Source organism: Micromys minutus (assembly GCF_963924665.1).
Source record: "Micromys minutus genome assembly, chromosome: 1".
NCBI lineage: Eukaryota > Metazoa > Chordata > Mammalia > Rodentia > Muridae > Micromys > Micromys minutus.
Window position 1 is genome coordinate 128827975 of NC_137969.1, and position 123732 is coordinate 128951706.

Consider the following 123732-nt stretch of genomic DNA (forward strand, 5'->3'; position numbering starts at 1 on the left):
ACTTGGGAAATAGCAAGACAGGCATTATGCAAGGCACAAAATGAGAGGGTTGATCCAAAATACCTAACATCCAAACAACAAATTCCTTAAAGAAACGTTACAGAAAAAAAGGACAAAAATACCAAAGACATAACTCAAGAAATTTCCCCGAACTAAAAGATGTGAACTCCCACATGCAAAAGCCCTCAGACTGATAAGAACAAAGGCACGCCAGCGTTCAGCATCAGGGAACTCAGAGATTCTGGGAAAGAAGAGAATAGTTCATAACCTCACAGAAGGAGCCCTGGGGAGTCCACACCAGCTGCACACAGAGATTAAGAAGCCAGAAGTTCATAACCTAAAAGATACTGGAACAATGCGCTTGAAGTTTCCATCCTAGGATTCTACACTCAGCCAATCTACAAATTGTGAGGGGAAAAAAGAGAACTTCAGTTATTCTTGGTCTTAGAAAGATTGGCGTCCCAGGTGTCCCTCTCCAGGGAGCTTTGAGGAGTTCACCAAAATAGAGGAAGCTACATGAATACCAGGAGACAGAACACAGGACAAGAGATGATGGGGATTCCCAGGATAGTAGTGACAGAGAGGCCTCTGGGTGACAGTTGCACACCATAAACAAAAGTCCACCTCTTCAAGAGTTTGGCAAGCCAGGAGGTTCAGGTTCAGCTTCCTGGGACAAATACAATAAACTGAAAACCTGATTGCTTTAAGGTGAGGCTTGGAAAATCAGTCAAGGGTCGAAGATTAAATTAATGAGAAGTACACACACACACACACAATTATTAATTCCAAGGAACACAAAAATCTGTGCTTAGCTTAGCTGTGGCTATTACCCTTGCCATAAATACTGTGGCTTATCTTAATCTAGCCATTTCTGAGCCCAAAACTCTGTGCCTACATATATTTATATGTGTTTGCTCTTTCTGTTTCCCCAATAGCAACCTGTTTGGTTGTTGCTGTTGTTGTTGTTTTAATTCCTTCTCTAGCTTTTTTCTTTCAACAGGAAATGTAATTTCCAACCTCTGTTTCGTGGTATTTTTGGTCACCTGAGCTCTGAGCAGGGGAGATTAATAGTTATAATCCGACCCAAGTAAGGACTGGCTGACCCAGGCAGAGATGAAAAGGCGGGCCTAAGTGGAGACAAGCACCAAGGAATAGATAACTTGTACGCCCTCTCCTCTAGGTTGTTTGTTTTTTCCAACAAATCTCTTCTAATAGCATAATCACATGGAGCAAGATAATGTTCCCACTGCCCAATGACCAGAAGTCAACTTCATTCCTTTCTTACAGGCTTGGATGCCCCACTTAGGACCTTATTGGTATGAATTCAACTTCAAAGCCTCTGCCTGCTTCATCTGGACAAGTTTCACAAGGGCTCTGAGCAGGCAGGGACCATGTCAGCAGACACTTACTGAGGATCCACAGGGGAGTCATCAGCAAGCTGAGTACCAATGCCCTTAATGATCTGGAGACAACAAATGATCTTCCTCAGATGGGAGGGGTGAAGTAAACGCCAAAATCTAGTAGAACAGGTGTGGGGCAAGGAAGAGAGCACCAACCAGGGCAGCCTGGAGAAGCCGTAGGCAGAGGTGAGGTTAGAGGCCCTGGGTGCCTGGGGGAAGGCAAGGAGGCCAGACATTCTTCAAGACTACAAATGGGCCAGTAATTATCCAATCTTTTCATCCTCCTGTAAGCATCAACTGTTGCGAGGGAGGTTACCATCTACTGAGCATTGCAGGTTTGATAAGACATAAGCCCCTGCCCTGCTTTGGAAACAAGACCACCTCAGTGTAAGGAAAGCAAGGAAACAGTGTGTCAAAGCTAAAACCATTTGTTCAGACCTGAGATTCTTTCCTATTTAGGAAGAGAGGAAAACTCTAGGCCAAAGACCCCTGTAGGGCAAAGGTATTGTCAACTAGAGTTCAGCGTTGATTTGCATGTGTTTACAATACTTGTCCCACACACAGCTCCACAAACCTGAAATGCACACACCCTTGTGGGAAGAATGAGGGTGATTAACATAGGCACACTACAGAAAGCGCCCTGAGCTGGCAAGCCTACTAATAGAGATCAGATTAATAAGTGTATGGCGAAAGATAAGCCTTTCTTCACCAAACAAAATATAACTGAACAAATGAATGCTTTCAAATACTTAATGTGTAAGTTTAGCCACAGCTTCCCCCCCATCCCAACCCACCCCACCCCCGTAAATAGCAAGCTGTTCCTTATTTTGAACCTTGCAGACCACAGGGCTACCAGGGCCGTTCATTCAACTATTAAATCCCAAATCTTATTTAGGAGACTTGCTGATAAGTTGAGGCTTCCTCCTACCACTCCCCAGCTCTGTAAAAGAGAGTAATCTAGCCGGGAATAAGTTGTCACAGTTTCCTAAGAGGAAAACGGGCACTCACTGTAAAAATGGAAGGCATCTGCTTAAAGCGTACTATTCTGGATAGGCTTCAAACCCACTTAACCAAGCCACCCGCCCTGCTGTCCCAATTTAACACTGAGATCAACTCTTCTAATCAAATATTCCAGTTTCCAAAGATCAACCCCAGGTGGGACCTGGTACACAGAAACATAGCAGTCATTCACCAACGACAGGAAAAAGTTAAGAAATGTAAGATCCTGGGAAGACTAAACCTTCTCGGGACAAGGTCCACGTAGTTTTTCCCACCTGGATTCTTAAAGCCCCTGTTTATCAAGATCCAGATACCACTTTCCAGAAGGGAGGAATGACTAAAGAAATAAGTGCACCTGCTCGGGCACAAGCAACTGTGGACCATCTTCCTGGATTCTAACTTTACCGCGGGACAAGCAGAGAAGAGAAAGGCCCCTGTCGCTCGCCTGGGAAGGGAACTCTGGCGCCAGTGCTTTTGGCTCAAATACCGAGTCCAAAAGGGCTCAGATCTGCAGCCACCCCGGCCATCAGGGGAGTGCACCTGCCCCTTCTTCCTGGCCCAAGGGGAACGGGCCTCTGACCTGACGCAGAGAGCCCACTCTCAGCGATCCATGTGGAGGATAGAAAAAGTCTTCCTAATCCCACTAAGGTCAGTCTCCGGCAAGTAGAAGCCACCTCGGTGAGCGCGCACCTCTCGGATTCTCCCGGCCGAGAGTCCCCAGGTCCCTACCTTGATGGAGCGCTCGCGGACACAAGCCAGGACACAGCGACGTCCAAACTGCGGAGCCTCGAGTCTGGCGAGCACTGACCAAGCCCATCGTCACGCCCACCGCCTGGCTCCTCCTTAGCCACGCCCCCTCCCCGCGCCCCGCCTTCTGCCCGCCCCTGCCCACAGCGGTCAGTTCCCACCTTCCCTCGGCGAGTTCAAAGACTGGAGTCCGAGCATCCCTTATCCACGCGGACGCGGCGTGGGGTCTCTCTAAGTCCGGACTTGCCATCCTAAGGGAACTATCCAGAAAAAATGCTCCTTCGTCTCCGGCTCGGAGAACCGATAGCAGTGGCACCTGTGGGTGGCTGAGCGCCCGGTGGGGACTAGGAACGGACCTCCTCTTCCGCTTAGCCCCCACCCGCCCTCCCGCGGGCGAACCGGATGATGCTTTGCCCAGGGATGATGAAAGAACGGGTCATTTTCCTGACAAGCCTAGCGCGGGGTCACTTTTCATTATTAGCATTAATAATGAAAACAACCTTCGAGTTATTGACTTTAAATACCATGAAGTTCTTAGACACAGGGAAAGAACTTGTCTATTGTCATCTAGCTAGCTAGCTAATTGAGAAGCTGGTCTCGAAAGGCTGGGGCTGTCGATTTGTGTACAGTGTTTGCTTAACATGCACAAGGCCCTGGGTTTGACGCTACCTTCACGTCGAAGTTGTCTTTTGATGGTAGACTTGACTCTCAGCCACTGTTACCTGAACTCATCCATCCTGTATTGTCAGACAAGCATGGTGTCCCACATATTTAATTCCAACAGTTGGGAGTCAAAAGCAAGCCTATTTCTATGCATTTAAGGCCAGTCTGGCTCCGGGCCAGCCAGGGCAGGAATATGAGGCCCTTTCAGAGGGAGAGAGACTGTAATGTTCATTAACACTCCCTGGGAATACAAGACTGAGCTCGGTCCTCCAAAAGCCTTTGGGATGGAGAGATAAATTAATGTGTAAAAAGCTTGCTATGTAAGCACAGACTGATCAGGTAGAACCCCCCCCCCTTTTTTTTTTTAAAGAAAAGAAAGAAGGAAGGAAGATTGATGGATGGATGGGAGGATGGATGGGTGGGTGGATGGAAAGCTGTTTTCTACCTGTACTCCAGAGCAGGAGGCAGAAACAGAAGCATAGCTGGACATTTGCTGGCCAGCCAGTCTAGCCCAACAGGTCAGCTCCAGGTTCCCTAAGAGACGTTATCTCAGATAATATGGTAGAGCGCAGTTGAGAAAGACACTGAACCTTTGACCTCCACAGTGCAGCCTTTACATGGGGAGAAACCATTTCACAGGTGAGAAATGTCTTCACTGGAATAAGTCGGGGTAACGAAAGAGAGAGTGATGGGAAAGGAGGGCTCCTCAAAGGAGGAATGTATGGGGCTGAGTCCTGAACAGCCAATCAGGCAGCCAACCCGAAGCCGCACTCAGGGATCACGTGTGCAGTAAAACTACTTAACACCTGCTCAGGACTTAAAAGCACTGCCTCCCTGGGCTGTTTCTCCTGTAATCATCCTAATGACTGAGAAGTCATCAGACAAGATTCCGCCTGACAAGGAAAGATGTAGGAGCAGTTTAAAGGACTTACCTACTGTCATATAATTAGGAAGGGGCAGGGACTGAGAGAACACAGAACTGAACCAATGATTTGTGACTCTTGATTCCTCTCCTCCAGGGAAGGCCTTCAGTGTAATGAGCCCAGCTCTGAAGGAGCCTTCCCTTTTCTCTCCAGCCTCTCATTCCCTTCAAGGGCTTATTTTTTCTGCCATGCAGAGTAATGTCCTTGGGGAGCGGAGGCTTGGATCTGTGAAACTGTATACACAAGAGTAGATGTGTATGTGTGTGCAGGGAGCAAGTTATGGCTACAGTACTGCAGTGATTTTGTGTGTGTGTGTGTGTGTGTGTGTGTGTGTGTGTGTGTAGGCTTGGAAGCATATCATATTGACACCACTTAAAGGACCTGATGCTATGATGCTTACAACTGCTCTCCTGTCACATGGGCTGCTGCCCCCTCATGCGTCATATTCTCAACTAAATGGAAATGAGGCTTTTGGTGGTTGTAAAACTTCAAAATTAAAAAAAAAAGACCTTCATAAAGCTTAAACTTAGAAAAATTATTCAATTGTTTACCTTTAATTCCAAAGAAACCAAAAGAGGACACACCTGTCAGCAAGACTCCCGGATCCAGCTAGCTTATCAATAATTGGGGTGGTCATTCTGTTGTCAATCAAAAAGCTCAAAAACGTGCTGCCACCATATGCCACAGCAGGCCGTGGATAGAGAGAAAGAGACAGAGACCAGCAGAGATCTTCAACTCCAACCATGGGAAAGTGTGAAAACTGAACTCAGAATGTGCTTGGTGTGAGTTTAAGGACCCGAGTCAGGTCCCACGAGTCAGGCAGAGAGGGAGGGAGGGAGGCAGAGAGGGAGAGAGGGAGAGAGGGAAGCAGAGAGGGAGGGAGGGAGGGAGGGAGGGATGGAGGGAGGGAGGGGAGGAAGGCAGGGAGGGAGGGAGAGAGGGAGGGAGGAAGGGAGGGAGGGAGGCAGAGAGGGAGGCAGAGAGGGAGAGAGGGAGGGAGAGAGGGAGGGAGGGAGGGAGGGAGGGAGGCAGAGAGGGAGGGAGGAAGGCGAAGGGAAGTCATTAATAGTTCTATGGAGCTTCAACAGATGATTTACCATTTACAACATCAGAATCTCAGAGGAGGAAGAGGACAGAGCTGACACAATGTTCAAAAACTAATGGCCGAAACTTTCCACATTCGGCAAATGAGGCAAAGCTGCACAGCAGGAAGTTGAATAAAACTCATGCTAGGTAGATAGAAAGAAACTCTGCACTACAGCAGAACTTCACAGTTCTCTTGAAAGCAGAGAAACCCAACACTGACCTTAGACAAGGAAACTGCCAGTGAGCACTGATTTGTTATGGGAAGTCTGGCAAAAGAGAGTGGGAGAGATTTCCAGAGAGCTGAAAAGTAACTGTCAGTCAGTCCAGAATTGTGCAAATAGCCAAAATGTCCTTCAAAACATGAAAAGCAAAGCAAGGTATTATCAGACAAAAGAAAAGCAAGAACACAAATCCTTGCTGAGCAGTGCAGCGCACTTTAATCCCAGTCCTGGGGAGGCAGAGGCAGGTGGATCTGAGTTCAAGGCCAGCCTGGTCTACGGAGCGAGTTCCAGGACAGCCAGGGCTACACAGAGAAACCCTATGTTGTAAACAAACAAACAAACAAAAAGGCATTCATCATCAGCTGGTCTACCCTGAAAGAAAGTCAAAAGGAAGACCTAAAAATAGAAAGATGGATCAAGGGATATTAGGAAGCAAAAACACAGGCAACCCTGACGGAAGGCCCTGCTATTAAGATCACAGTCCGCAGTCTGTCTCCTAAGGACTCTCAGAGCTCGCAGTAAAATGGACGACTTCCTTCCCGAGTGGGCTTCCCCTTCTCCTCTGATCTTATCTGGAGACCGGCTCTGAGCACTAGACCCTATCTGAAGGATGACCCAGCACAGAGCTTCCTGCAAGTGTTACCTGATTCAGCACTTAAGTCCCACACGGCCCTTCCCAATGTATGAAAATTAGGTACTGTGTTAGGACCTGTCAACCTTCCCACCCACAACCACCAAAACCTTATCTACCCTGCCCTCGGAGCAATGGAGTTTTCTCAGTGAAGCTGTCTCTGGAAGAGAAGTCTCTAGACCATCAGAATCCTGCTCACCCTGCCTCTTCCCTGGTAGGCGAGAGGGGGGAGGGGGGACGGGGGGGGGCAAGGACCCCCCTCCCTCGGGAAGGGAGAGCCACACAGCTTCTTAATTCTGCTGTTCTTTCTAACCTGTAATGTGGACTGAGACAAAGATTGTAATATGCAGTTGCTGGAAACGGATGCACAGGCTCTTACATGGATGGGTAAGGGTAAAGGTCCGTTAAAGGGGCTAAAACATCCATGTTTCCTCAACTGGAGAGACAAAGAGATCAGTGACACCAATAAAAGTGGCGAAAATAATGCAAAGCCTGTAGTGGCTCTTAAAGAGCTATACAAGGGCTGGAGGGATGGCTCCACGGTTAGGAGCACTAGCTGCTCTTCCAGAGGTCCTGAGTTCAATCCCCAGCAACCACATGGTGGCTCACAACCATCTGTAATGAGATCTGATACCCTCTTTTGGTGTGTCTGAAGACAGCTACAGTGTACTCACATAAATACAATAAATAAATCTTAAAAAAAAAAAAAACAGCTATACAAAGGGTCTGAAGAGATAGCCCAGCAGCTAAGAGAACTGCCAAGCTCACACAGTAGCTTGCAGGCATCTGTAACTAATCCCAGGAAATCAGAACACAGCAAAACATACATGTTCTTCAAGTGTCTATGAATCATAGAAGAAGACAGACCATAACTGGGTCACTGGGTCACCACAAACTGTACCAAGTCAAACTACAACTAGGTCAACATTCAAACCATCTCAAAACTGCAAAGAACTGGAATCATACATGTTGTCTTTTCTGATCATTCAAAAAAGTAAAAACAAAAACAAAAAAAATGTTTTCAAACCCAAATATATAACACAGTGACAAGAATTAATAAGAGAGCTGAATATGGTGGTGCATGCATTTAATCCCAGCACTCCAGAATCAAAGGTAGGCAGAACTCAGGTTGAGGGAAACCTGGTCTACATAGTAAAGTCCAGACCAACCATGGCTACATAGGACGATCCTGTCTCACTAAATAAACTAATTAGTACAATTAACAATGGAAAGATCTCCAGGCAATATTTGGAACTAGGTAATGTACTTGTAAATAATCGAAAGAGCAAAGAGATGGCAAGAGAAAGCTAAAGACACAAACAAGTAAGAAGCAAAGTACAGCATTCACATGAACAAATAGCAGCAAAGAACAATTTGATAGCAGCGCACACATATCAGAAGAAAGTCACATGACAAGCTGATAGTCTAAGCTCTTCTGTAAGAATCTGGCAAAGACAAGGAGTAATAGAAATGCAAAGCTAACAACAGAAAATAGTAAAGACACAACCAGAGACTGAGGAGCAGCATGTCAGGGAAAGAAACAGCTTCGTAAAAATATTTATTTTTATTTCCTTATATTAGAATTGCATCCCTTTCCTTTTCAGCCTCCAAGCTCTCCCAAGTGCCCCCTTAATCTCTCAAATTCATGGCACCTTTTCTTTATTAATGGGTGTGTGTGAGAGAGACAGAGTGTGTGTGTATGTGTGTGTGTGTGTGAGAGAGAGAGAGAGAGAGAGAGAGAGACAGACAGACAGACAGACAGACAGATTTTTTAAAGACCCAGCTAGCCATGAAAACCATCTAATAAGACTCACAGTAAGATGAAAACGAAGGCCAGAACCAAACTAGGCTGCATTGCTGTAAGAAATGGTAGAGATGTGCCCAGGTCTCCTCCTACAAGGGCTAACTCATGGAAAGAGGTCAGGGACTACCCCTAGGGAGGCACACTCACCTTAAAACACTGTACTCTTTCTTCCCAGAATTCCCCAGTGCAATCCCAGGCAGCTGAGCTACCATGAGGCTGGCTGGGTTTGCCCCCTTTCTAAGGCCTGAGTCAGAAAACCATAGTCTTTTTCTCTCAGAGGGCGGCCCCAGCATGACTGATGTTTTGGGTTTCCTTGCTCTGATTAACCCTCCCCTTCCTGGGTGGCTGGCTGCAGACAGGTGATGGGCCTCCATAACTCATCTCAATCAGCCTAGGCTCTTGAGGTTCCTTCTCTTCTTCATTCTCCTCCCCCCTCTTCCGAAGCTGGAGAGTCACAGCGTGCTCAGTCACAGCGTGCCCACTGTGGGCTCTTTCTATTAAATTCTGATCAACTGTCCTCCAGCTCCCATTTGTGCCTGTTTCTTAAATCCTTTTATTAATGAGACTAAGAACCCAAAAGAGGGATTGTTGGGATTCAGAATCTCCCAAAGACCCTAACAGTCGACCCCTCAAGGACTCAGAAGAGATGAGTACAGCTTCAGGAGACTTCCTAGACTGTGGTTTGATAGCCACTGAGAAAGACAGTGGACAAAACTAGATAGCCTCAGAGTCAAATGATGTATCTAAATACAGCTATATTATTTCTCATGTTTCATATCCATTCCACAGAGAAAAGGCCCTGTGTCTTTTGGGCTCGAAAGCTACACCGACTCATCTAAGCTGTTGTGAAGACAATAGAAACCACAAGAGACTGTTGGCTGATAAACTGTCATTTTTTAATTGATACATGACTGCTAGATTATAGCTTATTCTGACCCAGATTTCTGACTACATTGACAGCTAAGGTAACTGCAGCCTGACAACTAAAGAAACAGACTTCTAGTTTCTAGCAACTAGTTCAGATATAAGCTCTCACAGATATGATTGGTTACTTCCTTACCTAAACTTGGGTTCCATTAACGCTTCAAGTTTCCTCTTCTTGCTAAACTTTCTTTTCCACTATACGACCCAAATATAGAATCCTTGCTCCTTCTGCTGCACAAAAAGCTCATCTTAAAGAACGTTTATGTTGCTAACTCATGTTGTTATCTCTTTTATAAACTTATGAGCTACAGGAAACGCACTCAGATCTACCTCCAATGGACCAAATAAGATCCCACCCAGATAACTACATCTGCCTAAAGCTCACTGGTTATTCTAAAGGATGGGATTCCTCTAGATTTCAAATGTGAGTTTCTACTGTACAACTATGAAAAACATTTTTTTTTTCTTTTCGTGACAATAGCTCCTGCCATGTGGGTCACTTAGACATGGTTTCACTCTTCCTGATACCAAAACATGACTAAAAATTTCACACAAACACCAACAGATTGTTAGGCTTACCTATCAGTTGGCAAGGAGGACAAGGTTGGCCAGCCTTTGTGGGGTAGGAGGGTTAGTCCTCCACAGCCAAGGTCCAAAATAAGACTTCGACCATTGGACGGGAAGGTTTCCTTGAGAATGTCCCTCGATTCCTCTCTCTCAGGGCTCTTACAGCTGGCTGGCTCTCTTGCAAAACAAAGTCCAGGCTTGGCGACTTTTGCCTTCGGCCGCATCTCAAGTCTGTTTTTGTTGTTGTCGCTTGGTTTTGTTTGTTTCTGAGGCTTCTAGCTTTTAGAACTAGAATTTCTCTACATCTTCTCCCTGCTGGTGACCGTTCAGCCCCCTAACTTGTAAGCCAATAATAAATCCCTTCTGATAAATTCTGTGTATTCTGTATAAATTCTATGGCTCCTGTTCTTCTAGAGAACCATGACTCGTATCAGGACCACGCTGAAAAATGTGGACCTACCACACGCTGTAATATTCATGTCCTTAGAAAAGTGGGTGGGAAAATCACACTTTTCGAATAACTCTTTGGAAAACCCTACCATTGTAGCTCCCACAGGCTTAGCTGTGAACCTGACAGAATTACTAGCCATCTTATATTTCATGAGATCCTTTTATGAACCTTAAAGTCACCCCACATACCTTCAGACGGGATTTGGAAAACCTCAAACTACTAATTGATTACCTGGTCCTAGACCGAATTCCTCAAACTGAGACATCCCAGAGTGCACACACAGAGGTCTGGGCCAGCCACTTACACCCTTCAGGCACTTCCGAAACCACACAACGTTCTGCACTGTATGCTGAAGAGCACTGACTTAGAGAACTGGTCTCACTTTCTTCTTTTTCTCCTAATAAATTCTTACAACTCGAGCGTTCACAGTGCCTGATTGTCAGCTAACTGCCCCGGAGTTATATATTTTTCACCGTGGTCCTGATATGAGTCATGGTTCTCCAGTACTATAGCTGGATTCTATTTTCTTTCAGGCCATGTGCAAATCCAATATGGAGTGTGGAAAATACTATTTAAAGCCTAGAGTTGGTTTTCCCATTATCTCTACTACTTGTAAAAATAGCAGACACTGTCATCTTGAGCAAGAACTGTCAAACAGCTCTGCTATCTGAACTGGTCCACATGACTGTGCAACTCTGTTGGCCTTTGATGACATAGGTCTCTTATAACTAGGCTTGTCAGGACAGGATATGAATACTGTGCCCTGACTCTTTGCCATTTGTGAGTCAGTGAACCATGAACCCATAGAATGATGCCCTCTATCAACGGAGGAATTAAATACACTGCAGACACAAATCATCTAATTGAGAGTGCAGACATTTATTTGTCTTTTACAATTACAACAAGAGGGGCTGGAGAGATGGCTCAGTAATTAGGAGCATTTATTGTCCCGACAAGGGATCCAGGTTCTACTCCCAGCACCCACCAGGTGGCTCAGAATCATCTGTAACTATAGTTCCAGGGAATCCAATGCCCTCTTCTAACTTCTGAATGCACAAAGTGCACATATATGCACATACAATTAGATTAACATTATTTATAATTTTTATAAATGATTATAACATTATTTTTATAACTTATAAATATAATGTAAATTATAAATAAAATGCTAATATAATTACAAAATAATTAATACCACAAGTCCTGATCTAGATTTTAATGCAGAGACTTTTCAAAACTCCAGCTAGGGTCTGGGGAGATGACTCAGTGGTTAAGAGCACTGGCCGCTCTTCCAGAGGTCCTGAGTTCAAATCCCAGCACCTGCATGGCAGCTAACAACTGTCTGCAACTCCAGTTCCAGGGGATTCGACACCCTCACACATGCAGGCAAAATACCAATGCACATGAAATAAAATTTTTTAAAAAATCAAAACTCCAGTTATTTCAAATCATTCATATTAATAGGAAATGATCAGCAAGACCAATTTTAAATCATAAAAATAATAAAATGTAATGACTGAGTAAATAACCTATAAGCTTAAGAAATATGGTAGCAAAAAAAAAAAAAAAAGGAAATTAATAGGTGCTGAGACAGCAAAAGTAAACAGTTCCATTCATGTGCAGCCCCACACCTTACAATGCCCTGTGACAGACATTTACATAATCTGTCAAACTTCCAAAGAGCATGCGACACTTTAGCCAACATGTTGTTAGTTACAATATAGAAGGATTCTTTTCTCCCCGTGGGTAACTGCAGTTATAACACTGGTAAAATAACCAGCTAGGACTTCAGCCAGAAATTAAAGACGTTAAAATATAGCCGAAGAGAGTTAATGACAGAAACTATTTCCTGACAAGACAGTTATTAAACCACTAGAATGGCTAGAATGGGCTCTTTATAAATGTCAGAATGACTTATTCTTTTTACTCTAAGTCCATCCAAGGAAATGTATTAGCAGACCATGAAAGATTTCTCTGCTTGTCCCAGCAAACCCACCCCCCCACTTATGGGGGGGGGGGTTACAAGCATTTTAGAAAACTCAGAGATAAACTAAACATACATAAGATGAACACCAGAGAGCTGTGCCTTCTTTCCTGGTGTCTGTGTGGGGGCTTTCGTTTGCATGGCCTTGTTCACGGTATAAAAACAGTTTCCTGTCTCTTCACTGACTAGGCCTTAACTATTTCTTCATGTTAGACATTACACTCAGATGAGGTGTGATGAGACGTCTTTGTGACACTGCCATGCCTTTTATTCCCCCACACCGTAATGACTCATGACCTGGTGTCCCTTGGGGGCTGTGAAACAAAAAGTCTACTTACCATTTAGGTAGGGTCAGCAATGTCTAGTTCTGAGTGTGAAAATCAAGATACCGACTGGGGTCCTAGAGAAATGGCTCGGTGGTTAAGAGCACTTGCTACTTCCAGAGGTCTCAGGTTCTGTTCCCAGCATCACATGGTAACCTTCAGCCATCCCTAGCTCCCTCTGCAGAGGCTCTGATACCCTATTCTGACCTCTGTGAGCACAAGGTGTACATATATATGTGCAGGCAAGTATACGAATTAAAATAAGTAAATCTAAAAATATAATGAAGACACTAAAATTCTGAGTTCAAAGGAGATAACCAGATGTGAAGCTGGGGAAGAAAATGTAGAGCCAAATGTATCCATAGAAACTATTTCCCTTTTTCACCCCCAAGAGCTGGAGGTAAAAATACTTCCCAGATGTGTATGGTGGGGAAGGAGGTGTGTTTACAGGCCAGCTTCTGCACACCCTTATGCATAGCTTGGAGATGCCCTTGGTGCAAAACTATTGTTGACAATGGAGCTCCTCTTGTCAGAAAGGGTTGGAATCCTAAGACAGAAAAGAAGCTGTCTGACTGAGCATGCTTGAAAATATGGCTATCCCACACTTTTGTATGGGGAGTCCAGCAGTCTAGAAGAAAATGGTGGGACCTCCGAGATCCAAATTTTCCATGCGGCCGATCCACGGAAAGGACTCTAAAGTAGGCAAGTAGTCTTCATATATTTGTGCCAAATGAGCACACTGAGATGACCCCATCTAGGAGAGGGGGCCTCTTCCTTCTATTGCTTTCTGCACCTAAAAGGTGAATGTGAGAGAGACTGGGCCCCTGAGGTCATTTATCAACCATAGTTTGCACACACGTATATGAAAGAGTTAATGTATCTACGTTCTCTGAAAGTTTAGTCGTCACAGAATTCTAAGGCACTGCTATATGGACTGTAAAACTGCCAAGAGGAGATGACTTATAAGCAGTGGTTCTCCGCCTTCCTAACACTAGGTCACTTTAGCACACCGCCTCATGGTGTGGTGACCCCCCAATGACCCCCCAACCATAAATTTACCTTCCTTCATAATGTAAGTATCTGATATGCAGGATATCTGAAAGGGGTCAGTCGGCACCCAAAGGGTCATGGCCCACAGGTTAAGAACTGCTGGCTTATTGAAAAACAAAACAAACAGGTAAAAAAAAAACAACTATCTTTTAATAACTGCCTAAAGGAAGTAGTGAAATGTTTGTTTCAGGGGTGAGCGTAAGGGCAGTAGATCCCATTTGCAGTCAGATGACTGCATTATGTAGGGTGATGGATCTAGTCTATGGAAGATGTTCTCTGAAATCATACTTGACTGCCTAAACTCAGCTGGCCATGAGTTTATCTGAATATTTTGCTAACTCGCAGCTGCAAGCTGCATAAGTTTCCAAACTATTTATAGTGTGAAAGTAAAAAATAATGATTCAGGATGGAGAGATGGCTCAGGGGTTAAGAGCACTGACTGCTCTTCCAGAGGTCCTGAGTTCAAATCCCAGCAACCACATGGTGGCTCACAACCATCTGTAATGGGATCTGATGCCTCTTCTGGTGTGTCTGAAGACAGCGACAGTGTACTTATAAATGAATAAATAAATCTTTAAAAAAATGATTGAGAGCAGTATATATCTGCATCTTAAACTCAACCTCTTGGCGTGTGACTCAGTGAAAGAAAGTATGCATTCGAATTCATGTTGACACAATCTGTGGGTTTTTTAAATTCATTTCATTGCATGGAGCATTAGAAATGGTTCTGAGATTAATGGTTACCTAACATATGGCGGAGATGTCTGCTGAATTGCACTCTAGTAAATGACCACTAATGGAGCCCACTGGATAGTGAAAACACTAGTAAGCCTGACGTGTATTATCTGCCAAGTACAGCAGTAAATCTAACGCCTTATTTGTAAGAGTAAAAAATGCTAGTGAAAACGCTTTTGCATGCATATGGTACACAGACTTTTGTTCTGTTTTCTGTGTATTCATTTAGTTGCTTGTTGTGGGTGGGAAAGCGCCCATACCTCAGCGTGCGTGTGGAGAACAAAGGACAACTTGTCACATGGGTTCCAGGACCCAAGTCAGGTCACCAGGCTTGGCAGCCAAGGCCTTTACCCATGAGCCATGTGTTTTTCATATAGTGATGTTCTAGAAGAGTACGTCGTGATATAGAAATATGTTGGAGCAAAAAAAAAAAAAAAAAAAAAAAGGCACAGAAAACTGTATGAAGCAGAAGCAGATGGACAGTATTACATCATTCTTGGTCAAAACGAGTAACTGCACACATGGGAGGGGAGGCATCAGAGGCGCAGGTTTAGGATTACCAACGACGAACAGGCTGCTTCTTAATTTTGCTTTGAGACTGTTTGCAGAATGAGGATAATGCTAACTGCATAGCTGACTTTCAGGCGCCGGTTGGTTCAGCTACGTCGTCTTCCGGGGAAAGAATCTTTTCCTGCTCTCACAGTTGTTAAACTGCTTCCCTTCCCTCTCACCCCTTGGTGGGAAGCGGCAATGACCCTACCATGCTATTATTGTTCAAGCATCTGTCAAGGTGGAGCTGGATGTGAACTGTTTTTCCTGGACAGCAGATTCTCGACGGTGGTGCTAGCTTGTGGCAGCAGGTCCCAGAACTCCCAGCTGATGTCCGCACAGCTCTCGGGTTGCTGTGAGAAATGCCTTGGCAAATTCTACCAACAATGTGAGTCGGACGCTCACCCACAAGTGATCACCCCATTTCTATCCAAAACATTATAATTATTCCCCCCCCCCCACCTTCTCTTTCTCTGTCTTCTTCTCCTCTTGCCCACCCTCCATATCTCTTTAAGGGTGATGCTCTTTAAGGGAGAAAACTAGACCTCATACGTGCTAAGCAAACAGCACTCCCTCCGTTCCTAGGAACAAATGTGAATAGCAGTGATTATGAAGCACGAAAAACAAAAACATAAACAAAAACAAAACACTCTGCCTAGTTCAGCCTCTGCTCTCTCCAAAGAAACAAGACAAATGCTGAAACCTTGACTTGGGGTAAAGTTCTTCCACTGGGCCTGGGGAAAACCTTTGCCTTAAACTGTTTTTTCTTATGGACAGATTTGAGTCGTCCACTTGTGTACCATGTCGTTTTTAGCTACCCACCTTTATGACCCCAGGCAGGCTGCGCCTCCAGCCACCTGCTCAGGGTCTCTTTGGATCCAAGGATGAGAGACACACACATTAGCTTATCTTTAGCAGGCCTTACAGTCTCGAAGGCCCGGCACTTCGAAGCCTCCCCCAGCTAGAGTACCCTTCCCTCCGGTACTGAATACCTTCTAAATCTACCTTTAACTTTGCTTCCTGGTTACCTTCTGTGATGCCCATTGGTCTTTGCTGCCCAAGACTCTATCAAGCAGCCCTTCCATGAGCTGCGCCCCCTTTTTGCCTACATTTTGGATGATCTTCTTCACTGCAGCCCTGAGTCTGTTCCATCTCTCTCCCCTAAGTGTGGTGATCACCTCTCTCTCCCTGAGTCTTAGCCTTCGAAGCTCTAAGGGCCCCTCCTGGTCTCCCTTTTCCCAGACATTGGCCACTGGCATCTTTATTGATCAATCAAAAACCAACTGGGGACAAGAACCTTCAGCATCAGGACACGTAGATTCCCGATTAAATCAAAGTATCAGAACCACACTTCTTCACACTTAGGTTCATTTTTAAAGAAACCATCTAGTATTTTTTTTTTCTGTTCCCCTGAGCATCAGTCTGGACATCGAACCAGGTGATGGCCAGGTAAGGCCGAACAGGCGCTTTCTCTCAGGAGGACTGTCTGTTTCACCTTCAAGAAACAAAATGAGGTGGGTCATACCTTTCATTATGTTGTATTCAACAGTTCTGCTTAACAAACGCATGATAAAATCACAAAATAATCCGTGAGAGAAGTGTTCATAATGCCAAGGGGGGAAATGGTAAAACCCATAGTAAATAGAAGTCAGACCGATGAAAGTGAAAATAACACCTATAAAAATGAGCCAAGAACATAAACAGGTGCATTTCAGAAGAAAACCTAACAGTAAAATATATAAACACACACTCTGCCTGCTAGTAATTACAAGTGCAAATTACCAGTTGGAGCAGTAAAGAGAAAATGCTTGACACGCACCAGACTGGATTACACTTTCTGATGGGAGTGTCAGGTACAGCCTTTAGGAAGAAAGCGGGCCACACCTTATAAAGCTAAGGGTGTCCATGTGCCATTCATGGGTGATTTTTCTGCAGAGAAACTCACCTACACAGGCTCAAGGAAGAACAGCCCAGGAGTTCTTCGCAACACAAGAAAACTCTAAGACAACAGAGATGGCTCAGCAGGCAAAGGTGCCTGCTGCCAAGTCTGATGACCTGAGTTCAATCCATGGAACCCATGAGGAGAAAATCAGCTTCGGAAATGTGTCCCCTGCTCTTCACAAGCATGCTATGACGCATACCCGCACACCCAACACACATCCTTAAAATATAATCTAAAAGCTTAATAAAACATTAATTCTGTATGGTTAAAGTGAGCCCATCAATGTACACATCACTTATGGGACGAATTTCAAAAATGTTATAAAGTCAAATGACCAAGTCTGGCTCTGTCAAACAACAGGCTCCCCAGGGCAGGACCGAGGATTAGAAAAGAGACGATTAGACAAAACTGCAGCATTAAACCCCGCCAGTGCTGAGGCTGAACGGCAGGTTTAACTTTTTCAGTCTCCTTTTATACCATTTTAACTACATGCCGATGATGATGAGGTCAGTTCTAGGTCAAGGGAACAAGCAAGACAACAAACACCAATGTACAGGGAACAAGCAGGCCATAAACAAAGTCCCACGATCACTGTAAACATGGCAGGGTTATCTGAGCCTACTTCCCTGTCCTAGACAAAGTCATACTCTTGCCTGAAGCCTACATCTTTGTTGTAGCCGAAAATCAGATCCCTACCTGAGCTCACTTCCCTGTCCTAGCCCAAAGTCAAGTTATTGCCTGAGGTAGCTCTACTTCCTTGTCCTGACCCAGTGTCAAACTCTTGCCAAGTGACCCCAAAGCTCTCCAGTCAAATGAAAGCAAATCTCAACATTAAACACGATAGGATGTGCATATAATTTTACATACACAAAATAATGCATATGTATACATATATGGTCAAAGCAAAAAGCCATACAATGATACACAGATTGGAATGGCTCTCTGAAGGAACCTGGCTTTAGATATATTCGTAGCATTATACACACACACACACACACACACACACACACCACACACACACACACACACACACACACACACACACACACACACTTTTTTTTTTTTTTAATCTGAGGCAATATGGGTGGCTGGGAATTGAACCAGGGTTCTCTAGGAGAACAACAGATAATCTTAACCTACCCTCAAGTCCCAGCATCCATATTTAAATGATGTTTCTCTTTCAGGACTAAACTCTGACACAAAGGAGAGTGCAAGAGAAGAGGTGTCATGGGTGGACTGAAGTCAGGATCGTTCCTGAAAGGCCTCAGTACACCCAGTGTGTATTCTTGCTTTTTTATACTGACTTTTAGGGACGACATCTGTTTCGCAGGGGTCACATATGAGATATTCGCACTGCAACTCATAGCAGCAGTAAAATTACAGTTACGAAGTAGCAACGACAATATTTTTATAGTTGGGGGGGCACCGCAACATGGAGAACTGTATCAAAGGGCTGCAGCATTAAGAAGCGTGAGAACCGCTGTTCTAAACCCGCAAGGACGAGTGGACAGACAAGATTCCTTAGAAGCGCCTGTGGCCGTCGGCGGGTCGTTAAAGGGTCTCTCTGTTCCAGGTAGCAAGGGAAGCCATGCTTGAAGAATCCGCACAGTGCTTTCAATAGCTCACTAAATAAATCCGTGTCTAATAGCTGGTCTTTTCTACTTTATTCTACCTTATTTATTTACACGTTACCGTCTTTGCTTCAGAATGTTCTTCTCTAAATCAAATATTGAGAGGGATAGAAAAAAGGCGTAGTGGTTAAGAACCCTGTTGCAGCTGAACCCTGCTAGTGCTTTAATCCGAGGCACAGGCAGGAGGGCTTCTGTGAGTTCAAGTGCTGGGATTAAAGGCAGGTGCCACGCCACCCAGCCTTGCAAAGTATTCTTGCATTTAAAAACAACAACAGCAACAACAAAAAACCAAACAAACAAAAATCAGACCTAAACCCGAAAGTCTCTCAGGAAGAAAAAAAAATGCCACAGTAATCATTAAGATGATAACGCTTGTTAAACTTGACTTTATCAAGCGTGCTGAACGCAAAGTAACCCAGGGGATTCCGGCATCCTGCTGGTTGGAGCCCAAATTGGCCCCCCAGCTTGAATTCCATAGTAATGTCTCCTTCTTGCCACTAGGTGGCGCTTCCTGACTTTTGGAGAGGTCACCCCATTGGCTTTCTGTAACTGAGCTGCATTGTCCTTTTACTTTGAAGTACATGGGCCTTCAGAATGTCACCAGGGTTGTGATCGGGATCCTGGTGGTGGCCGAGATGGCACCTCACATCTCGCATCTTATATCTCACACCTCGAATACTTACAGCCAATTTATTCACTCATACTGTGTCAATGGTATTTTTCTAAAAAATATATTTTAAGATATGGTGCTTCCCTATGGTCACTCGATCTTTGACAAAGGAGCTAAAAACATTCAATGGAAAAAGGACAGACTCTTCAACAAATGGTGCTGGTTTAACTGTCAGTCAGCATGCAGAAGAATGCAAGTCGATCCTTTATCTCCTAGTATGAAGCTCAAGTCCAAGTGGGTAAATGACCTCCACATAAAACAAGGCACAATGAAACTATTGGAACAGAAAGTGGGGAAGAGCTTAGAACACATGGGCACAGGGGAAGATTTCCTGAACAGAACACCAATGGCTTATGCTCTAAGATCAAGAATTGACAAGTGGGACCTCATGAAACTTTGAAGCTTCCGTAAAGCAAAGGGCACTGTCATTAAGACAAAACGGCAACCAACAGACTGGGCAAAGATCTTTACCAATCCTACATCTGATAGAGGGCTAGTATCCAATATCCAGAGACTGCCTCTCCTAGAGATACACCCCATATGCAACCACTAAACCCAAACACTATTGCTGATGCCAAGTAGTGCTTACTGGTAGGAACCTGATATGGATGCCTCCTCAGAGGCTCTGCCAGAGTCATACTCACACAGAGGAGGATGCTTGCAGCTAACCATCAGACTGAACATGAGGGCCCCAGTGAAGGAAGGAGCTAGAGAAAGGACTGAAGGAGCTGAAAGGTTCTGCAACCCCATGGGGAAAACAAAATTATCAACTAACCAAACCCACCACAGCTCCCAGGGTCTAAAACACCAACCAATGAGTTCACATGAAAAGACCCATGGCCCCAGGTGCATATGCAGCAGAGGATAGCATTCTCTGACATCAATGGGAGGAGAGGCCTTTGGTCCAGTGAAGGCTCATTTTCCCAGTGTAGGGGAACGCCAAGGTGCTGAGGTGGGACAGGGTCTTTGGGAGAGGGAGCCCCTTCATGTAGGCAATGGGAGGGGGAGGAGAGATAGGACTCGGGGAAAGGGATAACATCTGAAATGTAAATGCAGAGAATATCCAATTTTTAAAAAGATATGGTGCTTCTTTTAAATTTGAGGGAGAAAATTCAAAATTATAAAACATAAGCCTAAAGAAATTATATACCTTTATTTAGGAATCAGATTCACCGCTTAATGGCACTTTAACACTGTCTGTCCGTTGGTCTGTTGGTCTGTTGGTCCGTTGGTCCATCCATCCATCTATCATCTATCTTCCTTCCATTCCTCACTCATTTTTCTTTTCAAGTACAAAATCTAGAGGCACACATCTTCAACCGGTCTCTTTAAAGTTTTGTTTTAACCATTTTGTTTCTCCATTGCTAGATGGATAAATAATGTTCCAGGCTACTGGATAGAACCAACCAACCCCTGCGCTCTGCCGGGATACATTTTGGGACCAGACAAACATCCTTACTCTAGTGAAACTCTGACCAGCTGTTTCTTCAACTGTTACCAGCTGCTGCCTTCTGACTCCATCGTTTCTTTTAACCTTACCCACCTGGCCGGCTACTATAATGTAGGAACCAGAGCTCATCTACCCATTCATTCACTTCTTCATGTCCACATAGGCCATATCCCATTTTACTCGCTGGCTTAGAATCGCTACTAATATTTATTTTGGTGCTAATGTTGTCCCAGATTCGGCAAGCGGGCCCTCTTTAATGTGTCCTGAGTATACCTGAGAATTTCCCTCGTCTCAGTTGCGAAATGATGTTTATCTTATCTGGTGTCTTCCTTGGCAGCCCGCATTGGAAACTTCTCCAGTGAGCTCTGGTTCCTTTCAATTACTTGAGATACCAAACTGGTGTGAGGCGTGCTCTCAATTACCAAGATGCCACCGTTTCTAGTCACTCTTGCCAAGCAGACCCCGGAGCCCCTCTATACAGTAACTCTACATAGTCAACAGCTGTGCCGCTAAATTCATAAACCACGATTTTACAGCAAGTTTATAAATGCAATCCTGCCTTCTCCCTTTATCCGCATGCCCTTCTGCAACATCGAGTTGCTTGTCTTTTTTATGTTTATTTCTACATAGATTCATTTTCCCCAACCAGTATCTAGGTCAAATGAGCCACTTTTTTTTTTTTCCCATGAGCCACCTTCTTGGCAGAAGCCACCAAGCCACAGACTCCGGTTACTGACTCAGGCTCAGACCAGCTTAACCTGTCAGACCCAATTCCCCACGTCCCTGGTCCCAGGTGATCTCTTGTCATTTGTCCTCTCTTTTCCTTTCTGAACACATAGAACATTTGTTGAAAACTCTTTCTATAATATGACCAGAAGTCTTACTGACCGCGGATGAAGTTGGCAGGTTTTAATACAATGTTTCCCTTGCCTCGCATTCTTAAGGATCTGATTACCCATACTTAATAGTCGTCTTCCTCGGACCGTGCTTGGTGTCTTTTTATTAACTACGTGGAGGGCCCAGGAACTGCATTTAAAGTCTGAAGCCTTTGTTCTGGATTGACGCTGTAGTTTGCTGAGGGAACTGGCCCAGAAGCCCATATGAACTGTGCGGGTTAACTGTTCTTGCATTGTCAAGAGCCTCCTTCCTTTATCATCTAGAGTTGCTCTAAGAAATGGAGGTGGTTACAGTGGAGTGGCCCTTCCTTCACATCCTGAATAAGAAATTAGATTACATGGATTTGTTAAAAGTTGGAGAAATGACTCAGCAGTCAAGAGCCCTAGAGCTCTTCCAGAGGACCAGCCAGATGGGTTCTCACTCCAGTTCCCGGCCATCTGACGCCCTCTTCTGGCCTCCTTTGGAACTGCATGTGCATGGTATACAGACACATGTAGGTAAAACAGCCATCCATACATATAGTCTTGTTTTAAATTAGAGTAAACAGGAATCACCCCTAAAGTCATAGCTCCTTGATATGATTTCTTCATGTTTATTCTGTGCTTTTGTTTGTCTTTGGAAGATGCTTGCTATGTAACCTGGGTAAACCTCACATTCTTGATCTTCTGGTTGCAGCATCCAGTGTGCTGGGATTACAAACATGTCCCATCACTGCAGGGCCTACAGCGCCACAGTTTCTTCTGTACGTCCATAAAATACAATTCATCTTTACAACAGTATAAACCTTTATGTTTTGCTTCTTCTTAATGATAATAGAAACCTTCTTTCATTCCATTCTTTTAGAACATTAAAGAAAGCATAGATGTATCCAGATTTAATAAGGTATGGATTTTTCTTAACATGGAGGTTATTTTCTATTGTTTAACACTGTGAGTTTTGCTGAGACAAGCACATATGTAAATGCATACACATATTTCCCCACATCAATAAATACTTGGATACCAGATATGGTGCTACCTACGTCTTTGAGGACCGTGAAACTCTTGGAGCAAAGTGGTCTGGGAAGAGCTTGTTGTAATTCACACTTGCCTCAGCCTTTCTTGCATCAACACCACTGCATGTCCACAGACAAGGTAAGAAGAATGGGGAGGGGGGAGGGTGAGAGGACAAGCCAGGCTGGCTTGTCACCCACCCGAGAGCGAGCTTTCATTTCTGACTTCTGTCACTGAGCGTGACGATGTATGTGGTCAGGCTATATGCCCGTCCTGATTTTCTCAAAGACCTTTGGCCTTGTTTTGTGCAGGCATCTGGGGGAAGCTGGAGGCCCTGAACTGTAAGGTACAGAGTGCTGCAGGCGTTCATTCCTGTCACTAGGCGGGAGAGGGACAGGAATTAAATGTCTCAGACTGGATGTTCTGATTAGTGAACGAAGCCCCGTCTCTCTGCTGCTGCCCGTCCTCTCTTATTAGCTGGTTGGAGTTGCTCTCACCCAAATAAACATAGAGCTTGCCACAAATAGCCCTCAGTCCATCCTTCAACCAGAGGGATCTGTCTAAAGCACAAATAGCCCTGTGACCCATTCGAAATGCCCGAGTGATGCCTCATTGCCCATAGAATACCAACCAGGCTTATTCTCCCTAACGCAAGGCGGCACAGCCGCTCCCTCTTCCGTATCCCCCCACCCACAGCTTTAAGCTCCGTGAGCAGCCAGCTACTTTAACTGCAGCCCACGCACCAGTCCATCCCTTGCCTCTGAGTCCCTCAGTCCCACTCCGCAGCATACCCCCCCTCCCTCCTTGATGACGACTGTTTTGTAATGGTGTCTATGCCAAAGATTCTTATTCTGCTGGGCACGCTGGTACTTGTCCGTCGTCCCAGCACTTGGAGAGGTAAGAATGAGCATCGGGCATTCAAGCTGAGATCAGCCTGAGATTCGGGAGACTTGTTTCAAAGCACACCTATACACACACTCACACATGCACAGACAAACATATGTGTATTCTTTTTTTTTTACAAACATAGTCATTGTCCTGCCCTTAGTATTATTCAAAATACAGATGGCTTCTGGGTGTGATGTTTCCTGGTGACCCAGAAATCATATTGGTCATGTGGTTTATTTTGAGCGGTAGAACACAAGCAAGGTTAGATTCATCACTTCCAAGCAGATGGTTCAAAAAAAGAGTGACTTACAGTGTCTCGTCCTCTTTCCATTTTTTTTTAATGTTATGAGATCAGTGACATTCTAGAGGCCTCTAAGCACCTAGAGTGAAGTCAATATTTAAATCCTGCAAATGACATGACATGAAATACATCTCAGTGGATGTAAGCGCCTGGCCTTTTAGAGCCGTTTGCTGTTGTCTTATTCTGACTGATGCTAGCCATTGCCTGCCATCCCTTACCACTGGGCGTTATCTGTCCGGAGGTCCTGCGGGAGCTGCAGGGCCCCACCATGCTGCAGAATACAAACAGCCTCCTGTTGGAGGAAGTCAGTCCCTAGTTCAAGACTTTTGGCAGGAGGCAGGCTTTACCTCCCACTAAGGAAGCTAAAAATAGCAGACACTTGTTCCCTAGATTCCTCACAGTGAGGGGACAGGCGTGTGACCCAAGGTCACACTTAAAAGCTGCCCACTCAGGGGTTCAGGCCTTGATACCAAGTGGGGACAGGGTCTCACAGCATTGGTTCCATGGCTGCTGGTTGTATTCTCCATCTGGTGAAGTAACAGCAAGGGAAGATGAGCCAGGTAACAGTGTGCATTGTGTAGTGACAAGATTAGAAGAATGTTCCAGTCAAATGATTGGCCTGCGTTGTCAGCCTCTCAGTCCTCCCGGCTCCTGGCCACTTTCTGAGCCTCTCCAGTAATCCTCTCGATAACTCGGCTGTACCCGAGACGCTCTCGGTCTCCAAGTCCCTTCCTAGATCCTCTAGCTCTTGCAAGAGCCCATTACTGAGAATCCTGTTCCCGGGATCCCCAGGACCCAAAGTGATGCAGGGCCCATATGGAATCACATCTTCATTTTATTTACTTTCTGTATATGTGTGTTTTGCCTGCGTGTGTCCCTGTGCGTGCATTAGCTGTGGAGGACAGAAGAGACGCAGATCCTCTGACACTAAGGTTACAGATGACATGCCATGTGGGTGCTGGATCATAAGACTAGACAGTTCTCTTAATGCTGAGCCATTTCTTCAGCCCCTCCAACCACATTTTATGAGTCCAATTTTGCATCTCCAAAACATTGTATTTATTTACCAAGACAGGGTCTCCCCCTGTATTCCAACCTGGCCTCAGACTCATGATAATCCTCCTGCCTCAGCCTCCTAAGCAAATAATAATAATAATGATAACTTATTATTATTATTATTATTATTAATTTTATTGTTGGGCTGGAGAGATGGCTCATGCTCTTCCAGAGGTCCTGAGTTCAATTCCCAGCAACCATATGGTGGCTCACAACCATTTGTAATGGGATCTGATGCCCTCTTTTGGTGTGTCTGAAAACAGCTACAGTGTACATAAAATAAATAAATCTTTTTAAAAAATTGTTATTCATCTGTCCATGAGACTGAATGTCATGTGTGTGTGTGTGTGTGTGTGGATGCCCTTGGAGGCCAGATTCCTTGGTACTAAGAGTCACAGGTAGTTGTGAGCTATCATAGGTTTTTGGAACTGTACTGGGGTCTCCTAGAAGAGTAGCAAGCATGCTTAATCACTGAGCCATCACTCCAGTAATCCAACCTATCTTTGAAAAGCCCTAGTCCTTGATTTCTCTGGTGATCGCTCAAGGGAATTCCATGCTGGAGCTGAGCTGTGCCACAGTATTCCTCTTTCCCTACACTCCTCCACTGCCTGAAGGCTCCTCCCACTGCCAGAAGGCTACTCCACTGACAGAAGGCTACTCCACTGCCAGAAGGCTCCTCCCCACTCTCAGAGTGCCTGCAGCTCTTTTCCTTTTACCACCCCTCCCCCACCCGGGCCCCCACCGCCCTGGCTCAATGTTATCAAAGCCATCTTACAGTGACTGGCTGGGCCCCCGTCCTTCTTCATCCTTCCTCTTGTTACTCCTCCTCATTTTCCCAAGGCTTTCTTCAGGTCTGGGAATCAAACCGAACACAAGTCTCTGTGTAGGTCATATGACCTCCCAGGCCATCTCGGCCTCCTAACTTCTGTGACTTGCTCCGGGGTTACTGTTGCTTTTATTAAAGTGGATACATTCTAACATCCAAGAGTGGAGACAAAAGCCTGCATTTCTGGGTTGTAAAAAAGTGTGCTGAAGAAATGACTCCGCAGTTAGGAGCACTTGCTGCTCTTGCAGAGGCCCTGGCCTGGGTTCGGAGTGTATACACCAGGTGGCTCACAGCTACCTGTTACTCCAGATCCAGGGTATACAATGCCTTCCTTTGACGTCTGTGGACATCACACACTCACAGACACACACTGCATATACAGACAAGCAGACACACACACATACAAGGTGCACATACAGACAAGCACACACACAGAGAGCAACATTGGGACCCCATTTCTTCACAGTAAGAATCAACCAGACTCACCCATTTTCTAAAACATCATGTTACTTCTCCTTGATGCCCAGCTAGTGGTTCGAACACAAGCTGTTTCGTTCATTGCTCCAGAAACATTGCTCCAGAAACCACACCAGAAAGGGTTTAAGATACCCGTGGGTTAAAAAGCATATCCTTGGACTGAAGAGATGGGTCAGCGGTTAAGAGCAATGACTGCTCTTCCAGAGACCCTGAGTTCAAATCCCAGCAACCACATGGTGGCTCACAACCATCTGTAATGAGACCTGATGCCCTCTTCTGGTGTGTCTGAAGACAGCTACAGTGTACTTATACATAATAAATAATAAGTAAATAAACTTAAAAAGAACCATATCCTCTTTCGGGATGGAGTGTAAGAATGTCACAAGAAAGACATGTGTGTGCATTAAAAACCCTTTCCAGCTACAGAGGAACAAAAGGAGGAAAGGCGAGGAAAGGAGCAGCAGCAAAGGGTACAGGGAGAGTGGGAGCACACAATAGAGCTAACGCCTACCAGGCGAGAGCCGCACCATGTGTCCTCTCGGCCTCCGTTTCAGAGGTGCCGGTAATTGGCTCCTTGACTGATGCACCCCTGCCAATCTGCACCCATTTCTGCATCCACGGGTTATCATTCCCAGCTCATTCTGCATCCGAGGGTTATCATTCCCAGCTCATTCTGCATCCGCGGGTTATCATTCCCAGCTCATTCTGCATCCGCGGGTTATCATTCCCAGCTCAGCCACTCTGGGCTTCAGAGGAGGTAAATCCAGTGTCCTTGGCTTAAAGGCAAGCTGCCTTTGGTTTCATTTATAAGTGCACAGGAGAAAAGGGCTTCTGGGAGAAGTCACAAGGTGAAACACTTCAAAAAGAATATTGACCTTCTGTTTTTGTAGGGGTTTCCATTGCTGGGATAAAAAGCAAAAACACGACACAAGAAAGCAAGCAAGCAAACAAACAAACCACTGTGACTGAAAGCGATTTGAGAAGAAAGGGTTTGCCTCACTTAGGCTTGCACACCACAGTCTGTCACTGCAGGGAGTCAGGGCAGGAAGCAGGAGCTGATGCAGAGGCCATGGAGGGATGTTACACACTGGCTTGCTCCATGGCCTGCTCAGCCTGCTTTCTTAGATTACCCAGAACCACCAGCCCAGGAGGTGGCACTGATGGTGAAAGAGGCTGTCCCACATCCATCACCAAATGAGAAAATGTGTCACAGGCTTACCCAGAGTTCTGACGGGTGGGGAAGTTTTCTCAGTTAAAGAGTTCCTCTCTTCCAAAATGACTCTGGCTCTGTTGACTTGACATGAAAATGAGCCAGCATACCTTTGAAGGCCTCTGTCTCTTTCTCTGTGTCCGTCTGTCTGTATGTGTGTGTGTGTGTGTGTGTGTGTGTGCGTGTGTGTGTCTGTGTGCATCCATAGAGGACAGAAGAGAATGTTGGACTCACCAGAAATGGAGCTACAGTCAGCCTAGCAACATGTGTGATAGGACTGGAACTTGGGTCCTCTGGTAGAGAAGTAAGTGTTCTTAAACACCAAGCAGCCTCTCCAGCCCCTCGTTCGTAATTTTATTAATCTTAATTTTCATATGCACTTTGATATGTAGATATAGTTAGATAGATAGATACATAGATAGATACGTAGATACACAGATAGATGCATAGATACATAGGTAGATATATATGTTGACAGATAGATAGATAGATAGACAGATAGACAGATAGATAGATAGATAGACCTACATAATCTAACAATTGAAGTAAAGCTTCTTATAGCCAGACTTGTTATCTTACCAGATCAATCTAGCAGATTACAAGTTTCTAAGAAAGCCCATGGGAAACATTTTACATCTAAACCTTCACAGCTGGGATCAAGTGAAATCCTAGATTGTGAAGGAATAGCAGCTAAACACGATTCACACCTCAGGGGGGGAATGAGATGTCAACATTTACAGAAAAATGTCAACAGTTTTTTGTTTTTATGCTTTTCAGAGAGGATCTGGGAGTTTGGAGTAAAAAGCAATAGAGGAACATGACAGTCTATCTTCACTCATGTCCTTATGAGAAAATTCATAAAGAGCAGGTCTGGCTTACTTTACATGTGTTTTAACTCCTATAGGAAACAAGCAATGCCTTTCTTGGCATTTTCTTCTCTCTAGTACCTGAGTATTTCATATATAATGATCATGAACATTCAGACTTTCTACAAACAGATTCCTCACATATAAAGTGTATATTCATTTTGGAGAATAATTGGGACTGTGGCTAACCTGAAGATGCACATGACCTGGGACCCTGGCGGCATTCCACCAGGAGGCATTGATAATGGAGAAACGCCTGCACACACACACAAGGATGCGCTTACAACATCCTTGTTGCTTTGTGCCTTCTATCAATAATAGAATTGACACATTCAGAACTTAAAAGGATCCATCACACCCCCCCACACACACACACCCACCCACCCACACACACACACACACACACACACTCCTCAGCATAGGATGCACTTTCTCCATCTCCACCACAGATCTCAGGCCCTTTCGACTCTCTTCTAGACAAAGCAATGACCCCTTCACTTTCAGGTGTGTGTATGTGTGTGTCTGTCTGTCTGTGATGCCTTGGCATACTTATACAAGTTAGTGGACAACTTTTGGCAGTTGGTTTTATCATTTCATCATTTGGATTCTAGGGGTTGAACTTCCTGGGCTTGGTGGCCAGTGCCCTAATGCACGGAGCCATGCCACAAGCCCCACATTATAGTTTACACATGCCAGCCTTTCCTCCACTACCATAGGTTACTCTGTGTGTGTGCGTGTATGCCCAGGAGCTGGAATTACAAGCTTGTTATTTTCAGCTCTCCTTTGATTTTTAAATATTTATTTATTATGTAAGTACACTATAGCGGTCTTCAGACAGACCAGAAGAGGGCATCAGATCTCATTACAGATGTGGATTTGAACTCAGGGCCTACTGGAAGAGCAGTCGGTGCTCTTAACCACTGAGCCATCTCTCTGGCTCTTCTGTGATGGTTTTAATTCGTGTTTGTAACACTTCCCCATATTTGCAACCATGGGCACGCCTTTAATCCTAGCACTGTGGAGGTTGAGGCAGGAGGCTCTCTACGGGTTCCAGACAAATTTGGTCTATAAAAGGAGTTGCATCCAGTCATGGCCAAAAAGCGAAACTTTGTTTCAAAACCGAAGAACAAACAAACAAGCAAATGCAACTATTACCTATTCCTTTATTCTGCTTTAGGTCACTTTCTTAGGAAAACTAAAATGCTCTGACTCGCAGGCTATTTAGCCACCGGACTCAGCAGCCAGAGCAGTACCTGAGTGCAGCTCAACAGACTGTGTGGTAGCAGCTGCGGTAGCTTCTGGACTGCTGGCAGTAGCAGTAAGGTCCTTGTTGGTATCAGGAACCGCTTGCACCTCAGAACCCAGCGGTGACGTCATCTATAGGCAACGGGGAACTGTGGGTCTGTTGCCATGGCAATGGTCACCGGTTCCCAGTATACATTTGGTTCAGTTCCCACCTTTTCCTGGGAGCAGTTACATCCCCCTTCTCTCTTTCCCCTTTTGTCTTCGTTGTCCTCAATAAACCTCTTCCATGTGGAAATGTAGTGGCCTGGTGTGTCTGTCCGGAAGTGAGCTGCGATTCTATCACAACAGTCCCCACTCGGAAGATGAATTCATGGAATGTTTGCTAGTTTGAATCTTACCAAATCCTCGCTTGTTTATAGATACATTTGTTTGTTTAATTCTTGAGGCAAGGTCTCACTATGTAGCCTAGGCTAGCTAACAAAGAAGATAGGGCTGTCCTTGAACTCATAGAAATCATATGAGATCCACGTGCCTCTGCCTCCCAAGGGCTGAAATTAAAGGCGCGCCCCAGCACTCCTGGCCATCTGTACTTTTCTCGATGACTCTCTCAGGAAGATAATTCTGAACACAGCCTGCATGTGTTTTCATCAAGAACAGTTTAGATTCTTGGCAAGGATGACTTTGAGATAATTGCTAAAAATAGTTTCTCTTTCTTTCTTTCTTTCTTTTTTAATTTCTCAGTTTGATTTTCAGAGTCTGTTGAGACAAGTGCCAAGGGACAGACTTCATGTTTTTCCTGAATATAGGACGCTGGGGTATTTTGATTCTGATGATAAAAGCAAAACTTGGAACACTAAGGGGTGAGCACTCTATACCTGACAGCAGATGCTGTTTGGCATATTTGTAGTGAATTTCAGTTTCTGCTGAGCCATCGTTTTGCAGAAACTGACTTCACACAGTCTTACAAAACGAAGCAGAGGTCAAGGTCAACAACAAGACTTCAGACTCTGGTGGCAGCCAAGACTTTGTAAACAAGTCAATTACTCATTCGTTCTTCAGGTGGCCTTGTAAGGGGTGGAAGTGAAACCTTGACATAAGGACCTGGATCCATCAATTAATTCCCTTTACAGAGAAGTTAGGATAGCAGGTAAGCTCCCCAGGGCCGGCTGCCTTAGGAAGAGGGTTCCCTATCCATCAGGGATCCAGGAGGTTAGGGCTCTGCGAAAGCTGTGTATTTAGATGCCTTATCCCCAATCAATGAAGACTGATGCTTTTCTCTTTGTCTTCCTGTCCTTGAAACTTAAGAAAGATAACTCCTAAGGTTTTTAGTTTTTTTTTCTAGTTTTGTTTTTGTTTGCTTTCTTCCATATCTGTTTCTAACCTCAGGGGGGAAAAAAAACTGGAGCTATATTAGCCAGACTTCACTGGAAAGCTTATCTATGATTGAGAATCTAAATAAAACAAGTTTGAACTCCTTTTCAAGGAAAAACAGGTTCTTTCCAAACATGCCCATTTGGACTACAGATAAGACACTCACGATCAAAATACGTCATCACAATGTCCTGTTCCTCACTACGCTTGTTCAGAACATGAAATGCCATTAATCTGTTCTCATTGCTATATAGTTTTATATACAAAAGTGTCAGGCTGGTAAGATTAATACAGTGCAATCTAAAGCCTAGAAATAAATGCAGAACCTGAGCCTAAGCATTTATTTAGTACAGGGATTGGACGGGGCATTTCTCCATATTCGGTGGTTGATTTCAATTGTCAACCTCATGGGATTTAGAATTACCATGGAGACAAACCTCTGGGCATATCTGTGAGGATGTGTCTCAGCTGGGTTAATGGAGCTGGGATGGCCCACCCTAACTACAGGTGGCACCATTCCTCTGGCTGAGATCCTGGACTGAATGAAAAAAGAGCCCGTGAGCAGCAGGATTCACTGTTCCTGTCTTCCTGTCTGCTGTTTACTGGGACCAGCTGCCTCAAGCTCCTGTACCGGGTTGGCTGCCCAGTTCCCCCAAACTGTCAGCCAAAACCTTTCTTCCCCAAGTAATTTGTTCCAGCAATCTGTAAAGTAACTGATACACTATCAAAATAAAAAATAAAACAGTCAAGTCCATTTTACATCTCTTTTTAAATTTTTTTTCTGGGACTTCATTTCAATATATTTTATAAGAACTATCATTCACCTGTAGATGGGCAACAAAAAAACTGGGCCTTACAACAGATAGCTTCAGAGCCCTGTTTTTACAATGAGGCCATAATTAATCTCAATCTTAGATGGAAGGCAGAGAAGCGATAATATGGCCATAATTTATGTAAATAATATAATAATATAAAGCCAGAGCCCTCCACTATCCCTGTCACCCTTCGGTGGCCACTGAGCGTGACAGTGCAGAAGTTGTAGGTTACCCATTTATACTGGAGTTGTTGACTGCCAGGGATTATTGAGAAAGAGGTGATGTACCCGATGAAGCAGATCTGTTCCGTACTCATTACCTTCCCACGTTTCCTCGGGGAAATGTTGCACTTTCTGCTTACGTTTGAGTCTGGCTTCGGTTTATGACACCGCAGTGGACTAATATGACTCGGTCCACTCATACTTGAGGCTAATATTATGTCACCCAGGAATCTGGACTTAGAACACTGGATGGCTAAGTGATTAGGTCACAGTAGGAGCGGGCGCCGAAATGTCAGCACTCGCTGGAACACCAAACCAAAAGCCACAGGCGATCCACACAGTCATCAAGTGAGTGGAGGGCTGGAGATGGAAGAGAGAAAAGGGAAACTGTGAACATACAAGAAGCAAAGAGGGGGATCCTGTCAAAGTGTAAATCAGTCTGTTAAACGCAACCTTAGACCCTTTGTCATCTGCATGTTGACTGCCTAAGGGCTCAATAGAATTTTTTTTCTTTTTTTTTTTTTGGCTTTGGCTCTTTTGGCTCTGTGTAGCCCTGGCAGTCCTGAAACTCATTTCTGTAGACCAGGCTGGCCTTGAACTCAGAGAGCCGCCTGCCTCTGCCTCCTTAGTGCTGACATGAGATGTGTGTCACCAACGGCCAGCAAATCTTCCCTCTTGTCTGCCTAACTTCATTCCCTCTTACTCCAGGTTAGCCAAATGAACTTTGCTCTTCTTTTAGGAGAACACATTATTGTCTTTTGATACTGCAAAAAAAAAAAAAAAAAAAAAAAAAAAAAAAAAAAAAATGCTAGAAAAGATACTAGCCTGAGTTTAGATTCTTTACCTTTGATGATCGATTTATGATGTCTTGGACTTAAGCTTTATGAATAACAACCCATCCACTCATTTCTTTGAGACAGGGTTTTACTATGCAGTCTTTTTGTTTTATCCTTGTTTGTGGAGACATGGTCTCACTGTGCAGCTCTGTCTAGTCTTGGACTTGCTATGTAGACCAAGCTAGCTTCGAGCTCACAGAAATCTGTCTGCCTCTACCTCCCTGGGATTGAAGGTGTGTGTTACCAACCATTGAGTACACATGGAGAGACCCATGACTCCAGGTACATATGTAGCAGAGGATAGCATTGTCTGGCCCCAATGGGAGAAGAGGCCTTTGGTCCAATGAAGGCTCATTTTCCCAGTGTAGGGGAATGCCAATTGGATGAGGTGGAGAGGGTGATTGGGAGAGGGAGCACCTTCAGGGAAGCAAGTGGAGGGGGAAGGGGGTGGGTGTGTCGAAAGGGGATAACATGTGAAATGTAAATACAGAGAATATTCAATTAAAAAAATTTTTAAAGGTGTGTTACCATTCACTTGTAGATTGAGATGATTAAAGAGAGTTTCTGTCCATTATAACTAAATGGTGGTTATGATCATTAACTCTTCTTCCTTATGGACCAATTTTAAATCATACTTTGAGGAAAACTATTTCAGGCAGAAGAAATTGGTTTCTAGGGCTGGAGAGATGGATCAGCAATTAAGAGCACTGACTGCTCTTCCAGAGGTCCTGAGTTCAAATCCCAGCAACCACATGGTGGCTCACAACCATCTGTAATGAGATCTGATACCCTCTTCTAGTGTGTCTGAAGACAGTGACAGTGTAACTATATACATGAAATAAACAAATCTAAAAATAAAAAAATGGTTTCTAGTCCTAAATGTCTTCCTTCCCCCAGAAGCCTTGTAATTTTTCTCTTTCATATTGCTATGCCACTCTTTGCCTGTTTTTGTATGTAAAACACTCCGCATGTATCTTCCTAAATGGACAATGGGCCAATGCAAATGAAGAAACATATTTTTATGACCTTTATCATCTCTGGCCCAGAATGTAGATACCATGAAGAACTAGTCACTAATGATGAAATGAATACACAGAACAGGTTCATCTAGAATATGCAGTATCTCGGAAAAACCGTCCATGTAATGCCTCCTGTAATGCACATACACAAAGAGATATCACAAAGAGCTGGGTATAAAAATGTTAAAATTATAAGGAAAACTATAAGAAATTACAAGGAAAAAATATGTGAGGTTTATTATTTGTTTCTTCAGTTAATGATAGGGCTTTCTGAACCTTGAGCCTTTAAACTACTTTACACTCACAACGAGCCTTGTTTTGGACTCTTGTAGAAAGCACTGCCAAGGTTTTTTCATAGCACCAGCCTGAATGTTGTCCTTCAGGGATGTTTCACATGCTTGCTCAAATATAATATTCAGAGTCAAGCCCATTGCTATAGGCACATGGAAGGTCTGGCAATCACGTTGTTCTGCTTAGAATTTCCATTACTGCATGCGCTAGTGGCCTCTGTTAGCCCTTTGGCTGGGAGGATGTGGAGGAGGACATGCTTTGCCTAGACTCTGACAGGTCACTCCACTATGGAGGGATCTTGTGCAACACTATGATGTTGCTTTGGGTGGTTCATCAGAGGTGAAGAAATAATAAGGCATCTTTTTAATGCCTGTTGGGGAGAATGGTGAATTCAATGACTCTCCACATAGCAATTCCATCTTTTGAAAGCAAACATACTTCCAGTTATCCTGAAGTAGTTGGCTTCTTTCCTGCTAGGGTGCCCACAGTTGCCACCATGATAAACCCTGCTGCCAGTGCACAGCAATATTTTGTTGGTTGGCTCAAGAGCAATCTGTATACCAAAATCTGGGTATAAAACTCAAGCTCAAGAGCTATCTGTATACCAAAATCTGGGTATAAAACTCAAACTCAGGAAATCCTTATGGCAGAACCACTGAGAGGTGTGTCTGACTCAAGGTTAACCAGATGCCTGACTTCATGATCCTGGCTGGAAAAACAGACAGTGGGAAAAGCTCAAAGATTCAGAGGTATCCTGTGAGATGAAAGAAACCAAGTACTTCAGTGATACTGTTACCACTTGACCAACACACAGATCTGTTTGGACCAGTGCTAGAAACCACCTTGTCAGGTGTCAGTATCCCTGACCCCTTAAATGAAACTGTCTTTTCCACAATTCTTTCTACAGCAGACAAACAACTATAACCATTGGTTTTGCCATTCACCAAGAATTAACTGTATTGAACAGTATGTAGCATTCCTCAGCACATCTTTCCCTGGTGTTATGCATTGGCTTTTGATATCTGCTTATAGTCTGTCTCAGTTCAAGATTTATCAAAGTTTTCATTTCCTGGTCTATAGAACTAGGAGCCTTTCATCTCCATCTTCTTACATTGTTGACAGACATGCTGTTGCCCTGGGTAACATCTGTCTTATAAATTCACTACAGGATGGGCTCATTCATTAGCCTTTCCAGTGAGGAATTGTTAAAGCTTCGTTTCAGCAAACTACCACCAAGTGGGTTGTCCAGCCTTCCTCTGACTTTCAAGTACCTGAAGTGCAGCCCCAGTCAATGGCCTCTAGGAAGTCCTATGAGTAAGAAACAGAGGGATTGCCTTCCTCCCTTAAGGTCCTGAATGTTACAGTGTGTTAGATATGAGATGTTGATAACTGAAACTTGGGGCAAGCTTGCTCTTGGAACAAGAAGCATGAGTTTTGAGATATTACAGTCATTCATTCTTAAGTTATCAACATTGTCCCCCGAGCCCCACATCAGATAGTCATGGAGCTATGAGTAGTCTTCTAATAAAAAGAGTGGTAAACCCATCACAGACACTGGCCACCAGGGATTTGGAACTCAGACCACTGATTTCATATCCAGCTTTGTTGCTAACTGCTATGGCTTCCTGTTCTGTTTCTTCATTTTAACAACAAATCCATCACATTCCTAAACCAAAGTTCAGTTTTACATTTTGCATCCTAGACTGGATTTCTCAGATTCACCTCAGGTATCATCTAACTCCTGACAAGTTTCTCCCATCTTTATAGTTCTTTAGAACATAGGATATTTGGTTTACAGGGCATTTTCCAAACTCATCACCCTGCTGAAATACTACTTCCTAATCAGAGAAAGAAACAAGAATGGTATTCAACAGTTTTATCTTTCTACTCGCTGATAAAAAAGAAGTAGATAGGCGGTAAGGTAGTTTCATTCCCAGTGAAGACAGCAGCTTTCAGCTGGTCAAGAACATTCTTATCTCTGCTTTGATCATAAGCTTCCTACTCCTCCACCAATATAATGCACATGGGCACCCGCCTGCAAGTATAATAGAGGATCAATTGTTGGCCAGCCAAGTTCCCTAGGTGTGTGAGACATGCCATTATGATCACATCTGAGGCACCCACAACTGACTGATGCTAACTGAGAAAACTCTAGATTCACATTTTTGGTCCCTTCATTTGGGGCCCAAGATTTCAACTCTGAGTCTGGCACATAGCGAACTTTGAAAGTTTCTGGAATTCTGGGCAGACATGACAGTTCAGACATTTAATTCTAGCACTCAGGAGGCATATTTATTGGAGTTCAAAGCCAGTCTGATCTAGAGTGAGTTCCAGGCTAGCCAGGTCTGGATGGTGAGACTAAAAGCATTTCTGGGGGCTGGGCTTGGTGATACACCCAGTACTCTGGAGGAAAGGCAGGTAGATCTCTGAGTTCAAGGCCAGTTTGGTAAACAAAAAAAGTTTGAGGCCAATGAGGGCCACACAGTGAGGCACTGTCTCAAATGCCAAAATAAATGAAAAGAGAAAGAAACAAAGAGACAGAAACAGAGAGAAATTAGTTCCTAGAATTTTTTTTTTTAAACTAGGCTCTCTCTCTGTCTGTTCTTTTATTCCTTTTTAAGATTTACTTATATATTTATTTCATGTATGTGAGTATAATGTGGCTGTCTTCAGACACACTAGAAGAGGGCATCAGATCTCATTACAGATGGTTGTGAGCCACCATGTAGTTACTGGGAATTGGAACTCAGATCCTCTGGAAGAGCAGTTAGGGCTGAGAGCCATCTCTCTAGCTCCCAGTTCCTAGGATTCTTTTTTTTTTTTTTTTTAAACATATTTTCCCCAAAGAGGCCTCTGATAGACTAAAGGGAGGCACATCTGGAGGAAGGACACTGGTGAGGGACAGATGCAAGAGGACAGGAGGAAATGACCGACCAAGTGTGCGTGATGAAGATAAAGTGGAAGCCCCAGACAGTGGAGGTTATGCCAAAGAATTTGGGAGGTTTTTTTTTTTTTTTTGTTTTGTTCTGCTTTTGAGACAGGATTTTACTATGGACTCCTGGCTGGCCTTGAACTCAGAGATACACCTGCCTCTGCCTGCCCGAACAGGTTTAAAAAGAAGCACAGATGTTTCTGTAAGTGCATAGCAGTTTCTGGACTACTTTTGAGCATGTGCCCCCTACTACAGACCTTGATGTAGGACTTCGAAATGCCTTTAGGCCACTGAGTCATGGTTTTCACTCTACATACTTGTAGCGGTGTGTAATGATTTCCACTTCGTCAGGGCTTTCAGCAAAGCACACATGCAAGTGGAAGCAAGTCACAGAAAGGTCCACGCCTGCTTAGAAAACAGCAGATCCTTCATTCCCAAACAAAGCCAACTTGTCACGGGAGGTGACACCTGAAAATCAGGTTGGGAGTGCCGTGCTCCATGCGTCCCACACCTACTAGGTCTACTCCTATCTACTCAGAATCACTGGAAGACGGGATTCTTCTCAGTATGCTCTAGAGTTGTAGAGAGCTTACCTAGCAGGCAGATGAAGCCCTGGCTTCTATCCCCAGCACCACATAAAACCAGGCATCAGGTTGATCGCCTATGATCTCAGCGCTCAGGAGGTGAGGAGAGCATTAGGGATTCCAGGCCGTGAACTCACAGCTACTTAGGATATTTGAGGCTGGTCTGGGGGATATGAGACCTTGTCTGCTTTTAAAAAGGGACCTTGGACTTGCTTCTGAGTTTCCAGAGGAGAGCTGCAACCTGCCAAAAGGAGGGTTGTTGCACTGTTTTAGATGGAAACAGTCTTATTGTCACATTTCTCAGGGAGAACCCAAGACTACCTTCTGCAATTCTACAGGGCTGCTGACTCTCAGGAGGTGGAGTATGACCTAGTTTTAAAGATGATCTATGGGGTATGGTGTGCTGCTCTTTTGGAAGAGGAAAATATAGATTAAAAAACCCAACTGTTCAAAATGACTAGCTATTCCTAGTTTAATGTTTCAAGACACGACCAACACATTCATCTGAAAATTCTATTTTTGGAGGCTTCATTTGACCAAATGTACTCATTCGACAAGTCGTTATTGGGCACTTACTTTGTACCAGGCACTGTTTTATGAACTGGGGTGCAGTGGGGGAATTTCTACAGTTCACATTCTACTGGAGACAGATATTCAGTAAACAACAAAAATGTATATGAGCAAAAAGGGGGGGAAAAAACCAAGAAGGTCAAACATGACAGGGATGCTATTTTGTAAGGGAGCAATAATAAAGATAGTGAACTAGACGACATTTGAGCAAAGATCCAAATCACAGAAGTCAGTCCTGGGATCTTCTGGATGACCCAACGATCCTAGCGAGAGTTATCTGCAGCAGGTACCTGTTTGGCTGTTTTGAAGACCATCTAGAAGGTTGGTGCGGACTGAGAAGCCAGGGATGAAAGAGCAGTGCCCTGGGAGCTGATTTATACAAGTTATCAAGTATGCAAAGCGGGGCAGGTCAAAGAAAGGGCTTGGGAGTTGGAAGTAGTTGGAACTTCTGGGGAGACTTCTGATAGCAACATGAGTTGCAGGAAGGATCTTCAGGCTACTGTGTGTCCATCAAGCTATCTTTAGCAAAGGGGATGTGTCCATCAGAGGAGAAGGGAGGAAACCACAGGAGAGAACAAGGGCAGTGTGAACTAGAGTCCTAAGGGTCCCCCAGTTGGGAGGTATTTAAACCTCTTCTGAATGCAAGGCAGTGTGACCTGCATAAGGAGTGGATTTGGTGGGTGAAAGAAAGTGCTCAAACAAGGATTATCACAGTTTTGTCCTTAAAATAAAAGAAGAGCTATCTTTATTGTAATAGTGTGCAGTTTTTGGTATACAAAGTTTATTATAGATATTTATTAAATTAAAACCAACGTGTAGTAAAGCAACTGGGCTTAAAAATATAAGTATATCTTTCATGGATTTTTTTTACTTTTCATGGATTTCTGTGTATAAGCATATTCATACTTATATTTTATAATCATGATTCACCAGAATCCTTCACTTCTTGATAATAGACTTGTTATTAGAAACCACCTAATTTACACATTCTGACAAAAGGCAAGGGCCAGATTAGAGAGAGAGAAATAAAGTTCAAGGGCCACGTTCATGGTCAGAGGAAAACCTGCCAGTGACCTCCCTCTGATAATTATTCTGCATTACATCTCAAGAATGATGATGATAACTTCATAATGTTAACTGAAGTTTTCAAGGACTATGTTTAAAGAGTTTATTAGAAACTTGGTTAACATGGAATTGAGCTCCGTGTCATAAGCTGATAATGTAGATGAATTACTGGGATGTGTGGTCCCATCTTGGTGGTGAACCCTTCACTAACGAGATTAGATATGTCAGTCACAATCTGAGCATTTAATACACATCCCACAGGTAATGCATACTCAAAGAATTTATTTTTGGTGTGTTTGAGGGTTGGACTATCAAAACTCATCTCTGGTTTAATTCCAGAAAAACAGGCATTTTTTTTTTTGTCAGCCTCATAAGCAAGGAAAATGGAATGATTCCTTTTAATCAACTATACAGATCAAACCAAGGACTTGCTAGGAAAAAAATGTAATTAAAAAAATACAAACATCTATAGCCAACTATTGAGGTGATTTTAGTGCAAAGACAGTAACTCCTTCCAGGAGTTTTTACAGAGTCATCAAATACGGTAGGATAGTCTAGGCAAGGAAAACACAGCACAGAAAGGCAGAAGGGTTAAGTCTTTATGTGAGTCCACACCCAGGCGTAAGACGGTCTCCAGGGTGGAGGAGGCAATTGGAGTCAACTGCAAACATCAGCCAAAAAGTCGAGAGACCAGGCCCGTAAGGTTGCTTACCACATAGGTAAACCAAGCAGCTCACAATTGACAACTGTGGAAAAGTGAGCCAACATGACAGAAACAAAGCATTTGAGTTTTGTTTGCAGTCGCTTCCACCAGTACGGATTATATATAATCAGATGTCACTCAGGGCAGAATTTTACATTTACCACCGCTCAACATTCTAATACCTGCCAACAGGTGCTTACTTTTCATGTACAATTAAAAAAAAAAAAAAAAAAATCAAAGGGCACACACGCCTGATCCCAGCTTTTGAAAGGAGGCAGAGACTGAGTTTTTGAGGCCAGCCTGGTCTACCGAGCGAGTTTCAGGACAGCCAAGACTACACAGAGAAACCTTGCCTCGAAAAACCAAGAAGTCAAGACATACTATTAAAAAGTCTTTTGGGGGTAGAGGAGAGGGAGAATCCAAGGAACACGACGCGTACTAATTACCGTTGAAAGATTAGCACGGAAGTGTTTTCCATCACCGGCTCTTCTCTGAGCTGTAAACCTTAAGGCAAGGAAACAAAACCACCACCACCACCACCACCACCCGCCCCGCCCACGTGTTTAAACGGATAAAATAACGCCTTTAAAAGTGCTTAGCGCAGTGTCTGGCCCATAGGAACCACTCAACAAATTACGGTTATTATTTTGACTTCCCCGAGGTCTCAACCATTCGGGATTTCGCGTTCTCATTTTCAGGGGATGGGACGGGCCACAGATGGTCTACGGGGCTGCGGCCAGCTCCGACAGTCTCCGGTTTCAAACAGGAACCAACTCACTATTGCCAAACAAACCAAGGAAACTCGTCCATGCGTCTCAGCACCCGCCCCTTGCCACAGACGCCTAGGGCGGGGCGGAACCGGAGCCTGAGCCCCGGTTATCTGTGTCACCCTGGCCCGCGACTAGCTTCTGGCCGGATAGGCGGCCAGGGCAAAACTCCAGAGCGAGCGGAGCCCGGTCCCTCTTCGCCGGCACCCACCACACCCCTTCCGGCTGGGGCCACGCCCCCAACAATGACCCCGCCTTCCAGGACCCGTCCCGTGTACAGGCCCCGCCCCCCGCCCCGCCCCACCGCGAGCCAGGCACTTAGTTCTTTCAGCCCGCGGGCGGCCACGTCCTCCCCCCCCCACCCCGACGCTCTGAGGTCACCGACCGGGCTGGCCGGCAGGGGGCGGAGGGACGGAGGGAAGATGGCGGCCGAGGCCGGATATTGGCGCCGCCTCCCCCAGTCGCGGAGCCGGCGCAGATGAGGTGGCTCAGCTGGGGCCAGCGGCGCTTCGCAACCCGAGCCGGGGGGACCCTGGCGGTGGGGCCTGGCCCTGCTCTATGCCGGCGCCTCGGCTAGCGTGAGCGGTGGCGGTAACGCCTCTCCCCCCCACCCCCCGCGCTTCCCCTGCGGCTTGGGAGTCGGAGCGGGTGGCACGGCCGGCATGGAGGACGTTAACTCCAATGTGAACGCGGACCAGGAGGTGCGGAAGCTGCAGGAGCTGGTGAAGAAGCTGGAGAAGCAGAACGAGCAGCTGAGGAGCCGCTCGGGAGCCGTGCAGGGTGCAGGCCTCCTCGGGCCGGGCAGCCCTTCTCGGGCCGGCGTGTCCACCCCTTCCTCGGGCGCGGCGTCCCCTCGGGGCTTCCCGCTGGGCCTGGGCGCTAAAGCGAGCGGCGGGGCGGGCTCGGGCCCGCGACGGACCAGCAGTGAGGACCTGCGGGACGCCACCTCCTTGCTGGCGGCCGGTGAGGGCGGCTTGCTGGATGAGGTAGAGCCACTGCGGCCCGACGAGCTGGAGCGCTTGTCAGGCTTGGAGGAGGAAGAGGAGAGCTGGTGAGCGCGGGGCGCTGGGCCGGGTGGGCCTGGGAGGGAGGGGTGTCCCTAGGGAAGCAGGGTGGGCTCGGCTGTGGTGGGGACGCTGGCTTTGCCTGCTTCTGCTGAGGGCAGGTCGGCTGGAGTTGGGGGTTCGAGGCGTGCCTTGGAAACGGGTCTGTAGCTAGTTCTCTTCTGGTCGTGGAGCCTCTGGGTGCTGGACCCAACTAGACCCAGGAGGGATCTGCGGCTTGGCACAGTCCCCCGGGCCCGCACGCTCAAAGCACTCAGAGGTACCAAGCTGCAGAAAGGGATCTTGCTTTGTGTGGAAGACCGGCTTTCGGATGGTGTTTTGGGCGGCTTGGATATAGGGAGGGGTCTGCTTCAAGAGGTAACACCAAGTTCGGGGACATATAGAGTAGCAGTCACTGTTTGGACTGGAGTGAAATGGGGTGAGATGCTTGTGGGGAGGCCGGGTGAACGTCACTCCCCTTTGGGTAGTTGGGGTAAAGCTTTGTGTGAGGAGGGCAGTGGAGGGATGGGGCTGCTTTGTGTGAAGTCGGCGGTGCAATAGGAACTCTGGATTTTAATTTTGAAAACAAGAATTGGGTCTGATTAATTTCGGAGCCGGGAAGCAGTAGTTTTCAGAGCTGACTATCATTTCTATGCTCTCCTGGAGGCAGAGAAAGGGCCCTGCTTAGAATCTAGACCAAAGCTGTAATTGTCATGAGGCACCTCTTGATGAGCTTGTGACCCCACACCTTAAAAGTCACACTTTCCTTAGGCCGTGAGAAGCTTTCCCTCTAGCTTTATTTTTTATTTAAAAACACCTGCTGGAAACTATCCTCATAATTCGTCCGTTTTTAAAGTCCTAACTTTTAGCTAGAACGTTTATGCTGTTGACATTAAAACTTCTCTGAAGTTGAAATCTCTCATGGACTGATATCCAGGCCTCCAACTTTGAAGAATTCTGAGCACTGCCTGGCTGGATGTAGGCCCTAGATTTGCCACATAAAGGTTAGTGACCTTGGAGAAGTTACTTTGAGCTTCACTTTTTTCCTCGGAGGAAAATTCTGTCTTGTGTAGAGTTCTGAAGATTAAGTCCGATAATCCATGTGTACTTTTAGCACTAGGCTTGGCATACAATAAATTCTCCAGGACTGGGCACTATTAGCCTTAAGCCTGGCTATTTAAATCAACACTATTTTGTGAATTCACATGTGATCCCTGCTGTGGAAGATTCTAAAGATTCTTAAGTGCTGATGCCTGTGTGTGAGGCCCTGGCATATTGAGAGCTGAGCCTTAGTTAAACAAGATAGGATGCACACACTGAGGTGAGAGAGCTGTAGAACAGGAGTACTGGCTGCGCGGACACTAGCGCCTTGGTCCAGATTCTGGGGCAAACTTTCAGGAGAAGGTAGAAGTCTGAGAGAGGGAACTAGGAACATCCCATCATTTTACTTTTAAAAACTACAAGAAGTATTTGTAACTCATACTTAGGACCATATGAATGACAGGCACTGTTTCTTGTGTCACTGCTAGAGATACCAAGCATTAGTAGAACCGAGTGTAGTAGTTAGGACATTCCTGTTAGTGACCCTGGCCTCTGAAGGGCTCCTGTGTATGTATGCACTTTGAAGGAATCCAGAGTCATCCACTATCATCAGAGTCCTTCCAAGTGATGGTGAGATCGATGCTCGTGGTAATGAGGATTGGCTGCACTCATCAGCCCATTTTAGATGGACTGGTAGAGCTCAGTGACTCCACCAGGCACCACACAAGTCTTTAGCTGCTTTGGTTTCTGAGCAGCATGGATTTGTCAGAGTAAAGCAAGTAAGTACCCTTAAGTTAACATGCCAGGAGTTTGTTTTGATCAGGTGATCCCTGCTTATGAGAATTGAAATCTGGCCCTGAGTTCCATTTTGAACCTTGATAGGTCAGGGGAGAGTTAGATAAAGAAGTCAGAGTTAAAATGCCTTGGGGTGTGTCTGAGTAGTAGGAGGAGGGTGTGGTTGTCAGTGGCTGGAAGAGTTCACGGTAAAGTTTGCTTTCTCAGCGAGTTAGAAACCTACCTTCCATAGCTTGTTTCTATTGCATATTATGTTCATCTAGAGAAATTGTTGCCCCTAGCATATGCCACAAGATGTAGAAGGTAGGAGTAGGCATTATATGGAAAAATAACTGGCTCTGGTATAAATTTAAGTAAGGGAAACAGGGTTTATCAAAAGTAAAAGGTCTTTTTTATGCTGGGCTTCTTGGAGATGCAGATCTGTATTGGCCATAATAAATTCTCCAAGAATTGTGGTGGTTTCCTAAACTTCATTGAGTCTCCAGGAGCTAGCTACCATCTCATAGCGCACACTTAGCAGTAGTGGTGGGCAGTTCGAGGGCTCAGCTTCATGATGCACAGTGCACAGCCTATGTATGAAGCATGGTGGGTACTTTACTATGAGTGGTGCACTTTAATACGTTCTACTGTTGGATTTCATTATGAAGAAAATAGTAGTTACTACCAGCCTGACTTACAGACCCACAGATGGGTTGCAACTTTCAGTCTGAAAAACGTTGCTCTCCAATAACTCAGAAAAGTCCAGGAAAGAGAATTAAGATGATTAGGTATCATAGTATATTAAGTGTTACAGGGGGTGGGAGGTAGGTAGGATTAAAACATTTTTGCATTTAATTAGGTTTAACTTTTATATATTTATGAGGAAGGTATCAATTTCGGTATAAGGAAACTTTATCTTGGCATCAAATAACACACAGTAAATGGCGACACTCAGCTTAGATTTCATCTCTTCATACATTGAAGTTTATGATACTCGCATTGTTTTATATGTTTCAAATACAACATCAGCTTTCCTACATGAACTGCCTTTTATGTATGGTGCTACGTGGATTTGAAGACTAGTGTGTCTCTGGTGCCTCCTTTCCCATCATATGCTGAACATTTTCTTCATGTAGTTTCAGTTTATTGAATAATTTCTTAGATGATATAATTCCCTATAATAATAACAATAATAATACTAGTGGTAGAGTATTATCATTGAGGCAGGACTATACAAAGAAACCCTGTCTTTAAAAACAAGAACAAAAAAAGAAAGAGAGAAAAAGTGATCAGATTCACTGATTAATTTAGAGATATCTCATGGTGTAGCCCAGGCTGGCTTGAACTTCTCACAGTCCTCAGCCTCCCAAGTATTGGGATTGCAGATGTGCACCAAGCCCTGCTATTGTATTTTAAACTGTCAGTCATTAACAGTTTCAGCTTCGGTTACTAAGTTTAATAGGTGCTGCTAGTATGACCTTCTCTATCTACCTTGTATTTTTTATTAAATCATGTTAAACTATGCCTCCCTAATTTTTTTTTTTTTTTTTTGAGTTTAAAGACAAGGCATTTACATTTCATGTATAGTCTTGACTTAGGCATTTACTACCTATTTTCTATTTTTTTGTATCTCTATATTTAGTAGACATTTTTGTAGATCTTTGGTCACATTGTGTATATGTGTATGTACACACATTGGTGCTTTAGCTGTATGTATATTTGTAACTAGGCAGTTACAGAAATGGTATTATAGACAGTTGTGCTGTATACGTACTAGGAATTTAACCCAGGTCCTTTTTGGAAGAACAGCCAGTGCTCTTAACCACTGAGTCATCTCTCCAGCTGCATTTGTTCAGATTGTTGACAGAAAATTAAAGCGACAGATAAGTTACTCTGAAGTATGCATGCAGCTCAGCTTGACTCCCTCCAGTAACACCAGTCCATTAGCACCCATTATGGTTAGTCCCCTGACTAGTAATTCTTCGTATTGTCGGGTCTATATGACATTGGTTTTCTGTGAATATAATGAAAGATTTCAGCAAATGCTACACTGTAATTAAGCTGTAATGAGCCCACGTGGGTCTTACCTGCAGTGAAATCACTCCCTTAAAGTGGAAATTGGAATGAATTTGGTTCGATATGGTTATGATTAGTGTTATGAAATCAGTCCTTTCTTAATTTCATAAACATTGTTTAATCTTATTTTCAGTTTGCTCTGGAATTTCCAGATACTGCTTATTATTCTCTCTAGGAATTTATCACTTTTGGTAATAACCTTATCTTCCATATTTCTGATCCACAGTGATTTTCTGATAAAATTTTTGTTATTTTTTTTTTATGGTTTAGAGGAGTAGGGCTAAGCATATTTTAATTACATTTGGCTTAATAAATACTCTTTGAGCACTGATTCTCTTTGAAGAATGTTCTTTCTTTTCCATCCAAACAAACTAATAACAGAAATATTTGGATATTCGGTGGTCAGGTTTATTTTGTTTGTGATTGGAAGTGTTGCTTCTTTCTACCGATGTTACTATAATTTTTTCCTCAACTTTTTCATTGTTGAACTCTTTTATAGTATATGGTACACCATTAATTAACACACATTTTTATAATGCATGTTCTATTTTAAAATTTATTCATTTACTCGTTGTAGAGGGTGCTTATGTCACAGAGGGCACACAAAGCTCATAGTACAGCTTCTTCAAGTTGGTTCTACTTACGCCTTGTGGGTCCCAGGGAGTGAATTTAGGAAGGTCTGGTGGCAGGCCGATGTGTTCACCTACTGAGCAGTCCTCCAGCCCTATAGGCATGTTTTGAAGCCTACAAGATAGTGACTTCTAGTACAGTCTATCCCCTCTGTCTCAGGCACATTTCCTCAGTGCTGACGGACACTGACTTACCAGCAGTCTCTCTCTGTCTACTTTGCCTATCAGATTACCTATGCTGGGCACTTCATGTGGGTGAATCATATAGCAAACGGCCTTTATGTCTGTCTTTCATCTAGCACAACTTTTCCAAGGTTTGTTATGTTGTAGCACATGTCATTATACTGTCTTTATCCTTTCTTCTCTTTATGTGCCTGAACACTGTCCTATCCTGTGACTTTACCAGGTTTTATGTATCCATTCTTTTGTAGGTGGGCATTTGGATTGTTTCCACCAATTGGCTATTATATGTAATGCTGCTATGGCATTTATTTACACATCTTTGAATGAACATATGTCCCCCCCCTCCCCGCACCCCTTGGGTGTGTGCCTATGAGTGAAATTACTCCAAATGGCACCACCATGCTTAATTTTTTGAGAAACTGACAGACTGTTTTTCACAGTAGCGGTACCACTTCTCATTATCACAAGCAGTAGATGAGGGCTCTGATTCCTCTGCGTCTTTGTCAGCACTTGTTAAGGCCAGCTTTAACTGTAAACCTTCTGTTAAGATCATTTTGGTTCTGATTTGCATTGTTCGTTAATGATGTTGAGCATCTTTTTCCTGTATTTCTTGTCTATTTATGTTAATTCTTTTTGAAAATGTCTTTCAAACCCTTTATTTTATTTTTCTGTACTAGGGATTAGACCTGGTCTCTTTCTTGGGTATGTTAGGTGAGCACCTCACCACTGAGCTTTATCGCCGGCTCCACTTGTCCTTTTTCTGGTCGGGCTATTTGTCTTTACACTGTAAGCTGTAAGAACTCCATAGATTCTGGGTGTGCGTGGCTTATCCATGTTCTCTCCCATACCATGTGTTTTCATTGTCTTGGAAGAGTTTTTGATGCACAGAAGTTTTAACTGTGACACACAGTTTCTCTGTTCCACTTTAGTTTGGTGTCACTGGTGTCACTGTTAAGGAATGTGTATATCTATTTCTTTGTAGGTGGGCATTTGTGTTTCCATCCTTGGCTATTGTAAGTACTGCTGTGTGACATTTAATTACACACAGCCTTGTTCACTGCCCGCCTCCTGAGGACTCGGACTATGACGTGTCATCACTTTAAGCTTAATTTTAACTCTTACAATTATTATTTTTACTTTTACGGTTTTGATTTGTTTTTCAGACAAGTTCTCGCTACGTAGCCTTGGCTATCCTGGAACTCGCTCTGTGTACCAGGCTAGCCTAGAATGCGCAGAGATCGCCTGTCTCTGCCTCCTGAGTGCTGGGATTAAAGGCATGTACCACATACCTGGCTGATTTTATTTTTTAAATTTCTTTCTTTCTTTTTCTTTTTCTTTTTTTTTTTAAATGGGTCTACTATCTGACCTGAAACTCTTATATAGAACAGGGTGGCTTCAAACTCACAGAAATGGGCCTAACTCTGCCTCTAGAATACTAAGATTAAAAGTGTGCACTACCACAAATAGCAATTTATTTTATTTTTTAATTAAAATATTATTACATTATTTCCCTCCCCTTCCTCCAGCACCTCTCACATATTCTCCCAAACCTTGCTTCCTCTTAAATTTATGATCTTTTTCTTTAATATATTGTCACACTTACATGAATAAATATACAAATGCAGTCTGCTGAGTCCATTTAGTGTTGCTTGTGTATATATCACTTGGTATTGAATAACTAATTAGGGAACTTGTGTCTAGGAAAAAGCAGTTCTCCTTCTCCCAGCATTTATTAAATAATTGCCTGCAGCACTTTGTCTAAAGGTGCAGCCCAATGACATTTCTCCGTTCATGTATGTCAGCTGGTGTTGTCATTGTTTATTTAGGTAGTGATTGGGCAGCCATATTATTGAGAGTTCATGAGTGTAGCTTCCTGTAGTAACTAGATAGCACAGTCTTTCAGAAGATATCCTGGTCCTTTGGCTCTTTCAACCCTGCCCTGGATGTTTTTTGAGCCGTAGATGCAAGTGTTATGTTGAAGATGTAACAACTGGGACGGAGCTTTTTGACCAGTTGTGACTTCCTGTAATATCCTCCATCTGCCACATCAAGAAACTGCTTTAACAAGAGGTGAGGAGAACCAGTTAGGAATTTGCTGGTTTAGGAATGGCAATAGTACATTTTCCTCTATGATCCAAGACCTCAATAGTCTGGCCGTTTGGCTAGGTATTCAGTGCCGGGCATGATTTCTCCCCTCTTGAGTGGCCCATAAGAGCAGCTAGACGGCTGTTGGTTACTGCAAAGATGTAAGTGGCACTGTTGCATAGGTATCACCGCCGCCTAGGACTTCTAATTGCTTGCCTCCCTTAGGGGCGCACACAACACCTCCTGCCGTTATAGAGGATAGTTCTCAGGGAGAAGACTTTTGGATCAGATACAGCTCAATTCCTGAGAGTCCTGTGTCCGAAGTGCATAGTGTCTTTAGCAATAGGGACATACTATTTACTTCTAGGAGGCAGCCAAGGGCAACAGCAATAGTATGTATTATTTTGGGAGTCTCTTAGACTATCCCACCAACAACTCAAGTGTGTGTGCGTGTGTGGTTCATATGTGGGATTTTTGTTGTTGTTTGGGGCTGAAAGGAGGCCTTATCCAAGTGGCAACTTCATCTAAGCCACACACACCATTATGTAGTGTCAGATGAATGTAACATATGAATGCCTGTCACGTTTTCAATATCTTCCCTTTCCATTTTCTTCTATATTGTCCTGCCATCTCCCTGGTGTGTGTTTATGTTCATATTTGTGTAGATGCCTGTGGGGGGGTACACACAGAGGCCAGAGGAAATTTCTTGGGTACTGTCTCCCTGTTTTCTTACTGACTTTGAACTTACCAAATAGGCTGGCCAGGGAGCCCAGCCATCTCTGTCTTCCCAGTGACTTTCCACCCCCAGCCCCATGGTTTCTTGGGATCAAACTCAAAATCTGCTTGTTGCAAACACTTTTACCTTTTTCCATTTAAGCCATCTCCCTTGCCTGTATTTGTTGTTGTTGTTTGTTTTAAATTTATACAGGGTTTCCCTTTGCTTGCTTAAAACCCAATAGGTTGCCCAGGATGTTCTAGAACTTGAAATAATCATCTTCCCCCAGCCTTCCAAATACTGATTACAGGCACGAGACACCGCTCCTAGCTGTTAAACACAAATGTACAGTTTGGTGACATTGACAGTTAGTGCGTTCATATTTGTGTGCAGCTGTCAGCAGTGTTCATCTGCAGGCCATTTCTGTATCACCCAGTGGGACCTTCCTAGTACTAAAGAATGACTACTTCTGCCTCACAGTCACCATTCTGCTTGCAGTATCCAAGTTACAAGGCTCCTTACAAGTGGGATTAAATCTGTTGTTTGCCACTGGGTTATTTCACATAGCATAAGTTACTCAATTTATTTATGGCATAGCATTCGACAGGATTTCCTTCTTTGTTAAGGCTATGTAATATTTCGTTATTGTATTGCACATGTCACCCTTTAATCTTTCATTGATGGAAAACATTGCTTTCATATCATGGCAATGGTGGATAATGCTCCGACCAATGGTACAGCTATCTGAACGTCTGTACCAGGCGTGGATTTGATGGACCATTCCCTTTCTTATCTTTGGTGTGTGCTGTGCTTATGTATGTAGGCACATATTCAAGTCTATGGACAAAGACACATGAAATAGAGCACATGGAAGTGTGTCTGTGTGTGTATTGTCCACACTGGCTGTGTCTCTGTGTTTTGATCATTTATATGTCCTTAGGTTGTGGCAGTCAGAGAAAACCCCAGTTCTTATTTCCCCTCAGCCATTGGTTTGGATGTCAACTGTTGAGGTAAATAGAAGATCTCTTAGGTTTTCCTTTTTTCTATGCAGGTGAAGTTTTCAGTGGGTATCTGAGCACTTAGTAGCTTGCATCTCTGTGCTGTCTGTCATAGCTGTGTCCTTTGTACTAAGGTTGAAACTTCCTTACGTGGGCAGCTTTATTTATACCCATCTTTGGCCTATTGGCTTCACAGCCACAATTAACAGCCACTATTTACATGTATAATTTAGTGCTTTTGGGGAAAAAAACCCTTGAACTATAGCATTCATATATATAAACAGGCATTTATTTAAAATGTATTGAGTATTCATTATCGTGGGGAGGGTTAAGAGCTGTCATCTCCTGGACTCAGCTAATGTTGCTCATTACTATGAATTGTGCTAATAGAAAAAGGAATTTGTTCCTCATCTATGCTCCAAATGCAAGGGCACCCACATTTGTAAAAGAAATGTTACTAAAGCTCAAAGCACACATTGCACCTCACACAATAATAGTAGGAGACTTCAACACCCCACTCTCACCAGTGGACAGATCATGGAAACAGAAACTAAACAGAGACACAGTGAAACTAACAGAAGTTATGAACCAAATGGATTTAACTGATATCTACAGAACACTTCACCCTAAAACAAAAGAGTATGCCTTCTCAGCACCTATTGGTACCTTCTCAAAAAAACAACCATATACTCGGACACAAAACAAACCTCAACAGATACGAGAACATTGAATTAATCCCATGTATTATATCAGACCACCACAGACTAAGGCTTCAATAGCAACATAAACAACAGAAAGCCCACGTACACGTGAAAGCTGAACAACTATCTACTCAATGATAACTTGGTCAGGGAAGAAATAAAGAAATTAAAGACTTTTTAGAATTGAATGGAAATGAAGGCACAACACTTGCGGGACACAATGAAAGCAGTGCTAAGAGGAAAAGTCATAGCTCTGAGTGCCTCCAAAAAGAAATTGGAGAGAGCATACACTAGCAGCTTAACAGCTCTTCTGAAAGCTCTAGAACAAAAAGAAGCAAATACACACAAGAGGAGTAGATAGCACGAAATAATCACACTCAGGGCTGAAATCAACTAAGTAGAAACAAAAAGAACTATACAAAGAATCAACAAAACTGGGAGCTGGTTCTTTGAGAAAATCTACAAGATAGATAAACCCTTAGCCAGATTAACCAGAGGTCACAGAAACAGTATCCAAATTAACAAAATTAGAAGTGAAAAGAGAGACATAACAACAGAAACTGAGGAAATTAAAAAAAATAATCGGGTTGGATAGATGATTCAGAGGTTTAGAGCATTGATTGCTCTTTCAGAGGTCCTAAGTTCAATTTCCAGCAACCTTATAGTGGCTCACAATCATCTGTAATGGGATTCGATGTCCTCTTCTGATGTGTCTGAAGACAGCTACAATGTACTCATAATAATAAATAAATAAATAAATATCAGATCCTACTACGAAAGTCTATACTCAACAAAACTGGAAAACCTGGAGTAATGGATGATTTCCTAGACAGATACCAAGTACCAAAGTTAAATCAGGATCAGATAAACCATGTAAACAGCCCCATAACCCCCAAGGAAAGAGAAATCATTATAAGTCTCCCAACCAAAAAAAAAAAAAAAAAAAAAAAAAGCCCAGGGCCAGATGGTTTTAGTGTAGAATTCTATCAAAGAAGATCTAATACCAATACTCCTCAAACCACTCCATAAAATAAACAGAAGGAACACTGCCCAACTCTTTTTATAAAGCCACAGTTACAGTGATACCTAAACCACACAAAGATTCTACAAAGAAAGAACTTCAGACCAGTTTTCCTTATGAACATCAATGCAAAAATACTCAATAAAATTCTTGAAAATGGAATTCAAGAACACCTCAAAACAATCATTCACTATGATAAAGTAGGCTTCCTCCCAGGGATGCAGGAATGGTTCAATATACGGAAGAAATTCATCAATGTAATCCACTATATAAACAAAGAAAAAAAACCCACATGATCATCTCATTAGATGCTGAAAAAGCCTTTGACAAAATACAATACCCATTCATGTTAAAAGTATTCGAGAGATCAGGAATTCAAGGTGCATAAATATAATAAAAGCAATATACAACAAACCAGTAGCCAACATCAAAGCAATCTCACTAAAATCAGGGACTAGACAAGACTGCCCACTCACTACCTATTCAGTATAGTACTGGAAGTCCTATCCAGAGCAATCAGACAGCAAAAAGAGGTCAAAGGAATACAAATTGGGAAGAAGGAAGTCAGGATATTACTATTTGCAAATAATATGATAGTATATGTAAGTGACCCCAAAAATTCTACCAGAGAGCTCCTACAGCTGATAAACAGCTTCAGCAAAGTAGCTGGATATATAATTAACTCAAACAAATCAGTAGCCTTCCTCTACTCAAAAGATAAAAGGACTGAGAAATTAGGGAAACAACACCCTTCATAGTAGTCCCAAATAATATAAAATATCTTGGTGTGACTCTAACCAAGCATGTAAAAGATCTATATGATAAGAATTTCAAATACCTGAAGAAAGATATGGAGAAAGACCTCAGAAGATGGAAAGATCTCCCATGCTCATTGATTGGCATGATTAATATAGTAAAAATGGCCATCTTACCGAAAGCAATCTACAGATTCAGTGTAATCCCCATCAAAATTTCAATTCATTCTTTATAGAGTTAGAAAGAACAATTTTCAAATTCATTTGAAATAACAAAAAACCTAAGATAGCAAAAACTATTTTCAACAATAAAAGAACATCTGGGGGAATCATCATCCCTGACCTCAAGCTGTATCACAGAGCAATCATGATTAAAAAAAACTATATGGTATTGGTACAGAGACAGGCAGGTAGATCAGTGGACTAGAATTGAAGACCCAGAAATGAACCCACACACCTATGGTCACTTGATCTTTGGCAAAGGAGCTAAAAAACCATCCAGTGGAAAAAAGATACCATTTTCAACAAATGGTGCTGATTCAACTGGTGGTCTGCATGTAGAAGAATACGAATAGATCCATTTTTATCTTCTTGTACAAAGCTCAAGTCCAAGTGGATCAAGGACCTCCATATAAAACTGAATCTAATAAAAGAGCCTTGAATACTTGGGCACAGGGGAAAACTTCCTGAACAGAATACCAAATGGCTTATGGTTTAAGAGCAACAATAATTGGGGCCTCATAAAATTGAAAAGCTTCTGTAAAACAAAGGACACTGTTAATAGGACAAAACAACAACCCACAGATTGGTAAAAGATATTTACCAACCCAAAATATGATGGAAGGCTAATATCCAAAATATACAAAGGAAGAACAGGAACCAAAAAGTGGAATAGAGACTGAAGAAGGGCCAACCAGGGACGGCCCAACCTGGGGATCCATCATGTCTGTAGACAGCAAACCCAACGGTGTTGCCATGGTCAAGAGATGCTTGCTGACAGGAACCTAGTGTGGCGGGTCCTGAGGAAGTCAGGCCAGCAACTGGCCAATGCAGATGTGACTGCTTGGAGCTAACCATCAGAAGGAGCTCAGGGAACCTGGTTGGGGAGCTGGTGGAAGGACTGGAGGAGCGGAGAGGGACTGCAATCACATCGATAGGGCCACATAGGCTGGCCTGACCACCCAGTTCTCCCAGAATCTATACCACCAACCAAGGAGTGTACAGGGAGGGAATACATGGCTTCAGATACATATGTAGCAGAGGATGGCCTTGCCTGACAGCCATGGGAGGGGAGACCTGATGCCTGAGCATATGGGGTGAAGAGTGTGGGTGGTTGGGGGACCATTCTCATACAGGCAAAGGGTAAGGTGGAGCATGGATTTGGGTGGGGGGATGGTGGAGGGGTAACCTGGAAGTGGGATATCATTTGAAATGTAAACGAATGGAATGATTAAAAAAAATGTTCCTGGACAAAAGGGGAGAATGTATTTGAAGAAGTGTCACATCTCTGCTTACTGTGCTGGCCTAAAATAGGTGAGAGGTCAGTATAGCATATGTTCCTATAGGGGCTGCACTGCTTAGTCAGGGTTAGCTGACTGGTTGTTAGCACCCCAAAGACAGGGTTTTAGCTTTCTTTCTACTTTAAGATAACCCTTATTCCTGACATAAACCCCCTAAATCCACTATGCAGACTGCAGATTGAATAAGAGTTTCTAAGAAAAACAATATGAATCATCATGCTTTTTGCAGAGATGCCAGGAACTTCTGTATATCATGAAATTGTAGAAAAGTGAAGCCAGAAGTAGGCTGAGATGTGCTCTGAGCTTCTCATACCTGGTAAACCCAATACAGCTTTCTCCAGTGCTGTGATCATAGGCACAAGCCACTATACCAGTTACTCCATCTGATCTTTGTAACTGTTCCTCCCAGTGAAACTCTGAACCAGTTAAATTCTGATTCTCCAACAACCACCATTCTGCTTTCTGTCTATAAATTTGATTATGCCAGGTAGGGGTTACGATTACGGTTTGAATGTGCAGTGCCCTTCAGTCTCATAGTTTCTAATACTTGTTCACCAGCTGGCGGCTTCTTTGGGGTCTGTGGAGGCTTTAGGAGGGAAGACCTAATGAGTGGAGGAGGGTTACTAAGGGTGGCACCAGATGCTTATATATCCATCATTCTGCTCAGCAGTCTGCCACCATGTGGACTGGCCTGCTGTTAGCATGCTTTTCATATTGTGATGTACATACTGATACCTGCTGAAGCTGAACCCGGACAGTTCTCTTCTGTAAGCTGTTTGAGAAGGAAATGTAGATGGAAGCAAGCCACATTTGCCTTTTGTTTTGGCTTGTTTCATTTAACATTGTGTTTTCAAAGTTTAATCCATCTTATGTCGTGTGTATGTCATTCCTTTTAAAGTAAAGGAAGCTAGACCCAGACAGAGTCACTTAGCTGATAATAGGGGGGAATTGGGACTTATAGCAAGCCTAAAAGCCATTTGTAGGAAAAGTAGTTGCTTTGATTTATTAGTTATAGACATGCAGTTTGAGAAGGAAGGGTTGATGGTCACATTTGATTTGGATGCCATCTATTAAAAATGTCATAGACTAAAGTTGCACAGTTTAATATAATGATAAGGATTGTTTTGGTTTTCTAGATTTTCTCTCTGTAGCCTTCACTGTCCTAGGACTTGCTCTGTAAACCAGGCTGGCCTCAAACTCAGAGATCTACTTCCTCTGCCTTCTAGCTGAGAAAGAATTTCTTAGTGGAGTTGGTCTTGGGCCTCCAGACTGCGTTCCAAATCATTGGAAATGTCCTCCCTAAGACTACAGACTGGGGCTGCGGTGAGAGCTGAAAGGTGTAAAACATTTAATGAAGTAGTTATTTGTAAGTACTTGTAATTCTGTCCTTGTGGTACACAACAAAACATCACTGCAGTCTACATAAGTGAAGAAACTTAGATGGGGAGATCTGTAGCAGTGGAAGCCCATTCCTTTTCTACTGGGGCAGGTAAGAAATGTAAAAATTCTTAAAAGCCTTTATCATTCGTAGTAGATCAGGTGGTGTTAGCAAGAAACAGGAGTTCTGAGTGGCTGATTCACCTTTCACCTGAGCTCATTCACTTTTGCCTGAGCAGCTCCTGAGCAGTCAGGCCTCAGAGCTTCTGATGTTCATTTCCCAGACCAGTTTCTTTTTATTCCTCTTGTCAAAGTCTAAGTCTCAGCTCAAACTTTCTCTTTTGAGAAATTGTCCTCACCCTTTTACCATTCTTTATGTTACTCATCACTATATGAGTGTCTGTTTGGGAGAACACTTAACACAGCAGTGTTTTGCTTGTATGTTTCTAGTCTAAGTCATGAGCACTGTTATATGCACCTTTATATTTCTAGATAAGACACAGTATCTTGTATGTAGTAAAAATTCAGTTACATTAAACTAGTTTGAGTTAATCTGAGCACTAGTTTTATTGGGCTAAGTAAGGTAAAGGTGTAGAATAATGAGACTGAAGAATTCTTACATGACCATTTTTTTTACAACTTTATTTTAAAAAAAGAGAGATACATGTACAGATTTTTTAAGAGCATTTTGGAATAAAACTGTATGAATATATTTTTGTCAGTGCTTGATTTTTTTTAAAGGTTTGATAGTATGCAATGAAATCCTCCTAGTTACCATAAGCATAAAGTACATGTAAAACAAAATATAACATGGAAATAGTCAAAGTTTTCTTGGTGTGTATAGATTAAACATAAAACATACTGAAACTATTAGAAGAGGAAGTGGTGAAAACCTTGGAACACATAGGCTCGGGAAAATTTCCTGAATTTCCCCAGTGGCTTGTGCTCTAAGACCAAGGATCAATAAATGGGACTTCATGAGATTGCAAAGTTTCTGTAAGGCTAAGGACACTGTCAAGAAAACAAAAAGGCAGCCAACAGATTGGGAAATGATCCTTACCAATCCCACATCTGATAGAGGTCTAATATCCAATATATACAAAGAACTCAAGAAGTTAGGCCCCAGAGAATCAAACAATCCTATTTAAAAAGAGGGGTACAGAGCTAAACAAAGAATTCTCAACTGAGGAATATCGAATGGCTGAGAAGCACCTAAGGAAAGCTCAACATTCCTAATCATCAGGGAAATGCAAATCAAAATAACCCTGAGTTTCCACCTCACACCAGTCAGAATGGCTAAGATCAAAAACTCAGATGCCAGCAGATGCTGGCGAGGATGTGGGGAAAGAAGAACACTCCTCCACTGTTGGTGGGGTTGTAAACTGGCACAACCACTCTGGAAATCAGTCTGGTGGTTCCTTAGAAAATTGGACATAGTCCTACTGGAAGACCCAGTTATTCCACTTCTGGGCAAATACCCCAGAAACGCTCCAACATACAATAAGAGCACATGCACCATCATGTTTATAGCAGCCTTATTTACATGGCCATTATAATAGTAAAAGATGAGGAATTTCCTGTGCTGTCTAGATGAGAACACTAGTAAATTAACCTCTCGTTCGTACTTAAGGACCTCATGAGCCTTCTGCATCACTGGTGTTACTAATGCTCCATGGTTGTTATTGTTCTCCATGTAAATCCCTGTGTGTAGTGCCAGGGGACCTGTCTAATGCTCTGCTGTCCTCAAGGGGGTCCATCTTCACCAGGTATAGACTCATTAAGACCCTGCCTCTTTGCTGTCTTAATAGGAACATATCTATAACTGTATCTACAAATAATATGATTTTTTATGTGATTTTTAAAAAAGAGACAATTTGGTGATCAAGTAGCTGAATTAACTAGTAACTTTGTTATTTGTGAGGTGCCAACTAGGAAAGGCTCAAAAAATGTTGGGTTAGAAGAACATATTAGGGCTGGAGACTCAGTACTAAGAGTATGTGCTGCTCTTGCAGAGGATTCCAGGTTGGCTTGCAACTGTATGCTATTCCAGTTCCAAGCAATCCAATACTATCTTCTGGCCTCAGAGCACATGTACACATGTGACATGCACTTACACAGGCATACCTACATGCATATAAATAAAAATAATGAAATATATTTTAAGAAAAACTATAGTCTTTCTTAAAGACTGGGTGAGGTGGTATATTTTTAATCTAGCGCTCAAGATGCAGGGGGATCTCTGTATATAGCAGGTTCTAGACCAGCCATGGTTACATAGTGAACCTCTGTCTCAGTAAGTAAAAACCAGTGGAGGGATTAAAATAATAGTTTCCATGAAGTATGAGGAATAATGGATACCCAGTAGCACAGTATGATATTGGTATGAAACTTGTGAAGATGAAGCAGGAGTGCTTGCTTTAACTTAGATTTGCATGATGAGGACGAGTCACACCATCTCCTAAGTATAGTTTACTAGAAGAAAAGCTCTCCCACCTGCCTGCTGGCAACTACTCAGAGTCATTCCTACTCCTCTCTCGCTTAACGTTTACAAAGAATCCAGTCATGGTGACTGTGGAGAAGTCTCTTCTGTGGAAAGAGTAAGAACTAGGAATGGATCAGGTTGAGGAATGGAGTTTAATAGTAGCTGTCAAGGTAATGAACAGGTCCTTGCTATAGATTTTCTACCAATCACTGTTACATTTTCTAACCATCATGAAATTGGGAGATTGTTGGGTGTTTTTTTTTAAAAGATAGTATTTCTGTATTAGTACCTCAGTAGTAGCTTTACAAAGGGCCACTTTTTAGTAATCTTAAAACATGAATGTGGGTATCCTTGAATTGTGGCTATCATTTTCCTTCTAATAGGAGGATGATGGATGGATCTGTGTCAGTTGTCATTAAGAAATATCTGTTTTTCCTTGGGTATTCTTGTCTAAGGCTGATTTGAAGAGGATTAAAAACAAATGGGGGGGGGGGAGAGAGAGAGAGAGAGAGAGAGAGAGAGAGAATTTTCAGCTTATCAATAATACTGTGCTCATCTAAAATTTAGAAGGATATATCATAACTATAATTGTAAATCTTTATATCTTTTACTCAGGGCAAATGTAATAACAGACACTGTACTGTGATCAATCTAAACTTCAAAGGGACTGTTTACTGTGTATATACATTAACAATTTTTTGATTGAGTTGTGTTTTTTATTTTTATTTTTTTAATATTTCTTTATTATGTATATCTCATACAACTTTCTGCCTGCATGTATGCCTGTAGACCAGAAGAGGGTACCAGATATCATTATAGATGGTTGTGAGCCACCATGTAGTTGCTGGGAATTGAATTCGAACGTCTGGAAGAGCAGACAGTGCTCTTGATCTCTGAGCCATCTCTCCAGCTTGTGAGTTTTTTCTTTAGATCTAATCTTGAGCTTAATTACAATTTATATTTTATAGTAGGTAAGCTTAGAAAAAGATAGACTGTGAAAATAACTTAATTGAAATCTTTTCTCAAAGATCTTACAGTTTACAGTCACAGCACAGCTTCTGAGTAGAGGGCAGGACAACTTGTGGAAGTCAGTCAGCCCTCTACCATGTGGGTTAAACTGAGGTCATCAGGCTCAGTGGCAAGTACTTCACCCACTGAACCTCCTCACCAGCCACAACAGTATGTTCACGAAAACAGTGTAATATTTGGTAAGCATTTGATGCAGTGTAAAATAGTAACAGCAGTTATTGTTGCTACATCAACTAAGGTTTGCTAATTCATGTGAAACAGTGTATCAAGTGGTTTTGAATTATTGTGCTAAGGTGTGGGTAAAACTAAAAAGTTTATTAATGGAGTTTTCTGTGGGTGCTTGTTCACATGTGGCAGCTGTTTCCCAGTCATACCAGTGTTTGAGAAGACCACCCAGTAAGTACTGCATCTGGCACAGTGTACATATGTTTGGTAGAAATGGAAGCAGAAGGTGGAGCTCCTGCTTCTCTGTCTAGATTTAATGTCATGGTTAGATTAGGAAGTTAGTGTTGTCCTGCTAGAAACATCATAAATTGTTACAAAGGCAAGTGCTTCTTTATAGCTCTAACCACAGAAGAGAATTGATTTTGAGAATTCCTCCTTTGGGTTCATTTTGTAGTTGAGATTGGGGGTATGCTGCTTGCAGTATCATTCTCTTGTACAGTAAGTAGTTATGACTAAGCTTACCTCATCATTCACCATCTTCTCCTTAAACCTACACAGGAACACCTACTTTTATAGTCCTGCGCTCAGTAACAAATGTGCCCTTTTGTGTTTGTTTTCTTCTAGGTTGTACTCATCACCAAAGAAAAAAGTCACACCAATGCAGAAATCTGTTAGCCCATTAGCTTGGTGCAGGCAAGTTTTGGATTACCCAAGTCCTGATGTGGAGTGTGCTAAAAAGTCCCTTATCCACAAACTTGATCAAACTATGTCAGGTATGTCTATAACTTTAATTATGAATTCATTAATTTTCGTTGACCTGAAAGCATATACATTGAATGTGTATTTTAAGTAGGCAGTTCTTGCTTGATAGCCTTTCTGGATCTCACTGTATGTCATCATGAAGGCTACATTCATGTAATAAGTTTTAAAATCTTAGTCTCACTTTAGTGGATTTTATTTATGAGATTATGAATTTTAATTTTCTAATAATGACCTAAGACATTTTCTAAAATGAAAAAAATGTTTTGTTTCGTGTCATCAAAAACTTTCCCTCCATAGCACAGTTTGGTAAATGGGTATGCTGGCAAACATACGTGAGAAGCCAAGAGGCACCGTGGTCTCACTCAGGAACTTGCTTGTTCCCTGTCTTTGTGTTATTTGGCTCCATGAGCTGAGCTTGGATTCCTTTTCAGGATAAGGGAACGATGACAAATGTAAAGGACCGTAGCTTGGCTTCTGACTCACAGAAGGTGCCTCTTACCTTTCTTCCTCCTCAGAGTTTTCTTTCTTTTCTTTTTTGTACTTGACATCTTAATTTCTTTAATACTCTTTTGTTTAACAATATTCACAAAGCTTACAAAATGTGTTCATGGTTATTTGTGTCATTTAGTATAACATGTCAGTGTGGGAAAAAATATAGGAAAAGTATTGTCTTTTTTTTGTTTTTTTCTCTGTGTTTTAACACTCACTGTTTATGAAATATAAATTATGAAGTACGATGAGTAATTCTGAATAGGCTTCTTTATGTACGTGTATTTATGTAGTAGTGCTCATGAGGGTGTATGCACATACCTGTAAGGTACATGTATATATGTTATGTGTGTATATGCATGTAGAAGCCAAAGTTGATGTTGGGTGTTTGCTTAGTGAGCATTTCTATTGCTGTGGTAAAACACCATGAGCAAAAGCAACTTGGGGAGGAGAGTATTTATTTCAGTTTATAGTTCCCCATCACTGAGGGAAGACAGGGCAGAAACCTGGAGGCAGGAGTTGATACAAAGGCCACGAAGAAATACTGGTTGCCGGCTTGCTCGGCCTTCTTTCTTACAGTACCTAGGAGAATTGGCCTGGGGGTAGCATCCTCCACAGTGAGCCAGTGCTGCCTTCTGTATCAATTATCAGTCAAGAAAATCTGATTTTTCTGGTGTGGCAATTACTCAATGGAGATTTCCTAATTCCAAATGAGGAATTAGCCTGTGTCAAGTTGACTAACAAGTGCATGTAACTTTCTCAATTGCTTCCTACCTTATATTTTTGAGATGATGTTTTCACTGAAACTTGGAATTCACTGGTACAGTTAGATTGGCTGGCAATGGAACTCTGTGTGGTTTGAATATGATTGGCCCTGAGAGTGGCCTTGTTAGGGAAGTGTGTCACTGGGCGTGGCTTTGAGGGCTCCTAGTTAGTGCTCAAGCTCTGACCAGTGTGGAAGAGAGCCTCTTCCTGGCTATCTTTGGATCAAGATGTAGAACTCTCAGTTCCTTCACCAGGACCGTGTCTGCCTGCATGCTGCCATGCTTCCTGCCATGATAATAATGGACTGAACCTCTGAAACTAAGCTAGCCCCAATTAAATGTTGTTCTTTAAAAAAGTTGCCTTAGTCATGGTGTCTCATCACACCAATAAAACCCAGACTAAGACAGATGTTCTTACCAGAAGTGGGGTATTACTGTGATAGGCCTGACCATACTTTAGTTGAATGTGGATTTTGGGAGTTTGAAAGCAATGGAGGCAGTTTGAATCTCAGTACAACAGAGGAGTAAGTGCTGGGATCTCACTGAGCATCCCCCTGGCCTTGTCTCTTTCTGGAAAGGACTCCGGAAAGGTCAGGACAAGGCGGTTCCCAGCTCGTTCGTAGAGAGCTGGCTTGCAGTTTCCTGTGGGTGATATTCATCAACACCTGAAATCTGTGATAACCAGCGATGGACGTGTGGGTGTGACTGATGCTGTGTATAATGAAGTCATCCTGGAGTACCTCACCGCAGAGGTACTTGAGTTGGCAGGAAATACATCAAAAAACTTGAAGAAAAGCATATTACCCCTTGTCACTTGCAATTTGCTATATGCAGAAATGAAGAATTGGATTCTCTGATCAAGGCTATGATTGCTGGTGGTGGCATCATCTCACACATCCACAAATCGCTGATCGGGAAGAAAAGACAACAGAAGACTGTCTAAGGATGCCTGGAGTCCTTATTATCTCAGGACTCTAAATATTCTTATCAGCTGTCCAGTGCTGGTGATTCCAGTGACTCTATCTCTGTGAAAAACACAGTTTTGTCTTTTTGTAATTCTATTTAAGCAAGTTGGAGGCTTAATTAGCCTTCCAACCAACCAAATTTCTGCATTCGAGTCTTAACCATGTGTGTTACTGTGGCTTCAGAGAAGCTATTGATTCTGAAGTAGAGGGCTTTGATTGAGTTGACTGTTTTTTTTTTGTTTTTTTTTTTTTTTTTTTTTTTTTTTTTTTTTTTAACTGTTTGGATTTTAATTGTGATGCAGAAGTTATAGTAACAAACATTTGCTTTGTACAGGCATTATTTTCACTCTGGTGGGTAAGCTCAATAAAGGTCAGATCTCAAACTCATTTTAAACTTAATAATTGGGATTTATCTCTTAGATCTCATTCAGCAACAAGTACATTCTTTGCTTACTAAGTAAACAGTACATCTGTAAATGGAAGGAAGGAAGGAAGGAAGGAAGGAAGGAAGGAAGAAATGGAATGATGGAATGCTTTAAGTAGGGCCTAATGGGCCATATTAGCAGAAGTGTAACTGAGGAAGTTTTGAAGACAGTGTGCCTGAGGGTCTGTTGAACTATGGGGTACTAACTCAAGAAGTTTCAGTAGAAAAGAATTTTAGTATGTGGCCTACAGACTGTTGTTGTGGTATTCTGGTGAAGAATGTAGGTAGCTGCTGTTTGCTCCTGTCTGAAGAGTCTGCCTGCCGCTCAAGTGAAGAGATTTAGATTAATTGCATTGACAAAGGAGTCTCCAAAAAGCCCAGTTTAGACTTTGACCTGTGGTTCACTCTTATGAAGAATATTTCTTCTCAAGAGTAGCAACCTGAGAGAGAAAAAATACAAAATGTATCGTTAAAAGAGTGAAAGGGGCACCAGGAAGTGAACTGGAGCTAAATTCTGTATTCAGTGATATTAAATGGAGTTAAAGAAATGATGACCTTGGGGCAAGATCTCACCCAGTTAAGCTTATTGCTTATTTATTTGCAGTTGAATAGTTATTTCATGTTATTATGACCTGGTTAAAGTTTTTATTTGAACATAAGGAGATATGATTGTGTGTCAGAGTGACAAGGGATGGATTGTGATGACTCTCCTTGGTTGTCAACTTGGTTATATTTGGAATGAACTACAACCCAGAAGCACACCTGTGATCCATATCTTGAGGCTGGAAGCCATAGGCTTTTGATCCCAGAACTCAGGAGAGAGGCATTCAGATCTCTGAGTTCAGTTCCCAAATTGCCAAGCTTAGGCAGTGAAGGAAACCACTGGAAAACAGAAAGCTGATGATAATGTTTTTGAACAAGGGGGCCATGTTCCATCCCCAGCAAGTAGCAGAACTTGGCAGCTTTTTGGCCATATGGCTCTGACTTTCGGTTCAAGAGTAGCAGTGGATATTGGGACTACTGATGGTGGTTAGCTGGAGCTAAGAAATTAATGGTGTTAAGAAGAGACCAGCATCACTGAGGTGAAATCTGGGAAGTGTGTTCTGAGAGCATAAAGAGATAACCAATCTTGTACCTCAGGTTGTATCTGGGCGTGGTGATGTGTAAGAGTCACCCAGATGGTACTGGTTTTAAAGGCATGAAGGCATCAGGTGGGGCTTGGCACTGTGAGAAGTCAGGGAAAACTATTGGTGAAGGTGCAGCCTCAGTTGCAGTTGACAGCCCAGTACAGAAGGGGTCATGAAAAGAAGTTGAGGTTTAGCACCATGAAGAAACCCTATGAGGGGCTATTGGTGAAGCCTTGTTGCAGTGGAAGACCCCAGTATATTGGAGATGCCAGTACAATAGGATGGACAGCAAGAGCAGGAGCAGCAGTGGAGTGGAGTCAACTAGAGCCTAGAGTTCTACAGAGGGCAGAGCTGGAGAAGTGCCCTGAGCCCTTTGGAGGAACCCAGAAGATCATGTGGATCCCAGACATTGGAACATTGACATTGTCTTGGATACCCAAAGATGTTAGAGATGCCAGAGTTGTAGGATACCTGCCAAGAAAAGTTGCTAACAAGGAGCGGAGCCAGCCCAAGAGAAAGAAGTATATTGTGGTCATCAATACTGAAAGGAGTTGGACATCAGACATGGAAATGCAGAGTTTGCCCAGCTGATTTTTGGTCTTGCTTTGGCCCAGTATTTCTTCACTATACATTTTGAAATGGTAATGTATATCCTGTTCCATGATATATTGGTAGTATATGATCTGATTTTTAATTTTATAGAGGATTACAGTTAAGAGACTGTAAAACTCAGAAGGGACTTTGAATTTTAAGGTTGTTGATACTGTGATAGACTCTGGGACTTTTGAAGTTGGAATAAATGTATTTTGCATTATGCTATGACCTCTATAGATTCATGTGTTTGAAAAAGCCTTTTTCCCCTGCTCCAGCATTGCATTTGCAAGTGTGTGCTGCTGTGCTTAGGCTTTTATGTGAGTGCTGGGGATCTGAACTCCGTCCTCATGCCTCAAACACTTAAAAATTAAAGAGATAATTTATGTGTATGAGTATTTTTATGTAAATATGTTTGTGCATGTGTAGGGCCCACAGAAGTCAGAAAACAGTGTCAGAACCTCTGACTTAAGTTACAGATGGTTATGTGGATACTGGGAACTGAACCTGGGTTCTCTGCAAGAGCAGCAAGTGCTTTTTGCCACTGAGCCAGCCCTGCAGCATGTAACTCACTTGTTTTTAGACTGTGTTTGCTTTACAGCTGTGTGGTTAAATGTTTCTGCTTTGGATTTATTATAAACATGTGGGTTCTTTGGTTAGAGTTTAAGCTGCAAGTGGATGGGAAAGCAGAGGGAAGACCAAGTAAACAGTTAAGCTGGCTCACACTATAGAAAATGGTTATCATGTGCATATAAGTTACTGGCAGTAATCACAGAGCTGCTGAATCTGAGTCTTTTCATCTCTGTAAAACGCCCCTTTGGAAAAACAAAGCCTTTTATGAGTTTCAAAAAGATTTTGTCTCAATATGAATTCTCTTTTAGAATGATACTCTGGACCTTGATTTCTATTACATTCAGTCTGTGATTGAGTGAAATAGACTGTTATAAATCATTAGACAATGTGAAATAACTAAATGTTAGTCAGATGGTATTATTAGACATTCAGAGTATTTCTAGAAGGCTGGGGAGATGATTCAGTGTGTGAGAACATGTTTTGCATGTAGATTTGAATTAAAATTCCCATTACCCCTGTAAAAAGGCAAGCAAACCAAGGATGTGCCTGAGTCAGCACTGTGAGATGGAGGCAGGAGGATTTCTAGGGTTTGGTGTCTGCCAACATAGCTTCAGGTTCAGTGAGAGGCTCCATCTCAAGGGAGTCAGGCAGAAACTGATTGAACACCCCTTGTCCTTGTTAACCCTCTGCACAGGTACTGGCACATGTATCTGCATAGAACACATACATGCACACAACATCTAGGCAGATATAGACAGTATATGAATAAGTGGGTGTACTGGTTGGTTTTGTGTCAACTTGACACAAGCTGGAGTTATCACAGAAAAAGGGGCTTCCTTTGAGGAAATGCCTCCATGAGATCCAGCTGTAAGGCATTTTCTCAACTAGTGATCATGGGGGGGGGGGTGGAAGGGTGGGGGGGAGGGCCCAGCCCATTGTGGGTGGTGCCATCCCTGGGCTGGTAGACCTGGGTTCTATAAGAAAGCAGGCTGAGTAAACCAGGGGAAGCAAGCCAGTAAGTAACATCCCTCCATGGCCTCTACATCAGCTCATGCTTCCTGACCTGCTTGAGTTCCAGTCCTGACTTCCTTTGGTGAAGAACAGCATGTGGAAATGTAACCTGAATAAACCCTTTCCTCCCCAACTTGATTCTTGGTCATGATGTTTTGTGCAGGAATACAAACCCTGACTAAGATAGTGGGCAAGACTAATTGATCACAACTTGATTTTAAAACAGGAGTGACCTGGATTTGGCTTACAAGTTATGGTTCTCCAGTTCTTGGTTTAAAACAGAATTGGGACATTGGCCAGTTACTAACTACCAACCTAGATTTGTAGAATGAAAGCAAGGCTGCTGTATCTCAAAAATAGCAATGTTGAATGAAGAATTCTTTGTTTTATTATAACAGGGTATTTAAGACTAAGAATTGGAAGGTGGGTGATATGGGTCTGCAATTCTAGTATAGGTGAAGTAGAAAGATTAAGTGTAAAGCCATAGTGTATTATTGTATATCAACTTCTAAACAAGCCCAGAAACATGACTGGGGCAGTGAGGGGATGAAGAAAGGACAGACGTACAGACACATGTATAGAAAAGCTAGGTCAGGTGGACCTATAGAGCCATACCTACTGTGTAAATACCTGGAACCTCAGCTTTTATCATACACAGCGGGGCGGAGGGGTAACTAGTTTTGGTAGGTCTTTGCAGGTGAGCAGTCTTGGGCTGTAAACATCAGGGGGAAGGTAGTAGTAGTACTAATTTTTGTACTGGTCAGTCATTTGTAGAGTCACACTTACATACAGTGTCAACATTCTCACTCAGCCATCCCCATGGGTCTGAGGCAGTGCTCATGTCAAACAGTACACGTTCATTCATGTCTTCATTCACTCTTTACAAGTTCACTAAGGACCTCCTCAGCTCCCACAAGGAAGGAAACAAACAAACTGGGGGTGGGAATTAGGGCCTGGAGATGGATGATGATTAAGAACTCTGACTGCTTTTCCAGAAGACCCGGGCTCAATTTCCATCACCCACATGGCAACTCACAACTGACTGTAACTCGGGGGATCTGAATTCCTCTTCTGACCTCCAAGGGTACCAGGCATGCACATGGTACACTAACATACATGCAGATAAAATACCCATACATATTAATAATGTTTTTAATTGTATAGGTATGTAAGACAGTTAATTTTAACTGGAACTGCATGCTAAGATAGCATAGTACTATATTTGCTTAACAGTGTTTAATCATAGCTACATGCACAGAACAAATTACATCGGTATAATGTATTATTTAAAATATGTATGTGATGTATATATTTAAAATATATATGTAAACCTTTTTGAGGTGACATCTCACTGTGTAGCTTTTGCTGCTTAAAACTCACTTTGTAGACCAGGTTGGCCTTGAACTCAGAGTGTAGCATTGAACTATTTATAAAGTCAGAATATATTTAACATTGGGGGCAGGATTATAAGTAATAAAAGGGATAAATGAGATACAAAGAAATAGAAGAAAGCACCAGGAGTAGGTTTTCATTTGTGTGGCAGGACATGTCATCAGTTGTCTCAGTTACTCTATTGCTGTGAAGAGGCACTGTGACTAAGGCAACTTATAAAAGCCTTTCACTGGGGGCTTGCTTACAGTTTCGGAGGGTTAGTTCATGGCCATCATGGTTGGGAGTAATGGAGGCAGGCATGGTAGCTGAGACCTTACAAATATTTCCTGAAAGTTCAAGACAGAGAGAGAGAAGCAACTGGAATGGCATGGACTTTTGAAACTCAAAGCCCACACACCTTTCCACCAAGGCTATGCCTCCTCCAATGAGGCCATGCTAATTCTTCCCAAACAGTTCCACTAACTAGGGTGAAGAATTCAAGCATAGGAATATATGGAGGCTATTATTACTCAAGCCACACATCAGTCTAAATAGATCTCCCCTAGGTCCCATAGGAGAAAGTGATTTTAGCAGAAAGATGTTAAGTTGGATTTAGTTTGCTGACTCTAGGACACATTGGCCATATCAGGACTTCTATTGTGTCTGCTACTTTTTTGGGTGAGAGAAGGTGAGAAACAGGGTCTCTCACTAGGTAGTCCTGACTGACCTAGAACTCACAATATAGACTAGACTGCCCTCAAAATCAAGAGATCCACCTGCCTCTGTTTCCCAAATGCTGGGACCCCATCTGACTCCAGCTACTTTCCCCTAAGTTGCTCCTTCCTATTCTTTACCATCACAGGCCACTCTTCCCTGATTCTTTCTGTTTTTAAGATGTCTCTCTGCAGCCCATGTCTATGTTCTCTAGGATTTAGCTTGTTTGTAAATATTGAAAATGTTTTGTAATGGAAGGAAGAAGTATTTATTCAAGGATTGGTGTGTGTGTGTGTGTGTGTGTGTGTGTGTGTGTGTGTGTGTGTGTGTGTGTGTGTGTGTGTGGTTTCACTTGCTGTTTTAGACCCAACAGTGAAAGACCAGCTACCATGATCCTTAAGCTCTGGTGGGGTGATAGAGGTATCACATCTGTGACTTACCACTCAACAGTCACTTATTTTCAGCATTTGGGCCAGTTACAACAAGTCTAGTTATTGCTGACTCCTGTGAAATTCCCTACCTACGCTGACAGCAGCACTAATCTGTGGACACAAACCCAGTTATATAAAAGGATATTTAATGGGATATCATGTCCTGACCTCATGAATCTTAAATAAGAAAACTTTTTGAAATGTTAACCTTTTATCAGTTACTGAATTTGATTTTCTCCCTTTTTGTTAATACAGCTCTCAAGAGGCAAAATTTATACAATAATCCTTTCAACTCTATGAGTTATTCAAGTCCTTACAGTCCAAATGCCAGTAGCCCTTACAGCAGTGGCTTCAACTCTCCATCCTCAACACCAGTGCGACCTCCCATAGTCAAGCAGCTTATACTTCCTGGGAATTCAGGTAAGGAGTGGCTTTACCTGGTGGCCCTGCCTCCAGAAGAAACAACTCATCAGAAGGTTAGGTTCAGTTTATGAAACAGAAGCAATAAGGGGAAATCTCTTTGATTTGCTGTTTTATACTAGTGCTGAGCACCAAGCATACAAAGGTAAGTTAGTGGCAGCCTGTTTTCTGCATGTACTTTTCTTTGATGTGTACCTAAATCTTGTTAAATTAAACAGGACTGCAAATTTGATTCCTTTAACCAATAAAAATCTACTTACAGCCTGTTGGGGTGACAAAGTCTACAGACCTGTTTTTAAAAGAGGTTTAGTAAGTGTTGGTACTGCAGTTAAATCACAGCATAGGTTATTTCTGTGTGAATGTCTGCTACTGGCACTTTGTGTGAAGCTCACTCTTCTCTTCCCTCACCCCACCGCTCTGCTGCGGTCTTCTTTCTCTTCAGTGCAGCTTCCCTCACTTGTGTGTGCTTTCTTTAGTGAGTCCATGCTTTTGAACTCATGCCTGAAGATTTGGAGCTAGGAATGGCAGATGAGAGAACCTGGCATTTGTCTTTCAGTCTTGAGTTAGAGTCTTTTCTACATTTACCTGCAAATATCATGATTTGATTCTCTGTCTATATGTGTCACATTTTCATTATTCACCCATTGAAGGACATTTGGGTTTCATTTCCTGACTCTCGTGAATAAGGGCAGCAGTGAGCACGGCTCAGCGAGTATCTGCAGAGGACGAGGTCAGCTCTTGTGGGCATAGGCCAAGGAACGATGGTTGGGTCATATGATAGATTTGTTTCTATCTTTTTGAGGATTCTCCATACTGATTTCCAAAGTGGCTGCATCCACAAATTCACATTTCTACCAACAGTGAATGAGGGTTCCTCTTTCTCCACAATCTTGGCAGGCATTTGTCAATTTTGTTGGTCTTAGTCATTTTGAATGGGGCAAGATAAAATCTCAAACTTATTTTAAATTTATCTTTCTATAATTGCTAAGAACAAGGAACGCTTTGGACATATTTCTTAACCATTTTGGTTTTGTGTTCTCTGTTCAGATGCTTAGTCCATGTTTTAATTGGGTCATTTGTTTCCTTTATTCTGAATTTCAAATTCTTTGTCCTGAATATTTAATCTTCTATCAGGTGTAGTTGGCAAAGATTATCTCTCCTTCTGTGGGTTTCTTTGTGACTTGTTTTTCTTAGCTGTACAGAGCTTTTTAGTTTTTCACTGGTTTTGTTTTTGAAACAGGCTCTCTATGTAGCCCTGGATGTCCTGGACCTTACTCTGTAGACCAGGATGACCTTAAACTATCATAGGTCCGCTTGCTTCTGTCTCTTGAGTGCTGCAATTAAAGGTGTGTGTCAGAATGCCCAGCCTGCTTTTTAGTTTTATAAGGTCCCACTTTTCAATTATTGGTATTAGTTTGCTAGGCAGGTAGGTCCTTGTCTTAGTCAGGGTTTTGTTGCTGCAACAAAAAAAAAACATGGCCAGAACCAAGTTGGGGAGGAAAAGATTTATTTGGCTTACATTTTCAGATTACAATCCGTCATTGGAGGACGTCAGGACAGGAACTCAAGCAGGGCTGGAACCTGGATGCAGGAGTTATACACAAGGTGCTGCTTACGGGCTTGCTTTCCCTGACTTGTTTATCCTTCTTTCTTATAGAACAGAGGACCACTAGCCCAGAGATGGCACCACTGACCTTGAGCCGGGCCCTCCTCCATTGATCACTAACTGAGAAAATGCCTTACAGCTGGATCTCATGGAGGCATTTTCTCGCCTAAAGCTCCTTCTCTGATGACTCTGGTGTGTGTCAAGTTGACACACAAACCAGCCAGTACAGTCCTATACAGAAAGTTCTTTCTAACATCTTGTAAGATGCTGCCTATGTTTTCTTCTAGCAGTGTTGGTATTTCAGGTTTTAAGTTGAGGTCTTTGATATACTTCAAGCTATTTTTTTGTGTAAGATGATAGCAGGTTCAATTTCATTCATCTGAGTATGAGCACACACGTGCCCTCGCACACACACACATTTTATTTTCAAGCACCAGTTGTTAAAAATGCTGTCTTTTCTCCAGTGTGTGTGTTTGGTCTCTTTGTCAACTGTCAGATGGCTGTAATTACGAGGCCTCTATTTTATTCTGTTGGTCTGCATATCTGTTTTGTGCTATTACCATATTGTTCTTTATTTTAAATTAAACAACTTTATTTTTAAAAAAAACAGAGATAAATGTACAGATTTTAAAAGCATTTTTGCATAAAACTATATGAATATATTTTTTGTCAGTACTTGATTGTTTTAAAGGTTTGATAGTGTGCATTGAAAACTTACTAGTTACAATGAGCATAAAGTACATGTAGAACAAAACATAACATGGAAATAGTCAAAGTTCTCTTGGTGTGTAAAAATTAAACATAATGATTTTTAAATGCCAAGGATTGCCACAAGGCTGCATTCTTAGCTCTTGAATTATTAATGATTTAAGTCTAGGTGTACCACACTCTGAGAGGGTGCTATACACTTTTTTTTCCCCTAAGAAGGACCGAGGCTTCGACATTTTGGCCTTCCTTCTTTTTGAGCTTCGTATGGTATGAGAGTTGTTTCTTGGGTATTCAGAACTCTCTGGGGCTAGTATCCAATTATCAGTGACTGCATATCATGTTTGTTCTTTTGTGATTGGGTTACCTCAGGGTGGTATTCTCTAGTTCCATCCATTTGCCTAGGAATTTCGGAAAGTCATTCTTTCTAATAGCTGAGCAGTACTCCATTGTGTAAATGTACCACAATTTCTGTATCCATTCCTCTACTTAAGGACATCTGGGTTCTTTCCGGCTTCTGGCTATTATAAATAGAGCTGCTATGAACATGGGGAGCATGTGTCCTTATTGTGTTGGAGCATCTTTGGGGGTATATGCCCAGAAGTGGAATAACTGGGTCTTTAAGTAGTACTATGTCCAATTTTCTGAAGAACTGCCAAACTGATTTTCAGAGTGGTTGTACCAGCTTACAATCCCACCAACAGTGGAGGAGTGTTCCTCTTTCTCCACATCCTCGCCAGCATCTGATGTCATCTGAGTTTTTGATCTTAGCCATTCTGACTGGTGTGAGGTGGAATCTCAGGGTTGTTTTGATTTGCATTTCCCTGATGACTAGGGAGATTGTACTGGCTGGTTTTGTGTCAACTTGACACAAGCTGGAGTTATCACAGAAAAAGGAGCCTCCCTTGAGGAAATGTCTCCTTGAGATCCAGCTGTAAGGCATTTTCTCAACTAGTGATCAAGGGTGGCCCAGCCCATTGTGGGTGGTGCCATTCCTGGGCTGGTAGACCTGGGTTCTATAAGAAAGCAGGCTGAGCAAGCCAGTAAGTGACATCCCTCCATGGCCTCTGCATCAGCTTGTGCTTCCTGACCTGCTTAGGTTCCAGTCCTGACTTCCTCTGGTGATGAACAGCGATATGGAAGTGTAATCTGAATAAACCCTTTCCTCCCCAACTTGCTTCTTGGTCATGATATTTTGTGCAGGAATAGAAACCCTGACTAAGACAGAGGTTGAGCATTTCCTTAGGTGTTTCTCAGCCATTCGATATTCCTCCGTTGAGAATTCTTTGTTTAGCTCTGTACCCCATTTTTTAAATAAGATTGATTGATTCTCTGAGGTCTAACTTCTTGAGTTCCTTGTATATATTGGATATTAGCCCTCTGTCAGATGTGGGGTTGGTAAAGATCCTTTCCCAGTTTGTTTGCTGCCGTTTTGTTTTCTTGACAGTGTCCTTAGCCTTACAGAAATGTTGCAATCTCATGAAGTTCCATTTATCGATTCTTGATCTTAGAGCATAAGCCATTGGTGTTCTGTTCAGGAAATTTTCCCCTGAGCCTATGTGTTCTAAGTTTTTCCCCACTTTCTTTTCTAATAGTTTCAGTGTGTTTTATGTGGAGATCTTTGATCCACTTGCACTTGAGCTTTGATCTCTTCTTGGTGTAATTGCAGTAGTTTGAATGAATCAAGAAATTCATCTTTTTCTGATTTTCAACTCATTGGAGTACAAGTATTTAAATTCCCTTATAATAATCTGTGTTTTATTTTTGTGTCATGATGATTCCCTGTTTATTTTTTTATTGTTAATTTAACCCCCACTTTATTTGTGTGTGTGTGGTTAGACCAAGGAGGCCTTGATGTGTCTCCTCAGAAAACTAGCTCTTAGATTCATTGAGCCTATGTATTGCTCCCCCCACCCCCAGTTTGAGTTTTATTATTTCTTGCCATCTTGTTTTGAGTTGGTGTTGGCTTTTCCAATTTTTTTGAGTTGTGTCATGAAGACATTTATTTATTCTCTTTAATGCAGACACTTAGGGCTATAAACTTCCTTCTTAGCACTGCTTTTAATGTGTTACAGCTTCTGTGTGCTCTGTTTTATTTTTCTTTAGTTTCAGGGATATTTGATTTCATCTTTGACCCATTCATCATTCAGTCAGGGGTTATTTATGCTGTGGAAATTTTCTTTTTGGTCTTGTCTGGTTGGGACTCTGTGTGTTTCCTGTAGCTGTATGGATAGTTGTGTGCTTCGTTTTGGAATGTTCTATGATCTCATTAACTCTGCCTTATATCACTGACTAGTATTACCTCATGTACACCCACAGTTCAAAGGCTCAGTATTCTGATGGTGTAGAACATTTCCTGTGTGTTCTTTTTTTATGCTTGTCTTTTTTTTATTATTATTCTTATTTCATCCAAATCCTCTAATTTAGTCCTGATATCCTTTCTTCTGTTTGATTTATTTCTTCTAATAAGGCTTTCCCCAGAGTTTTCTAATTGCCATACTGAATTTTCAGTTCCATCTTCATTTTAGCTTGTGTTCTATTTTGTTTAATTCTACCTCTTTGTTGCATTCAGTTTTCAAATCTTAAATTGTCTTTGTCATTTCGTCCAGTGATGTATTTGTATTTTCTTAGACATCACTCAGGCATTGTTGTTAACCTTTTAAAGGTCAAAGAAGTGTGTGTTCATGTTTTTAATTTTTTTTTCAAATTCTTTGTTAAAGTTTATGATTATCCTTTTAAATTCTGTGATTTGGAGTTCACCTAGGGAACACTTACATAGTTCTAGTGGGTTTGAAGGAAGATGTGTTGTGTTGGCCATTCTTGTTGTTTTTATATTTGTGATTTGAGTTGCACATGTAGACTTCTTTCTTTAGTTTTGCATCTTAGGTGATAATCTGGCTGATTCTGAGCTAGGCCAGGTGAAGGTAGTAGATAACCTATTTAATTGACCTTGCAAAGATGGTCTCCAAATCATTGGTCTGGACCTAGGGATTTGGGTTTGGAGATGGCACTGGGCAGAGAGGGAAGGATGGTAGAGGAAAGGACTGTATCACAGTCAAAGATGGCTGTCCACAAAGCAGGTCACCGATCAGCCCATGGGCATGATGTTAGCTACAGAAAGAGGAGTAAAAATGGGGGATGGGAAAGGGAAGAGGCTACTTCCTTATAAACATGTTTCCTGGACAAAGAGGGATCTTCAGTGGGTCTGAAACTAGGCTTGTGGCTACTTAACTGTAATCATGAATTTTATTTTATTTTTTTGAAAACTAGATATATTAACATGCCTTGCCTGTAGTCCTACCTAGCACTTGAGAGACTGAGGCAGGAAGATTGGAAGTTGGAGGCTAGTCGAGGCTACATAGTGAGCTCAAGGAAAGTTTATATTACAAAGTAGAACTCTGTCTCAAAAAACAAACAAACAAAGAGCCTTTTATCATTTCTTCTATGAAATAGGTGCCTATGAATGTATTGCCTAAGAAACACTAATTTTTCATATGTATTTCTTGTTTCTATAGTTTTCTCCTTTTGGTTTGGTGTAATATAATACTTTGAAAAACATAACTAATTTCCTTGCTATCATCTATTTACTTCACTAGTTTGTCAAGCGTGGCATCATGTAGGATAAATTAATTTAGTATTCTTTTGGGAGCTGGTTCTTAAATGTTTAAAAAAATACTTTTTTTTAAAAAAATTAGTTGTACTTAGGAAAAGTAGTACATTTTTTTCTTCAAGGAAAATATGATGTTGCTAATGACAAAATTTAAGAGAAGAAAACACTGTATCATACACTCATCTACTTACAGAATGGCTTCCCTGACAGTCTTATAAAAGTTGAAATTCTCTGGCTCAATGGTATTTGATCTGTGGATAACAAGGGGTCACCTCAAACCATTAGAAAACATAGATATTTACATTATAATTCATAACGGCACAAAATTACAGTTAATGAAATAGCAAGAAAAGAACTTTATGGTCACAACATGTGGGGTCACCACAGCATGAGGAACTATGTTAAAGGGCCACAGCATTAAGAGGGCTGAGAACCACTGGTCTAACCTGTGTATTGGGCAGTTGCTGAAAGCTTAATTATTTTGTGGAGCTTAAGTTAGACTTTTTTTCTCCTTAATGAGGTCAGTATCTAATTTTAGTTTTGGGGAGTCTTGTAAATGGCAGAATAAAACCAAATCAAAGAATGAAATTATTTGGCTAATTGTACCAAATGCTTAGCTTATTTTTTTTTTTTTTTCTTCCAAGATTTGATGTGTTTTTTTCCTTTTCCTAAAGGTAACTTCAGAAGTTCATCAGATAGAAACCCTCCACTGAGCCCTCAGTCCTCTGTAGATAGTGAGTTAAGTGCTTCAGAATTAGATGAAGACTCCATTGGATCCAACTATAAGCTAAACGATGTAACTGATGTGCAGATTCTGGCCCGGATGCAGGAAGAAAGTAAGTTTTCATTCTTAAAGTTGAGGTTTTTGTTACTACACAGCTTTAAAGTGTCATGAAACACAGTAAGATGACAAAAGTATAGATGCTGAAGTAAACATTTCAGAGACATGCCACATATGTACTTTACGTAAAGACAGCTTTGCTGTGGGAAGGACAAGAAAGGCATATTAGGTCTGAGAGTGGGATCTGTCTTCGTACAGTTTGTATTGGCTTTGTTACTGTAATTCTGTAACTCTGTATATTACTGTGTTTTTAATACCCTAGGAAGCCTTTTTACCTTTTCAATTATGATTCTTCCATGAAATTGTGGTATCACAGTTGCACTCTGTATCTTCATAAGAACAATAAGCCCCAGTATCTATTGTTGCCCTTGGCACCCCCAAAGTACACAGTGGCAAAACTTTTTTATACTTTCTGAGGATGGATGCCCTGGCTCTCTTTGAATAAAGAAGGTGGTGGTGCTGTTCTTGAGTCTGTGTATATTGTAGGATGCAACACAATAAACTATAACATGATCCTGTAACCTTTCAGTGAGATACATGTCAGAGTCTTAACAGTGCCTAAGCATATGGAATATTGCTAAGAAATGCAAGGGCTTTGGTTATACCTATATGCATGATATGTCTTGTAAGATATGTGCACTTTACCAAGCTGTATGTTTTAAGAAACTGCAGACTGTTTGCTGCTCCACTGGGTCATTTCCACTTTGGTATGACTTCCTCTAGAAAGTTGCAGAGCTTCCTGCTGCCTTGACTCCTTAGCTCAGAACAGCTTTCTTCTGAGTCAGTGTAGGGTCATGCAGGAAAGAGAATGCTGCCTAATTCTGTACCTTAGGACAGACTCGGGTTTTACTTTGAACACTGACTTCTGTGGACAGGTCTGTAGCTTTGCTACGTGTTTGGGTAGCAAATAGTAGAAATAATAATGTTTTATACTTAGTTCTTTCTAAACCATTACCCTAGAAGATTGCAAACATCTTCCTGCCCTCCTTTTTTAAAGCTGTGGTTTTATTCTTACAGCATGGCTCTTCTAAGGTTTGTGTACAGTAGTTAAAAATTAGAATTACATTATTTGAGCTGTTGCTTGGTTAAGTGCCTTTGTTTTTACAGTGAGAAATGCAAAATTCTATGGTGATTGTGACTTGCTCCAAGTTCTCCTTTGTTACTGAAGAGGCTGCATTGGGTTCTGACTTCCTTCTAAAACAGTGTTGCCTATTGCATTGCTGTCTTCTGCTACTGCTCTTTGCTGCAGTATGTAACTCAGTTCTGCACATCCCAGACCTACAGGACTACATGAGCCTAGAGTTCTAAGGATTTGGAGGGGTTCCCTGCCCTTTATTCTATAGTTCGTGGGGATCCACCTCATGTTTGCTCTGCCACTTATCTCCTTTTCCAGGGATTTGTGGTTTTAAAAGGTACACTGGAATGCCCTCCAGTTTCTGTGCATAAAGATTTGAATCTGCCTGCACCATCCCTTTTAGTGGATGCCAGTAGCAAGCAGGACTTGCTGACGACACACCTAGATTCTTTCCCCTCCTTATAGCAGTAAAGGGTTTATGCTAAGTACTGCATCCTCTCCCTCAGTGCTCCTTCAGTCCAGGTTTGAGGCTCTGTGTTTATGTAGAGCTGCTTTTTGCTTTGTTTTGTTTTTAATTTATGGCTTTACCTTATTACTTAGACTCCAGAGGAAGAAGTCTTACAGTAAAGCAAACAATACATTTTCATTCAATTTAAAAATAACTTTGGGGTATAATTTATGCAACTTTATATAGAAAAATTCTAGAAGTAGAAAAGGAATTTTTCTGTATACTTTAATACCCTAAATTGAATTTCTCAATAATAATCATTTACTTCATATTTTTAATATTTAAATGTTTGAAAATATAGTCAAAGAATTAAATGATGTATTTGTTGTTGCTAGGTCTCCGGCAAGAATATGCAGCCACCACCTCTCGACGCAGTTCTGGTTCATCTTGCAATTCTACGAGGCGGGGCACTTTTAGTGATCAGGAACTGGATGCGCAGAGCTTGGATGATGAAGATGATAGTATGCATCATGCAGTATACCCTGCCGTTAATAGGTTCTCTCCATCACCACGAAATTCACCCCGACCATCTCCTAAGCAGTCGCCTCGAAATTCACCTCGTTCACGGTCTCCTGCCCGGGGAATAGAATACAGTAGAGCTTCCCCACAGCCTATGATCAGCCGCCTGCAGCAGCCTCGCCTTTCCCTCCAAGGCCATCCCACAGATTTACAGACAAGCAATGTTAAAAATGAAGGTAAAACAGCAGAACTTGGGAAAGAGATGTCCATATCTTACTGCAAAAAGCATGCATTTGCCCTGATGGTTTTATTTTTAAAAGGTAGTCATAATCACTGTTTGATTAATGTAAACATGAGAATGTAAATTAAGTATGAAACTAATTATCTGTCAGTTACTAATGTAAGTCTCAAACCCAAATGCAGGACTAAGTGCACATGGGAAATTTTTAAGGGTTTGCTTTGTTTTATTCATGGAGTGGCCTTTATTTGTTTAGGTTTGATTATGTAACTTATAGTTTCTTTAAGGGTGCTTTATTTCATTTTATAATCTCTGGGTTTGCTTTTTCCATATAATTTCCTGTTACTTCTTCAGCATACAGAAAGAAATGTTTAAAGTATTTTACTTTGAATTATACTTAGTATCTTTTGGACAGATATACTTAATATGTATCCAAAAGAATGGTTTGATGTTTTTTAATTATTATTATTTATTCAAAATCCCATCATTATAGAAAAACTTAGACGCAGTCTTCCAAACCTATCCCGAACATCGAACACACAGGTTGACTCCGTGAAAAGCAGTAGAAGTGACTCCAATTTTCAAGTGCCAAATGGAGGAATACCTCGAATGCAGCCTCAGGCTTCAGCCAGTAAGTACCTTCCTTACACTCTGAGATGTCATTCAGAAACAGAAAGGGGAAATTATAGAAACTGACATAAGCCATTGCTACAATATAGCAAGGTAGCTCAGATGGTTAATGAACTCATTGGCAAACCTGGCCACCTGAGTTAGAAACCTTGAACTCATATGGTAGAAGAAGAAAACTGTATCTAGTCTCCATACCTGTACCATGGTATGTGCACCATTCCTTCCAGCACTCCCCCGCCCAATAACTAAATATAAAATATAAATAAAAAATACATAAAATATATAATAAAATATATATATATTTTAAAAGTAAAGTAACATTAAAAATTATTTCAAAATATTTCTAACCAGTTTTTATAACTGAATGACACTCTGATTTCTTTTGCTTTCGGTTTTTCTTTTTTTGTTTGTTTTGTTTTGTTTTTTGAGATAGGTCACTATGTGTAGCCCTGGCTTTCCTAAACTCAAAATGTAGACCAGGGTAGTCTTGAAGTCACAGAGATCCTCCTGCCTTTGTCCTGCACATGATGGGAGTAAAGGTCTGTGCCACCACTCCCAGTTAAGGTCTTCCTTTTTAATTCTTAACGCTATGTAGTTTAAGGTTATTAAGGAATATATATGTTGTGCTATCATAGAAATGCCTATATTTATTTAACATAATTTTTGTCACAAAATAAAAAGTCAAGCCTTTATTACACATGAAGACTGAATAAAAATTTTTGAGTCTGTTTTTAAAAGGATAGGCTTTGCTTTTATTTAGACTTTCTAGAGAGAGAGGTACAGCTCAGTGGTAGTAGTTAGAGAGTGTGCATGAGGCCCTGGGTTTTATCCCCAATGCCACAGAATTGAAACAAAATTAAAGTTTACTGTTACGTATTTTAAGCTGTGTAATAGTAAAAGTAATTGGTTGTTTAGTATAGTTCAGTCTATTAAATCTATAGCAAAACTTGTGTGTTTTCTTTGCAAAACAAAAGTATTTTATAAGGGTTTGTATGATTTCACTTAATATCTGTATCTGCTCATATAAATTTTTTAGTTTTTATTTGATTAATCTCTGTGTAAGCAGTATAATATTTAATCAGCATAGATGTCAGATTGAATCATATTTCTAATTTGATTTGTAATACAGATTAAATTTCAAGGTAACAAATTACCAAAACCATTATTTTTTAAGAATAGATCACCTTTTTAATAAAATTTTTGGGAAATTAATTATTGAGTTAAATCTGAAATAAGATAGATATGAAGTTCAGTCTTGGCATAATAGTACATCCTTTTATTCCGATTATTCGAGCATACTAGGCAGATCTCTGAGTTCAAATCCAGCCTGGTCTGTATAGTGAGACCTGACTACATTTTTAGTTTTGATGACTGGATGAATATCAACCCATGAATATGACAGATTTTCACAAAGGTAATTCTTTTCAGTCTATATTTCTAATAGATGTTTGCCTTTGTTTTTGACAAGTATTATGTCAGGGCATTTCTACTCTAGCATGACATAGATTCCTTGAAAGATTGGAATTGTTCAGCATTTTACATTAAAAACAATGAGATTTAGAGGAGTTAGTAGCATTGGAACACAAAACTTAAATCCCAAGCAACTTTTTCATGGAACATTAACTGAAGTAGTAATGATCCTACAGAAGTAATACTAGCTGTCACAGTAACACCATGCGAATTCTTAACAAATGAATATTCCAGCAAATGTCAGACACTCAAAAGAGTGTGAAGCATAACTTAATGAAAGGAAAGGGCTAAGAACAATAAGTGTTGCACAGACACATGCAGCATAAAAAGAAGACCAGAGAATAAGGGCTGGAGAGATGGCTCAGTGGTTAAGAGCACTGACTGCTCTTCAGAGGTCCTGAGTTCAAATCCCAGCAACCACATGGTGGCTCACAACCATCTGTAGTGGGATCTGATGCCCTCTTCTGGTGTGTCTGAAGACAGCTATGGTTTATTCATATACATAAAATAAATAATATAACATAATAATTCTTTAAAAAAAAAAAAAAGACCAAAGCAGGACACAGTGATAACTTTAAGCCAAAATGGCTAAACTAGGGCCTATGTACATGGTGCAAGAATGGCTGCACATTAGCAACATCTGTGCATTGCATTAAGGTCTGCTTACCAGCTAGGCTAGACATGAGTATACAATCAATCAAGGTGTCTGGAGAGATGGTTTCTAGTTAAGAGCCTCTTCCAGACGACCTGAGTTACATTCGCAGCATCCTCATGACTGCTCACAACCGTCTGTAACTCCATTTCCAGGTATCCAGTGCCCACTTGTGGCTTCCTGAGCACCAGGTGTACATGTGGTGTACAGATGCAGGCAAAACAGCCATATGTTTAAAAAAAACGCTTTTTTAAATGAGCTATTGGAATTACTTTTATGTAATCTATAACTTACCTGTGGCTATGCATGCTAATAAGTGGCAGTTTAGTGTTCAAACTGTGTTGATCCAGCTCCAGAATATGAAGTCTTTAGAGATTTGTCATTCCCATGGTTTATTACCAAGATGTAAAGACCATACAGAAATACTGTTTTTCTTCTTCAGAGTTTGAGACTGCAAGCTAAAGCACTGTAGAAAAATGTTACTCAAGATTTTGTATATACCTTATTCTGCTGGGCATATACTAAAATGCTTTTTTGTTTTTGTTTATTTAGCAAGGTAAACTTAAACTCTATTTTCTACTTAGTGAAGAGTTGATAGTGGTTTTTAACGGCGTTAATTGTTGTTATTAGAAACATAAATTATCAAAAAGTTTTAAAAATGAATTTAAAGGTAGAGTTTGAACTCTGAAATAGAGAATGGTAAATTTTATATTTTTAAACGCACACATTGACACATGAGGTTAATGTGTCAGATGTCACTGACACCAGTACCAGCCTGCAGTGTCAGGGAGCCGCAGTCCTCACAGGCAGTAGAGCCATGCTTTTAGCTTCTCCTCAGAGCCGAAGCAACATTTGCACTTGGCCTCCTAGGACAGGGTTGTATTTAGTTAGGATCATTAAGATCTGGATTTTTCAAAATTCTACATGATAAATCTCCAAACAACCTCTGTGTGAAACTAGTTCTGCCTAATCGTTTTCCTTCATCCCATTACTTAGACTATTTTAACATCCTGAAGCTTCATGGTGATAAGAGAACAGGCAGCTCGGGAACTTAGGACTGGAATAATACACTAGCAGATGTCAATATTAAACTCTGATAATTGACTGCTTTTTCCAGCAATAGAATTGTCAGCATACAGTCATATTATTGATAAGAAAAATGAATAGGGAAAGCATAATGGTTTTTCAGTTACTAGTTTATTATATGGAAAATATATGTGCAGTTTTACAAAGTTGCATTTCAGCATTTGATAAAAAATTGTGTAGGTAAAAGAGTTGGTCTATCATCCTTTTTAAAAGCTGGGTATATACTTGTTCTTTCTTACATTTTCAGCCACAGTAACACTTACTTATAATTTAAAATGTCCACATAAGCACTGCACAAATGTATTTGGAAAATAGAAAATCCAGAATATTAACAAGCTCAAAACTTAATTTTAAGTATAGTGGATAAAAATTTAGATTTTTGTTATGTTAATATTACCTATTTTCTTGAAGTTTTACTTATTTTTGATGGCTAAAATATATATGTAATTATGCTTTATGTATAAAATTCTTTAGTACAAAGATTTAGTAGTTTTTACTTTGATATATACTATCAAAGTAGATATGAAAGTATATATATATATAAAACAATAGCAATTTTTATTATTTATATAGTGAATTGGTATATTGCTTTAAAACTTCAGTTACTAGTCTAATGTTCATTTTGTCTCAAGGAATTCTTTCTTCAGCTGTGAATGGTAAAGCTTTGGTCTCATCTGCTGGTCTGCATGAAGCTAATTTTGCCAGGCTGCTGATTTCTACCCACTGGGCCACTTCTTTGCCTTGTTACTATGCCAGTCACTATCTGTATATGCTTATTTGCTATGGCTGCATTGTTGTGGATGCTGGCATTCAAATATGAGGACTATGGCAGTGCCGATATATGTTCAACTTTCATATTTATGAATTATGAGTAACTTAAAAAGTTTAAGAAAACCAGAGCATTTAAGAAACCAGAACAGGTTTTTTTTGTTTGTTTTGTTTTGTGTTTTTTGATTTTTGTTTTCCCAACTAAAGGGAGAGGACTTTATCAGAGATAGAATTTTTTAAGAGACAATAACTTGGTTTCTAACATTATTAGAGTATGGATTTAAGTTTAGTTTTTAGAAAAATATAGGAATCACTGGCTGATGGGTGAGAAAAAGAATAGGTGAAAACCTTAAGACTTCATAGTTTTTTTTTTTTTTATCCAAAGTTTCATTACTGTTTTAATAATACCTGGGGTATTTTTACATGTATTATAACATTGGATTGTCACAAATACACATTTATTTTTGTAGAGAGCAGATATGCATATAATCAAGCATATAATTCAGGCTCACACAACTAAGACCAAACTGCTTCCTCTTGTAGTACCCCGTTACTATCTGAAGACCACTTCCAGCCTAATTTGCACACATAGGCCTCTTAGAGAACACTTTTGGGTGGCTCTATTGGGGCATGATCTGAGACTGAACTGTAGTCAGTTTAGCCAATACAGGAATAGGATACAGATGTGACCCAGAGAAGAGGCATATAGAACCAGTACCATGCTCTACTCTACTCTGCTCTGTTCCAAGGCAGGTGATGACTTTTGTGTAGCTTGTCTTCTGAGGTTCACAAGAAAGGGACTTCCTCGAGGTTTTATCTACCACCAAAGCACTAATGGCTTTTCTCCAGTTTTGCAATATTTTAAAACATGAATTGAACCATATTATATGCAATAATTATATAATTGGCTAATCTAAGACTAGTAAAATATTTAAGGACTATCAGTTTTATAAATGAGTTGATTTGGGGCCTTTACCACTCAGCACTGACTACATTTCAAAGAGGCCCATACTCTCATTGTTTTAAGTACCTCAATTGATTTCTTTTAGACATATGCAAGTTTAAAAACCACTTATTTTAGCTATAGTTTTGTAAAACCTTGACTGAAAAAAATATAATTTATTTAACAAAATAAATAATACACATTTAAGTGTCTACATTTTGTAGACTTGTCAGTCACTGTGTGCTAATTATTCAGTAGAAATGATTTAAGAATATGCAAAAGTCCTAGCACTGGGGATCTATATATGAGATAGCCTATACCACAGCCAAGGATTTATATGTGAGATAGCCTGTACCACAGCCAAGGATTTATATGTGAGATAGCCTGTACCACAGCCAAGGAGAGTAAGCAGAGGAGAGGCAGCAGACTCAGCATGGAGGCCTTGATGACCTGAGTCAGCAACACTGGGACTCTGCTGATGGGTAGAGAGAGATGACTCCTGCAGATTGTCCTTGGGCTTGTACATCATTGCACGTCTTATGTGCTGTGCACGTACTAAATCAGAATATTTTTTAAAATGGCTTATGGTTTGCCAACATTTGCTTTCCTCTTGTCATTTATACCTGAGAGTACTCTGCCTGTTCTTTAAGCACTTGGCATCCCCAGTCTCAGTGTTCTTTACTATTGCTTCTTCCTCTGTCTGGAATACCTTCTCCAGAGCCCCACGTGGCTCCTTCCTGCTCTTCATTTGATCTATGAGCAAATGTCATCTTCAGGGAATCTTTATGGATTACCCTGTATATAATGCAACTCCAGTCTCCTCTTCCTCCTTTCCTACTTACTTTCCTGCCTAGCAGCCATCATTATCTGGAAGCCTATGGGTTTTGCTACTTGATTTTCATTCTCCCCTTTTCTAACTATTTCATTAGAATAGGAAAAGTTTCTAGTGGGCTATTGAATCTATTTTACCCACAGTACCTGGGATGGATGGATGGATGGATGGATGGATGGATGGATGGATGGATGGATGGATGGATGGATGGAAATATGAATGACAGAGAACATTGGGACAAATAGCTGAATAGCATTTAATGATAGTGTCCTATAATTGTGTGGTCATAGGTATAAAGTAACAGACTTTCCACCCAAGTCTGGAGAAGTTTTGGCTTGTTTGCTTGACCAAGTTTGAATTACATTAGCATCAAACACTATGTTGCCATAGTAAGCTTTGGGGTGCTGAAAAATTAGAAGTTTTTCTTCTAATTTAAAACATTTGCTGTTTTAAAAGTTGGTTATCTCAGTGAGGACATAGGAGTGCTTTGGTTTTGTAGAAGTAACAAAATTTCAACCTTTCTCTCTGATGTCCCTTTATCATCCAATGATTATTTTTTTATGCCCTACTTAAATAGTCTTGTAGGAATAGAACCCTGGCATTTTTGTTGTTTCTATTTGTTCTTTTGAACAATTCTTTAAAGTATAGAAAATGTATCTCTGAGTGGCAGTTTAGAGGTACTTAGCTAGGTGACTGGGATGGAACAGAGTAACGTTCAATTACAGTAGTTGGCACTGTTTGACCCTGAGCAGCTCTAGGCTGTCTTACATCCTACTTTTGGAAGTTTTGTATAGTTAATAGACCAGAAGTTTGAGAGCGACTTTAGCAGTCCTCATTGATCACATTACAAAGCAGGTGTCCTAACTGATCTAGACCCCTCAACACACACACACACACACACACACACACACACACACACACACACAATGTGTCTATAGACCAGACATGTTGCCTGGGATATAAAGTAGTTGGAATATACAGCTAGATAATACTAAACACAATAAAAGATTTGCCTGGTTCTGAGTTTTCTTCTCCTTTTTGAGAATGGAAATTAGTGTTTGATTTTGGAGCAATTTATCTATCAATAATTGCTTTGCCAAAATGTGTGTTTTTTTTCCTTTTTTGCATTGAACACATATTGTGTGTTTTCTGTGTTATTGTATTTTCCACTCTGTGTGCTGTGTTCACCACTTTGATCCTTGTGCTTTCAACCTTCGCATCTATCGCATGCCTGCTGGTGGCTTGTTTTCTCTTTGATATTCCAGCCAATTGACATATTAGAGGTTTTTTTTTATATATTAAAAAAAAAACTAGTCCTAAGAATATTCAATGGCACTAAGATTTCTGCCCTTCTTCTTTTCCAACTTAATGCACGGAGCATCACTTGAAAATTCCTGCGCTTCTAGAATTCTAATGCTCTGTCTCATGGTTTCTATTCCTTGGTAACTTTTAAATCTCTATTAAGTGTTTAGGTTTACAGAAGGTATAGCCTTTACCTTGTACTTCCCAGCAAATATTATACTTCCTTGTTTTTCAACAGCTTCTCAAAGGCTGAAAAGTTTGCCTCGTACTTCCCTCAAAGCCAAACAGTTGCTTCCAACTTCATCTACAAAAAGAGGTAACGACAGCCTCTTCTTGAGTTTGAACTTGAGCAAGTGGTGCAGATAGATCTCACACCTCTGGGTTTTTAGTCAGTGATGCCTGGGGTTTTTTTTTTTTTTTGTGTTTTTTCCTTCATAAAATAATGCAAATTAATTCCCTATTGTATGGATAATAGCAGAAGAAACCTGTTTTCTTCAGAGGTATGTATTGAATTGTTCTGAAAGGATTAAGTGATAATTTGTCATTTTCTCTACTAATCTAAAATCAAAGACTATTGTTTTAAATTAATAAAAACTGGACAAATGGGTACTATAAATGTTACACATCCTATCTGTTAATGTTTTTTCCTCAAGTGTTGGTCTTTGGAAATTACTTCTTTTTGGCATAAGGTAGAACACTTGAATTATTCACTGATTGAGGTTAAGACACAAGTTAACTCGCCAAAATGATGAACACAAAGGGAAAGAGGAGAGGCTCTCATTATATGTTCTCCAGGCCTTTTAGGAAACATGGAGTTGTTCCTTTGGCCACATACATGTGAATCTACAAGAAGGGTGATAATGTAGACATCAAGGGAATGGGCACTGTTCAGAAAGGAATGTCCCCAAAAGTGTTACCACGGCAAAAGAGTCTACAGTGTCACCCAGCATGCCGTGGACATCACCGTAAACAATTAAGTTAAGGGCTAAGGGGATGTACGGATTGAAGAGCAGAGACAGCTTCCTGAAGCTGGTGTAGGAGATCCATCAGAAGAAGAAGGAGCCAAAGAGAAGGGCACCTGGGTTCGGCTGAAGCGCCAGCCTGATTGTGCCACCCAGAGAAGCGTACTCTGTGAGAACTAAGGGAGAGAGCCTGAGCTGCTGGAGCCCCTTCCCTGTGAATTCATGACCTGATGTACAGAGAGAAATAGAGGTCCTGGACTGCAAAAAATAAACAAAAGAATGTAAAGCATAATTATCATACATTCTCCAGTGCTGCAATAAATAGTATTTACATCATGATAATATAAACACTATTCACAATATAGCTTTATTGACAGAAGGGGACTTCTAGGAGACTGGGGTAAGGAACAGCAAAAAAGTGATCATGTTTAATCTCTGAGACAGCCAGTAGGTAAAATCTAAAAATAGAGACAGAACTCAGGAATGAACAGCACTTGCTGGTTGGTCTTCCAGAAGACCTGAGCTCAGCTCACAGCACCCAGCAGATGTTCAAGTGGCTCACAAACACCTATAACTCCCAACTCTAGAGATCTTGTACATCTGTAGATGTACTTTTGGCATCTATAGGTGCATGCACACACGCATATGTCCACACAGATAACACTATTAGTTAATTTTTTTTTAAAAAAAGAAACCTTAAAAAAAATGAAGACTGTGTGGCTCAAACTGATGATATGCAAATATTACTAGAAATAACAGAGGTAGCTATGAAAGAGGGCACTAAATAGTTTGGAGCCAAGAATCCCCTTGCTTATTGAAGTACTAGTCACAAAAGCTAAAATTTGAAATCAGCCTGATTGTCCACAGTGAATGCTTGGATATTTGGATGTCAGAATGTGGCCTCAATGAGATCATGCAGCTCTAAAAGAATGAAATCCCATGATGTTTGACAGCATGGGTGGACCTTCAGGCTAATATGCTATATATAATGAACCACACAGAATACCTTAATCATCTTGCCAGTACTCATTCTCAAAACGACCTTATAGCAGAAAGTAAAGTGGAGATCAGAGATGAAGAATAGAAGTGAAGAAGTGGGTGGGGGTTGCCAGGGTACAGAGTACAGGTGAGCAGGAAACAGATGAGTTTTACTTTTTGTAGTAGGACAGAATATATACATCAGAAATATCTATTGCTCTGTGTACTTTTGCATTCTTAAAGATTTACTCTGTGCTTGTTATTTTTAAAAGATAATTCCTTTTGACTGAATTTCTAAAATGGCTACATTTTTGTGAGTCCAAGTCAAACAGTAAACTACCTACTCTTTAAAGGATTCCAGTCTTCTGGTGGGTACTGGAATTCCTGCATCTCTACTTGTCTGTGTGTGAGCTTTGGGGATTTATTGTTTTGGTTTTATCTTGGTAATCCATGCTTGTGTGTGTGTGTGTGGTGGTGTATTGGGAGTTCTCCTCATACCCCTCTTCCACATTAGTCCAGCTGCATATGCTGTTACACACCTGTAGCCCAGCACTCAGAACGTGGAAGCAGAAGGGCGTGAGTTCAAGGCCAGCTTGAAAATACAGTGAGAGTCTGAAACCAAGCTCAGTGCTAAAACATGTGCCTAGCAGGCCCCTGGGGCTGGAGTTTGTGTCATGACCTCAGTCTCCGGCACTGTACTATCTAGTACTGACTCATTACAGATATCCCTCAGGGCTGAAGTCAAAGCCACTTCTCTTTAAGTGCTGATCATCAGGAATAAAACCACTGTCACCCTTTCTCATAGCTCCATTCAGACTGAAGTGGTACCTGATGTTCTTTCTTTTCTGCCTAAAGTAGAAAAACTAACAACAAATTTTCTTCTTTTTCTGCTTTTTCTTCTTCTGCTTTTTCTTCTGCTGCTGCTGCTTTTTCTTCTGCTGCTGCTGCTTTTTCTTCTGCTGCTGCTTCTCCCCCTCTTCCTCCCCCCCTCCTGCTGCTGTTGCTGTTGCTTTGGTTTGTGGGGTTTTATTTTTAAACATATTTATATTTATATGTTCTTAAACATATTTATATTGAGTTTAAAAGTAATTTTATGGAATGTGGAAGTAAGACAGCTTTTAACTCTGTGTGTGTGTGTGTGTGTGTGTGTTCGTTCCACACGTACAGGAGTGTCTGCAGAGGTTAGGAACACCATATCCCCTGGAACTGGAGTTACAGGCAGTTATAAGATGAATATGCGTTCTGAGAACCAAACCTTGATCCATTGCAGGAGCAGTGAACATTCTTAGCTGCTGAGCCATTTTACTAGCCTCTCAGGCAGGCATTGTTATTCTGTTAGTTTTATGTTGATTCCGTTAAAAAGTCTGATATTTTAGCTACTTTTTCCTCTTTCTCAAGATTTATTTATTTTTATATGTGTTTACCCACATGTATGTCTTTGTACCATGTACCTGCCTGGTTCCTTTGGAGTCAGTCCTAAAGAGGATGCTGGATCCATTGGGACTAGATGTAAGCTACCATGTGGGTACTAGGAATTGAATCCATGTATTATGGAAGAGCAGCCAGTGCTCTTACCCACTGAGCCATCTCTCTAGTCCTCTCTTATTAGATCTTATTTTTTATATATGGATGTTTGTCTGTACGTATGTATGTACACTGTGTGCATGTCTGGTGCCTATGCATGCCAAGAGAGGGTTCTGGATCTGTTGGAACTGAGGTTAAGGACAGTTGTAAACTGCCATGTGATACCTGAGAACTGAACTCAAATCTGCAAGGACAGCAAGTGTTCTTAACCATTAAGCCATCTCCTTGGTATCCCATCTTTTTTGTTTTAAAAATTGTTGGAAGATCCTTTATGTCAACACTGTCAGAGCTCATGTCACCTCACAGAGACTAGGACAGCATGCACAGGGCCTGTGTAGGTCTGCTCCAGGTCCTCCCACACATATTTTAGTTTTCAGTTTAGTGGGTTGGTTTTTGTTTTGTTTTGTTTCCATTAATTTATTTATTCACTTTACACCCTGATCCAAGTCCTCCTCTCATGGCCCCTCTTACTCACCTCTGAGAAGCTAGAGTTTCCCCTGGGTACCAACCTACTCTGGAATCTCAAGTCACTGCAGGACTAGGCACATCCTCTCCCACTGAGGCCTGAGGCCAGACAAGGCAGCCCAGTTAAGAGAGCAGGATCCACAGGCAGGCACCAGAGTCAAGGTTAGCTCTTGTTCCAGTTGTTGAGGAACCTATTATATATGTGTGGGGTGGGAGGGGGTACGCTAGGTCCAGTCTTTGTATGCTCTTTAGTTGGTGGTTCAGTCTGTGGTAAAGATCCAGGTGAGTTGACTCTGTTGGTCTATTTGTGGGGTCCCTATCTCTTCCACGGTCCTCAATCCTTCCCCCAACTCTAATATAGGACTTCCTGAGCTCCGTCTAATGTTTGGCTGTGGGTCTCGGCATTGGTTTTGGTCAGCTGCTAGGTCAGCCTCTTAAAGGACAGTTATGCTAGACTCCTATCTGCACCTATAACAGAGTATCATTAATAGTGTTAGGGATTTGTTCTTGCCCATAGGATGTGTCTCAAGTTGGGCCAGTCATTGGTTGGCCATCCCCTCAGTCTCTGCTCCATCTTTGTTCCTGCACTTCATGTAGGCAGGACAGATTTGGGGTCATAAGGATTGTGGGTGGGTTGGTGTTGTTATCCCTCTACTAAGAGTCCGACCCAGCTACCCGTGGCTACATCAGGCTCCGTCTGCTAGGAGTGTCAGCTAGAGTCACCCTCAGAGACTCCCTGGAGCCTCCCCCATCCCAGGTCTCTAGATATCCTAGAGATACCCCAACCCCATTTCCATTCACCTTCCCGGACCTCTCTCACTGTCCCTCTACACCAGTTCTCTGTGCACACACACCCTGTCCCCTTCCTATGTCCTCTCCCACCCCAGTGTTAGTGTATTTATTATATTTATGACTACACTATAGCTGTCTTCAGACACACTAGAAGAGGGCATTGGATCCCATTACTGATGTTGTGAGCCACTCAGGACCTCTGGAAGTGCTCCTCAGCACCCCAGTTTAGTGTTTTCAGTGGGGTTCCTGAGTATGTGAATGAGTGGGTCTTTCTTCTGTTTGTGTTGTCCAGTGTAATAGCTTTGTTTTATACATATAGGATTTTATTTTTTATTATCTTTTAGAAGCCTGTGCTTTTTTTTCTTCTTTTTAAAGAGTTTCATTTTATTATTGCTGCAAAGGAAAATATGGAGTGATTCAAGACTTTGCGTGTGATCTTTACTCGGGCCATGCTAATCTGTTTTCCAGTTTTAGTATGTGTGCTACAGAATTGAGCACAGAATCCTTTTCTACTGAGAGGCAGAAAGGGAGTGAATCCATATAAGAGGAATAGGGGGAGGGGAAACTAATTAGGATACATCATGAGAAGAGAATAAAAAAGTTCTTTGTTGGTTCTCAGAAATTTCATTATACTGTTCCTAGTGTAGAGTTCCTGTGTTTTTCCTGTTTTACCCTCCTTAGGGAGGGGTGGCGGGGTTGTTATGGTTGGTTGGTGATTTTGTTCCACTTATTTCCTGTATGTAAATGTATGTATGCATGTGCCAAAGCATGAGTGTGGAGGCAGAGGAGACTCTGAGGAGTCAGTTCTCACATTGAAATGTGGCTCCAGGGATCCGACACAGCTAGGTGAATGAGCTATGGTTTTTATCAATGGCCTTGTTCAGTCATACAGTATCTCCCCAATTCAGGGACTCAGGAATGTACATTAAAAGATACTAGTGCTGGTTTGCAGTTCATGGAGGCCTTTTAGGAGTCTTCTTACTGCTCTCTGTGCTTTGGGTTGGATCATTGTCAGTGTTAAAGCTATTCTTCTTCTTCATCTAAGCTGCTGTTAGCCCCTAACAGCATTTAAAACAGAGTTTAGCATTTTGGTCTAAGTTCTTATTCTTTAGAAAGCTCCATGTGCTTTTCCAGAAAACATATTTCTCTTCTCATTCCATTAAAATCTGTATCTTTGAGCCTGTGTAAGAGCCCATGCAAAGTCCTCTCCTGCTGTTCAGGCCTCGCAGCTTCCCTTGACTTCAGTTCTTCCTGCCTTCCATACTGGTCCCTTGTTCCTCTGTGTTTCATGATTCTGTAGTGGATGGTGGACAGTGTGGAAGCTTACATTGTTCTGTGACGGATATTGTTAATCTTTTAAGTATTGTTGAAGTTTATTATGTCAAGTGATTATATTTCCTACAAACCAGTTTAAGCCTTTATAGTAGAGATCGATTATTTTCTCAAAGACCAGATAGTAACTACTTTTGGTTTGTGGCCACATGGTCTTAGTATTCTAACTTCTCAACCACATACTATAACTTGAAAACAGTCATAGATTACATATAAAAGAATGAGTGTGTGTTAATGTAACCTTATTTACAAACACAGTGTATTTACCCACATGGACAGCAACTTGTGGACAGTTATTCAGAAATTTGTTAGAGCAGACTGTTTTCTAGGGCTAGGTGTCCCATCCCATAGGGGTGTCTTTTCCTCCCTGCCCCCTGGTTTAAGGCTTGATCCTTTTAGAGTATCTCCAGGCTGCTAAGTAGATTAAACTTTATGTCAAAGGGACCTTTGACAGTAGTACGTATTTGAATCTTGTCTTCACTTAGGAAGCAATGCAGATCGTACATTTCATTTTATCTACCTGGCATTTGTTTTAATATAAACACATTTTTCTTAGTAGACTTGGCATTATAACTTCATAGAACTTTTGATATGCTCCTGGATTGCACACACGTGTGTCAGAACAACTTTCAGAAGTGTCTCCTTTTGCCTTGGATTCAGGGATTTAGTTCAGGCTGTCGTGTGTGGCAAGCACTGTCATGCACTGAATTATCGCGGACTTAAAATGGAGCTGACTTAAAATAGTATAAACTGCTAATTCCTGATTTCTAGTTACACCACATGATATGTGGCTGTGAGGCTGTAGTCATTGGATTTTTATCCACATGGATATCCAGCCCTTCCTTTGACCTTTAGAAAGTTCCCGTGTGACCTACTTAGTTTCTACAGTGAGACATAATCATGTGGTGACTAAAATTATTTATTACTGTGTTACATGTGCACACACACATGGAAGCAACAGTATGGTGGGGATAGTTTGTACACCACAGCATATGTGGAGGTCAGAGGCCAACTTTGTCAAGTCCTACCTTTATGTTGGTTTCTTGGATTGAACTTGGGTTTCTAAGTATATCTAGCAAGCACCTTTTACCACTGAGCTATCTTGCTGGTCCCTATGGTACTGTGCCCCACCCCCTATTCTTGTGGGATACAGGTTACCCTGATTAATGTACTTCTTTCAAAACAGCTTGTCGCCCTCTGAGGTAACCTTTTTCTATTAGACCAGAAAGGCCCTTCATTTGAGGCTCAGAGATATTCTAGTGCTCAGTCATCATGGGTTGTAACAAAACAGTGGTCTCACTGGTACTTGGTTCCCTCAGAAAACACTGGTTTTCCTTTGCTATTCTGCATACAGTACCTTCTCCAGGCAAGTTCCGCTCCCCTGCAGCACCATCGCCATTGGCTCTTCGGCAACCAGTGAAAGCATTTAGTAACCATGGCTCTGGTTCTGGTAGCCAAGAAACTACACAGTTCACACAAACCACCTCCTCACCTGGGCCTCCCGTGGTGCAGAACACAGCCCCAGCAAACCCTTCCAGCAATATCAACAGCGCCACACTAACCAGACCTGCAGGGACAACTGCAGTGAGGAGTGGCCTGCCCCGGCCTAGCGCCCCTTCTGCGGGGGGCATACCAGTGCCTCGCAGCAAGCTTGTACAGCCTGTTCGAAGGTAAGTGTAAATGTTGTACTCAAGCACAGTGAGTGTATGAAAAGGAGTAGCTTGTGGTCAGTTGTCTGCATTCAGTTGTCAGTGTGAAGAACTGTGGTGAGCTCACCACATGAGTACAGTTTAAGTGAAGCATTACCTCCTTGTTCTGAAAAAGTCTCCATTTTGCTCAGTTGCCTAACATGATGAAACATCTCAGGCAACTCCTAGGACAGAGTGGTTAAAGACACTTGAGTTGGTTGTGACAGTTGTTCATTTTGAGATCAACAAAGATAATATAACACAAGGGGATTACTTGATGTGCTCTCTGAGTAGAAGCTATTTAAATTGGTGCAACTCAGAATTGTCTCAGATGTTTTATTTATTTATTTATTTAATTTTTTTTTAGATTATTTATTATATATAAGTACACTGTCGCTGTCTTCAGACAGACCAGAAGAAGGCATCAGATTCTATTACAGATGGTTGTGAGCCACCATATGGTTGCTGGGATTTGAACTCAGGACCTCTGGAAGAGCAGTCAGTGCTCTCAACCACTGAGCCATTTCTCCAGTCCCCTTCAGAGGTTTTATTAAATGTACAGATTCACCTTCTACTCCAGATAATTCTGAGCCCCATTTTGTCATTTAATCTTGAAGTGATTCTGATCCCAAGAAGGTTGTAAACCATACCCACATGATCTCTACCCTTCAGGAGGGCATTAGCAGTCTCAGGAAGTTTAGATTAACTAGCTTATAAAAGTTTAGCTGTAACTAAACTTTTCTTTAAAAAAGAAGTTACAATCTTGTATTTAAGCTGTGTGTACCTTACATACATACATACATCATACATCATACATGCGTCATCTTCATACAAACATTTCACATTTCTAGACTTGGTATGAGAACATGGTGAGTTTGTGCTTCTGTGTGCTTCTTACCACGTCTGATTGTCACAGCAATAAGTACTCTGCTTTTTAGAGGAATATGTTGAAGTTTAGTGAAATAAAGCAATTTCCCTGAGGACATACAACTAGTAAGACCGTCAATTACAAGTTTGTCTGACTTCAAATGCTTTGTTCACCCAGTGCCCACACCGTGGCACCATCACAGCCATCCTCTCACCCCCACGACCCTAGCCTGGTTGTGTGTTAGGAACTTTCTTTTCCTCTTGTCTTAACTCCACAGGCACATTAACAAAAATGGGTCAGGAGACTCATCCTGTGTGTAGTCACATTTAAAAGTTTTAAAGTTGCCAAGCAAGGAAAGGTTGTTCAGTAGTTGTTTAGAGCTTAGTAATTCCCTGAAATAACCCTCATGGTATACTGTGAGACAGCGTGCCACCTGAAAAATAATGAAGACATGTAACAAATCGTAAGGTAGCATTCTGTGCAGACATAAAAAGTCATAAAGATTTTTGATTTCAGATCATTACCAGCTCCTAAAACCTATGGTAGCATGAAAGATGACAGTTGGAAAGATGGCTGTTACTGACCAGCAGAGATGAGGACACAGATGTCCACGGCTTCACGGACACCCCTTCACCAAGCTGAAACCAACTTTTATATGCAGACTCTTCAGATGAGATTCTTGGGGTTTGCAAACTCCCAGCCTCTCTGTCTTAATAAATAGCACAACTGACGGAGACGAGGAAGCAGCACTTTAATGCCACGTGACATCGGATGTTTTGGTAATCATGCAGTCACTCTCCACGGGTCGCTTAGCTTGTTCACTAGAAACACGGTTCATTTCATTATATGACAAAGGCCAATATCTGGGCAAATACCTACTGGATGCCAAAGAGAAATGCCCACGTGTAAAGAGAGCAGCTGTGTACATGGGAAGATGGTGAACTTAGGCTATCCAAACCTCCCGTTCAACCTACCTTACTGTACAAACAGTATCAATAAATATTGTGTTAACAAGAACTCATATTCTGACTAATTACATTGTTTTATTAGTCCTTCAGAATACAGTAAATTATAAAGATTGGGAGAGAAAAAGGAAGGACCTGAGCTAAAGACTTAAAACACACTGCTGCCTGTGTTTAGGAAAGTTTTCCAAATTACTTTCGCAGGCTCATTGGGAAAAGTATCTTAGGTTTTAAACATAGCTCACACATAGCCACATCCAGACGGTGTCACAGTGCACGCCCACCGCCTTGCACCAACATCTCAAGACTTCTCTGTACTTGTTTTTGATTGCCAGAAGGGCTCACATGTCAGTGATACAATCTTTCTAACTTTATAGTTCCTGGCTCAGGAAAGATGGCCTTTGCTATTGAAGCCAGCTTACTCACATGCTGTTTTCTGTCACAGAACTAAAAGATCTGTTTCCATTACCAGGTTTCTGTGATGCAAAAGATCAGTTATATGTGTTTTTGTTCTTGACAAAATAACACCTCAGAACTTACAACCTGGAATAAAACCATATCACAGGAGGAGGGGAAAATCTATGCACTTAACTATAAAAATCTCTAGTGATGACAGTTGTATTGTTGCTCCTAAGCGGCAGAACGGTCTGTTATGTGGTAGTCGATCCACTTTGAACTGAATAACTGTATGAAGTTTCTTTTAAGATACTGTCCCTTTAACTTAGATTCTGCCTTACATCAACGTTTTCATTGTTTGGTAACAAATCATCCACCTCTACTTTGCTAAATACTTGCTCTAATGGCATATGTATGTACGTACCCCTTGAAATCAGCTGCTTTGTTTTTATCGGATTATCACCAAACTGTAACTGTAGCTGACTTCTCATTTTTTGTAATGAGGTCTGTTTTTTAAATACTTAATCTGGACAGTTTTAAATATTGGCAGTTGGGTCACATATAGGCGGGGGATTTGAACTCGTTTCCTGTAAGTAGAGGATGTTCTGTAAGGTGCAAGTAGAAATGCAGAGAGAAAGGGAGGGCAAGTTTCCCGCTCAGGAAAGCATCAAGTTGGTGACAATAGAGACCCAGTCTGCCCAGGCTGACGCTGGACCAGCAGGGAGCCGGTGAGCTCGCTAGCACAAGCAGCGCCAGTCCCGGAACTGTAGTGTAGGATGGAAGACATTTGTCCTTGCATTTGAAGGATGAGAGGGATAGAGGTTGTCACGGTTATCCATAATGATGAACTAAAAACTGTTGTTTTTCCGAGAAGCTGGAGCATGTGCTTTGGTGCCTGTGTCTCATAAGTGACAAAGACGTAGCCAGTCTCTGTGGAGTCACATGTGCACACAGCAGACAGGTCTCTGTTCAGTGTGACCGCTGAAAAATAATAAATGCTGCAATCTAATAATTTAAAAGAACTTTAATGAACCATCTATTACATTTTTTAAGTTAGATAATCAGTTTCAAAAGGAATATTCAGGTTATTTAACATTGTTTTTAAATGGCTGCATCAGAAAAAAATATCTATTTTTTTTTAATTAAACTATTTCATCACTTGTTTAAAAATGTATTTTGGATCTGAGTTTGGTGATATTATTTCAGCTGCTGCTGTACTACCACGGATTATTGGCTTTTGGTTTCCTAAAGAGAAAAATTGCCTTTTTACTAGAAAGCCTTTGTGTATTGCCAGTTTTTCTGTTTGGGAAAAATCTAAGGATTTACTGTGGTTAGTCGTACAGAAGAAATGTGGATTTGATGAACTAGTGCCTATGATTTTAACTTATGTTTGATATATAGTAGTAGGGTTATAAATGTTGATTATTTTGTGCCAACAGCCCAGAATTGTCACTTGTATGTCAGCAGAAACTATAACCTCTGCTTCCAAAGTTATTTAATTTTCTCAGTGTTTGGATGTTATTTTTTGTAAGTGTGTTAATAAAAGTGTAAAGAATTGGAAAAATATAAATATTCTTAACTCAAGCATTTGCTGAATCATTTTTCTACAAAACTTGTTTATACAAAACTCTCTGAAGAGTTGACTTTTCTCAGTTTTCATACCCTGGAAATCACATTTTGTAAAACTGGGGACCATTCATAATTGTCAGATACTTTTTTAAATTATCTCAGAACATCACTTTTATATATAGATATAAAAATTTTTTTGAAAGCAAAGAAAATTACATATGTGGCCCCAGATGTTTGTATAACTCTAGGATGATCTAGACTATGTATGTTCAAATTGACATAATTCACTGTACAGGTGTCCAGTTTTGACAGTATGATGCATGGTCCTTTTAGATCACATGAAGTTTGATTTGCAAACATTTCTATAGCTGAACTTGTAATATGTGGTTGCCTCCTTAATAAACAGCCTGACCATAATGTTTATTATTAAATCTATATTTATTTTCCAAGTGTTTTATTAATTTCTGGATATGGCAAGATTTCTTCTCTCCCAAACCCATTACCTACAGTTGGTCTTCATAACGTTCTCGGTTGGTTTTTTAGACGCACAGACTCAAGTCTCGCTGCTCTTTATTCCCAGCCTGGAGCTGGGTTGTGTCGCCACGTCGCTCTCCTCGTTTCAGAGTTGAGTCATTTGGAGCGATTGCAGTTAACTTCACAGTTGAGTTTGTTGCCTGAGGTTTTTTAATGTGCTCGGAATTGATGTGTAGCTAGAAAAAGCATCTATAAAGCAGGAGGTGTTGGCTGGAAGTTCCCAACAGGTAACCTCCATGCATCCCTAAGCCACACACTTAGTTTAGGTGATCATGTGGCTCTTTCATGGATGGAACAACTGAGACCTGTGCTCGTCAGTGAGCTCTGTTCTGTCGGAGAAGCTCACGCCTGCATCTTACTGATGATGACACAGAAAACTGATGCCCCACACTGGAATTCTTCTCTCAAGACAGCTAAAGACTTTAACAACCTGCATAATAATGGTCAGTATCCTTAGGTCAGCTATGAATGAGAAGCTTGTCTAAGCCCTTGTATCTCCAATGAAACCCTCACTATACTGATTTACTTGGGAGCCAGGCACATAGCACATCTGCCTTTCCAGCTGAAGCAGAAGGGTGAGTCTGCACTCCATACAAAAAAGAAGTGTTAGCGAAGACTGCACAGTTTAAGGAGCACTCTGGCTGTAATTTCAGCTCTTCCTAAGTAGAAATCTACTGGGTTAAATAAGATTTACTACAACTTAAGACTATGAACTACATGTAAATTCAAACCAGTTCTCAACTACTTTAGGTCACCTTAGGAAAGATTAGTCGACATTTATCAAATTATAGCTCAAGGGAACTAAACTCTGCTGTTCTGCACATGAGGGAGTTTCATAGTCAGGAATAATGTACATCTCAAAATAACTAAAGGTATTTTGAATATTCTCACCACAAGAAAATTTTAAAATGTTAAATACTGTGTTAAATTATTAACATGCATCAAAACATACCTTACCCTAAGTCCTCCATATAATTTGTCAATTATTAATAGTGGATCACAATAAAAATTGCTTACTATTTAAATATTGCTATTTAATATATACCTGTTGCTTTAAGAAATAAACAGAAAGCGGTAAGTATGAAGACAAATGATTGCCTACAGCTCTACGATTCAGAACTCAGTACTGAAGCATTTACCGAGCGTGGTTTTAAAATACAAAGTTGACCTCATTTAAAATTCTGGATGCACCCACTGGCAGAGGATGTGACTCCCGCTGTAGGAGCGTTGTGTGCATTTAGTTTGTACACACATAAAACTGTCTCCGAGACACTCATCATGCATGTTGTGTTTATTGTTGAAACGTGGAGTAGCTCTTCTTTTAAACATTTGTTATTACAAGTTAGAAGACTAGGGCAAATCTGAGGAAAATCAATTACATTGGTATTCAGTTCCCTCTTGGAAATCTGGAGCTGTTTCCTGTCTGGAACTGAAACCAGTCATGGTTGCCAGTTAGCTTTCTGGGCTCCGGAATCATAGAAGACTGCTGTTCTGTAGACTGGGGAGACACGTGCGCTTCCAGAAACTACACATATTAGTGTAATGTTCATATTTCTAGCTTTTTACTGAAGCTTGATTTAACTCCAGCCCAGGCTCCAAGCCATGGGTTGACAGTATTGAATACAGTGGCAGTTCTGTAACAAAATATGTATCTGTCTGTCTGTCTGGTGTCTTCACCCTTCACCTTATTTTTTGAGACGAGGTCTCACTAAACATGGAGCTTGCTGATTGAACTACACTAGGTGGCCAGCCAATCCCAGGGATCTTCCTGTCTCTGCCTCCCCAGTGCTTAGGATTACAAGCTCATGCTGCATCGCAGCCCTTTATATGAGATTAAACTCGGGTCTCCAGGCTTATGCGGCCAAGCACTTTGAGCCATCTTCCCCAACCCATAAGCCAAGAATACTTTTAAAAGAAAACAGACACCATTAATTAAAGAGTGAAGATGGTCTGTTAAAAGTTAAACCTTAGCATAACCTGGAAGGCGGCTGGTACACAGAATTCTCTGTCCCACACCCGAGAGTACCAAAGTCAAGATCCCCCGAATTCTAAGGTACCTCACTAGTGGGTTATTTGAGTTAAATTACTACAGCATTTAAAAAAAAAAAAAAAAAAAAAAAAAAAAAAAACCCTGAGAATCATAAAGGTGGAGTAGGGGACACTACACATGCATGAGCCAGTTCAAAAACAAACACAGTAGGTCTTCAGCACAAATGCCATCGTGACTAAACTCTAAGACACTTTGGTCGGTGTCCATTCTTCCTGGAGGAAGCACTTGTTTGGTGCCCTAGGTGCACTCACTGTTCATGAGGCCAGTGAGAGGCCAGCACCTAAACCTCCCTCAGACCATGGGCCAGTTTCCGCTCAGATTTTATCATTTGCAACCAAAGGAGCTCATTTTTTCAAATGGCTCTTAAATAGATGTATAAAATGTTTGGAGAAGTGGAAGGAGCCAGTGTTCTTTCTCTCTGCAAACAGATGAGAGGCCCCAGCACCCAGAAAGCCTGACAGCGCTCGTTCCCATCCCCCAACTCACACCTGACACTAACAGTGAATTTTGAGCCTCAGATGGAGTCATACAATTTGTATTTTCTCTTTGAAGGCAAAAAAAAAAAAAAAAAAAAAAAAAGGTTTTCTTTCACATTCAGCCACTTAGCAAAAATAAGGTTCACCCGTGTTGCCAGAGCCACCATAGTTTGTCCATTCTCACGGCTTTTACGTGCCATTGTGTGAACGCACTGGTCTCCCCTTTCTAATAATGGCAGTTGCTTCTGATTGAGGACTCTGAAAAAGACGGGCACTTAGGATTTCTGCCAGACCACCAAAGCCCCACTGGGTGAAGTTTGCTGGACAGAAGGCAATTGGAAACACAGGAAAAGAGGAGGGACTTCCATTTCTGCCCCTCTCTTCACCGGTGAGCTCAAGAACCGCACTCACCAGCTGCAGCCGAGTCTTTGGTGCGATGAAGCTGGTGAGTGTGAGTCTTCCCTCACGGCGGATGTGGGAAAGCCTTGAAGGCAAGTAGGGCCACCAGCTGCAGTGGACGGGAACCCCACTTTCCTGGACAAACTGGCCAGTTATGCAGTAATTGTGATAGGGTCAATTCCAAGGGATGCCTTTGTGAATCAAGGGGGAAACCCAGAGAAGACAGACAGATAAGGAACAGATCCCCCTTTTGATGTCTTTATTTTTTGTTAAATATTTTGAGACAGTGTCTCCTGGATGTCTTAGAAAACTGTGTAGGCCAGAGTGGGCTCAAACTCAGAGAGATCCCCCTGCCTCTGTCTCCCAGGTGCTGGGATTAAAGTCGTACACAGCCACATCAAGCTCTCTCCTGTTTCTAGTTAACACAAGCCGCAGACTTCTTTAAACTACACATACAGACACCAGACCTGAGAGCCCAGCAAATTTCGGGAAACTGAGGTGCCAAGTTTGTGCCAATACGTAGGGTATTGGTGACCGTAATGGTGACCGGAGAGACAGACGTGTTCAGAGCCCTGCTGTGTAGCAAGGCTGAAGCTGCCCCAGTTGATTTAAATAAAACAGTGCTTGGATTACCTTAATATGTAGTCTAATATTGAAAATGCCTAGGCGGGGGGGGGGTGGTGGGGAAGGGTGATAACATTTTAAATGTAAATACAGAAAATATCCAATAAAAAGAGAAAATGCCCAGCATTTAATCTAAAGTTACTTGACATACAGTGACCTGAAAATGCGCGACACTTTCAAAAACAATCCAGTTGCTAGAATTAACAGTCTTGAGGGCAGTTACTGTAACATCAGTGCAAATGGGCTCTTCACCAAAGGTCCCATGCTAGGGCATAAAACTATTGCAGTTAAAAGTATTGAAATTATACAAGGTATGTTCTCTGGCCATAAGAAATGAAAGCAGGAGTCAGCTCTGGAAAAGTACCAGGGAAGAACAAATATCTGGAACATTCAAAACACCAGTTATATATAGTCTAGGGACCAAACCAGAAAATACTTCAAACTGTACAAAAATGGAAGTATAGAAGCAGAATTTGAGGGAAATTAAAGTGATTGAGAAAATATGTAATACTAGATTCTCATATTGGGGAGACATGAGAAACGGAGTTGTGGTCTTCTAAAGACATCCACACCCCAACACTGGCAGCCCGGGACTATTAGATCACACAGCACAGGGATTAGGGTTACAGTGGCCTTCGAATGGCTGTTCAGCAGATAGATACCCAGGTGTGCCTGTTCTAGAAGGGGCACACAGACAACTTTACACCCAGAGAAATGTGGAGAGGAAAATCACCAGATGGGACTCCCTAAAACCAAATAAAGCCCAAACCCCGAGAGTCACGGTCTCCACAGCTCTGGGCCTCTCTCTACCCCGGAAGCCTGGGAGCTTCCCGGTGAAAACGTTCACTCAGCAACATGGAATCGCCCCCACTTGATTCTTTAACTGAGGGAGAGAGGAGCCCACTGCTAGCTGCCTTCGCCTGTTTCTGGTCACGATGCTCAGTTGCAGCAAGTGCCTGTATCCTACAGCCTGATGTACACCAGGAGCTGAAGGGGTTTCTCTAAAACCAATGCTTCCATTAAGCTGGAGAAAATAGGAGACAGGAGAGCTTAGTCTTCCTTATATAGCCTTTGGGGTGCTTATTATATAAATATTGTCTTTAAAAGGAGTAGAGGGAAGGAACATGTGGCAATCTGTTTTGCCATTCTATTATTTTACTTTTATTTAGTTTTGAGACAGTCCTGGAGCTTGCTATGTGGATAAATCTGGTCTCAAATTCACTCAGGTCCTCCAGCTTCTACCTCCCAAGTGCTGGAGTTAAAAGCGTGTGGCCCCATGCTCGCCCCGATTTTGACATTTGTATACCAATACAAATACATTTGTATATCCAATTGTCTTCTTCCTTCTCCAGCGAGCTGTTTAGGATGCTGTTATCCACATTGGACACTAGGGGGCAATCTTGCTTGCTCTCGGAATGTTAAATTTCCAGTCTTGCTTTGAGTTCAGTTTGGTTGTCTGTACAAATGAGTCAGCATGATATTCTCCTATTAATCAAAATAAAGGTAGGGTACACGAAGATCAAATGTGGTGCTTTGGGCAGAATCTTGGGACAGGAGAAGCAAATTCAATATTATAAAAATGAAGTTTAGCTAATAAAAATGACCAACAGCCAGATGGAGGTGGCACACGTCTTTAATACCAGCACCCCAGAGACAGAGGCAGGCAGATCTCTGTGAATTCAAGTCCAGCTTGGTCTGAAAAGTGAGTTCTAGGACATGGAGAACCCCCCCTTTTTTTTCTAAAACAAAACAACAACAAATTGTGCTGAAGAACTGGTGCTGTTCCCTAGGACCCAGGTTCGATTCCCAACACCTACACGGCAGCTCTCAACCGTCTGTGACTCCAGTCCAGACTGTTCTGTCTCTGCTGGCACACATGTGGCTTGCGCATGCTAGGCAAGTGTTAATGCCGGTACTGTGCCCCTTCTTATAATGAAAGCAATTTGATGTTTAGATTCCAAGCAGCAGATGAAGCAGAGAGAAAGAAGTCAGGGTAGAGTCCAGGCACACATTTGCATATTTCCAGTAACAATCCAGGAAGATCTCTTCAGCCATGGAGCCTCACAAGTGTGGGCCATCCTTAGGTCTGTCGGCCTGGTGGGCCTACAGAATAAAGCACAACTAAATTTAAAGGATACTGAAAAGTGGCACCCTCTCTCACGCTCAGAATCCCAAGTCATAAATATCTATTTCTGCCCCAGGATCTAAACTCCACTGTTCGTAGGCACATCTACCCCCCCCCCCGGCCTTTTCCTAGTCCCTCTGCAAGAATCTACTTAACTCTGGCCAGAGAGCCACAGACTATTCCTCTGTAACTTGAGGGATCAGGGTCTGTGATGCTCACTAGGACTGCCAGAATCCCAGGAGGGAGGAGTCACTGTCCCCAGCCAAGGTGCAAACACGCAGAAGGGAAATGTGGAGCAAAAAGGTCTTTAGGAGCTGCTGTCTGATACCTCCGTCCCCACCTCCCCCCTTCCACACAGAAACAGCCATCACAGGTGATGGAGTCTCCCTGCCTGTGCCTGCATGGGGACGCTGTGGAGCAGACTGTCAGCCCACAAGGACAGATGAACGCCTCTGTGGTTTTAAAGCACTGAGATTGTGGTGTCTGTCGAGCTCACCTTGACTACCATCCCACCTGCCCAACTCCAAGCAAAAGGAGCTGCCATCCCTCCTCCACCTTACCGAGGAAGCCAAGGCAGGAAAAGATTAAGGAGCTTGCACGGGATCATACAGCTAGTCCTGAGCCAGCATGCGCAGAGGTTACAAAAGCGTCCCGAAGTCAGTTCCCCCCTCCTCCACCCCCCAATCCGCCCGCGTGGGTCCTGGGGATGGAGCTCGGGTCATCAGACTCGGCAGCCAGCACCTTCACCCACAGCACCCTCTTCCTTTCTCTTCTGTTTCTTTGTCGCCTGTTTGCTGAAAAGTCTAAGAAGCTGATAGGAAACGGTTCAAGGTGGGGGAGGGGAGGGTGGCTTTTTAAAGAAATCTCTCTTGGGGAGATTAAAACCATCTCTTCTTTCCTTGCCATTAGGGGTCAGCTCCTATGGGACGGAGTGCCAGATAGGAAGTCAAATAGTGCTCTGGAGATTTCTGTGAAAATATTCCAGGTCCGATTAAACACGAGACTTTCAGTAAAGCAGATGGTCCTCCCCAATGTGGATCAGCCTCAGTTCAAGACCAGAAGAGACCTGGGTCAAACTCCCTGAGAACGAGGAACCACCAACTGCCCACCTTCCCACTTGGACACCAGCCTTTTGCACTTGAACAACAGGCTTCGAACTTGAACGAAGCCTTTGGACTTGGACCCCAGCTCTGTCTTAATACACATTTGAAGAGGGCATCAGATCCCACTACAGATGGTTGTGAGCCATCCTGTGGTTGCTGAACCCAGCACCACCAAAACGGCCAATGCTCTTAAACCACTGAGTCATCTCTCCAGTCCCAAGAAAGCAATACTTTGTTCCAAGTGCCTTGGCATTCTACATGGAGAAGGCTTTATGTTTCTTGGGGGACCCTCCACGGGCCTTTTGAATTTGTACTGGTCCAGTCTGGAAAAGTTTCTTTCAGACAGTAACAGTTGTAGAGTCACGGGCCCTGTGTGCCTGACTTATGGTTCTTCTGTGGTGCCTTGGGGAAGCACCCAACAGCTAGTGAACCAATCGGTGAGCGCCCACAGAACAAGATGCTTTGGAATAAAGACACTGGGCTGAATTTTTAAGACCTACAAAAGTCCTAGGCCAAGTTGTAACCAAGAGTCTGGGCCATGAAAAAAATATATCAGGAATATAGCTTTAGGGAGTTTGCTTATATTTGGTACTTAAAGGCCCATTCATGGTATACTCTCTATACAGGGATAAGAAATGGGTAGAATCATTTGGCTAAAGAAAAGATTTTTTTTTTCCAAACAAAGGTCAATCATGAAGCTGTTAACTGTCCTGCAGCTCTCTTTGGTTCACAGCAAAACTTGGGACTCTTCTCAAAGAAGATGGCACTAGAATACACTAGTCAGTGGAAACCGTGCCATTTCTAGACCCACAGCCAGAGGAGAAACTTAAATGGGTAAATAACAGATGGGGGGGGGGGATGGCCAATGAGAAAAGTGGCCAGGAAAGTAATAGTTAACATCTCTGGCCCAGCAAACCCTGACTCTCATCAAAGCTATTCAGACCCAGCCTGGTCCTCTGGTTCCCAAAATCTCCCTGTGTGGTGCTCCTAAGATATGCGCAGGTCTGTGCTCTGCTTTTCTCACCAGCCCCACCTGCTTCTCCACCACCTATTTTTCCCTCTAAGAAACCTCAAGCTTCTGGCATGAAATTCCAGCTCCTAAGTCCACCTGATGCTCACAAATGTGGTCCAGCTGCTGCCATGTAAGGCCCCTCAAGGTTATCGTGGGCATCTTCACCTGTTGTGAATAGACTCTCCGTCTGGGTCCCATCTTTGCCCTCCACCACTCCCTTTCATCTTCCTCTGCAAATGCCACACCCCCTCTCTGGATGAAGCTCTTAGGAAAGCAGCTCTGGTCCAGCCAGAACAGGCTCACAGCTGAGTTCACAATTGGATTTTCGTATGGTGACGGCAGAGGCTAGGGCATCTGGGAGCCAGTCTGAGAAGATGTCTTGACTGGTGGCAGAGACAATGATGAAGTCCAGACCTAGCATGTAGGGCTGAGAGCCTCTGCTCCAGGGCTAGTGGGACTGGGGCATTTGTAGGTAGGAAGAGGGTTTGTATACCATAATATTTCATATAAATGTATCGGTTTTCGTTAATGGAGAGCAAGATGGTTTTCAGGATCAACCTTTCCGGTGGGGTGAAGAACTACTCAGTAAAACACAGATCAGATGGAAAGCCATGAAGAACTGCCTACAATGAGCAGACTTAGGGGTGACACACCCTATGTCAGGGGAGCCCCAATCTACAACAAGTAAAGAAGTATCCATACCTCCCTTCAATGATGAGGGGAGCTGAAGGGGTAACAGCAGCAGTGACACAGCCAATCTGAGTCCCAGGAAGAGAATATTCTTCTTAGTTGTGTTGCTTGGGACTTTCATAGTTAAATACATCAGAGTGCATGTGTAAGGTCCTGAGTTCAATACCCAGCACACACACACACACACACACACACATGTACACATACACAGAAATACATATGCATGTACACACAGACATATATACACATATACATACACATATACATGCACACACACACACACACCAGTACCACTACCACCAAAAACAAAAAGCAAACAAAACCACAAACACAAAATCACCATCAACACCACCACCACCAACAACAAACCCAAAACTATAAAACTGAAATGAGGAAGCAGCTCTGAGAAGCTGGGACCAGGTGATCTCAGCAGCCAATAGATTGTCACATTCAGCCATAGAATCCTTGGTAAGAAATGACCTGCCACTCAAAGGCAAGAAGGGGTTCGGATGGTCTTCCCTGTGCTATCCTCTTCACATCCCTAGAGTCTGGTACCTAAGAAGGGGATGGAGCTGGAGAGTAGGAGCGAGATTCACGAGCCCTTTCCTTCAAAAAGAATAATCCAGCAAACTGCTCTGGAACACACTCCGTGGGCTTCCTGTGGGTGATAAGTTCACTTCTGCTCTTAAAACATGGAGACTGCGGTGCAGACGGGGGCATCCTTAGAGCCTTGGGCCTGGCCAAGCAGCAGTTGCCTTGGGAGAAACGACTACATTCCAAAGCAGCAGGATTGGTTTTGACTACATAAGTCTCCCTTCAACTCAGACTCTGCCCCCCCCCCCCCAAAGCACCTAACAACGTCTGATTCTGCCGTTTTAAAATGTCTTCATTTAAAAAGAAACCAGCATGTCTGTCAGGCACTCATTCACAAAGTGGCAAAGAACTTGGGACCAATTAGCAAATCTTGATTCCATTTAGCTAGATCAGTGTCTTAACCCTTTTAAGTGCAGATAGAGTCAGATGTGGCGAGACTTGGTCTTCTCGGCAAAGCTCCGAGTGGGATCACAACAAAGGCTGATAAATCCCGTGGATCATAGTAATTCACCTAAGGCGGGAGTCATGGCTCTTGACAAAATCCTTCCTAATGGCAGATGCTCGGAAAATCCACCCACCTAAAGGCGTGTGTGCTATCCTGGGCTCTAATTGGCTGTCACTGCCCATGGGTCAATGGCAGGGCCAATCAAAGGAGTTGCAAATGTGACCTCCTGGCCATACTTGAATTATGGAGTTCTAAGTGGCCACTCAGACAAGCATGGGGACATCTCAGCAGATGATTCTGAAGAGTGGCAAAGACCCCAGATTTGTCACTAGACATTCCCTGTCCTCACAGGGCTATTTTTATTTTGAATGGTGGAAGTTTCCAGAGACAAGCCTGAGTAGACCCCTCCTCTCTTACTGAGGATGCTTAGCACTTAGCCCTGGCCTGCTGCCACAGTCGAAAAGGGTCAGCAGGGTACCTATTTCCTGCTGAAAAACCTTATGAGCACTGACTACTCCCAACCACACAGCACAGCTTTTCTAAACATGTTTTCAGCTGAAGCTGTAGAGACAAACAATGGCCAAGGTACCCAGTATCGTGCAGGTAACATCCCTAACTATGCCCAGAAACCACTGAGAACCATCAGATGATGTGAGATGTAGGGGGTTGAAGAGATCACCAGGGATGCAGGCCTGGCTGATGCTGAACATCACAGGGGCCGGGTCACTTCATGCTCATCAGCTCTTTATAACCTGTTAACCACCAGACAGCCAGTATTTTAATCAGTACTGTCCCAACATGAGGCTTTGTTACTTATCCATAGGTAGAGCGTCTGTGTTTCAGTGACTTCCGGTTTAAGAAACTGATGGCCACTTGAGGAAGAGTTGACAGATGCAGGGCAGTCTGTCAGGGCCAAAGGGAGGAGCATACAAACTGTCACAGAAACACTGGAGCAAGGGGTTGAGATGCTACGTGTTCCCTGCTTATGGCAGTGGGGAGGAACTATTTCTTTATTTGATCCAAACAACAGAACATGGTGGGTAAAAGGGGAACCTTTATAAAATGGTCAAGGAATGCCAAGGACTTGTACCAACGATGCCAAGCTTAGAAACTGGCAGGATTATGGGGAGGACAATTGTGACAGGGATCTCCTGGGGACAGCTGTCAATGTGTTTCTCCCTGGAGTCATTTGCTCAGAGATAAAGACTTGCACTATGTCATTCTGGAGTGTAACCTCCAAGCTCTACTTGGAGTGTGACAGGCCAATTGGGGACAGTTATAGCCTAAATGTCATTAGCAGCTGCCGTGCTTCATGAATCTTGTTAGATGTTTACTCTAGAAAACCAGGTGGTGGTTCTCCCAAGCCAGTCTTAGATTTGTGTCTTCCTTGAAAGATTTGTGTTTATTTTTACTGGCATCTAAATGTTAAGAAGGAAGGCGTGAAGGCACTGGAGAGATGGTTCGGTAGCTAAGTGCCTCCAAAGGACCTGGGTTTGATTCCCAGCTCTAGGCATACAGCTTACAACCTCTGTAACTCCAGACCTCCTGGGGATCTGATACCTTCCTTTGGTCTCTATGGGCAGTGCAAGCTTATGGTGCACAGACATATATACAAGTAGAGCAACCATATATGTAAAAAAAAATAGAGGTTAAAAATTACAAAGGAGGTTTGAGAGTTTGGAGCCCTTCAGGTCTGTATATTCTGAGAGTTTCCATTGCTCTGATAAAACACCATAACCAAAGGCACTCTGGGGAGGTGGGTTTATTTTCATTATCTGTCCAGGTAGCAGTCCACCACTAAAAGAAGTCAGGCCTGGGACTCAAGCACATCAGAAACCAGGAGGCAGGAAGAAGAGGCCGCGGAGGCAGCCACTTACTGGCTTGCTCTTCTGGGTTGCTCAGCCTGCTTTCTTCTTTTACAATCCGTGAGTGCTTTCCCAGGGGTGGTACCAGCCCCAGCCCCGGACACTGTCCACAGGCCAATCTGGTGGGGAACATTTTCTCAACTGGGGTCTGTTCTCTTCCCAAATAACTCTAGTTTATGTCCAGTTAACACAGAACTAACACAAACTCCCCAGCATAGCACGTTTGCCTTCTGTTCCTGTTTTCCTCCCCAACTCTGCAAAGCAGCACCAAACCACCCTGTCTACAGTGCCTGGAAGGAGGGAGAGACTACAGCAAGCTCAGGTTGGTTATTTCTGTTTTGATGTTCTGGTCTCTCTGGCTATACACTTTAACCCCCCAAAATAATCTGAGTTTCTAACTGTGTTTTTCTGGCTTTAAAACATGATTAATGTGTATGAGTGTCTGTGTGTGTCATATATGAGGGATAGAGCCCTAGGTTCATTCCATAGTTCTTCTCTCATGCTCTGGCCTAAGTAGGGTTCACATGTCCCTGTAGCCCCACCCCTGTCCTCTCCACACCCCCTCCCATTCCGATGTTGGCCTCTGAGACCCTAATACCTGCCAGTAACCTACCTCACAGTCTTGTTCTCAAAAGATTCAGAATCTCTAGTCTGCAGCGTTGCCAGGACCAATTCATCTTGTTAAATCCGATTCATCTTTAGATGTGCAATTCAAAGGTCACCTCGTATATAAAAGCGTTTCAGTCTCCTTCCTCCCAGAGGAATTAGGCTCGCTTCTGTTAATGAAAGAAAGCCTTCCCAGCCCAAGGGCTCTGCCTCACTTCAGGGGGGCTGCTTTAACTGGGTCTGTCTCCAGCACCAGTTAGAAGCCACCACACACAGGCACTTTGGGATGTTTCTCTCAGCTGCTTCTAGGACCCATTAGGTGAAGGCACTTAATAGTCTCTGATTAATTCGTTCATAAGTGAAGCAATTAATTAATAGTATACTAATGCCATAGATCAAATTCTGCAAATGCTTGCTCCTAGTTATTGCTGTCATTTGGGTCTTAAATGCACCGAGAAGTTTACATGGCCTTGGTTCTAGCATAGCCCTGTTAGGAAATGGTAAGACTGTTTTAGAGTTAGGTCCTGGTACGAGGGCTTCTGGTCACTGGTACGTGGTCTCTCCCACCTTTTCTGTCATTTTTCAGGCACAATGTGAGTAGCACCTTTGATCCACTAACGTGTGCTACCATGATATGCTCCGCAAACCCAAAGCAATAGGGTCAATGCTCCATGGACTGACCCCTATAAAATAGTGAGCCAAAATAATCATAAAGTACCGAGCTGCTTGTAACCTATAGGAGGGAGGTCCTAGGCTTAGAAGCCAACTTCTGTGATGTCAAAGCCCACATTCTTTCATGGACTGGGGGTTTACATTTAAAAAAAATTATTTGTGGGCTGGAGAGATGGCTCAGCAGTACTCTTCCAGGGGTCCTAAATTCAGTTCCCAGCAACCACATGGTGGCTCACGACCATCTGTAATGGAACCCACTGCCCTCTTCTGGTGCGTCTGAGAAGAATGACAGCAAACTCACATACAGAAAACAAATAATAAAACAGATCTTTAAAAAAAAAAATCCATCTGTACAATTCCCTTTCTATTCACGGTGGGTCCTAAAAATGTCAGCATCAAGCATCTTCCCAGAACTTTATAGAAATATAGGTTCCAGACTGGGCGGGTAGCTCAGTGGTAAACACTCACCTTGCAAATGTGAGGCCATGGGTTGACTCCGCAGTAACACACAGATCACAAAGGAGCAAACAAACAAAGCACCTAGTGTGAAGCTCCGCGGCAGGCCTTCTGAATTCCTCTACAGTTAATCCTCAGGTGATGTCTCTACACACTGAAGGGTTACAAGTATTGCGGATTTGGTTTTTTTTTTTTTTTTTGAGCCCCAGAACCATAACACAAACTCTTGGGCATTCTAGGCCAATGAAGTCAAAACTTAAAGGTTCCTTGGAAAGTGAACATCCCATGAAGGGATGGTTCACCGAAGCAGATGCAGGAGAAAGGCAGATGCAGGAGAGAGGATGTTCTGCTAAAGCAAGCACACGGAAAGACATGGGATGAAAGATTCTTTGCTAATGACACCCAGGTATTGGTCCGCCTTACATTTTGTGGTTGAGCTGCATTTGTTGGGACTCCATAGAGCAAAATGCACAAAAAAAAAAAAAAAAAAAAAAAAACCCTTCTGGTGGTGTGGCGCAGCTGAGAACGTCTCCTGGGTCCCTCCTGCTGACTCAAGCCAAGGCTGAGGCCTGGCTGTCTCTGCTAAATCTAGTCACCACTGTTGCTAAACTGTTACTCTACTGAGCTGGATGGCTGATGTATCGGTGAAATGTTTGCGAGTGGACCGAGCTGCTGATCTGTGAACCGTACCGCTGATTTCCACACAACACAGATGGGAGTTTCTCCAAAGAACCTTTCTAAACAGCTCCACTCCCCTCGTATCCTTTCTTTCCCACTACCTCTGGTGGGTGGGGGGCTATAAGGGAGGCTAAACTGGCTGTCCCAGAACACAATATGTAGACGAGACTGACTTCAAACTCACAAGAGATTCTCCGGCTTCTGCCTCTGGAGTTTTGGGATCAAAGCCACCATACGCAGAAATGTTTATTCATTTTTATTCCAATTCATTCCAAAGCAAGTTAGCGGAGTGGCGTCCCTTCTGCACATGTTCCATCTGTAATGTGATCCACGCTAGTTTATGAACCTTAATTCATCCATTATCTAGATATGGCTAAACTAATTTTATTATTTTTCGCCTAGGCTGTTACAATTACCTCCTGATTTATCTGAGCTTCCATCTCTTTGAATCCACTGCAAGCAATTTTTAAGCAGCAGGGCACATTGCTACAAGAAATTGCATCAAAAGGGCCAACGTAATCAAATAACAGCACAGCTGCTCTGGCTGAAGTGTGTTTGTGTATGTGTGGTGGTGGGGTGTGAGTATGTATGTATGTGTGTATGTATGTATGTATGTGGTATGAGTGTGTGTATGTATATGGTATGTGTATGTATGTGACATGTGTGTGAGTGTATGTGAGTGTGTGTATGTATGTGGTATGTGTATGCATGTGGTATGTGTGTATGTATGTGGTGTATATGTGTGTGAGTGTATGAGTATGTAAGTGTGTATGTATGTATGTATGTGGTATGTGTATGTATGTGGTGTGTGTGTGTATGTGTGTGTGGTATGTGTGTGTGTGTGTAGGAGGAGGAGGCGGAGCTCTGTCTTAAGCTCCCCCAGGTTTTCAGAGACATTCCTGCATCTTCAGGCATCTGCAGAATACACAAGACTGCCCTTGCTCCGTCTGCTAACTATGGGGTGTGGTTAGGGGGTTTAATAATAATAGTAACAAGGTTCATGAGAAATATGGTTTGCGGTAACCTGCAGTGGACTTGAATCACGCTCTCGGTTTGCCAGTGTACTTTCTGGAGGATGAAAGTCCTCTTATTTGTTACCCATGGGAAATCAACAGGCAGGACTTGACGGACATACATCAAGAGTCACAGGTCTAGGCTGGCTGTTGTGGTACTGCCAGCAACGAGTTTCTTATCCCACGGTGGGTATAAACTCGCCAGTCAGCCTACCTGTTTAGCTCACTCATGCCCTAATCACTCCCTCTGCCCCTCCTCCAGGACACTTCGCAGGTGGTGCTGGTTTTCTGGCTGGAAATCTCTTTTCTCTCCCCTCTCCTGGTATTGGCCAAGCCCCTCCCCAGAGGGCGTGCCTGGGACATGACTGGCAGTGGACTGGCAGGTAGGCGGGAGATTGCGCGGAGGAGGGGGCGAAACTTTTGGAGCTATGGATTTTCGGTCACACCAGCTCTAACCCCGCCTGCCTCGGGCTCCTTTCTCGGCAGTCTTTCCTGCCCCCATTTTCAGCTCTGCCGCATCCCCCTGCTTTGTGACTGGTCAAAGGCAGAAATCTCGCGTTATTCATCTTTGTACCCTCGGGCCCTCCACACCGAGGACAGCAGGGCACTTTACTTGGTCCTTAATGGAGCAAGTCAAAGAATAACCTCCTTATGTTTTAGCGTTGCTATAGTCATTTTTCTTTAGTCAAAAATGACCCTAAAGGATACTCCTTTAGTAAAAATAAGATCGTTTGTGTTTCTTGGGACTCTAACTTATCACAGTTTTCCAGCTCTGGTTTCCTCTATAGTAACAGAATTCCATATGTCAGTTCCCTAAAGAAACAATAGTTCCTTAGCTTCTGGATCGTACTTCTTTTGCATGAAAGATATATCAGGAATCTCCTTTGGCCAAAGCCTGCAGTGCTTAGGGTTGGGCCTTTTTTTTTTTTTTTTTTTTTTTTTTTTAAAGCCATCCATTAGCTTTAGACCTAGAAAGTGACAAGGGGTAATTGATCTATTTCAATTTGCTTTCAGAAGAGAGCAATGCCTTTTATTTGGCCCATGGCCCCTTTTGATTTAATGTATATATTTTTCAGAATGTTTTCCACCACCACCCCCAATTCAATGGGTAGCAAATGTAGGTGACTTAGACTGTTTTAAATTATATGGCAGACCTCTCTGTCTTACTCTCTCCTTCCCCACGATAATTAAATATAGGAATCAAGCAGTACCAATGTCCCCTGCCTTGCCAATGTTCTCATCCCAGTCCCCAGTCCAACCTTTAGTCGCTGCTTCCCCTCCCCCACAGAGATTTTAATTTTGTTAAAACGTTTCTCCCGCAGCTGTGAGTCAAGCAGCCCAGCAAACGGAGGAAGCACGATGTCATTTAATATTCCAGCCTACAGCCCAGACAGTTGCATAGCGGGTCATTTGGAGCAGTCCTCTTGAGCCTGCTCTATTTGACAGTGATTGGCAACACCCTGCTGTTGGAAAAACAGCCATCTCGGTCCCAGCAATAGCTCAGCTTTCAGAACCAGACCACAAGCAGGAGCCATGTTCACAGCCCTGTGACTGTGGTCATCCAGCAACAATGTAACACTGAAGCCACACTGCTGAGTCCCTCCCGCTGGGTGGATATAACATATCCATATGAATCCATCTATCCGCTGACTCAACCATCTCTCCGCTGACTCAACCATCTCTCCCACCTGGGCTGCTGCAGGATAAACTCTTCATGAGGCAGCTGTGGGCCAAGTTTTTGAAACTTTCTTTTCTTTTTTTTCTTCCTCTCTGTCTCTCTGTCTCTCTGTCTCTTTCTCTCCCCCTCTCCCTCCCTCCCTCCCTCCCTTTCCTTTCTTCCTTCTTTCCTTACTTTGTTTTTAGTTTTTCCAGACAGGGTTTCTCCTTGTAGTTCTGGCTGTTCTGAAACCAACTCTGTAGACCAGGCTGGCCTTGAACCAAGAGATCCACCTGCCTCTGCCTCTCAAGTGCTAGGATTAAGGGTGTGTGCCACCTCTGCGTGACTGAAATTTAACATCTTTCCTTTGGTCTTTTAGAATCAATGTCCTTTCTTTCTTTCTTTCTTTCTTTCTTTCTTTCTTTCTTTCTTTCTTTTTTTAAACGGAGGCACTCTATAAATCCCTGACTCTCCTGAAACTCACTCTGTAGACCAGGCTAGCCTCAAACTCCCAGAGATCCACCTGCTTCTGCCTCTAACATCCTGGGATTGTTTTTTTCTGTCTTTTTTTTTTTTCTTTACATCTGTAACTATGTATTTAGTTTATAGTGAGGCTCTTGGGACTCTAAGCAGGGCCTGCAGGTCTCTGCTAGCTCTTGCTGGGAACAAACTATCTTCTCATGTTGTAACAGCTTATGGGGAACTGTAAGGTCTGGGTTTAGGGCATGTGCTGCATTTATTTCTTTGTTCTGGTGTTCCTAGGACACTAGTCAATACCAACATACATGCTGTTTGTTTGCTTGCTTGCTTGTTTGAGACAGAGTCTCTCCATGAAGTCCTGGCTGTCCTGAAACTCACTATGTAGAACCAGAGATCCTTCTGCCTCTACCTCTTGAGTGCTGGGATTGAAGAATAGTATAAATTCTAACCGACAAACCTTGTCAAGACAGGACAACACGGTGGCCTTTAACTCTTAATGTGAAACCCTGATTGGCAGCAAACATCCCTTTCTGGGGCAGAAACATGTACATCTTTGTTGATTTCAAAGTCCCAGAGTGACAGCTTTGAAAAAGAAGCTGAGAAGGAATTTCTGTTTTTAGACCTTGCAGCCTAGATTGGCCCCAATGCTCTCCTGGGCTGCAATGAAAACTTCCACAAGAAAACATTTTAATTTTGTGACTTGATCAGTTTTCTGTCAGTATAATGAAGCCCTTCAGACTGAGTAATTGAGAAAGAACAGGTGTAGTTATAATCTTGGAGTTTTGGGTTTTTCAATGAACACATAAGCAATATGGAAATTTGTTTTAATTTTAATCGCAGGTGTGGGATATGGGGTCTCAAGGAACTCGACGCCCCTAACCAACAGGAAGTGGTCTAATGATAACACCATCCCCCTTCCTTTCTTTCCTTTTTTTCTTTTCTGTTTAGCCCCAGAGAGTTGAAGGGATAGAAGAAAAGGGGTGGTGTCTCAGTCGGGGTTTTTATTCCTGCACAAACATCATGGCCAAGAAGCAAGTTGGGGAAGAAAGGGTTTATTCAGCTTACACTTCCACATTGCTGTTCATCACCAAAAGAAGACAGGACTGGAACTCAAGCAGGTCAGGAAGCAGGAGCTGATGCAGAGGCCATGGAGGGATGTTACTTACTGGCTTGCTCCTCCTGGCTTGCTCAGCCTGCTTTCTTATAGAATCCAGGTCTACCAGCCCAGGGATGGCACCACCCACAAGGGGCTGGGCCTTCCCCACTTGATCACTAGTTAAGAAAATGCCTCACAGCTGGATCTCATGGAGGCATTTCCTTAAGGGAGGCTCCTTTTTCTGTGATAACTCCAGCTGCATCAAGTTGACACGCAAGCCCAGCCAGTACAGGTGGGGAATGGAGAAAGAAATAAAAACCCACAAAGTAGCAAGAGACAGCTATGGATAGGAATTCATCTGGCTCCTGGTCCTGGAAGTGGGACACGGCACCAATATCTGCTTGGCATTGAAGCAGGACCTTACTTTATCATGATGTCAGGGGTGCATCCCATGGGGAGATAGTAAGCTGTCCAGCTTTGGTCTCTGTCTCTTCTTATAAAGCCCTAATGTCCTTTTGGCTACTCTAGCCGTAAGGCTTTGACTCTTACTCTCTCCCAGACATACATTATTTCCTACAGATAAAATAACTTATCAATATTGGGATTGCATTTATAACACACTAAATCTTAGGGAATACGGTCAACTCATAGCTCTGATTCCAAATAAAGGAAAGAAATAACTTATTATTTTGTGTTTGTAGGTAGATATCTCTCTCTCTCTCTCTCTCTCTCTCTCTCTCTCTTCTATTTCAATATTTTCCTAAAGGATTAAATCTTTTTGAGGATTTGGTTTGATAGTTTGGGGGGGGGGGTTGTGTTTGTTTGAGTCAGGGTCTAGCTAGGCTAACCTAGAACCTGAAATTATCCTACCTCGGCCTCCCAGGTGTGGAAATTATAGTTTAGGGAGTGATTTCCTTAGTTCCGACTTTGCCTGAGGATTGATACTGTACTGGTGGCATTTTTGACTGCTCTGACAAATGCCTGTCCAGAGCAGCTAACGGAGGAGGGGAGGGGAGGTTTATTTTGACATACAGTTTTAGGGAGTCTATCATGGAAGAGAAGGCACGGCAACAGAAGCAGAAGCCTTCTGGCCACGTTGTGTCTGTGATCAAGAAGCAGAGGATAGGCTGAAGATGGCTCAGTGGTTAAGGGCATATACTGCTCTTCCAGGGGACTTATTCTTGATTCCCATCAGCCATGTTAGCTGGAGGACCACCATCTGTAACTCTGGCTGCAGAGGACCTGACATCTCTGGCCTATTCAGACACATGCACTCACATGCACACACCCTCGCAGATGCACACACACACACAAAATGTGGAAAAAGGAGAGAAAAACTCAATTAAAAAAATCTTTTAAAGGTTAAAAAAAAAAAAGATGTCTTAGTTAGGGTTACTATTGCTACAATAAAACACCATGACCAAAAAGCAGTTTGGAAAAGAAAGGGTTTATTTGGGTTACACTTTCCCATCATTGTTCATCATTGAAGGAGGTCAAGACAGAAACTTGAGCAAGGAAAGAATCTGAAGACAGGAGCTGAAGCACAAAGGCCATGGAAGCATGCTGCTTACTTGCTTACTCCTGATGGCTTGCTCAATTTGCTTCCTTATAGAACCCAAGACTACCAGGGATGGCACCACCCACAATGGTCTGGGTCCTCCCCCATCAGTCACTAAGAAAATACCTTATACCTGGATCTTATGGAGGTGTCTTCTCAATGGAGACTCCCTCCTTTTAGGTGACTCTAGCTTGTGTCAAGTTGACATAAGATTAGCCAGCACAAAAGAGGAGGAGGGTAATGTGTGTTCATGCTTAGCTAAGCTCGTCTTCCCAGCTGTCTTAGGGTTTTACTGCTGGGAACAGACACCATGACCAAGGCAACAACTTTTAACTGGGGCTGACTTACAGGTTCAGAGTTTCAGTCTATTATCATCATGGCAGGGAACACAGCAGCATCCCAGCAAGCATGGCTCTGGAGTAACTGAGAGTTCTACATCTTTACCTGAAAGAAGCAAGGAGCAGACTAAGAGGAGCTAGGAGGAGTGTCTAAAAGCCAACCCCCACAGTGACACATTTCCTCCAAAAAGGCCACATCTCCTAATAGTGCCACTCCCTGGGCCAAGTGTATTTAAATCACCACACCAGTCCACCCCACCTTTACTCCACTCACCTCAGTTAACCTAACCAACAAAAATCCCTCAGACATGCCAGAAATTGTCTGGGCAGTGGTGGAACATGTCTTTGATCCCAGCAAGTAAGTAGAAGCAGGTGAATCTCTACAAATTTGAGGTCAGCCTGATCTACAGAGCAAGTTCCAGGACAGCCAAGGCTACACAGAGAAACCATGTCTCAAACAACAACAAGAACAACAACAAAAAGCATGTCCAGAGATTGGTCTCCAAGCCAATAGATCCTGTCACATTAACAATGTAAACCAAACTCTCATCAGATATACTCTCTTGTCTCCATATGGCCATTAAAGGGAAAGGCAGGAAACTTTAGAAAATCCCTGCTTAGCATTTTTATCTTATTTCCTCTGGTTCTGACTCCTGAGGACTTCCGCAACTTTACTGAGGTGCCAAAAATATCTTTCACTTTAATATCTTGCTGAGGCTTTGTTTTATTTATTTATTTATTTATTTATTTATTCATTCATTCATTCCATTTATTTATTTATTTATTTATTTATTTATTTATTTATTTGCTGGTCAGTTTGTCAGTTAACAGATCTCTCTCCTTCCTATCTTCCTTCTTTCCCTCCCTCTTTCCTTTTTCTCTCTCTTCTCTGTCTCTATATGTTTCTCTGTCTGTCTCTGTCTCTGTTTCCCCCCACACCCCTGGGATATGGTCTCACTGTGTAGCTCTTGCTGTCCTGAAACTGACTATTAGACCAGGCTAGCCTTGAATTAAGAGAAATCTACTGGCCTTTGCTTCCTGAATGCTGGGGTTAAAGATGTGCACCATGTCTAGTCAACAAGACTCTGCTATTTGAAAGGTAGTTATTTGGTGTCCCTAGAAAACCCTGTTCAAATGGGTGTCAAGATCAGGTTGAAATTTTAGGTTAAAATATAGGCGAAAGCAAGAATGGGCTAATTGGGCAACGGAAGACTAGCAGAGAAAGGAAGAGCGAACTAGTATTATTTAAAATACACACACCTGCTCTTGCCTCACTGTCAAGACCAAAGGCTCCTCTCACATGCTAGAAGATAACATGAAAAGGGACCTGGGTTCCATGACATCTCTACTGATCGGCTAGGTCATGGACAATTACATCTCACAGAATCTGAAGCTTACAGACGACCTGGAAAAGGTTCTGAAAGCAACCTCTGATGTGGGAAATGTGATGGAAGACAGACACCTGCTGGTGGCCATCCTACAACTTCTGCGGGCCCTGCTGTTTCTCTTCCCGGCATCCCTTTTCCTCCTGTTAAGGGCATTCAACATTCCACCACATTCCTGTCTGAAACCCATGGCTGCTTCTGAGTCTTTTGCCTTGAGGGATGAGGGACTACCCTGAAGCTTGAGTAAGAATGTCTGCTCTCTGGCCAGATGATTGATGTAGGAAAAGTCTAGCTCCCTTGCTTGGACCAAACGAACCTTTGGGGAAGAGGAAGCAATGGCTCCTGCTGCAGCTACGGCTAAGCTGGCAACATAGAGAGAGAGAGTAAATGTAAATAAGGACGTATAGAACTGGAGAATGGAGGGGTTAGGGTCTTCATCTTAACTCTGGGATCCAGCCTCATATAGAGATTAATAATTTCCGTGAATCAATAATCTCTTTTCAGCTTAAACCGATTTGAGTCAGAATTCCTGGTGCTTCACCTGAAATAATTCTCATCTTTAAGAATTCCCAGACATTTAAATATATATCCCAAATGCATATGTTTAGGATATTTATTAGCATGTATATATACACACAAGTATATATGTATGTATGCACACATATTTATGTATATATGTGTATATATATACATACATACATTTGTGGGCTTATTATATTTTAATATTTTTACTTCAAATAGTATTGTTTCCTTCTTCTCCTCCTCTTCCTTCTTTACCTTCTTCTTCCATTAATATTCTCCTAAATGTGTCTTGGGCCCTCTTCGGAATCAGAAAAGGCAGTGGTCCACTCCCCCCAAAACACAACAAAACACAGGCACAGAAAAGCACCCGCAGCACTTTAGTTGAATCCCAGGTTTGTTCTTGGGGCTGGAGAGATGGCTCAGAGGTTGAAAGCACCTGCTGCTTTTTCAGAGGACCTGGGTTCAGTCCCCGGCACCCATATCAGATGGCTCCAAATTGTTTATAATTCCAGGCCAAGGGATCTGACACCTTCTGTCCTTCAAGGGCACCTGCATGAATGTAAAGCACAAAAACTTACCCTAATGCACCCACATACACACAGAGAAACATAAACAATGCAAATTTAAAAAGAATAAGAAGCCTTGGTTGTCGAGGCGCGGTGGTTTCTCATGGTGAAACACTTGCCGGTACGAACAATGTGCCGGACACGGGGTTTCATCTCAGGTACTGCAAATAAGGAACTCCAGTAAAGCGTGATGCTTAGTGTCTGCACAGCAATATTCCAACCACTGCCACTTAGACCACCGGACAGTGCACTCAGAAGGGCACACTGGCATTCTCTACTTGTGAGCATTACAAGCTCCCCCTGAAGTCACATGGAAGATGAAATGAGAGGCTCCAGAGAGCGCCCTGCTCACACCAGATGCTCCTGCAGTGTTTGTGTTTGTTTTCAGCTCCCCAATTGTTCCTCCAGGATAAGCACCTGGAGACAGAATCACCAGGACACGGGGGTTACGAATTTATAGCGCAGGTCTCGTCTACTGCAAGTTTGCTTCTAGAAAAGAAAAGCTGACCAGGTGAATGTGGAGTTGGTTTTTGTCACACCCCTGCTCCACCCCATAGTCTTAGTCATCTGAATCTTTTCCAGTGCTAAGAAGTCCTCTGTTTGCTACCGTGTGAGTTATCTGGTTATAAGTGCATGTGAGTGTTTTCTACAAGTAAAAATGTCCGCAGTTTCTTGCCATCTTTTGTGTATTCCTAGCATCTACATTTTTTTCCTGCTGCACTTCTCAGGGTTTTTTTTCCCATTGACGGACATTGAACCCATGCCTTGTACATGAACAATAGGCAATTCCATTACTGACTAGTTGCCAGCACCGTGTTCTTAATAATATGGAAAACCGCCTTATAAGTTACTGATAGTAGCTTTTGGCCGTATCTCCACTGAAAGTGTTTTTCTTGTTTCGTAATTTGCTTTTAATTTTTTAAAACTATGATTTCATTATATCAAAATTAAAAATTAAAAATTTTAGTTAGCTACATCTTACCTCTGCTTCTTGGTTTAGTACAATGGCTCTCGACCTTCCTAATGCTACAACCCTTTAATGCAGTTCCTTAGGTCATGATGACCCCAATCATACAATTGTGTTCGTTGCTTCTTTTATTGTTTCTTTGTTTTTGTTTCTTTTAAAGATTTATTTATTATATATGAGTACACTGTTGCTGTCTTCAGACACACCAGAAGAGGGCATCAGATCTCATTCCAGATGGTTGTGAGCCACCATGTGGTTGCTGGGATTTGAACTCAGGACCTCTGGAAGAGCAGTCGGTGCTCTTAACCACTGAGCCATCTCTCCAGTCCTCATTGCTACTTTTTAACTGTAATTTTGCTACTGGTATGAATTGTAACAAAAAAAAAAATCTGTATTTCCTGATAGTCTTAGGCAACCCCTGAGAAATGGTTTTTCATCCCTCAAAGGTTGCTAAACCCACAGTTTAGGGTCAGATACGATTTTGCAGTTATTTTGCCTGTGTTTTGTTTTGTGGTTGTCATTATTAGTATTAATAATCAACTTTCCTAGGATTAGTTTTGGGACAAGCTGTGATAAGATTCTCTACTATGCGTACTCTAGTATGCTTTCCATGCTCTGCGTATTATTTCTCCATTGTGAGTGTCCTTTCTCCTGGGGCGGATCAGACCCTCCTCAGTGGCCGTGAAAGGGAACAATGGCGGGGGAGGATGTGAAATGACCTAAGCCACTGAACCGTAGCAAAAGGCTCAGCTTTGTCCCCTATCCTCGAGGTGTCCCGCCAGCAGTGGGAGGTCAGAAGGAATACACTAGGCAAGAGTTCTGTTTCCCTATGCTCGAACATCAGCCTCTGCAGGAGAAATGACCACGGGTCTGTAGGGTCCACGGAGCCCCACAGTTATAGGCTGAGCAGGAGCCTGGCGTTTCTCATTTCTATTCAGCACGTTCTGTTTCCATTCTTCGTTCATCTGCCTCCCAGGTTTCTCTCCAAGCCCTAAGAGGAGCTGGTTAGTCTGCCTGTAATGACTGCTTATTTGATTTGTGGGTTTTAATATCTTTACAATGAGGATGAGCCATTCTAAAGCAAACAGGCTTGGTGCTCGACCAACTGAGCCTCAGCTGAATTCTCTACCATGTGTGTTCTTAGCACATCTTAAGCCCAGGGCTTAAGAGCATTAAAAAAATAAAAAAACAAAACAAAACAAAACAAAAAAAAAACCAAAACAAAACAAAACAAAAAAAACGAAACAAAAAAAAAAAAAAAAAAAAAAAAACTCTGTTAGGGACCTTTCTACCACTATAACAAAACACCTGAGACAATCAACTTACAAAGAGAAGAGGTACATTTTATTTCATAATTTTGGAGGTTTTAGGGCTAATCAATGAGTCTGTGATTGCTCAACTGTATTGCTTTGGGACATCTGAGGAGCTGCACATTGTGGTGGAAACACACAGTGGTCAAACTGTTCATCTCATAGCCAGGAATCAAAATAGAGTGCGCAGCGCTGGACTCTCACAGCTCCCTCTGTAAGCATTCTCAATGACAAAGAGCTTCCAGGAGGTCCCACCCCACAGACTTCAACAAAGTTCTGGATTGGGACTGAGCCTTCCCTTTAACATTTAGGATTTTGGGGGAACATTCAAGACTTCAGCTACAGCTGGGCACAATAGGGCTGCCCTGATTTTGTGATGAAATGGCACCATCAGGATGTATTAAACTCACGAAGAGCACATCTCATTACACACCTGTCTTTTAACCTCATATAGGTCTTGAAAACTTAAATTATTTCTCATTACACCCCATGTTTGTCATCTTTTTTTAAAGTTCGGTACCTTAAGTGTCCTTAAATGTCTGCTGAAGTCCTAACCCCCTTGAGTTAATCTACAATGGAGACGATTGTGTGCACTTCAGAACATGCACGGTAGGATTTTTAGACTTATTTTTCATATCCTTTACCGTGGCCCTGAGACTTGGGGAGGAAGAAAAGCAAAGACGGGGGCTCACAGTATCACCCCGACTCTCTGGAAAGGAGACAGGGATCATTTCTTGCAGGGAAGAATACACTCTGTCTTGGTTTTGCTCAGCAAGAACAGCCTGGACCCTGACCACAGGCTAGACCTTCTCACACTGGCTGTCAACTGGCTGTCAGGGCTGTAATTACTCCACGGACAGTCACACCTCCTTCAGACACACACTCTGTGGAGAGAAGATCTTTCCCTCTGACATGTATGGAGTGATGGGCTGCCCATTCCTGGGGCTCTGTGCCTATAAACTAGGATGTGATTTGTGTGAGGATTAGCCTGTCTGCTGGCAGGCATCTCTCTACTTTCTCTTCAGTCCTCTGATCCCAGAGCTGAGACTCACTCACAAGACTTCATAAATCTGTAACCATGGAAATGTCTTCTGCCTGCCACTGACTTCTGTTTTGTTTGTTTTTTTAATTAATTAATTTTTCCATTGACTTCTTTAAATTTTTTAAATCGGTATAAGCTCTCTCTCTATATATATATATATAACCTTGCAAATAAATAAAAATTCACATACCAAAGCAAAACAGACCCAAAGCCTCTACCACCTAGTTAGA

General features: G+C 42.3%; 2 protein-coding genes and 1 pseudogene across 6 annotated transcripts in view; 2 read left to right on the top strand and 1 right to left on the bottom strand.

Annotated features, from left to right (window-relative positions):
• Positions 1 to 3197, bottom strand: part of TEC (tec protein tyrosine kinase) — a 99621-nt gene extending 96424 nt beyond the window's left edge. The window contains exon 1 of one of the 2 annotated variants that reach the window (XM_080936427.1): positions 3129 to 3197. The gene's annotated coding sequence lies outside the window, so the exon portion shown is untranslated. The remainder of the gene's footprint in view (positions 1 to 3128) is intronic. The other variant, XM_080936428.1, reaches the window with a different exon arrangement.
• Positions 3198 to 41075: 37878 nt separating this feature from the next.
• Positions 41076 to 97676, top strand: SLAIN2 (SLAIN motif family member 2). Of its 3 annotated transcripts, XM_080914600.1 has the most exons (10): positions 41076 to 41733; positions 59901 to 60049; positions 68754 to 68918; positions 75514 to 75675; positions 77599 to 77958; positions 78454 to 78591; positions 82431 to 82454; positions 85882 to 85959; positions 93111 to 93426; positions 94829 to 97676. In XM_080914600.1, exons 1-10 carry the CDS (start codon positions 41345 to 41347, stop codon positions 94893 to 94895), a joined length of 1848 nt encoding a protein of 615 aa, XP_080770726.1. In that variant the 5' UTR covers positions 41076 to 41344; the 3' UTR covers positions 94896 to 97676. The 3 variants fall into 3 exon arrangements, with proteins under 3 accessions (XP_080770726.1, XP_080770727.1, XP_080770728.1); XM_080914601.1 differs by lacking the exon at positions 82431 to 82454; XM_080914602.1 differs by lacking the exons at positions 82431 to 82454; positions 85882 to 85959.
• LOC308436432 (histone H2A.Z-like) lies at positions 60482 to 62234 on the top strand (annotated as a pseudogene). Its single transcript has 2 exons — positions 60482 to 60526; positions 61915 to 62234. The product of its transcript is annotated as a histone H2A.Z-like (transcript).
• Positions 97677 to 123732: the final 26056 nt, after the last annotated feature.

Coding starts and splice junctions, on each gene's coding strand:
- SLAIN2 (XM_080914600.1), top strand. CDS start 41,345: ATGGAGGACGTTAACTCCAATGTGAACGCGGACCAGGAGGTGCGGAAG. Junction 41,734..59,900: donor GAGGAGGAAGAGGAGAGCTG/GTGAGCGCGGGG, acceptor GTTTTCTTCTAG/GTTGTACTCATCACCAAAGA. Junction 60,050..68,753: donor ACTTGATCAAACTATGTCAG/GTATGTCTATAA, acceptor TTGTTAATACAG/CTCTCAAGAGGCAAAATTTA.